Here is a 144,179-nt window from a genome sequence, read left to right as displayed (position 1 = left end):
CACTAAACTCAAGGTTGTTATGATCTTTTCCTATGTTTTGTTCTGGAAGTTGTGCAGTTTTAGCTCTTATAATTAATCTTTGATGCATTTTAAGTTAATTTTTATAAGTAATGTGATGCAAGAGTCAAGATTATTTTTTTTAATTCCACCACTTTTTAAAAGATTTTTTTCTTACTTTTATTGAAACTAAATTGGACACATATGTATCTCTAAAAATCTCTCTAAATCTTATTCTGTTCCTTGATTTTTCTTTACAATACTACACTATCTTAATTACTGTAGCATTTTAAGTTTTGAAATAAAGTAGTATTATACAAATCTTCCAAATGTATATTCTTTCTAAAGTTGTCTTGGATATTTGAGGTATTTTGATTCTCCATGTTAAATATAAGAGTAAACTTGTCAATTTCTATAGAAAAGGCTGCTTGGATTTTGATTGGAATTGCACTGAGGTTACAAATCAATTCGATGGAATTGACATCATACAAAATTGAGTCTTCCAATCCATAGATATATTTTTCTATTTAAGTGTTACTTTCTTTCAGTAATTTATTATAATTTTCAATGTATGTCTTACATGTCTATTTTCATATTTGTCTTTACATATGTCATATTTTGATGGTGTTATAATACATATCTTAATATTGGTTATGATCACTTGTTATTTAGAAACACAATTATTGTATTTTGGAGGGTTTCTTTTCTATATAAATGATTATAATTTTTTATGAATAAAGTTTTACTCTTTCCTCTTAAACTGTATAACAATTTTGTTTCTTTTTCTTGTCTTATTGCATTGACTGGACCTTACCTACAATATGCTAAGTAGAAGTATTGAGAGCAAATGTCCTTTCTGTGTTATCTACCTTAAGGGAGAAACATTCAATATCATATTAGCTGTAGGGTTTTTGAAAATATTCCTTAGTAGCTTGAGGTATTATCCATTTCTGTTATTTCCTAGAGGTTGTTTTTTTAAATCAGGACATGGGTTAGACTTCATGAAAACATTATTTTGTATATATGAAGATGGCCATATGGTTTTTTCTTTTTAGTCTATTAGTGTGGTGAAATACATTGACTGGCTTTTGACTTTTAAATCAACTTTGCATTCCTGATATTAAAACCTACTTTACTCATAATGTGTTATTCTTTTTACAAATCCTTGGAATTAATTGGAAAGCAATTTTAAAGAATTCTTACATTTATGTCCGTAAAGAATATTGGTTTGTAGTTTCCTTTTCTCTATTATCTTTATCTAATTATGATGTCCAGTTAGGGATGAGCTCATAGACTGAACTAGTTGTCTTCCTTCTCCATTAGCTTCTCCATCAGCTTTCTGGAAGAGTTTATGTAGGATTAGAGTCCCCCCCTACCTTAATTATTTGGAGAATTTACCAGTGAGTCCATTTGGGCCAGGAGTTTTCATGGAAGGAATGTTGGTAACTATAAATTTAATAGATGCTCAGGTCATCTATTACTGCTTCAAAGAGCTTTGAGAGTTTGTCTTTCAAGGAATTTGTCTGTAAATTTTCACCTTAAAATGGCAAAATATTGCTTAAAATATTCTCTTATATAATTTAAATATCTTTGGCTTTTGTAGTTACATCACTCCTCTTGTTCCTGATATTAACACTTTGTGTCTTCTCTCGTTTATTTCATAATCAGTATTTCCAGTGGTTGATCAGCTTTTTTAACCTTCTCAGAGCCCACTTTGTATTTGCTTGCTTTTTTCTTTTGTGCTTCTGTTGTCTGTTTTTTTTATTTCTACTCCAGTGCATCCTATTTGCTTTTTCATATTTACTTCGATATTACGTTAATATTTACTTTTTAATATTTTCTTCCTCTCTATGGTTTCTTAGATTAGAAACTGAGTTTATTTTCTGGAGACCCTTATTCTCCTTAAACATGAGCACACAGTGTTATAAACCTCCCTCTGTTGGGCCTCACTGGGACCCCCCACACCTTTTGATCTGTTGTGCTCCCATTTAAATTCAGTTCAAAAATGGTTACCACTTTGAAAAGAACTTTCTGTGAGGAACCAGGCTCCTGCCTTCCACTCAGTCACAGGAAGGCATCTGTTTACCTACAGTGGAGGCTTAATTTTTGAATGGAAACCATCTATCGTGTGAGAGGATTGAGGGACACAAGGGGTGGGTTACATCAGACTCCTCATGTGACAACCCAGATCTTTCTGGCTTCTCTGTTTCTTGAGTCATTGGACACTTGAAATACTGGAAATACTGATTATGAAATGAATGAGAGAAGACACAAAGTATTAATATCTTTAAAAGAGCTATTGTAGCCACTGATTTCACAAGGGAAAAGTACGACTGTGCTTTGTATTATCTGTGCTATGTACCTTTCATCTCTTACCCTGTGCCATTTGTTGTTGGGTGTGACATTGTAGGATCCCCCTGGTCCCAGGCATGTGCAACCTAGGGATCCAAGGGGATCAATAATGGGGGGAAATCTTTGCTCAGTGAACATGTAAGCCAGGGAACCATTTTTTCCCTCCCTTTCTCCTCTTGGATGGATTATTCTGAGATAGCAGTACATCCAACCTCTAGGAAGATGGTTATAAAGACGGAACAACCCAAGAGACTATAAGCTCCTTGTATTTGCTCTCCATCCTTCTATAATAAAGCACAAAGCTTTTGCCTTAGATTCTGCTTCCTGGGAAACTCAGACTAAGGCAGGAAAAGCAATCAATAAATGATAAATCAGAGATGATTGTTTTCAATTTATTCTATTTAAAAATATTTTATATCAATCAAGTTCTTCCATGATTAAGAAAATTAAAATAAGGATATACAAAGTTATGACTAAGTTTAGTGTAAAAGCTATCATTCTTTTAAAAATAAATTATTATAAATTTATTTTTTCTCATCTCAGTTTTGGTCCGGTTGTTTTTCTCTGGTAGCTGTGTTCCTTCTTTAGTAATATCATGTGTACATTACACTTTGAATTTGAGAGTCTAGTGGGATGCAGGTGCTCAGGCTTTCAAACCTTGGTAGAGTTTCAAAACTTGGTAGAGCCCCCGATTTTCCTCATGAATTGCACTGTCTGACCGAATCCTCACTGGGCTGCATCTATGGTCACCTCTGTTTTTAGGAAAGCTTTTATCTTTAAGCCCTTCCACACCAGCTCTCTTCTCTTCTCTTTGCCCTCAATAGCTTATATTAATAATAGGAAAAGGTAAGAGAGAATCTGTGTGTCATGAGAAACCTCTGTGAAAAGCATATATTATCGCCTGGAAACTATGCTTGACCTGGTTTCTTTTGTGGTTGCTAAAATTCTTGATGGGTTTAGTTATTTGCTTCTCTTTGCTCACTGATGAATATTGGTGTAAATGTCTGCCTGCTGACAAACCCTTCTGGAGCTGAGAATTCACAAGGTGCAACTATTGCTGCTCTGGTATTGGAGAAGAATAAGGCCCTGGAAAATGCTCTGAGTATGCTTTTATGACCTCTTCATTACACAACGAATCAAGGCACAATTGCACAAGGAACAGACCTGTAAACAGACTTACTGACAAACATACAAATATATAACCCTGTACAGCCTGAAGGCAAACCAAAACTAAAGTAACTGCCTGAAAAAATGTGTTAAATGTTGGTTCTTAAGCACACTTGGATGCATAAGCTGATTTTAAGCCTGCTATTCTTGATTTACTGTGGTTTAGTTCCTTCAAAGGTAATGCTCGACTTTCTGCTAGTCTGCAGACTTTTCCTAAATTACATGTTATAGCATGAATATAAGCAATAACAATACTCCTCTCTCTCTCTCTCTCTCTCTCTCTCTCTCTCTCTCTCTCTCTCTCTCTTTCCTTACTGGAGATTGAACCCAGGGATGCTTTACCACTGAGCCACACCCCCAGCCCTTTTTTATTTTGAGATAGGGTCTCATTAAATTGTTCAAGGTCTTGCTAAATTGCTGAGGCTGGCCTTGGTCTTGAGATCCTCCTGCCTCAGCCTCCCGATTGCTGGGATTACAGGCATGTGCCTGTAATGACTACTTGTGCCTGTAATTACTTGCCTGCCTTAATTAGTACTTCTCATTAATTGAGAGGTTCTAAATCTTTAGAGATCACATGGTTCCTCCGGGCACGTAGAATCACACTTTCCACTGGGAGTCTAATACACCAACCTTGCATCTTTGTCAGAACTTTGTAGCTAACATGACTATGAGAGGGAAACATGCTTGAGGGGAGTAGTATTAGTTTAGTGTTCACTAAATGTTTCTTTGCCTATTTTACAGTTGATTAGAAAACATATAAAGATATAATGTTTCATTAAATTTTAAAGGTTGAGATAATGGTAAATACACATGGAATTATGGAAACACGACACCAACGTCTCTTTACCTATTATACTTCACCTGGTTTCTCCCTGGAATAGCTTAGATGTAGACTCTTCCCCCAGAGGCCCGGGTGTGAAGGGCCTGGTCTACACCTTGGCTTTATTAGGAAGCGGCAGAACCTTGAAGTGGCGGGGCCTAGTAGGGAATCTTTAGGTCACTGAGGGTGTGCCCTTGAAGGGGCTTGGGGTTCCACTTACCCCGCTTCTCACTTTCTCACTTCTTGGCCATGAGGTGAGAGCAATTTTGCCCTGACATCTTCTTCTGCTATAAGGTAGGGACTCACCACAGGCCTCAAAGCATCAGGGTCCACAGATCACGACCTGGAATCCCTGGAACTGAGATCCACCACCAGCCTTTCTTCTTTAGAGTGTCTCAGCTCTTTGCTGTGGTGATGGGAACCTGGCTCGCATCCCCATAGTAATCCATAGAGCATCACAAATGGGGTTAGACACACTGATACGGACGTGAATAAAATGTAATTTTATTCAGACGCCCTCAGGTACTCGTGTATGTGTGTGTGAGTGTGTGTGTGTGTGTGAGTGTGTTTTGATCCATGCCATTTTAACACGGGTAGGTTTGTATATTCACTGCTTCCACCACAAGAATCAAGATGCAGAAAAATTAGACCCACTCTGAGGCTCCTTCCCACTGAATTCACCTCCCTGTCTCCCCACTTCCATCCCTGACTCCTCGTAACCATTAATCTTTTCTTTATTTCGAAGAATTTGATATTTCAAGAATATTATATGGATGCAATCATCGAGCAAACTTTGGGGATGGGTTGGTTTTATTTTTGATTTAGCATTCCCTTGAGATTTATGCAAGGTATCAGGTGGAGCCTAATTTCCTGCCAGTTGAGTTCAAGCTGTATGTAGTGACAGAATATCACAACAATGATAGTATGTAACAAAAGAGACCAGGTTGTGAAGGCCACCCCCCACCATCTCAAAATGCTCCCTCTGGTGGAATTTGGCTGCTCACAAAGTGGAAAGGGCTACATGGTAAGGAACCAGGGTTTTCTGTAAACAGCCATGTGGGTGAACCATCTGGGAAGTGGATCCTGTGGCCTCAAACTTTTGATTCAGCTTTTTTGTTTTATTATTGTTTTGATTTGGGTCTTGCTATGTTTCTCAGGCTATCTTGAACTCCTGGACTCTAGTGATCCCCCTCCCCAACCTACCAAGTAGCAGAGAATGTGAGCGTGCACTACCAGGACTAGTCCTTTGATCCAGCTTTAACTGTCATCTTAACCGTATCCTGAGAAAACCTGAGCCACAGATACCCAGGGAAGCTACTCCTCAATCCCTGACCCCAGAAACCATATCAGTAATAAATGTTGCCTTAAGTCATTAAATTTTGCAGTGATGTGTTGTGCAGCACTACATAATTAATTCCAATGTCAACTGTATTAAAGCATATTAAATGCACCAGAAAACCTGGAGAATATTTTTAACCTCATTGAAAAAAACTGTACAGATTACCTTTGCTTTTATTATTACAACAGAGGTCTGAACATGAAACAATCAAGATGAGGTCAAGGAAGAGATCACTGAATTGCCTAAACTGTGACAGATGTTTGTTCTTGTATTTTGTAATTGGAATAAAGCAGAATCTAGGGCCTGGGACAATCCTCTGCCTCACCACCCACGTTTCCCGGAGGCTGCTGGCTGCATACTACCTTCTGTGATGATTGTTTCCAATAACTGACCTTTATCACACATGAAAGCATCCCCAAAACTATGTGCCATGACAAGCTGCAAAATAATTAGCCAATGGTCAGCATCTGTAATGAGTTATTGTTAAAATATGAAGCCATCTGGCGTGTATTTTGAATATATTATTTGCTTGGTGTTCCCATTCAGTTCACAAAGGAAACAGCAAAGAGGTTCTGAATTATAAAAGATAGAACAAAAGCAAACAATCATTTTTTGTCAACTATACTATTTGGTTTTCAGAGTAATATGCTCAGCTCTCTCTTAGTTTGCATCTATCTTTAACAATACTTTTTCTGAGTGTGTGAGCCAGCTTTCTGTTACTGTGGCAAAATACCTGAGAAAATAACTTAATAAAGAAAAAGGTTTATTTTGTTTCACAGTTTTAGGAGTTCCAGTCCGACTCTCACTTGACCCTGTTGCTTTATACCTGTTGTGGCACCGTATGACATGGTGGAAAGCATGTGACAGAGGAGGCCTGTTCACCTCATGGCAGCCAGGAAATGAAAGAGAGGAAGAGGCCAGTGTTCCAATATCCACTTCAAGAACACACCCCCAATGACCTAACTTCCTTGTACAAGGCTCCACCTTCTGTCAGTTTCACCATCTGCCAATAGCACCACAGGTTGTTGATGTCAGCTTTTGACATGTAGATCCTCTTAGAGTAACAACCAGTGAATTCATGAGAAGACAGACAGGAGGCTCCCAAGTGTTTTGAAGAAGAGTATTACACTTTGCTTACCAGAAGTAAAGATTTAACAGTAAATACAAAGTACATGAGAACCATAGCAAAAAGTAACCTAGATATTAGCTGAGCTCTCTGGCCCCCATATGATTGATAGAAACTTTCTTTTGCATGAGCTGTGCCAGCCCAATTCCATCTCTAAGGTAACCATTAATACCAGTGAGGGGGGGAGTGAAGTGCGGGTAAAGTGCATCAGCTCCTCAATAGGGATGCAGGACAGTGGTCAAACATAATTTTAGTCACCCAAGTTAGTGGATCATCAGTGTGATGAACCTACACTTAGACTTTTGCCCCTTATCATTTTGCTTGAAGTATGAGTAATCTTTTACCCAATTAGAGGGAACACAGATCTTCATGAAATTGAGAGCAATGATTCTCAAACTGGGGGCTCCTGATCATCAACACGGACGTGAGAACTTGTTAGAAATACTTGTTATTTGTCCTACTCTAGATCTACTGGATCAAAATTCAGGGTCAGACCTGGACTCGTGTTCCAACAAATAATCTAGATGATGCTGATGCAAGCAAATATTTTATATGTATATGAATCACTCTGGGATTTTGTCAAAATGCATATTTTTTATTAAATAAACCTCAGATTCTGCATTTCTAACAAAACCCCAGGTGTTTGTATTAATGCTGGTGCAGCAGAAAACTTTTGAGTACAAACCTCTAGAAATATTAAAGGACAGAACTTACATCAGTGCTTCAAATTGCTGCAAAGCTATAGACAAAGTACAATGAGAACCAGGAGACCCTGTACCAATGAATTATGATTATGGCGGTTGGAAGATATGTTTCCACTCATCTTCAGGAGGTTGTGTATTTGTGGAGGAGGGGGACTCTTACCTTCAACTGGCATGTCTGATCACAGGATTGATTATAAAGTTCCATAGCATCACCTTAAAGTAGAGCTTCTGGGGGCCCCATGGTGTCTAAATCTCAACATGTAAGAACAGAAACAAGAGTGAACTCTATCTCTAACCATCGTTTGTCTTGTTCATGACTGAAATAGTATGCTCCCTATCATTTGAAATTGTAACTCATACCCTGATGCTAACAAAGTTGCTAAGCTATGACCTAAAAGAGGGTAGAGCCTGGCCAGATGGCTCAAAATATTGATTATAGCTTGCTGAGTCTTTGTTTCTTGGCCCATATTGGTCATATCTTTTAAATCTCTATATTTTTGGTGAATTCTAATGAAATCTTTTGAGAATCTGGTTCAATTTCTGTCAGATGCCTATCAGTGACACTTGAATCTATTGTTATTTGGTTGACAATGACTTAATAGGAGTGGGAAGAACCTGATGACTAGGGTTTATGAACTTCCTGGATAGCGTTTTTCTTAGGCTATGTTTACCAATATTTTCATGTCTGTGTATTGCTTTCATTATCAAATGAGTGTGTTTCTTTAAATATTTACTCTCACAGATTTTGATTTGAAAGATTTTGTTGTCATTTCAACCTGTTGAATTAAAAAACATTTAAGAGGACCTTCCCACATCAAAATCTCCCAAGAGGTCTGCATAAATGGATATGAAAAAACTCTCATTACAACTAAAATTAAAAGAAAAACTAAGAGTTATCTTGAGGGCGATCTCTATTGTATTCTTTGAAGAGGGCTAAGCATGAGAATAAAAATAAGCCTGGAAACATAATTTACTTAACCTTTTAAAAATATTCATAAGCTTCAGTAAGAAGAAAAACCAAATCATTGGTACTAAAGTGGTCCCGACTTCCCAGAGAGTCCTTGTTTGCTGTCAAAAAATAAGAGCAGAGATAGACAGGCATTTTTTTTTTCTGATGAAAAATATTGAGAGTATAAAACCTAAGAAATTATTTCTGACACATGTCTGGCCTTGACATTTTTATGAATGATAAAATTGTCTCATATACACTTAATATATAGTAAAGTTAATGGTGAATAGGATAATAACAAAGGGAAGAGAATGACTGTTTCAAATGTGAACTTAAAGTATATTTGCAGTGGGTTAAGTCCTGAATGTTGGTGTCCTATTTCTCAATTTGCAGGTATGGAAATCGGTTACCTTTTCTTTGAGAGACTTTCCTGTCTTAGAACAGACTGATTAAAGGTAAGAGAGACTGTTTCTTTGAAACTTTTAATTGAGGTGTATTTGACACTTAAAGATAATATATATTTAAGGCATACAATTGAATGATTATGTATAATTGCCACAAGCTAATTAACATATCCATCACTTTGGATAGCTATCACTTTAAAAATTGTGTGTGTGTGTGTGTGTGTGTGTGTGTGTGTGTGTATTGAGAACACTTAGGATCTCTCCTCTTAGTAAATCTCAAGTTCATAATAAAATATGGTTGATTATATTCACACTGCTGCACATTAGGTCTCCACAACATAAGCATCTTACATATCTGAACTTTGTCCCCTGACCAGAATCTCTAGATTTCTCCCTTCCTTCAGTCCCTGGTAACTACTAGTTTATATTTTAGATTCTGTGTGTCTAAAGTCATGCAGTATTTGTCTTTCTACAGCTGACTTACTTTACTTAACATAATGCCCTCCAGATTCTATCACAAATGATAGGATTTCTTTTCTCTCTTTTTTTTAGAAATAATAATGAATAATAGTCCAGTGTGTGTGTGTGTGTGTGTGTGTGTGTGTGTGTGTGTGTGTGAAAATAACACACATTTTTTAAAAATCCATTCATCCACCCATGGACATTTAGGTTATTTCCATGTTTGAGCTATTAAGAATAGTGCTGAAATGAATATGGAAGTGCAGATATCTCCTTGAAATCCTGATTTTTATTTGCTTTGGATATGTGCCCAGAAGTGGGATTGCTGGATCATATAGTAGTTTTCTTTTATTTTTTGTGGAACCTCCATTCTGTTTTCCATAATGGTTGTATTGATTTATATTCACTTCAAAAGTGTGCAAAGGGTCCCCATTTCTCCACATTCTCACCAACACTTATTATCTTTTGTCTTTCTAATAATGGCCGTTCTAGCAGATATGAGGCGATTGCTCATTGTGGTTTTTATTTGCATTTCTCTGATTATTAGTATGTTGAGCACATTTTTGTATATCTGTTGCTGTATATTTTCATTTAAGATATATCTATTCAGGTTTTTGTCCATTTTCAAAATGGTTATTTATTGATTTTTGTTATTTAGTAGTGTGAGATCCTTATGTATTATGGATATCAACCTCTTGTAAGGTGTATGGTTTGCTAATATATTCTCCCATTCCATAGTTTACCTTTCCATTCTGCTGATTGTTTCCTTTGTTGTGCATGAACTTTTCAGCATAATATGATCTCATTTCTCTCTACTTCCCTGTGTTTTCTTCTAGTGGTTTTACAGTTTCAGGTGTTACATTTAAATCTTTAATCTGGGGCTGAGATTGTGGCTCAGTGGTGGAGTGCTTGCCTGGCATGTGTGAGGCACTGGGTTCAATTTCAGCACCACATAAAAAATAAATAAATAAATGAATAAAGGTATTGTGTTCATCTACTACTAAAAATATTTTAAAAAATATTTTTTAATCCATTTTAAGTTGTATGTAGTGTGAAATGATGGTCCAACTTTAGTCTTCTACATATGGATATCCAGTTTTCCAAGCACCATTTATTGAAGACACTATCCTTTCTCCATTTTGTATTGAAAGCACTTTGTTGAAGATCAGTTGGCTCTAGGTATATGGATTTACCTCTGGTTTCTCACACTGTTCCACTGATCAATATGTCTGTTTGTATGCCAGAACTATATTGTGTCTTTGTTATGTAATTTTAAATCAGGAAATGTGATCCCTCTGATTTGGTTCTTACTCAAGATCATTTTGGCTATTTGGGTTCTTTGGGGGGCGTCCAACTGAATTTTAGTTTTTTTTTTTTTATTTCTAAAAAGCGTCATTGGTATATGGCTAGGGATTGCACTGGATCTATAGACAACTTTGGATAGTACAGACATTTAAATGATATTAATTATTCCAATCTATGAACTTAGGATGCTTACTCATTTAACTGTTTCCTTCACAAATATTAATTTCCTTCATTAATGCTTTATATGTTTTAAGTATATAAGTCATTCAGCTCTTTGGTTAAATTTATTCTTAATTATTTTTTCTTCTTGGCTACCATTGTGGCAAGAAGATGGGATATTTTTTTAATTTCTTTTTCCAATAGTTCATTATTTCTGAGTAGAAATACAATTAATGTTTTATGTTAAGTTTGAATCCTGTAACTTTACTAAATTTGTTCAATAGTTCTAATAGTTTTTTCTTTTCTTTTTTTTTTTTAAATTGTGTTTTCCTCCAGTTAACTCTTTAAGGTTTTCTAATTCTCTGATCATGTTGTATATAAAAAGGGTCAATTTTACTTCTTTTCCAATTTGGATGTCTTTTCTTTCTTTTTCTTGCCTCATTGCTCTAGCTAGGACTTCTAATATTATGCACTAAGAAAGTGATAACAGTAAACATTCTTCTCTTATACTAGATCTTAGAGGGTAAGTTCTCTGTTTTCCCTATAGATTATAGGATTTAGCGACTGGCTTTCCATATATGGCCTTTATTTTCTTGAGATGAGATCCTTCTATGGCGGTTTTTGGTTTTGTTGCAGGGTCTTGCTGTGTTGCTCAGGCTGCTTTCTAACTCATGGACGCAACGTGATCCTCCTGCCTCAACTCAACTCCCGGAGTAGCTGGGACTACAGGCACGCAACACCACAGTTGGTGCTTCAGTAGCTATTTGGTTGAGAGTTTTAATCATGAATGAATATTGAACTTTATCAGGTATTTTCTAGGTTTTGTTTTGTTTTGTTTGCATCTAATGAGGTGGGTTTTTTTTTAAATTTTCACTTTGTCAATATGTTGTATTCTTTCTTTTGATTTCTGTATGTGGAGCCATTGTTGTAGCTCTGTGATAAATCTCATTTGTTATGGTGTATGGTCCTTTTAATGTGTTATTGAATTTTGTTTGTTAGTATCTTATTGGGGATTTTTCCATCAAAGCTGATCAGGGAAATTGGCTTGTAATTTTCCTCTCTTGTAGTGTCTTTGCCTGGTTTGGGTATTGGAGTAATGTTGAGCTTATAAAATAAATTTGGAAGTGTTCCCTTTTCCTCTAATTTAGGAAGAGTTTGAGAAGAATTGGCATTAAGTCTTCTGTGAATGTTTCTGTGAATGCTTGATAGAATTAAGCTGTGAAACCATCAGGCCTTGGACTTTTCTTTATTAGATGTTTGATTTATTCATTCAATCTCCCTCTTTATTTCTAATTAAGTTTTTGTAGTGTGTATGTTTCTAGGAATTTATCCACTCTTCCAGGTTATTCAACCACTTGGCATGGAATTGTTCATAATGCCTCTTTATTATCCTCTTTAATTCTGAGACATCCATTGTAATGTTTTCTCTCTCATTTCTGTTTATTTAAGCTTTTGTTCTCCTTTTCTTAGTTATTCTGGCTAAGGACTTGTGTGATTTTATTTATATTTTTTAAAAACTTGCAGTTTTGTTGATTATTTTTGTTCTTTATTTGATTTATTTCTTCTTTAAACTTTATTATTTCTTCCCTTCTAACAACCTTGAGTTTGACTCTTCTTCTTTTTCTAGTTCCTTGATACACAAAATTGGATCATTTATTTGGTGTCTTCTTTTTTAATGTAGGCATCTTACCCTGTGAACTTCTCTCTTGTTACTGGTTTTGCCGCATTGCATAGGTTTTGGTATGTTATACTTTTATATGTTTTCTTTCTTTCTTTCTTTTTGTCTTAAGGTACCTTTTAAATTCCTTTTTTGTTTCCTTTTTGTCACAGTTGTTATTTACGAATATGTTTAGTTCCTACGTGTCTGGATTTTGTCACTTTTTTTACTATTATTAATTTGTATTTTTATTCCATTGTGGTTGGAAAAGATACCTGGAAGAACTTGGATTTTCATAAAATTATAATGACTTGCTTTGTCACTTAACATGTAATCTATGCTAGAAAATGTTGTGCATTTAAGAATATATATTCTTCAGCTCTTGGGTTGAAAAATCTCTACCTGTGAGACAGGCTCATTTGGTTTATAGTATTCAAATTAGCCTATTTATATTTTGATCTTCTCTCTATATGTTCTATACATTATTATAATTTGGATATTGAAATCTCATAAGAATATCAAATTGCTGTCAGTTTCTGCCTTTGGATCTGTCAATATGTGTGTAATGTTGGATGTGTATATATTTATAATTTTTGTAGCTTTCTGTTAGATTTTGTCATTATATAATCACTTTCTTTGTCTCCAGAGACAGCTTTAGAGCTATATCAATTTTTCCTTGTATAAGTATAGCCACCTTTGCTTTCTATTTATTACCATTCATATAAAGTATTTGTTTTTTCATCCTTTTCCTTTAACATACATGTGTCTAAAATGAGTGTCTTGTAGGTAGTATATTTATGCCTTTTTTTCTTTAATCCAGTAAGGCCTTTTATGACTCATCTTTTCTGATATTAATCATTTATATTTGAAGAAATTACTGAAAACTGAGGTGTTACTCCTGCCATTTTGTTGTTTCCTGTTGTCTTGCAGTTATTTGATCCTTCTTTTCCCACTTTTCTTATCTTCTTTTGTTACTCGATGATTTTTTTGTTTTTTACAGTGAATTGATTTTGTAAGTCTCTTTATATTTTGGGTTTCTTTTATAAGTGTTTTATTTGTAGTTAGCTCCAGTGTAAAATATCTTGTAAGTTGGTAACAACTTCAATTGCATATCTAAACTACACCTTTAATATTCCTTCTTCACATTTCGTGTTCTTTTAGTCAGAGTTTGTTTCTTTTTATATTGTGTGCCCATGAGGGAAACTTTATTCATTAACTTTATACCCAGGTTAAAAGCAATTTAAGTACCACCTTTACAGTGTGACATTAATCTGCGTGTGTCGGTATATTTATTTATGCTTTCATATTTCTGATTAGCACGTTTTCACTCAATTTGAAGAACTAACTCCCTTAAACATTTCTTGTCTTGTGTTGACACACTCCTTTATTTATTTATTAAGGAAAGTTGTGTCTCCATAATGTTATAGCTCCATAATGCTTATGGGATAATTATGAAAAATATAATATTCTTAGTTGGCAGTTTTTTTCCCCTTTCAATACTTTGGATATATTATCTCACTCGGTCCTGGCTTGTCTTTGTTTTTGACGTTTGACACTTTTATTGTAATATATCTTGGTCCAGACCTCTTTGGGTGAACATCTTTGAGGATCTTTTGAGTTTTATAAATCTGGATTTGTATTGATCTCATAAGATTTGAGAGAATTTTAGTCATTATTTCTTTAAATAAAAATTTTGACCTTATGTCCCACTGTTTCTTTCTTGCAATCCTGAATGTATGCATTGGTTTTTTTTTTTTTGATAGTGTTTCATAAATCCTATAGCTTTTCTTGCCCTTTCATTTTTTTCCCTCTATGAGTGGATAATTTCAAATGTCTTTGAATACTCAAATTCTTTCTCTTGCCAGTTTGAATCTGTCATTAAAGCTCTCTATTGAATGTTTCATTCCATTCATTCTATTCTTCACTCTTCTTTTTTTATGATTTCAATACCTTTGTTGAACTTCTTCTGTTCACATATTGCTCTTTTTTTCTGGATTTTATGTGTGGCGTACCCGTGTTTTCTGTTGATTTGCTAAATTTCCTTACATTTATTTTAAATTCTTTGTCAGGTCATTCATAGATCTTTAATTTGTTGGAATCAGTTACTGAAAAATTATTGCATTCTTTTGATTGCATCATGTTTTCTTGTTTCTTGTACCCCTGCAGTGACATATATGCATTTGAGGGAGTAGTTACCTCTTCCAGATTTACAATATCTCCTTCAAGGGCACATCCCCAATAATATAACTACCTTCAACTAGGTCTCACTTCCAAAAGTTCCACTACCTTTGGGGACCCTTGAAATCCAAACTTTAATGTGAACAAAGTATACATTTATTCTACATTATAGCATGTAATAATAATATAATTATATCTACTCATATGTAATACTACATATAAATTTACCTTTACCATTGCTATTTCTTTCTTCCTGTAGATTTAAACTACTCTCTGTTGGTCTTCATTTTAGCTGAGTGATTTCCCTTTAGTGTTACTCTTAGAACAGGTAGTTAGTGACTAATTGTCTTAGCTTTTACCTGATAATATATTAGTTTCTACTTTGATTTGGAAGGATAGTTTTAGTGGGTATAGAATTCATGTTTGGTACTTTCAGCACTTTTAATATGTTACACTGATGTTTCTAATATCCATGGTTTCTGATGTGAAACTGACTGTGAATCTCATTGAAGATCACTTGTAACTGATGAATCACTTCACTCTTGATATTTTCAAGATTAGTTCTTTGTCTTTGAACAGTAATATTATGCTATGTCTTTGTGTGGGTCTCAAAGTTTATCCTGCTTATATACCATTGAGTTTCTTGGATGTGTAGATTAATTTCTTTCATCAAATTTCAGATTTTTTTTTTGGCTACTAAGTAATCTTTTTGTCGTTTTCTCTTTCTCCTCATCTTTTTGGAGGATGTTGGTATATGAGTATATGATAAAAACAGAAATGCCCTTCTCAGTCATTGTTTAAGCCTATCCTTAGCATGTTCCTGGACTGGAACCAATGCACACCCTATGCACTGTGTGGTCACCTAGATGCCCAGAAATACATTGGAGCTTTCAGTTACCCTGAGATATCTAATTCTCCAGTCTTCCCTTCTGCTCAGTTTCTAAATGCTATTGTGTGCCCCAATCATTATTGATGCCTCACACAACTATGAAGTTCACTTGCCTGTAATTGTTTTTGACAGATAATTCTGAAATAAGTGAAAAACAGGCGGTCTTGAAAGTGGAGTCTTTTAGGCATCGTGTGGCAATCTAAACAGTGGCAATGCCTGGTGAGTCTTTGAAGGACTTCCAACACCATTCTTCCCCTTCCAGTCGCTGGCAGGTTGTTGGTTTTCCAGGCTACTTCTGAGGGGAGAATAAGAATAGGACAAGTTAAAATGCCAGAAATCTTGATTTTTCTTATCATGATTTAGCCTTCTTCTTAAATAATTACTAACTGAATTGTCACGAACTCTTGGTTAATTTACACAATCCTGAACGTTTGCACTGACAAGTTTTGCCAGTTTTTTCATTGCTTTTATGGAGGAGAATACTGTGATGTCTTACCTCTGCTATTTTTATTGACATAACCTCTCTAAAGATTTTATGTCAAAAACATGCTCCAGTAGGTACTCATTGAGCATGTACTACTATGTTTCAGTCCCCAAGGTTAGATTCGCCCGCGACCCCCCTCCACACTTCTTAAAGATAAAAACTCAGTTCTTGGGTAGTGGGTGCTACATCCATAATGACCCATAAGATGGAGAAGACTGCTAAAAACAAACTGCACATTTGTACATGATTTTCAAAAATAAAGTGAACCAACATTTATATTACTTCATACCATTCTGCCTCTATATGTTAAGACACCATAATAGCCATAGAGAATGTGCATACACTTCTAAGTGGAGGTTTTTAGTTTTAAGAGACGAGGCTCCAGAAAATAAACTTAATCTGTCATTAATGAACTTATGAAAGTTATTTTCTCCGAGGGCAAATAGAAGATAAAAACATGAATAGATGTATAAAATTATAATATTAAAATTGAATGTCTTTTTGCTCTCCTTCTTTAAAAAAAACTGAGCAGTAAAACGGAATTAAAATTTAGAAGGTACTTCTTACTGAATGTAAAATAAGGCGAATTTTAGGTTGAGCAGGAGTCAACTCAGTTAAAATTCTTGTTTCTAATGTTGTAACAGATTTAGAGATTATACTTCAGTATATTATTTCATTCACCGACGAATTATGATATGAGTAAGAGTATGACCAAATATCTGTCTTAAAACTTCCTTTTCCATTAGTGGGCTAGGATTTTATGGTCTATAAGTGGAATAAAAATCTAGGAAGTTCTTTCTTGCTAATTGAAAAGATATATCAAGTTCTAGGCCCAATACTTCAGCAGCGATCCTAAGGCCACCGACAATATTTGGCTTCCCCCAGGAGTCATGGGGAAAAATGATGCCCCCAACCTACTTCTAAAAGATCCAAGTTGGATTTAGCACTTGGGAATGAATTTTGTTCTTTTTATTTAATCAGCTAGTTGACCTCAGGTCTTTTCCTACTATGGTATGTGTTTAAAAAAAAATTTAATCCAAACATGAGAACTTTCAATTTAGAGTTCCAAAAGAAATTTGATGTCAGTATAAAGGTGAAATGTAGTGGGACACCTGCACTTAGCTAAATTGTACTGTGTTCAGAATGTAAGTGGTTGAAAATATTTATTAAAAAGTCAAGCATAAAACAGACTACACCGTGCTTGGGGGGCCCACACAAACATGCAGTTGCCTATTTGGAGGGATCGGGCCCTTTCCCAGTGGGATACACTGGGAGCCTGGATGAGGCAGGAGGCAGTGAGGACAATGTGAATTAAAGATATGAAAGAAGTTCAAGATGGTGCAGAAGCAACCTGTGAACTCCCCACTTGATCTAATCCACTTCACGCAGACTGTAAAATGCTGAACTTTCTTCCAGTCGGTCTTCCTCAGGAGAGATGCTGTGCTCTTCTTCTATATATTTGAAAAATACTTTTAAAATGTCTCAGGGAAAAAAAAAGTCAACATGGAGACTTTCTGGCAAAAACCAACACAAAATCAGTTTCAGTTGGTTTAAATTGCACTAGTGTACAACCTTTAGATGTAGAAAATTTTTTCCATATGAAAATACAGATTTTAAAGCTTTCTTTGAAAACGTGGGTGACCTGGCCACCTGGGCTCTCTTGTCATGAAGCAACCAGTGGGGGCTAAATAGCTGCTCAGAAACCATGTGCTCTGCAGATTCCAATAGTCCCCACTCATTTACCGGACCTTCCTGCTTCCCCAGAGGTATTTAAGTTTGCAACTTTTGCCCAGAGTTCTTTTTTTTTTTTTTAATTCCCTTTTTAAGTTATAGGTGGTTTTGAGCATACTTCTTTCCAGGTTAGGTCATGAGTGATCAAAAAGAACTTCATGTCTCTGATGTTTGTTCTATGAAGATGGGAAGCTATAAAATATTAACTTGACATCTCTGGGCCACTTGAAGATGGGAAGCCCAGGAATGCGACTTGGGAGAAAGAGAGGCAGAGGGAAGATGGAAGAGAAATGGTCATCAAAGAATATACACATGCACGGGGAGGCACAGGAGATTCAGAACCAGCCTGAGCAGCTGCACAGAGCAACTTTAAAAAACATCTTTACAAGTTAGAGATTAGAAGAGGAGGACATTTGGCAGAATGTTGTTGATGAGTAGTTTTTGGGTCCACAAAAAAGAGACACTACTAGAAATTTCTGAGGGTTGCTGGTTAGGGGTTTTTATAACTAGGGAAAAGGCAATTCTGCCTTTCTCTATGTTCACATAGACTTGGTGTTGCAGAAGGGAACAAAAAGGCACTAGGAGAGAAATAATGTTTTTTTCTGATAAAGAAAAACTTCCCTCTCCCTTTTATTTCCCTTCCCTTCCTTTTCTTTTCTCTCTTTATTCCTCCCGCCTTGCGACTCTGTCTCTTTCAAACAATTAATGAAGCAAACCTGTCCTAATGGTGTATTTGCACATAACAGAGAAGCCCCAAGAATATCGAGTGCTATGACAGGAGTTGAAAGGACACTAGCAGTGGGCCTGGGCTCCACTGGGAGAAGTGGAGTGATGTAAATAAATAAGGGGCTTTGAAGTCAGACAATCTCTGGGTCCAATTAGATTCTGCAACTTCCTAGCTCTATTGCTTTGAACAAGCTATCTCTAAATCTTACTTTCCTTATCTGTTGAGTTGGAGCCTCAGTATTTATGGAGTACTGGCTACAAGTACATCACATACATTATTTTAGTGGATTCCCTCAAGAGCTAGGAAATACTATTATTCTCTTTGTATTGATGAAGAAATGGAGGTGGGAGTTCTTCCACTTCTTCTTGGCCACACAGCTGTGTTTACATTGATGATGATGATGATTATTATTATTTAGGTATGGCAGGCCCAAGAGTGACAGTCGACTGACACTGAACAGACAGTTTGTTATACTCACAGATCTCTAGAGGAGGCCATGGGGTGGGGGATCATTTGGGAAGCACAAGGATCAGTCAGGAGGGAGGGGAGAGGGGAAGAAGTGGGCAGAAGCCGTTGTTGTGGTTTCTGCAGGAAGAATTGGGTGAGGTGGGGTTAACAGGCTTGGGATTGGCAAGTGGGAATAATATCAGTCCCTCTGGGGCACAGTGACTATCTCTAGTTGTCTGGTGGGGTGATTATCAGTGGCCAGGAGTGTGAGAACTCAACAGAAGAGGTAGCTGGAAGTATAGGCTCTGGATGGATTGGTTGGTATTTGAAAAGCACCCTCAAGCTTCTACAGGGTCTGTGAAAGGCTAACCCTGGGGTGGGGGGGAGCAGTCACTTCAAGGTCAACAAGGCCCCAGATTTCAAAGCATTAAAATACAGCAAATAAAAGACATGTTTAATGCAACAGCTTTTAATTTAAGTAAGTGACGAAGCTGGGATTGGATATGGGTTTCTTGACTCAGGCCCAAATTCTTAACATCCTGTGAAGGACAAATGCAGGGGCCTAGGCAAAAAGGGATCTGGGACCTGCAATCGGTGGCCAGTTTGTCTATTAGGGCTTAGTTGAGCTGGTTTACTGAGTGACAACAATACCCTGGTGTCCTTAGTTCTCCTGACAAACTGACAAGACACACGAAGTGTCATAGTAAGACCAGCAGAGAAGAGAACAGAAAATCACTAGAGATAGATGGCCACAGCTATTTCGTCCTGGCTTTGTGGAAACCATTTTTGTCTTAGAAGAAATGTCCAGAATCACCAGCTCTGTCAAGGCTCAGCACTTAAGGGTTGCTTTAGGCCTTTTTATCAAAGATCCTTGAAATGAAGCAAAGATTCTCCCCCTAATTGTTTCTCCTTGGCGACCTCAGGCCTGGAGTGAGTCGATGCAGTTTGGAAGGGGAAAAGGAACAAGGGAGGAAGAACAGTGGCTTCGTTTAGACAGCGTTCTGCCACAGCACCGATATTCACCAAGTCTCCTTCAACTGCACGCCCTTTCTTTGGTCACAGAAGCTGTGCAGTCAGTTCATTGCCAGAGTACCTACTCCTTGGCCAGATGTGGAAAGGGATGCAGGAGCCAGGGGTTAGGGAGCGGGACCCCGCTCAGAACTGCCCACTGCTAGTACATTCCTTAGTTGGGGAAAGATCAATCCTGAGTTATTTTGTAGAGAAGAATAATTGTAGGAGAACCTGTTTTCCATTTAGTGAACATAGTAATTGCCTCTTTACACATGTAACTCTGGATTGTTTACCAATGTATGACATTCCTGGAATTTCACGAGCTCTCTTTAAATAGCATCCTTTATTTTCAGGCAGAGTTGAAGAAGTCAGTTAAAATTGACTTTGTTTGGCAGAACAGATTCCATTTTATTTATTTGCGGCAGCTCAATGACTTGCTCTACATATGAATTTAAAGAGGACTTTATTGATGAAATGAACCTGATTTCTTGGAATAGTAAATGTAGAGCATTTTTATGAGTATAAAAACTAGTGTTGGTCACTTTTTAAAATTAAAAAAATGTGTATTTTGTTTTCTTAAAGAAATTTTTCACTAGAAAGTTTGGAATCCTTAGAATGCAGGCTGCAGGAATATGAGTGTCTTTCACCTTACTATAGGAAAAGATTGCTTTGATAACAAAGGTATTAGGGTCCTTCTAAATGGATCCTGCTCAAAAGATGTAGAAAATTTACAAATGACAGTGATTAAGTACAAATATTGGAGTCAGTATAATATACAGTTAAAATGGAATGAAGCTCTCAGGGTAGGAGAAAACATTGAATGGATCCATGGAGTGATACCCATTGCGGTGTGTTATTGTTTATTTGGTATAGAGCTAGAGTTGCTATTGTTTGAAATAGACTCCATTTTGCTACCATCACTTCCTTACCATTTGTTATTGTTTAGATATGAGGTGTCCCTCCCATCCCCCCAAACTCTGTGTTAACACAAAAATGTTCAGGTGTGGAATGATTTGACTATGAGAGCTACAACCCAGTCAGAGGATTAATCCATTTGGTGAATGAGTAGTTTAAAAGGACTACTGGTGATTAGGCAGGTGGGGCATGACTGGAGAAAGTAGGACACAGAGTGTGTGCTCCTGGGATTATGTCTTGTACCCCAGCTCCTCCCTACCCTCACCCCCATTTCTCTCTCCAAACAGCTTTACTTTGCCATGCCCTTCCACCACCCGCCATGATATTCTGCCTTAGCTAAGGTCCACAGCAATGGAGTCAGCTGACCACGACAGAGATCTTTGAGACCATGAATCCCAAATAAACTTTGTTTCTTCCAAGTTGTTCTGGTCAGGTATTTTGGTCACAGTGAGGAGAACCTAACTATCCTTTAATCAAAGAAGGATTGAGAGGAAACTTGCTTTTGTGAAATATTCTGATACAGTGGTAACTTTCAAAGTGACTCAAAGAGCATCTTGTCTCTAAGGACAGCTCATTCTGTGGATGGATTGCATTTGTAACAATAAAATACATCCTGGCTGGCCTAAGACAAAAAGTTACTCTTCTCTATAAGATGCATTTAAATGATTGTCTTCTATAAAACATAGATGGGGTGTAGCTGATCTTTTTGCTGGGAAACCTGTGTTAGAAAAATATCCCTCTGTGGAAAGACTGCAATTAAGAACTAATCTTCCATCCGCATACTGCTTCACTTGTTTACTTAATTGTAAGCTCAGTTTGAGTCTCTTGAAATATTTAGATTTAGGGATTGGATTCCTCACACATATGATTTTTTCTTGTGGTTTTGTGTCTACAGAACATGGATGGTTTTCCATCTGGAAAGAAAATATTAACCTTGAGTTATAAGATGAGGAAGACTGAAAGAGGGAGGAAAAAAAAGAGATTCAGACAGACAGACGCTGGTGGAATGGGGTTCTTGCGTCTCTTTACTCATCCCCCGAGTCCCAGGATTCGGCTATTCTATTGTTTTCTGACTTAGACTGCAATTAATAAATTATAACTTTAATACATATGTAGTCATTCTTTGTAGAAATGTCCAATTAAAAGGTCTTAACCAACCCCCAGAAGTTCTAGAAAAGTTTTTATGTAGCTTTAATAATACGTCAGTCAATAAACAGCATATCTTCTTTTGAAACATTTTTATTGACGGGCAAGGGCCCCCAAAACCAATCCAAATGTCTTGTTAACATTTGAATGCCTTCAATTCAGCAAGGACAATGCATATCTTTGCTCTGGAGAATAAAACCCCGTCCACAAATCCCCTCAAAGGTGTCACGAGAGCTTGGGGAGCTGAGGCTCCAAACCTAGGTTCTTGTGTTTCTGACGAAGGAAAATTTAAAGCCAGACACCAAAAGCCACTTAAAGAACTTTATTATAAGTGAAGATAAATTAAGACTCAAGCAAATGGTACTCTTAGGAGGCAGGCTCCAAGCAGAGAACAACAAAGGGAACAGTGCTGTCCCCAAAGTTATTGCCATTTAATGTTTGTCTTGAGAACTGGGATCCACGTGCTGCAGGCTTTTCCCATCAGACGTTCAACTGCTCCTTCATATGGGGCAGTGGAGTTTTTTTGAGGCCCTCGACCACTGAGCCACATCCCCAGGCCTATTTTGTATTCTATTTAGAGACAGGGTCTCACTGAGTTGCTTAGTGCCCCACTTTCACTGAGGCTGGCTTTGAACTCGTGATTCTCCTGCCTCAGCCTCCTGAGCTGCTGGGATTACAGGCACACACCAATGAGCCAGGTGATGGTGGAGTTTTTGACGTTAGTTGTTCCTCTCTGGAACTGTCATAGTGGCCATCCTATTCAGAGGGTCTTCATCCAATGCGAATGTGAGTACTGGGCTTAGTGACTGACTGGCCAAGTGTCAAGAGACGCTTGAGGCCTTAACTCCAGTTTTATCTTGATCTTTATAGGTACTGTCACGAGTTGGTCCCATAAATCCTTCTTTCTGGATGGTTCCCCCTCCCCCCGCCCCACCATTATCCCCTTTAACTTGTTTGTTTGTTCATCCTTCAGGCTTGTGCACTGATAGTTTCCCATGGGCTGTCTGTTACCGGATCACTTACTCATCTGCCTGGGCAGTAACTTAAAGACAACCTTAAGAGGAACTTACAGTAAACCCGTGACCTTGCCAGGCATTGCACTGCTCCTTCCTAACCACTACCTAACAAAAGGCATTTGGCCTTCAGAGGTTCTGAAGAGTCCTGTTTAGGGTAGTTACAAATCTGTGATCTTTAGCTTTATGACTTAGGGGATAGCTCAGATGTCAGTCACCTAGGGGCAGCACAGACCCCTCAGATTGTGGGAGAGATAATGTCAACACTGAGGAGAATGAGTATGTGGTAACTCTCCCCGGTTACCACAGCTCAACTCCACCCTGACACCTCTGCAACAGGCACCAGAACAAGAACAGAACTTGGGGGATATTTCACATCAGGAAACTCACCAATGGAGAGCTCAGCTCTGCTTCCTGACTGGGCAAAGTTGGGAAGTGGCATTGATATGACCTTGACTATCTGCCCCTCCTTTCTCCTTTGTTATTCTCTCCAAGTTTCTTCTCCTATGAAATAAAATCCTTGCCATCTGGGCACCCACTAATTCTTTGATCCTTTTTGACACTCAGAAGTCTTGCTCCAAGGGACCTTAGTGTCTGCTATCACCCTGACTGGTGAGCCCGTCTTCAGCCTTTGACATCTTACCTTCTCTAGGTTGGTTGATACATTCTGTGTATGTGATGCAATAAGGACAAAATTTGTTAATGCCTCTGCCTTCTTAGATCTCTCAAGACATTCAGAAAAGGGCAAATAATAGGGTTATAAAACTCAGAAGCCACTGATGCAAAAAAATCCAAAGTGTATGCATATCCTGTGCTTTCTTCGGTTAAAAATAATATGGATGTGTGTGGCCAGTGATGTTTTTCTGCCTGATACGGTGCAGTCATTTGAGGTGAATATTGTTCTCACTATAAATATATTCACTCCCTTTGAGTGGATGAGAAGACATAAATAATTTCTAGACAGATAGGATGCTATTTCAGCTTTTATTACATCTTTTCCCATAGCTAACCTATTATTTTAAAACAAAGAGAAGATTAGCAGGATTATTTTTAAAGACATGCTCACAAACATTGCTCTTGGGAGTGTAAATTTATGGGGTGCAATTCAGAATATATTTTAAAGGACTTAAAAAGCCTCCAACTCTTTCAGCACCATAACTTTAGGGATTTGAATTTATTCTAAAGAATAAAAAAATCACAAATATGAAGAAAATTTATATTCCAGGGTATTTTTTTATTGCAAAGTTAATAGTGAAAAAAGGAGAGCGCCTTCTGTGTCTAACAATTGAGAAGGATTAAATTATGATAAAACACATATATGCCTTTAAATTTTGATGTGTAAAAAGCCAAAAGGAATAACTGACTATTAGCAATAGTTGTTTCTTGGAAGTATGTGGAAATATTTATTTCTTCCATTATATTTTTCTTTGTTTTACAACTTTTTCTGCTTTGAATATCTGTTGACTTTTAAATAAGAAACTGTGAAGATTAAAATAAGAAGTATTTGCTTTGATCATTCTTAAGGAGAATGATCAATTATATTATTTCAATTATATTATTCACTTGAATTTTTGGGGAAATTGTTCTTGTTGATTATCTAAGAATTTTCTTTTTTTCTACCCTGAAGCCCAGCTTCTATTGATTTTACTAGAATAAATAGAAGAGAAAGTAGACTCAGATCCATAGGACCTTCTTATAGGCTGGATTTTCACATCACTTTTATTAATAAGAGGTGAGGGCAGGGCAGGGTGGTGCTCGCCTGTAATCCCAGTGGCTCAGGAGGCTGAGGCAGGAGGATCTTGTCAAGTTCAAAGCCAGCCTCAGCAAAAGCGAGGCGCTAAGCAACTCAGTGAGACCCTGTCTCTAAATAATATACAAAATAGAGCTGGGGATGTGATCCCTGTATCCTGACCCCCCCCCCCCAGCAAAAAGTGGTAAGGACTGTGTTTTTTATTTAATAGAAAAAAAATTTTAAATATTTTTTTAGTTGTAGATTGACACTATATCTTTATTTTTATTTATTTATTTTTTAGTGGTGCTGAGGAACAAATCCAGGGCCTTACACATGTGCATATACTCCACTGCTGAGCTATAACCCCAGCCCAGAAAAAAATATTTTTTTAAATAATCTGTTTTCATAGAGTTTGCTGAAGTTCTGAGATGACATAAGAATGAACCTTAAATCTTTAGTTCATTAGTTCATTATTATAACTTCTGATTCTGTTTCCTGTAGGAGAGCATTCAGGAGCAAATTCTGTATGAACAGAAAATCAGCATGGCTTCCTTGGGTAGGTGTGGCCTTCGGAGAGCTTCTTCCCCAGCAGAACCCTGGGGAGAAGTTGTTGTTTGATACAGAAGGACTCAAGATCCACCCACTTCCTTTTCCTCTATCTTAATCTCTTCTAAAAGTTTCTCAATCATATACTTGATAAGCTTGAATGCTTAACACATTTCTACAAAGTACTGAGCAAGAAATGATGATGATTTCGGTGGTGATGAGGTGTTAGAAAATTAAATCCATGTATTTAGTGAAAAGAATCGTGCTCCTTATACATGGACATTCTACTTGGCAGGTACTTAGACATTTCTGTTTTTATCACATTAACATAATAGCACGGGCCTTGTAAGTGTTTTGGTTTTGGCTCAGAACAATATGAAATGTGATATGAGGGATAACACAAGGGCACATCCATCGAAATCTTGGTTTAATATTTTTGTATGATGGTGAAATTTTTTTTTGTTTCCTTTTAAAGGGCTTTGTGATGGCTGAAATGAGTTGATACATGACTACTTGGTTAGCTTGGAAGAGGTCATTCTCATTTACTGCAGTACTCGATGCCCAGTATTACTTGGTGAGTTTGAAACTAAAGTCTTGCAACTGCTACCTCCTTGTTTGCAATCTGTCCAGCCGTGACTGCATCTGTTCTGTGCTGAATAGATCAACTTCTTGGCCCTTTATAGGGAAATGAAATGACTGCAGGAAAGGTATTCTGGTCCATCCAGATCCATTCAGGCACAGTGTCTCAAAATTTCATGTGCCAATCACCAGATGCACAGTGAGACAGCTTCCTACTATTAGAAGCATTGCTGTGACTCCTATTAGAAGCATTCAGATTACTTAATATTCAGTAGTCCATGTTGAGATGATTTACAAGAGACTTAGGGAATGTAGATACTTTCTTTTATATCCACTGAGGAACTTCAATGTTTTATTCTCTTTTTTATTATAAAAATAAATGATTCTCAATATGGAAAATTTGAAAAATCCATACACATTAAAAACAAAAAGAACATTAAAATTACCTGCAATTCCCACACTTAGAGGGATATTATTAAAATTCTGTTATTTTTTTTCCTCTGTATATTTACATTTTTAACTTAGTTAAGGTCCTTAAATGTGGTATTTTAATTTTTTTCCCCACAAATATTTTACAATGATTATTTCCTTTATCAATAAAAAAATTCCTCTGAAACATATTTTGGAATTGACAATAGTTAATCAAGGAATTTTAAGAATCTCCCTTGTTTGGACATCCGGGTTATTTGATGTTGTTAATTATTATAAATAATGATACATTGAACATCTTGTGCATACATTTTTTTTTTTTTACGTGTATGCCACTAACTTTTTAGGATAGATTTTTAGAAGCACAATTTCTGGGTGAAATGATCAGTTTAAAAGGTTTTAAGTTCACATTGCCTCAGGTCTTTTAAAAATCAAATTTATAGAAAATGGGATTTATTTTCTAGGAAACAATGTGCTGAAAGTGGCAAGATTGTAGAGCCATATCACACAAGAATTGAACCTCTGATTTGATTTCCTGATTAGCCAGAGTGGTTCAGACTCCGAGTGGCAGCCCCTTCCATTCCCTCGTTGTGTGGAATAAATAACACCACTCCCTTTCTCGTGGCCTTTTAAGGAAAATTTGAAGTAGGCTGATTGACAAGAGTTTTCAAAGTCCTTTGGAAATGAATCTGAAAAAGTGCCGTGGAAGAGAAAGCCATGCCAATCCGGTTGTTTACTTTGTGTTACTGAACCCAAATCAGATGTTGGGACCGCCAGTGGTTGGAGGTTTGGCTGGGACAGCAGGAGACAATGAGACGGGCCAAAGCAGCATTTACGGTTCAGTATCATTTCAAAGGTATGCTAAGAGAAAGGGAGCTCAGCCAGGAATTTATGAGTCGGTCCGAGGCAAGGTTGAGAGCTATCACCTGCTTCAAGGGGGACGGCTTGGGATGAGTTCATATGTATGCACGGCACGCTGCTGCAGTCTAACTTTATGAGTTTTAATGACTCCGACCACCTAATCACTTGTGAAAGGATGTGCTGGAGTTTGCCTTCACTCAGCTTGACAAGGTGATGGGAGGCATATATCTTCCTTACATGAAAACACTTGTCAGTTGCATCATATTTGGTAAGACAAGCACCAATGTCACCTTGGGGGGAAAGAAAAGTAACTCAGCTGACATCCAATGCATATGAGTCTCCAATATGCTGCAACATAGCCTAATTTCAAGTGAAATATGCAAATACACCCTATTTTGTCTGTAGTTTTTATTTTCCTGATGCTTTCTCTAAGTGCCACATCTTCTGCTGATGGAAACATTGTGTAACTTCTTCTGAGCTGATGCATATTTAAATACTCAAGGCGAAGAATTCTCAGCCTTTGAGTAGAAGCAAGATGGCAAGCCAAATGCAAATCTCTCAGCCACCTGTCCTTGTTTTGTTTGTTTTTATTTTATTTTTGGACTTGGGCTGCATTTATATAACTGGTTCACTTTAGTTCATACTGCTGATTTTAAGACTTTTTACGGATAGTAGGTCAGTGGAGTGAAGTCAGGGCTTATTAGGGTTTAGGACTAAACTACGGGGCAGCAGAGACATGACTGAGTGCTCTGTGATAATGAGGTACCAGTAAAGGGGTTTGATCACAGCTTCATGGAAAATATCTTATTCCTTTGTCCTTTGTCAAAGTTGGTTAAAGTTGTGTTCCAGGGATCAGCAAATTATAAACTCTTCAGGACAATGTTCAAGCAATTATGTTTTGTAATTTGATGTTGGGTTGGTATATTTATTTGGTTTTGATTTCTGAACGACTGCATTTGTACCCAAGAGATAAATATTGTGGTTCAGATGAATGTCCTAAATCAGGACAGTTGGGGTGGATGATTTTCAGAGCGGAGGACTTCTGTTTCTTAGGGCAAGGAGAAGGTAAGTTGGGAATGGGGCTGCCCTTTAAAAAGCCCTGGTGCGAGACTCTTGCAACAAAAGAAAGCCACCAAGGTGTTTTGGCATGACTGTAGTGCCCTTCCATGGAAAACAAAAGAATGTTTTGCTCAGACTTCACTTAATAGGAGATGCTTGTTATGTAAGGAGATGAGTATTCTCTCTGTATACCATGGAAGACCGTATCTGCAGCAGAGTTTAATTTGAGTTTTCTTAAGTTATTATGAGCACCTTAAACCCTACTCCCTCTACTGGGCTTTTATTGTTTCTTTGTTTTGGCTCTATTTATCTATTGCAGCAGATAATTCTCTTGCCACAAGTCAGTTAGCTGTTGCAAATAGGAGTGGCCAGAGTTTGCATTTTATTTCATACATCTATTTCTTTTCATTGCGGCTAGTGACAAATACATGGTCACTTCTAGGTGACTAGCGACACTCCTTTCCCCAATTGAAGTGTGTAGTAGACTTCTGCCTATCTTGAAGAAAAAATTGTTGAAGGATCTGCTCATTTCTGTAGAGCAAACCAAGGTTTTGTTTCCAATTTGATATCGCTTTATCTTAATTTCAATTGTTTCATCTCATGAAGAAATGAGTCCAGCTGATGCCCTGGGCCTCCTTGGTTCCCTGCTCAGGCAACAATCTAGTTCTATGGCCACAATCAGATTATTCATCTGTTAAGTCCGTTCAATGCTAATGAAAACAGAACCGAAAGGAGAAAACAAACATCTAGAATTGGAAAATGCAATATAAAAACACTATCCCAGAAAATAATAGGCAAAGTTACATTTTTTTAAAAAAATTCATTACAATTCAGTGAGTCAGAAAGTGACATCATGTTTATGATTGTGGTCATTCACAGAAGTATTTTTTTTTAAAGCCACTAATTAGAACATATGTGGTAAAGCCATGGAGTTTACCATGTTAATGAAAATATTGCTTTTGGGGGTTGGTAGGCCATGATAAACATTATCAATTTTAACTTTCAAGCCTTTGTTTTTTTTCCCCGAACTCAACATTCACAATTATATAATGTTATTATAATTATTTTACTATTTCTTTCTCCAATGTTGATTAAAGTTGTATTCCAATGATCAGTCAATTATAAACTTAATTTTTTTTAAATTAGAAATTATTTGAGAATAAATTAAATCTCACTATTAATAAAAAATGAAATACATGCTAGGAGACAAACTTTCATTCATCATGAAATTGTCTCTTACAAGATAGGTAGGAAAAAATGGTCTACTATAGAGTTTATTATTGTGTGGCTTCTTCCACGTTTGGAACATGGGTTCCATGTTTCCAGCACTTGCTATTATTCAGTGATGGAGGAAGCAAACAAAGAAACTGCAGTGGATTGTCACATGACTGTTTGGGATAGTCATGAGTAACATTTTCTTCTTGTATATAACAATAACATTTAAATTTTGTGTTATGTATCATGAGAGTCTGACAGCAGAACCATTGTGATTGGCAGGCAGTAGATTAAATTTATGGGTTTTAGGCTTTTTTTTTTTTTCTTAATAAGGATACCTTGAGAAAGTCCAAGGGAAATGAAAGTCAGTTTTGTCATCTCGCAAAGATTTCAAAGGCAGGGGGCTACACCAGGGCTTGAAAGGTCTATATTACACCGCTGCTGTCTAGCCATACTTGACAATGAGACATACTGTATTTGCTCACGGTGCTGGAGTTTATCATGCAAGAAGAGTAATTATATTTGAATTGTGTCAGCCAGGCACCCTAAAATGAAGGAACGTCAACGAATGTTGCTCCAAGGAGAAGGAGATGATTAGTTATAATTATACTCAGTGTCCAAGAAAAATGCTTCATTCCCTCATTCTGTTGCAAAAGGAAGAGGAAAAAAAAACCCAACAAAAATTTTCAATATTTCTCAGTATTTTTTGAAACTTTTAAGGTGGCCATTTGTTGTAGAAATTTCAGATAAGCTCTCTGGTGTGACCATTTAACTATCTGGGGATATGGTTGGTCTGTATGTAATTTTTATAGTCTTATAAAATAGGTAACATGTAATATATCTTTAGATTTTTCTTCCTTGCCATTTGTAGACAATGTCCTAACAGGGAATGTATGTTAGACAATAGGAAAAAAATTTCTTAATTCACCTAACTGGTTTCATCTGCAGAAGGGCAAAGCTATAAAATATGGCTTTAGAGCCACTCATGAATATGATAATTTGATTTATAATTCTAGCCTAACAAAATGTTTGAGATAAGATGAACTACTTGGACTGTTGCTATTTTTGTGTCTGTATGTGTGCAGGGTCAATCAATGGGCACTGAAATTTTGCTTTCATTTCCTAAAAGTATACATTTTGCAGTTTATGTCTCTTGGAGAATTTTTAGTCAGGGTGTTTTGTTCTATAATGTTTCTTAGCCTCCATCACTAGCTTAAAGTGAGGGTTTGGGGGATTGATTTGTTGGTTAATTCTATTTCATAGTGGTTGATTTCTACAACTTCTTATTATAGATTTGGGATATAATTCTCAGTTCAGTCATTTTTTAATGATGTTGTGGTGACCACATGGTTGATGGACTTGAATTATCTCTCAAATAAGTTGTTGTTTATGTTATGAAAATTAGCTTTATTTATAATTATTGAAGTTTGCACGGTTTTGATAAATATCCAACATGATCTCATGAAGTCAGTGTTATAGAAAATGGTAAGATGAGAAGAAATAATGAATTTAAAAGGGGACAATGCTAATATATTTGCTGAAAAAATAAATTAGTACTTTCTATACTATTTATTATTTAATTCAACTTCATTAGCAATGAATATTCAAGTTAATTCCTTTAAAAAATTGCTTCTGTAATCTACATAGTGTAGTGTATGAGTTCTATAACTATAATAATACAATCAATGCACACCTATTTTCATCGAAGTTGCAAATTAAAGAAAAGTATATTCAAAGGTACTATAATGAAAAAAGTCAATAGAAATTCTCTTGTTTACATTTTATCATTTGATTGGGTAACTATATTTAGTATGGCTTTGATTCTTTGTCTTTAACAAAATAGTTCACCATTTGCAGGATTTGAAAACTATTATAATGTGTAATTCAGCTATGGTCCATAGAAAATGAATTTTGGGGATATGACATGGTCTTCATTCAGATCATACCCTGTTAATTTTCATCTGAAATACCTAAGTCTTTGAGATAGAATTTATTCAAAGGAAACAAGAAGAAAGAATGTGTGTGTCTCTGTGTGTGTGTGTGTGTGTGTGTGTGTGTGTGTTTCAGCTGCTCAGTCCTTATACACAGGGAGCAAACTGAGAAAACAGTTGCCTGATGTAATTTCCTTTTATCCCCTGATGCAACTCTCTGTCCCAGGTGGCACAGGCTATCTTGGTGGCAATCTTGGTTGTGTGATAATATGCCATGCGAGCACTGTTTCTGTAATGAACTATTCAGATGGCTTTTCCTCATTGTGACTTACTTTTCCCCCCTGTGTTTAAATGTCATGAGACCCATATATAAATTTTTGAAATGCAAAATCTATAAATTTTCTATATAAAAATTTTAAGATTCTTAAATTTCACTAAGTGAACTAAATATTACAGTTCAAGGACACCACCAATCTATGATTTCTTGCTATGTCTTTTTAATATAATTTTCTTCCCATGAATCTTATCTTTAGATATGGCTGGAAATGTCCCTTAACATTTTCTCAAACATTAATAACTATGGCTTCAAAGTCCTTATTCCTTCTTTTTTTGGTCAAACACATAGAATTGAGTCAATCATGTCCCTAGTTCATAGCCTACCATGTCATAGATTGGCTCTTGCAAACTTCTCTTTATTTTATCTTATTTCCCCACTTGATTACTAAGCTACACTCTCATTCTCTTGCCCTTAGACATCTGTTCTACTTTTTTGATGCTGAGGATGGAATTCAGGGCCTCGCACATGCTCTACCATTGAGCTACAGCCCTCAGCCCTGCTCTAAACTCTTGTGATCGATTTATAAAATCACGTGTACATGTAATATGCATATAGACTTAAATTTATAATAAATTTACTAAAGTTAAGTACTTTCTGTATGGACTAATAGTCTTGAAAAATATGTAGTATTATTTGACTTTCAAATAAATGTTAATGGTGATAAGTACATGAAAGCTTGTTAATGCATTTTTTTCTTTTCTGTTTAAATTTTCTGTGGGAGGGAAACACTTATAAAACAAATTGTCTCCTACTGACCCTAGTCTCTAAAAATATAAATAAAATTTAAAATTTACATAAATGATATTGTGAGATATATGTATATGTATATATATATATATATATATATATCCATATATATGTGTACACACACACACACACACACACACATATCGCTTCAATTCTTACTTTTAAAAAGTGAAGCAGCAGGGTTGGGAGCTTTCTTGGTTGCTCAGTGTAAATCTGACTGGAGCTCTGGGCTGACTTTGTACTTTATTGTGTGCACATATGATTTTTCACCACTTCCTAGGGATGGAAACTGGTTTTCCTCTTCTACTTGGGGCCACAGGCAATATTTCATGAACATCCCTGTACATATTCCTTTATGGATCTATGAGGATGCATATTCAGAAGGATTGCTGAGTTGGTGTGTGTGTGCACATTTCATCTGAATAAAGCCTGTAAAGCTATTTCCCTCAAAATTGTGACTAATGAATGAATGCATGCTGCTTTAGATTTCAGGATTACCTAGAATCCCCCTCCCAACTTGGGGGTCAAAATAATAAACAGATATCGTAGAAAGGCAATGAGCCCCTATTTTCTCCTTTTACATAATTTAATTAAATTAAATTAATCATAGATTAGTATTAATAGACTTCAATACATTTTACTTTCTTATACCTTAGAAATAGGTATTGGGGGTATAGCTCAGTGGTACAGCACTTGCTTAGCATGCATGAGGCCCCTGGTTTGATCTCCCACACTGCCAAAGCAAAAACTTAGGAGTAAAATTGAGAAGGCTAATATTAAATTGTGTAAAATATTTATCCCAGTATTATAAAGCAGTGTTTATTTTGATAAGCAGAATGTTTAATTTTTTGTTTCTATATTTCTTAGATGATTAATACAATCATTTCGAAGATATGATTGACAACTTGAATATATTTCTTACTATTTTGCCCACTGATGTGGTAAATAAGTAAAAGAATGTCCAGAATGAAGTGTTATGCTTTTTGTGTGTGTATGAGTACTGCCTGAGCTCTTTGTTTTCGGCTTAGCTTATTCTTATCAGAACTGCTTTACACATACTTTCTGTCTTCCAAATCCAAGCATTCAAGATAGCAGTTTCAGAAAACAAGTTAAAATGATGTTTGATGAATAATATCACTTGCTGAATACTGTTGTCAAGGCCCATGGCCTGAAGAGCCTTCCTTTCCGTGAGTCCCAGCCTGTGTGGCATGGTATCTTTTGTTTACTGGAAATAGGGACCTTGTACATTCAGGTAGGGGATCTGTCAAGGCAGGATAAGTGGCCACTACACAGCTAAACTGAGAATCTCTGATCAGTCTCTGATGGGTAATCATATTCATTTATAAAATTATTCTAAATGCTTTTGCACTTATTCTCCTGTCTTTCTCAGTAATCAACAGTTTGAATATCTAGAAGAACTGCAGTTAAGAATTATTATAAAAGAAAATAATTTTATTTAGCTTGATCATAAGGAAGCTGTAATATGGATATTTAGATAAAAGCTAAAGGACCACTTCTTGATTTAGGAGATTTTGATTATGACCTCAAACAATATCATTTATTAAATCTATGTAACAGAAAAAAAAATGAACTCTCAGGAATTCACTGTACCATAGCTACATTGATAGCCTTCTGCCCTAAATTTTTTGGATAGAAATAGTGGTTTCTTTTTTTATTACCAGTGTAACTTTATTAATATATTTTTAAAATTAACTGACATTAACATTGATTTATGTAAAATTATTAAATCATCCTTAAAAATTAAATATGTTTACAGACTTCATAGGAACAACAATAATAAAACCCTATTCTTTAACTTTGTACACCTTATTAACAATTTCTAACACTCTATTGGGAATTGAAAGGTCTTTCTGGCTTGTGTTGGGCTGGGCACGGTTTTTAATTCATTAGGGAAGGGTGGATCCATTCTTAGGCTCTTCTGACTTTCTTTGGTCCTGGGAGCCATGGAGAGAGAGGAGGAGGGGTGGGTGGGGGGAGACAGTGAAGCGAAGAAGGAGACAGGGAGACAAAGCCTGAGAGGGAGACGATGACATTAGAGGTGACACATAGCTATCAGGAGCTTCCTCAGACTGAGGGGAAGAATAATGAAGGGTTTTCCCTGCCTTCTACAGCCCGAGGACAACCCTATGGCCACAGCACCTTTTCTAATCCCATTTTCTGTGTGCTGCATGTCATAATCTGTAAGGCACCGGATCCAAGTGGAAACACTGAATCCAAACAGTGACTAGGTCTTGTATTTATTTGCACTTTAAAACTACATTGTGTAGGAAAACTTACTCTTAAAAAAAATAAGAGACAGAGGGACAGCAGCAAAACAGTGCCATGAGTATGTTGACGCCGAAGAGGAGTCCTTGGGACCCAGTGAGCCTCAAATTTTTAGTTCTCTGATTTAGAGTGGCATTTTGCCAAGGAGGAAAAAGTGTATGTTCTCTTTAAAAACTTTTATTGAAAATCTCCTCCCCTTTGAATATGTGTATTTCATGCTGTGTAGTCTAAGAACTAGTCCCAGAGTCTAGCTGACCCTAAATCCCCCAAGATCTTCAGGGACTCATGAACTATAGCAAAATCCTGCAGAGCAGAATGAGCCAGATAATTTTCCTAGAAGCAAGGACCTAGAGGCAGCATGCAAAAAGCAGTTAGATAATGTATTACTGCATGTAGTTTTGTACATGAAGATAAAAGATAAAAACCAGTGAGAAACTACATGGACTACTGTGAAAGAGCCACTTACCAACTTTCCCCCACCCGCTGATGAGTGGAGCAGTCACTGGATAAAATGATTTCATCATTCTGTAAAGAGACATTTAATGGTTTAAGTATATGCAGAGTCTCTGTATTTTGAAGGTATGAGTAGTATTTGTAAACTTCCTGGGAGTTGGCAAAGAAGGCCAGATAAGAACTAGGGCAACAAGATGATTCATTATCATGACAGAAAGAAGGGAGGAGGCTGAGCAGGGACCAAGAACCGGCAGATTTCTGGGAATAGTGTTGGTGTCTGTCTGTCTATTAAGGAGGGTACTTGCCAGAATTTAAGAAAGAGAAACTATTGGAAGGAGCTTAATGTGTCCCACTTATAACTGATTAACCATTATCAGCTACAAATGAATAAATAGCTCACTGATAGAAAAAAAAACTGATGTGACTGTTTTTTATTATATTTCTTTCAGCAATATGTTCAATATTTTACTCCTTCTTCAAAGACTGGCCACTAGAAATGTGTTAAGAATTTATTATAACATTTCATAATGAAACTGTTTTCACTTTTTGCAAATACAAAACAAAAAGACTAGCTTGTTTAGATCTAAGTAGAAATACATTGTAACAAAGTATTAATAATATTAACTAATTTGGATACATAGTTGAAAATAATATTTAAAACAAAAACATTGCTGAGAGAGATGCTTTTAAATTAATATTCAATTTGGTTTTTAAATTCTGCTTATTTCATTGACCTCTCATCTTCTTGTGTCCAAGTTGGGTATAACCAATTTCTTTCTTGGTTCACTTTCTAGGGCTACAAGTTTACTTTATGTAATTATGCAACAATTCCAAAGGAAAATATTTGATTCTCTTTTGGTTTAGCTGGATTTTTTTTGGCTGAAGATTAGAGAGTTTGTTTAAAACTCCACAAATGCACAGTAAACATTTTATAGTAATTATGCCTATTGAAGCAGTAAAAGGAATCCTCTACTTTTATAAAAAGTTGAAATAAGCATAGGGATAAAAAAATTAATCTGCTGATCTATCCAGTGTGCAAGACTAATAACTTGGACAGAAAGGCTGTTTGAATGTTAGAATTGTCCAAGCTCTTGGTCTTGAGCTGTTGTTACATCTAGCTTATCAGCTCAGAGGGAGAACCATGAGCCATCCTTATTTTAATGAAAAACATCTTCTCAGCATTATTTTACTCAGATTATGGTTTGGTCTTTATATTTAATATAATTTACTAGTTTCCATTAAGATCTAATGATTTTTACTCTTCCTATCTGATAGTTATTTATAAAGAAAAGCATTACAAAGAGATCATTTTAGGTGATTTATCATTTCATTTTGCCTATTTAAAGAAATTTTGGCTTATCCTTATTTCAGAAGAATTAATGGACACCTCAGTGGATAAATAAGCAGAGTCACTCATGTGTATTACAAAGCTAATTGCCTAGTTTTAAAATGATAATGTGGTACTTAATAAAATCTTGAGTAACTTCGTCTTGGAATCACATGAATAACGTAATAGGCAAAACTTTATAATTTCTGGTAAATTTTGGATGCAGACTTTGGTTTCATTTGAATGTTGTCAATACCTAACTATATGGATTCTGGACCATTCACTTACTATGGTCAGATAACTTCAGATTTCTTATTTCCAAAATGAGGGTAGAAGAAAAGACACTCCATGGTCCTTTTTTAATTCTAAAATTTCATGATATGGAAAGAATTTGCATGTATTTAACTAAATTTTTATGTATAACACCAGAGTTACTTTGATAGTATAATTGAACATTGATTTTTCTCTTAGTCTTTGAGTATTGTTGAAAAGAAAACTGAGATATCCTCAGTGATTCCAAACCTTCATTTGGTCTTGCTTCATTATCTGGTAGTTGCCTAAAAGTAAAAAGTAACTTTCATGAACTTAGAAAATAACGTCACAGTTTTAGCAGTTAGGACTCTAATGATAGCAAGTGCCCCAAATTGAGCTTAAATTACCTTCAGTAAAATATGGAGAAGTTTCTGACTATGCAGTTATCCATCCAGGAATGGAGCTACTTTCAGGTAGAGGTACATTCTGATTTTCAAAGGATGGTCCCAGGGCTTTGTTTTTCTCTCCATCACCCCATGTTTCTCTTGGTTTAATTTTCAGGCAGGCAGCTTCTCAATATGGTAGGAGAGGAAGCCCCAAAAGTACAGACTTTAGAATTTGGATCAAAACGGAGAATAGACTTTCTTGTACAGCAAATGTAATTGAAATCTGATCAAATCCTTTGGCTTTTTGGAAGAAATTTATTCATTCAACCATTGTTGTTGATAGCATGTGAAAGGTCCTGGCTTCTATCCTCAACACTACAAAAAAAAAAAAAAATCATTGTTGTTAAGATAGGGATAAAATATTCTGATTGGCTACAAAACAAGTCATGTGAACACCATGGGCCACAGGCAGGTTCACCCCACTCACTCCCAAGGAACCAGCTCTCCAGAGGAGAGAATTCTTTTGATAGAAGGTATCTCAAGATATGTGTATCAGGGTGGTGTCACCACTTGAAGTTGAAAAGATTTCACTTTTTAAAAAAATCATTCAATCAAATGTCAAGATCTTTCCTGAACTAATTCAAAATTGATCCACACAAGGGTTTCGAAACTGCTTTATTCATGCATTTTTTTTCATTCTTTTAATAATTTACAGTAATAAAGCCCCAGAATTCTTAAGATGGGCACCTTGCTTTTTCCTGGTTTGCTAACACATGTCTCTAACTTTTCTGCTCCATTGTAGAGGTTGATGTGAAGGATTTCATTTAAACATATACTCGTCAGTGACATCTGCCTACTTTCCCTTAAAAAATGTAGTCAAATGAAACTGTTTTATTGTTTAATTTTTGTAAACAATAATTAATTATTTACACATTAACGTTCTAACATAGCTTGAAGGAATAGAAAAGAATCCAATAAATGCTGCTAGTCTTAAAAAATGTGATTTACGAAGCCTTGCTTTCTTTTAATTCTCTTTTCTGTATGACCCTTGGAAAACCCATGAGAAATGAGAGAACTGAATGAATACATGCAGTTGGAGTTGGCAGTGGAAATAATCTTTATACAGTGAGTGTTCTAACAGAATCATTTCTGGTGCATAGCAAATATCAAGAGTTTCATCCAGTCCATGCTAGTTTTGAGTTTTAAAAAATCATCTTTGTTGATATTTTTAAAATCATCATTAAAGAAGGTAACGCTTTGGTTCTGAACTTTTTTATTTAATCTTGAAAAAATGAAAACAATAGGAATTTTTTTCCCTGAAAGACATTTCAAACAATGGAATATCAAATGATGTTACTATTGTTTTTTAGATTATAAAAGTTTACAGGATCTTAATCAATTATTCAGAACAAAGAAAATTCAAAGGAGTTGTCTCTGTGGAACCCTAGGCATGACATCAGAAGTTTGGTCTCCATGGAGTCTTTTGAAACCCAGCAATTACAAACTGTGGGCAGTGGGGAGGGACTGTACCTTGGGGTTTTAATTGCCATTTTGCTCTTGCTATTTCAATTAAATCTCTGACGTAAAGGATCCCTTGTCCTTGCATTTGATCACCCAGTGGAAAGAAGCCAGTGTTCCTCAGGGAAATAACTCTGGCAGTATGAATCAATCTCTCTCCTTTTCTCTCACTCTCATTGTTTCTTATTCTCTTTCAATCTCTTTTCTATAAAATCTAATTTTTTAGTGTAAATATACCAAATCAGATGTCAAAAAGAAACAGAATTGGGGTTCATTTGTCTGCTCCTTATTATTGCTTTCAGTGCAAAGTTTTTAACCTGCAAGAAAAAAAAAGTTAATTAAATCATAACAGTTTTAAGTACATAGGGAGGAAAAGGCCAAGTGAAAGTGGAAGTCTAAAGAGTATGATGAAATATTGTGTAAAATCTATGATTTTTGAAAAAATTTTGGGTTTTCCAGTTGGTAGTTGACATTATTGTAACCATATTATTTGAATTATGTAGACTCCCAGTGAGTATAGCTATGAGCCCCAAGACAAGTGCAGTCTGGCACAGGAGGAGAGATGAGCATGTTAACTGTAACATTAGGAAAAACTCGATAAATCATTATAAAAAGTGTTATGTTGGCATACTTTGTGAATTCAGAGACAGGAGAGATTATTTCTGTTGGAATGTGGAACACCAAAGACTTAGAAATGCAAAAACAAAGACTTTCAAAAACTAATGACCTTTGAACAAAACTTGCAGGTTAACAAGGATTTAGTGAATATGGTAAAATTTCAAAAACAGTGTAATATTTCAGAGATATTAGGATACCAGTGTAATTTAACTATTATTATGAATATAATTAAAATGATTTCAAAACATTTTCATGGAGGCTATATATGTTTTTTGTTGAGTAAAGCTAAATCTTTCTATGTTGTATTTGTGTGGGTGGAGCTAGGTTTTAGAAGTTCTGATTGTCAGCAAGAATCTATTTCAGTTTCTATCTTCATGAGAAAATTTAAGCTTTACCGGTTCCAACCCTTTGCTATTTAAAACTACAACCACTATAGTCTCCTATTCTTCCAAGTGAAGCAGGCCAGTGGTAGAAAATGAGGTGTGCCTAGGAGATCTACACGTGGAGATATTCTTTCCACATGGCAAATGAGCAACTGATTGATTAAAGCTGATATCAAGTAAAATGTGATTTTCTAAAGGATTTGAGATTCTGTATCATAAAGTCTTTAAATAGCATACAGTTTTCTCTTCATTTTGGACCCCAGGAAGTTACATTTTTCCCGAATAAAATTTTGTGAGCCCTACAGAGTCTGAAATTTGGTTTAAAACTTGCATGTCATGGGTTTTACAAAAATGCCTAATGAACTAAACACATGGATTAATCATTTCTTAATTGGGGCAATAAATAAAGGAATACATCATAGTCTTGGAGGAGTGTCAAAAGTAACTAATTTGCTGGCTGCTTTTGAAAGAAGTAAGCAACATTAAAATTTGTAGTTTGTGGAAAAAATCGTGTAGTTAAGTTTAATTAACTAGAGTTTAACTCATTATTTAGGCCACTGGAATTTCATCTGAACAATGTGAGGATGAGCAGGTGGTGGCAACTCTGAAGGGGAGTGATGAGTGAGGAATGGATTCATTTATAGCTCTAGAGCTCTGAGTTACTTGGCATAGATGGCTTTCAGGTAGCTAAGTTCAGAAAGGTTGGAGTCATGCCAACTGTTCCCACTGAGGCTACAGATACGGACAGGTTATGCTTTTGGATTCTCCATCTCCTTCCATGTTCAATGAAGAGAATAATACCTATTGTTTGGGGTTGTTTAAGGATAAATGAAATAATGCATATGAAACGCCAGGCCTATAATTGACATTCTGTGATGTATGGGTTTTATTATTGCTGCTGTGTATTATTTTCAAAAGGAATTTTGAGGGCATCTTGCATCCTTAGAATATTTGCTGGTGCTAAACTAAAATGAAGAAAAATTTAGTAAAGTCACTGATACCAAGAATCTGGTGAAACAAAATCTTAACTCATTTCTGGTAGCTGTGCAAACCAGTAGATCTCTTTTAGAGAATTATATAGCAATTTGCTATCTATTGCATGTTACTGTGGTGTAAGAATGCACAATTTACAAAGTGTGGGTTGGGAGAACTGGGTGGACAGAAAAGACTTCTGACAATTCAGTGGGAACCCAAAGGAATGAAGAAATATCTTTCTGGTAAATACTGGGGGAAAAAAAAAGCTAGAGAAAAGAGGGGGAAGAATTCCAACTTCCATTGATTTGAAACATTTCCTTCCAGTCTTGGCCTGTGTTGACAGCATGACTTAACTGTTTGCAGAAGGGAGTGATCATGGCAGATGGTGGTTTAGGCAGGTGGAAACTGAGAGAGACTTAATTCTGTGGTGAAGGCAGTTCTGGGATTCACTCCGCCAAAAGAAGGAGTGAAAACACACCCTGATGGAAACCAGCCTAGAGTCAGCACATTCAAGGATTTTCACTCTGAGGCCAGGACCAGCGAACAGCTGCCACCTCAAGGAGTCACATGAGGGCGTGTGACGGGGTCTTCCTGGCTGTGCCATACACAATCTTTTATGGGATGTGCACCATTTAGCTTTTTCTGTTACTTACACTTCTTCTTTTAGTTGTCAATGGACCTTTATTTTATTTATTCCTATGCGGTGCTGAGGACTGAACCCAGTGCCTCAAACATGCTAGGCAAGTGTTCTACCACTGAGCTACAACCCCAGCCCCTGTTACTTAATCTTCTTATGTCAGTGTATTTTGGTAATCATTCCCAGAATATTGAAAGAAGCTAGAGCAAGGTATATACCTCTTACCAATCATCCATGAAATGAATTATCTAGAGAACACAGAAAAGCACTGTAGTTTGAGGCACTAGAGTGATATATCCAGAAGATGTTGACATCTTTTTTGCTGCAATCTTCCTTGCTAGATCTGGAAAGTGTCCAGAAAATGCACAAAGTGAAAAAAAAAAATTAAACATTTTATGGTAACATACATGTACAAAATGAAAAAATGCTTATATTAATTAGTAAAATATTATTCTTCTAATAAAAATTATAAATATAATAAGTAGCAATAACCTATAATCTCCTATGAGAAGAAGAGGGTACAATAGTTTATGCACTTTATTACAGTAAGAGAAAACGAATTTATAAAAAGAAGAAATATACAATGATAATAACTACATTAGATGGTATGCTTATAGGACATTATTTTTAAAAATAAAACTATAATTTATGGATTTTTTAAAAGAGGAAACTTCTTAGAGATTATAACAATACATTTCAAAAAGAAAAAAGGATTTTGAAAGTTGTCATCATAAACAAGTGGTATTTAGAGGACATAGATATGTTTAGCCTGATTTAAACATTAGACAACATATATGTAAATCAAAATATCATATATTGCTCCATTAATATGTACAATTTTATGTTTTCATGAATTAGTTAAAAATGTAATTTAAATTAGAAAAGAAAAACTGTTTAATATGCTCGCATCTTTTCAGTGTTGAAGAGAGGAAAAGAAAAATTCAATATTTTACTGTGATAAAACTCATTAGTTCAAGTTTCTAAGGATGGCATTTACTTGAAAGTGAATCATAATTAAATAAGAAACTAGATATATTCTCATGACTTTAAGATTGAGAGGAGAGGGCTGAGGGTGTGGTTCAATGGTAGAGCATTTGCCTAGCATGCATGAGGCACTAGGTTCAATCCTCAGCACTACACTAAAATAGATAAATAAAATAAAGATTTTGTGACCATCTACAATTATTTATATTTTAAAGAAAAAAATTAAGAGGAGGAAAAAAAAACAATAGACTTCAAGATATGTGGAAGTTACTGATCTCACTGGCCAGATGTATTTGTGCATTTCACAGTATAAGCAAGAATCAGAGACACTGGAAGTGCACATTAAGCCTAGTCTAATGCTTCCCTGGGATTTGTTCATCTTTGCCTTCTTCTGTACTCCCAAGAATATAAACTCTACTTTGGTGTTGTTTTTCACTGTATTGGTCTTTGCCTCTCATTCATTAAAACAGAAAATGGCAGAAAAAAAGTCAAGAGATCATGTTTCTTAAGGAATAGTCACCCGTTCTTAGGAAACCATATATATATATATATATTTTTTTTTCAGTTAAAAGGTCACAGATAATGCAAGAGAGAGAACATCTGGGAGCTGAGAGCTCTTGTCTCCAAGCCATCATCAAGGTCGTGGAAGGGAGCAGGTAATCATTCAGATTTGTCGTCCTCACTTTTCATTTAGAATACACAGTCATGAAAAGTCTCCCTTCTCTGTTTGCTCCCTCTCTGATGTCTTTCCAATCAGGTAACTTTTAACAAAGAGAAGCTCAGGGAGTTTTCTCTCTCATCTACACAAGAAGGCACAAGAAGCCTAAATAATTAGGTACCAAACTAAGAATTTGCTCACATTAAGGCTTCCCTTTCTTTGTAGATCCACTTCTTTCTGTATATTGGCCTATTTCCTAACAGGCTGTGACATTTGGTATGATTCATAAGGTTATTAATGTTGAGTGTTTCTTTTAATTGTAAATGATGACCTGAACCAAAAGACCCTTGATGTGCAATCAAGAATTAGGGTATGGAGTTCATTCCTCCTTTTTTTTTCATTTGACATTTGAAACCATTCACTGGATCTAGAATGTTTCTTACAGCTTTTCATTCCTGACTTTCTCCTGACTTAATGGTGAAGTACACTCATAAATATTTAGACAGATGCACTACATTCACACAAACTTTTAAAATGTTAACTTATAAATAAATGTATGCAAACTTATAAAAACATGCATACTTCATGCAAGACTATGTTAAGACCATTTTCAATAATTCAACTTCTTCAAGGCAGTCATCTAACAAAACTCAGGTTGAAATTTTTTTTTTATTTTAAAATGGCGCATATGTTGGTGTATTCCAGAGCTGGCTTCAACCTCGAAATTAAGCACTATCCAAAACCAAATTGTATAATCTTATGAAAAAATTAAATACATCCTTTTCCACATTTGAGTATCAATGTTTATTTTCTTTTTTGGAGTCTGTGTTTCAGCAGTGTTAGTTTGGATTATCTTTAATGCTAGCTAACACTTGCAATTTCTATGTATAAGCCTCTATATGGAGAAGTGGTGGGAGTGCTAGTGTGGGCTGAGTTAGTATTAGTGGATAGAGCAATTAGTTTAATTAAATTTATTCCTATCTAATAATTTTTGAAAACTATTTACAAATAGTTTTTGTTAATTTTTTTGTTAAGATTAGTATGAAGGAATGGATATATTTTATATCAGTGGAAACAAACTACTGTATTATACCTATCATTGGTCTATTCCTTGGACTGTCTTCAAAGCATGTAAAATTTGGCTGAAAGAAGGAAAAAAATTACTTGACTATGAACTGAAACCTAAGTAAGGTAGAGGAGAGAGTGGCTGCAATTAAGAGCACATTTTCCGTGGACTGACTGCCACCCTAAATACAGACCATATAGTCATAAATTTGGGGATACCTATTCCATTAGATGAAAGAGATCAGAGTGCTCTTTCCAAACTCCTTTGCATTTAAAACTTTCTTTGGGGTTAACCCCATTTCAGGGATGTCTTCAGCTTATTTTTGAGTTTTAGAGGAGAACCCAATAATTGAAAATAGTTGATCATATTTTATAGTCTAAAACTTTATTTGAGCCCAAGCAGTTCAATTCTCTAAGGTGTCTGGCTTAAAGTAAACTCTTCATACAGGATATACTTTTCCTTTAGTTGAGCACAAATTTATGAATTTAATAAATTCATAAAAATATGAACCTGAATTGTCTATACTTATTTTCCCAGAATCTGAGAAGAATTAGAAGTTTTTGTTTGTCTTTTCATTCTGTCGCTCTTTCTGGACTTTTCCAAATCACAGTGTTAATCTTAATTGGAAGGTTCAGATCAGTTCAACGAATTTATCAAGATTTCCTTTGCTGTGTGTGCCAGGTTCTCTGCCAAGAACTCCGAGGTAGTTCACAAAGCCATAGGCAGGAACGCTTGGCAAAGACTCAAGGGCCCATAGCAGCCTTCTGAATTGAATTGACATTATTCTTTGTTGAATTTTGGAAGACATGAACAATTCATTCAGGAGGTTACCCTTGTAACTGTGAGGTTGCTATGAGGTAATATGAGGTTACCTTGGTATTTATCATATCATATGATCTTGTTATTGCAGAACCACCTGCCTTCTGCCATGCACACACCATGTTCTTCTCCCTCAGTGAGACAAGATGTTTCCAATGTCCTAAGAATATCTTGATTTGCATTTCTAGTTGCCATATATGGTTGTTTTTCATCCTTACAATGGAATCAGAGGGAAATCCACACACTTGCAAGCCAAAGGAAAACTGGGGTATTCTATTTTTAAAAGCTGAAGATTCTCTCTTCCTAGTTCTTTGTCACTTGTTTGCTGACTTCAGTAACTGACTTTATGTCCAACCTGACGTTGCTATAAGGCTGTTTGTGTTTAAACTTCTACAGTATGTATCAGGGATAGTAATTGAAATTACCTTATTCTGATACCTACAGGGCTCTAAGAGGAAGAACAGAGAGCACATAATAACCATCTGATACATATTACTTATTGTCACTTCGGAACCCTTTTTCACTTAGTGTTTGAAGCATATGGGCACAATTCTTATGATAGAATGCAGGCATAATCAAAACTAGGCATCTTGGTTTTGTTCAATGATATGTTACAAACACCTAGAAGAGTGCCTGGTGGAAGTGTTCAGTGAGTGTGCAAGCGAATGAGTATGACATTGCTCTCAGCCAGACTGTCAGCCTGCCATCCCAGCCTTTCAATTCAACTTGACTCCACTAGCTTTGTAGATGGGACCGTATGATCAAATGCACTCCTGGCAGATGCTGCTGATTCTGTCTTCTACGTCCTTAAGATCCATGATGATGGAAAGCACTTTGTCTGAAAGTCACGGTCAGGAGGATGCCCAGACTCATATTTTTGTGCAGAAAGAATTTAAAACCTCAAAATCCTGATAGGAAATTCAGTGTAGACATCTATTTGGCTTCTATTGGCTACATTTTATGGAAGTCTTTTGCTTCTGGAAACTCTACATTACAGATATTGTCTTGGAGGGGAAATTACAAACAAAAAGGTACATATATTTAAGTTCATTTTTAAAAATGTATCATTTTAATGCCAGATGTTTCTAACTTAGAGATAATGACTAAATGCCATAGGATGTCATATGTCTGGAATCTATGCCAAGGCAGAGCTGGAAGTTTTTATTGCTCTAATTAGGGCAAACAAAGAGAAATTAAAAGTCATTTCAGGACAGTTTTATTTTGCAATTTTATATTTTATGTTTGCTGGTTCCTATAGCCCATGCTTTCTTGTAGTCCCTCAGGAACTGACTTGGTGAATATTGGAAGGCTGGCAGAGCTAATTTGGCTTGTCTCATACAAATACAAATCTTCTATTTTCTTTGTGGTGCTTCTCAGCAGAATACGCTTCAGTTAGATGATTTTTTAATTCTAGTTTTCTTAAGGGTTTTGAAATTCTAGTCACTCTTGAGATTTATGCTGCCTTTCAAATCAAAGAACTTTGGGATTTATTTATTTAGTGTCCTAAATAAATCTTGAACCTATTTCATGACATCTTATAATCCCTGATGATTATTTCTGCTGTTGCATATTTGCCAATTACTGTCCCTGGATGTAAGTGACATTTGCAGTTGTGACTCAATGGAGTAACATTTTTAGTTTGATACATTTATATTGTGTTTTTCACTGTGACTTCTGTTCCTTGCTCCTTAACTATTATTTATTTATTTATGATAATCCCTAAATTTAATGTTCTTTGACTATAGTCATTTGGATTGCTACATTTGCCATTTTAATCCTTATTCTTAGCATTTAAATCTTTATGTGCTTCTATAATAATGAGGTGAAACTTGTCTCATCTCCTGAATTACAACAGAAAGTACACTATAAAATGTACATTGCAAAACATGATGTGCTTGCCTTGCTAAGTGTTATGGTTTAGATCTGAGGGATCCCCTCAAAGCTCATGTGTGTGGTAATGCAAGAATTTCCAGAGGTGAAACGATTGGGTTATGAGAGCCTAAACCTAATCAGTGCACATAGAGATTTACTGGGTGGTAAGCAGGTAGGGTGTGGCTGTAGGAAGTAGGTCACTGGGGCATGCCTTTGGGTTTAATATTTTTTTCTTAGTGAGGAGAGTTCTCTCTCTACTTCCTGACTGCCATGTCCTGAGCTAATTTTCTTCTTCCATGATACTCTGCCTCACCTGGACCCTGAACAATGGAGTTGGCCATCTATGGACTGAACCCCTGAAACCATGAGCCAAAATAAAGTTTTCCACCTCTATATTATTCTTGTCAGGTTTTTTAGTCACAGTGATGAAAGAGCTGACCAAAGCATTAAGGTTTCCTGGAGTTAAATATTCTTTTATGTATTTGTCATTCCAAATTTCCTCTCTCATATTGATCCATTTTTCTATTGTTCCATTGTTACTACTGAGTATTAGAAATGATCATGTTTACTACCTTGATCTATGTCTCACTGAGATTGCCAATTCCTTGGAGATAGGGACTATCTTCTCAACTTTATATTTTTATAATATGGCTTGGAGTAGGTACTTGGTTTTATTTTTAAATAAATAAATAAAACTACTACAAAATACTACTATATTTTGAATAAATAAATAAAACTACAATGTGACCAGGTAATATTTGTCACTTAAGTATTTGTAGAATCCTATAGAAAGGTAAGGCAAAGTATTCCATTTTTAAATGTAAAAAGTATAAAACTCACAGCTCCGAGTAAAAAAAGCTAGTCTTGTTCCGCTTTCAAGGAGGACTAACAACAAATCTAATTTGAAGTCATGCTACTGTGAACCCTTAGGTCCCATATTACGAGACTATTTTATTAATGAGACTAACTTAAATGGGAATTCTTACAGAAATATATTAAGGACCTGATTTCTGTTTAGGTTGTAGGCTAAATTCATATTTTACTGAACATTGTGTTGTATCTCTTGAATATTAGTGAGCATTCAAGATCCTTGTAGAGTTGTAAGATTACTTTCATTTATTTTCATAATTTTATATTATCATTATACATAATGTTGGGATTTGTTGTTGAATATTTGTACATGAATGCAAGGTAACAACATAATTTGGCTGATATGAAGATTAGTTTTAAAGACCTTAGTGGAAATATATGGACGGTCTTGAACTGTTGATCTTTTTGACTCTATGATTGTGTAACAGTGATATGCATTCAATAGAAATAGAACAATTTTGACTTTTCATCTCTCCTAAGGCTAGATCCATGACATGACCCTCTCCCACGGTGCTGTCAGCTGCAGCTCCCAGTCAGCCATGTGAACTGCATGTAAATGACCAACACTCTACAGTGAACTGGGCCACCAGCACTTTTTAAATATAGGTGTGGAATACATTACATGAGAATGTAAGGTTGAATAACACTTTATTATGAAATAGGCCTTGTGTTAGATGGTTTTGCCCACCTATTGACTACAGTAAGTGTTCTGAGCCTGAGTAAAGGTAGACTAGGCTAAGCTGGGATGTTTGATAGGTGCACTAATGCATTTCCCTCTTAAGGTATTTTCAACTTATTGTGGATTTATCAGGACATAACCCCATTGAAACTGAGAAACATTTATAATTTTTATTCTTCCTTGATAACTGTTTTGATGGTTAAGAAATCTATCTTTTTAAAATAATTCTCACTAGGAAAGTGAGGTCCTGGATTAAGAGGACCTGTATTGAACACTGTGACATTAGCTTTCCTGAGTCATGATTCAGGACATGTGAATGACTTCTTAAATGCATTATAAAGTCACCTCTGGGTCTTTGGAGCCAAAGAAACCAAACAAGTGCCATGTGTTCATTCAAAATAAAAGAAAGTTTGCAGCATTCACTTACACCCAGGTTGTAGAAAGCTGGAAAGTGTGATACTCCCAGTCACCCTAACAGGAAAAAAAGTCAGATAAGCTCCAAAATCTTAACTCTTTTGAGATCATTAGATAATTGAAGTCACAAGGAAAGATAAATTTGTAAGTGACAAGTCCTTTGAACACGAACTGTCTCAATTAGAGGGGAAGTGGCAAGTGCCCTACACACATGTAAGATGAAGTCTACAAAAATTTTAACCAATTGTCCAAGGCCAAGGTGAGCCAGCACGTTGGTCTGAAATAAATAAGTTCTCACTCTGTCTTAGTCCATTTATGCTGCTACAACCAGGTACCATAAACTAGATGGCTTATGAACGACAGAAATTTGTTGCTCGCAGCTCTGGAATCCAGAATCCAAGGTCAAGGCACCAGCACATTCGATGTCTGGTGAGGTCTCTGTTCCTCATCAGGGTACCTTCCTGCTGCATCCTTACCTGGTGGAGGGGAGAATGAGCTTTCTCAGGCCTCTTTTTTAACTTGGTCCCCTATGTTATACATGACAATGGAATTCATTTTGACATAATTATAAAAGCCTGGAATATAATTTGTTCTAATTCAGTCCCCAGTACATCTCCTTCCCCTCTCCTGCTTCCTCCTCTGTTCCTTTCCCCCTACTCTACTTACTGATCTTTCTGCTTGTTACTTATAGTTGTTATTTTTTTAATTAGTGTCTTGGGAAACACATGATGTTGGCTTTGGGGGACTGGCTTGTATCAATTAGCATGATAGTCTCCAGTCCTGTCTATTTACCAGCAAATGTCATAAAGTCATTCTTCTTTAAGGCTGAGTAATACTCCATTATGTATATACACCACATTTTCTTCATCCGTTTATCAATTGAAGGGCTCCTAGGTTGGCACAATAACTTGATAATTGTGAATTGTGCTGCTATAAACATTGATGTGGCTGTGTCACTATAGTATGCTACTTTTAAATCCTTTGGATATATATATACTAAGGAGTGGGATAACTGGGTTCAATGGTGGTTCCAGTAGTTTTCTGAGGAATCTCCATACTGCTTTCCAGAGTGGTTATACCAATTTGCAGTCTCACCAACAATGTATGAGTGTACCCTTTCCCCACATTCTCATCGACATTGTTACTTCTATTCTTGATAATTGCCATCCTGAATGGAGTGAGATAAAATCTCAGGGTAGTTTTATTTTTCATTTCTCTTGTTGCTAGAACTGTTGAGCAGTTTTTCATATATTGGTAGACCATTCATATTTCTTCTTTAATAAGTGTCTGTTTAGTTCCTTTGCCCACTTATTGACTGGGTTTTTTTTTCTTTTTCGGTGTTAAGTTTTTTGCATATTCTGGGTATTGATGCCTTATCTGAAGAGCAGGCGGCAAAGATTTTTCTCCCATTCTTTAGGCTCTCTCTTCATGCTCTTAATTATTTCCTTTGTTGTGAAGAAGCTTTTTAATTTGACGTTGGGCCTCTTTTATAAGGGACCTAGTCCTATTATTTAGCTTTGTCCCCATGTCCCTATCTTCTGAAGGGTCCCACCTCCCAAAACCATCACCTTAGTTTTGGGATTTCAACATATGAATTTGGGAGGAGGACACAAGCATTCAGGCTACAATAAACTCACTAGCAGGAGGTTTTCTATTAATCTTCACTGGGTGCTTGTGAACACAGGGTGGGAGACCTCAGAGACCACCTTTCCTTGTGGCACCAGCATGTAAGAGGTAATCTGAGGCCATTAAGGAAAATCTCAAAGCCACTTCCATTTCTTTCCTGGTCTCCTCTGTCCTGCAAATAAAAATCTTTAAGCCTTTAAGAAGGGAGGCAAACCCTGACACTCATAGGGCACAAAGAACCACTGTGGCTATAAAAAGAGTAGAAGACCAAAACTTCTATCTCTGTGGGAGAACAGCAAAGCAGCCTGAGCTCTTAGGTCTCATAACGATACCCAGCACTGGTCACAAAGTGATATCACAAAGTGCTAACACCCGCGCAAATGAATGCATTTATCATACATTTGGCTAGTCACAAGGAGGAGGGTAGAAATGCTGAAAAATCCCACCTTGAGTTTTAGGAGCTCAGGACAGGCCTGAGACTGAAGCTGAGTCAGGAGAAGGAGGGGCCCATCCTCACCAAGTCTATCATTGAGGGTTAAGCAACGGCAATCTCAGCTGTGGGTGCCGGCAAGAGCATGGAGGGAGACCACCTCTGTGGTCTAGGCATATAGCAATGACAGAAAGCTGGGGGTGAAGCATGAACACAGAAAGATCACCTGGCACCCCAACTCCGAGCCTAAGCATAAGGCAATGGCAGCCCATCCCTCGAGGAATCTGAAGCCTTTGGTACGTTGAAGTTAATCAAGACATAGCTTATTTTTTGTCTAAGTGAACTCAATCTCTCACTCAAATAGCTTAACAGAAGAGGGGCATAAATACTGATTACCTCCGTCTCTTCTATCTTACATGTAATGATTGAGGTTCTTTAAAAATCATTTAAAAATTAAAAAAAAAAACAAGAAATAAGACCCATTTTTTTGATTCCCAAGAGACAAGGGGATCAAGACATCTGGATGCAAAGATGACCAAGGTGGTAGAATAATAAGATGAGAACTTTAAATAATTATGAAAATTTGGTTAAAATGATCTACTGGAAGAGGTGGACAATCATGCATATAGAACTGAAAACCTCAAGAGTAAAAAAAGCGTCCAATATGAATAGAAATGATAAAAAATGAACATTAGAGATGAATAATTCTGTTGAGAGATTCATCAATTGACTTGATTCCATTAATGAAAGAGTGAGCGAACTTGAAGAAAAGTTAAGAAAAATGATTCAAACTTAAATCCAAAGGGAAAAAAAGAATGTTATTAACAACAACAAGAACAAAAAAATGGCATCTAAAAGTTGCTAGGCAATAGCAAATGATCATATATATATATATATATATATATATATATATATATATATATATATATATAAATAAAATCAGGGTTTCAGAAAAGAAGAATGAAGCAAAAGAAATATTTGAAGAGATATATATACACTGAGAATGCTACAAAAATAATGAAAGGCATCAAGCCATAAATGCAAGAAAATCGCAAACAGAAAATTGCAACCAAGATAAATACTCCAATCAAACAGAAACAGGAGTTTTGAAACAATGTATAATCAAAGATAAAGAAATTATCATGAATGTAGCCAGAGTAAGACAAGACAGTTTATGACTTCAGACAAGAGAACACTATAGAAAGAATTTTATGCCCAATAAAAATATGCAGGTTAGATAAAGACTTTTCATACAAAAGTCTCACAAAATTTCAAACAAAAAGTGAAAGAATTCATTGCCATTGAGCTGACTTACAAGAAATATTAAAGAAAGGCTCTCCATGCAGGAGTATGATGATACCAGGTATACATTTAGATTTTTTAAAAACTTTATTATATCTATGTTTTGAATATCTTTATTTTTATTTATTTGTATGTGGTACTGAGGATCGAACCCAGTGCCTCACATGTGCCAGGCAAGTACTCTACCACTGAGCCACACCTCCAGCTCTAGACATTAAGATTAAAAAAAATAGTGTCAATAATGTTAAAATGAAGGTAAATATAGAATTATATTTACTTATTTTAATCACTCTAAAAGATAATTGACAGTTGTAAAGTGAAAATAGTAAATGTGTACTGTAGAGTTGACAATATATGTAAAACTAAAATGTAAGACAATAAAATATAAGTTATAGAAGAGAGGAATTAGAAATACACTATTAGATACTTTTGCATGGGAAGTAAAAAATATTCATTCAGAACAGAATATACTAAGTTAAAAGTGTGTACTGTGAGCTTTAGGGAAACCCCTAAAATTTTTAAGAAGAAGGTATAATTAATAAGCTGTTAATTTAAAAATACATAATTAACCCATATGATTATAGAAAAGGGAATAAAAAAACAACTGGAAATGGAAAAGAACTAGAAAAGTAGTAGACTAAACTCCTACTACATCAATAATTACCCTAAAACTTCAAAACATAATAATTGAAAAGCAGATTGTAAAATTAGATGATAATGTAAGACCCAGTTACATGCTGTCTATAAGAAACTAATATAAAGACATAGATCTGCTAAAAGTAAAGGATGGAAAAATACCATATCATTATAAATTGAAAGAAAGCGAGCACATTCATGTCAGACCGAATAGTCTTTACCTGAGAAATATGACCAAGGATCAAAAGGGACATTACATATTATAAAAGTGACATTTCACAAAGCTATTTTAAATGTGTGTTTGGGTGACATTAAGACATCAAAAACTGATGTAAGTAGAAAAAAATCATCTGTTACATTTACAAATGTCAATATTCTTTTCTTTATAATGAATACAACAACTAGAAAGAAAGCAACCTCAAAGTATAAGTGCACCAACAGTTTTCAAGCAATTTGATCTAATTGACATTACATATTCCTCAAAGTAGGCTATACTCCATAAAACTGATCTCAAGAGGTTTTAAAGTATCGAAATTTTACGAATTATGTTCTTTTTGAGATTTTACAAAGCATTAAAATTTTACGAAGTATGTTTTCAAATTTACTTCTCAGGACTTAAACTAGAAATCAATACAGAAAACTATTTGAGAAATTGCATAGTATATGATTAAATACCATACTTCTAAATAACTCAAAAGTCAAAGCAGAATTCAAAAGGGAAATTAGAAAATATTTAGAATGAGTTAGAAGACATGCTAAGAGTGTACCTAAGTGGTGAATAAAAGGAAATTTATAGCCATTGAATTCTGATGTAAAAATGAATTTTTACATCAATATTGGTAAGAATGCCATATTCAAAACTTGAAAGAAAGCAATTTAAGTTCGAAGTATATAGTATGAAGCGTAGTCAGACCAAAGAGAGATAAAGAAAGAAGAAAATGAAAACCACAGAAAAGAGAGAAATTAATCTACAATTCAAAGATACACTATCTACAATTCAAAGATTTACTATCAATCAAATTCCCAGTTGAATTTTTGTGGGGATGATGGATACTTGACAAATTCACATTGAAATTTAAATAGAATGTAATGGTCTTAGAATAGGCAAGATACTCTTACACTAAAAACACACAAGAAGACAATCTCTATTGGATACGAAGATTTATTATGAAAACTATATTAACTGAACCAGTATGGAATTTGTGCAAGAATTGTCAAATAGACTAATGAAACAGATTTGAGGTCGTAAAATCCACCTCTTACATAATGAATCCTTGATCTACAGAAAAAACAGCACTGTATAAGAATGGGAAAGGGACAGATATTAAAAACTGCAGGAGATTAAACTGGTGCCCTATTTCATACCATGTACAGTACGAATTTTAGTCCTACATGTTAAAGGCAAAACAATAATGCTTTAAGAAGCTAACATCTGAAATTCCTTTATAACCTCTAGGTAAGGAAGCAATAATGAAAATATTTTCTTGAGCTCTGATAAGGAAGAGATCATCTGGACTTTGAATAATGGGTAGGATTAAAAAGGGAGAAATTATAGGGAAGAATATTATTGAGTACAAATATAGACTTTTGGAAACAATAATTAAATTAGTTTGGTGTGGGCAGAATATTTCATTATTGAGAGAGGGAGGGTGGGGACCAGGACCTAGTGAGCTTTGAAAACCTGATGAAGGCCATTGATATTTATCCCATGGACCAATGACCATGAGGCTATTCCAGGAGAGCATGGTGGATATTCCAATAGCATGGTGGCAGTGATGCCATGGATTGGAGCCAGGATGCATCCAATAGGCATATCCAATCCTGAAGTGCTAAGTGCAAGAGCCTTCTTTAGAAAACAAGAGATGAATGTTCCCAACATTATGAATAGGAGGTGAGTGGGGTTAAATGCAAGAATGGTGGGAGATCTCTAAGAGAAGGAGACACATCAGAGACAAGTCTGGGGGAAAATAATAGGCAAATTTGGACCATATCAAATTTATGGAAAGAGTAAGATAGTTTAAGTAGTAATGCTCAAATGGCCCTTGGAAATGCAGAGTCGGGGCACAGGAGATGTTTATTTGTGTATAGAAATGAATCTAATGATGTTTGAAGCTGATGTTATAGACAAGATCTGAGGATAAGAACTTAAAGAGAATAATAGGGACTGGGAACGGAGCCTTGGGGAACACCCACATTTAGGACGTGGAAGGAAAAATAGAGGCAGCAAAAGAATCTGTGGCAAGGGGATTAGAAACATGTGAAAAGCCAGAAGACAACGGCTTGTGTGGTGCTGTTAACAGTTTGGGATGCTACAAATCGGTAAAGAATGAAGGCGAGGCGGTTGCCTTGAGTTTGTGGTCTGGAGACAGGATCACATCAGGAACATCAGTTTGAGCAGAGTGCAGGAAGAAACCAAGTCTTCAGGGTGAAAGGAGAGTGTACGGGAGTTCATCCCCAAACACTTCAAACATGAGAAAAAAGAAAGAAATGAATCATGAATAGAGGAAAAATAAAATATCATTTATCAAGCAATTGATTTAAATTTACCTTCAAAGGTGGAAGGAGCCTTAGAAATGATTTAGTTTTGAGATAGTTATCTGACTGACTGGGGAACAAGTGTGATTCCTTAGGTCATGTTACATCAACAGATATTTTCTTGTTTGGTCAATAGATGGCTTAGAAAATTAAATTAGATGTGAACATTTAGAAATGGGAAGATTTTATGTAAAAAGTGTCTTATTTTTAGCTTTTTCTTTAAAAAAAATTGGAAATTTGGCAACTCTTAGCATGTATTCCTATAGACCATTAATTATCTGCAGTTACGGAAGGGCATGGATTTTTCACTTAGCCATGGTCCCCATTCTTCCTGGGTCTCTCCACTAAACTACTTACAGGATTCCTATATGCATTTGAATTATCATTCCATAATTAAGCCCAACTCCCTCTTTTAATAGAAGAATGATGTCCAAATGAAAGAAGGACTTAAGTGACCCATAAGTCATATACCTGGTCTATGGAAGAATCCATTTCAGAATGCCTATCTTCTGACTGTCATTTCCAGAGGCCTCCTCTGCTATTAACTCATGTGGTTTTATTGTTTATTTGTTTTTTTCTGGTATGGTGGTCTCTTAAGGACTGACCCATGGCAACTGCCACCTCTTCCTAGATTCTAGTATTATAGCCAGATGGCACCTGCATGATGTGTTTGTCTTTGTCTCTAACCAGGTTCTCATGTTTTTCATGTGGTCCAGATGGTGACCAAAACTATGCCTAGGATAAGAAGGAAACCCACTGCTCATCAATCCAAGCTCAGATTTTTTTTTTTTTAACTTTGGCATAATGTGAGGCACATAAATTTCCCATAAGGTTTCTTTTATGGAAATTTTTTGAGGCCTAAGTGGAATGATGTTAAACAATGACTATCCTACGTTGCCTCCCAGAGTAGAAAATTAAGTTCAGCTCACTGAACTTAATACCAGATCACACTCTCCAAGTTCCTCCATCCAAGATCCATAGTTGGTGTATCAAGGGAATTTGAATTTGTTGTGTTTGGATTTACATATTGTTAAGAAGAAAGTTGTAAGATAATGGTCTTTCTTACTTTTCTTTTGATAAAAATATGTACTAACCTTTCAAAAATATTCCTTTAGTAATATTTAGGAGATGTCATAATGTTACACACACACACACACACACACACACACACACACACACTCATCATACCCTGTTATTAACTGGAGAGTGAATAGTCTATAACCGACTCACTTGGAAAAGATTTTCTGAAAGCCTGGGGTAATGACTGTGTTTATTCCTTTCTATCAACCCAGCCCCAGCCTTTGCCCAACCACCATTCAATAAGAACCGTCTTGGTTTAAAAATAGAGGAACTGATGGTGTTTAACTCCAGGATTTTAAGTAGACTATATTATTCATCTTAATGGTAAAAATATAATGGCTCTGTGGACATTTGAAAATACTGCTATTTCAATAAAACCCAACTCCTGAGGTAGATTTTATTTTAAGTGTTCCAAACCAGCCAAATCCTTCCTGAGCTATCTCCTTCCTATGCTTGGCCAAGTGCAGCCATGTTAGCCGGTGTACGCTAATGGCATAATTTCCCACCAGCTTCTTCCTCTAGGGGTTCTGACTTAATAGTCAGTGGTCAACCTATCAAACCATAATTGATAATATTTTTATGACCTCTTTTGTCACTGCACAGTTTGTGCCATCATAATTCTAGCCCGTGATATCAGCTTCTCCTCTGTGGCACCCTGCAGTGTCCTCAAGAGTTTTACGATGGTAGTCTCTGCTGCCAGGAACACTTCCTCTATGAAGCTGGGCTAAGTTTTGCTGGAGAAGCCAAGCAGCTGAGTAAAGGAAAGCTTCCTTCTTCAACCCCTGTACCATGTGGTGGAAGTCACCGTCCTTCTTCTTGTGATGTTACCTACCATCTTTGTCACACTGTTTGCATAGTTATCCATGTGGATGAATGTAGATTTTATCAAATAGACATAAAAGGGTCCTTCTATGTACCATTGACTCAAACCCAGTCACTTGAACTTGACACAGTGGTAGGGAAAACTCATTGTTTTATTCTTTCTTTTTATGAGACAAAGAAAATGGAATTGATAAATGTCTTCCTGTATTGCCATAATTTGAATCTGAATCATCACTTTAAATTATGAATGTCTCTTTTGTTTTTCTAAAGAACCTACTGACCGATAGAGGAGGGTGCAGGCTTTAGAGCTCTTTAATTCAACTCTATGATTAGACCAAGCACAGGAGGAGATCATTGACGGAAAAACTTGTATTCCAGGAGATCAGAATCTCAAATATTATCTCTTTTTGGTAGGCACCTTATAAACAGGACAATGAAAATATTTAAATGTGTGTGTGTGTTCATGTGTGTGTGTGTGTGTGTGTGTGTGTGTGACTTTGTTAGAAAATCAACTTGTGTGAATGTGTCTGAATGTGACAGTGTGATTACTAACAACTGATAAACTTTATCTCACTTCTGAGTCCAACCAGTAAGTTAAACTTCAAAACAAGTTTATTTTTTGAATTATTGAAATTTTACATTACAAAATAATTCTAGCCTCTTCATTAGGAAGTAAGTAAGATGCTTAATTGTTCCATTGTTAAAATAGCAATTAGAAAAAAAGTCACTTTTGATGGTCTGGGGTCTGAGTTTCTGAGCAAAGAAGAAAAGACTTTTTTTTTTCATAATGGGATCATAATCTCAAATTTTGGTACATATATTAAGTAATTTAGTTGAAAATTAAAATTTTAAAATGTATTTTATAGACATGGTATGTCCAGAAATTTTATTTTGAAGATTTCCTTACCAGATACAATGAGGAAAATATCTATTGATAAGTCACTATATATGTGTGCATGTGCATAGTAAATTTTAAAAAATAACGTGTTTGCCAAACTATGATGAAATATTTTCTATAATTTTACAATTAAGATCAAGAATATAATATTTTAATCCAAGAAGAGATTCTGAATTTTCCACTAGAGTAAGAAAAGCTAAAATTTTCCATGGTTGTAAAGTTTTGGATTTTTCTATTCTTGTTTTTATTTTAAAAATTCCTTTTGCACTATTATCTGAACAGAAAATGGAGAGTTTGCACTTAGAATCTGTGTTTTTAATTATACTCGAAGGATTCTCATTTAATACAAATGTGTTATTACTTTTCTGGATTAGCTGTTTTGGAATCCTAATGAAATAAATCTATAAAAATATTACTTGAGTTTTTTGAGTAAAGTCTTAAAATTACTATAGTGGATCATTTCTCTAAAATTTATAATTTTAGTTTTACATAGTATATTTAAATTAATATTAATTAGGTCGCATTATTTTACACTTTTACTTTGATGGAAGTGATGATTATATTTATCTAGAGACCTTTAAAAGTTGAGCTTTAACACTTAAATTTTCTGAATTAAAAAATAATTATTCTAGTAAAAATTCCCAATAGGTATTATTTTATGATATGCTTGAATAAAATTTAAAATTGTTTTAAAATTTTAAAGTGAATAATTTGTTATGACAATGTGTAGAATAATATAAAGGTTAATAAGAAAATATACCCAACAGAGGAGAGAAACGTAATTCAGGAGAAAAGAAAAATTAAGCTGAAAAAATTTTATATTAGGACAAAGTAAGATAAAAAGAAGTTAAATTTGAATTGTATACACCCAGAACTCTATGTTCTAAGAACTCATGTGCATAATTTGGTCCACAATTTGAACTCACATATAGTTAAATATGAATTTAACACAGGGAAAGAGGTTGAAGTATTATAATCCCATTACTATAAAAGTAAGCTTAGCTCAAGTAACTGTAACCTCAGAAGAATCATTCTTAGAAAAAGAGTGAATTTTTAGCTTTGGTGGCTGGTACTGTTGTGGTCACTATATATTTGTTTAGGTGACTAGTAAGTAACCTTGAGATGAAGAAGTGGGTATATTACCTTGGAAAGTAGGAGAAATGATGGCTAATCTTATGGGTTAGTTGAAAATTAATCAAAGGACCACTGAAGTCCTGTATAAGAGCTACATGGACTGTCTTGCCCACTGGCAATGATGTCATATGCTTTTTTGCAACCATGATTCATTCAATGTTCCCAAATAACCTCATTTATAAATTAAATTCACTAACCAGTTCCAAAAAGTATTTAAAATTTCAATGTATCTGATTTCTCGGACACTGTGAATTCTTGACAAATCTGGCAAGATCAACTTTGTAAGAACTTAGTCTAGTCTTAAAATTCTAACAAGTCACATTCATAGCCTTTTTGGTTATTAGGCAGAATATTGTGTGTAAGCATTGACTTGTATATGCCTTCACTGTAATATGGTTGGAGAATCTCATTTCTTACTGTCCAGTAGTTGAATGATGCCACCAAATATGAGTTATAATTCACATGATCAATCCCTAGATTGCAAATGTTCGATAGAAAATTAGGGATTTCTTCAAGTGACTCAAGAGCAAACAATTTGACAACATTATAAGATATGTATCTTCACATGATGATCTACTAAAATCAAAGGTACTATTGTCCGATTATTATCTTACAATTTTATTGTCATTGAGAATACTAGTGAAGCTTTATTAAAAATAAAAATTGATGATTGGTACTGCAATTATCTGGATCATTGATGTGGGGAAGGGCGACAATACAATAGTTATAGAGTGAGGTCAATGGAACAGGTAAGAAAGGCTTGTAAAAGCATGTATGCTACTATCACTATACAGGTAGAAGAGTTCAGAATTCCATCAACATGAATGGGATTTAATTTTAATCCAAAAAGTCAGAATGTGTAGGTGCAGAATATTGCCAACTCCAAATGACAACAAAAAAAACTATAAATGTGATTCCAATTTCTGAGACATGGTTTCTGTGTCTGTAAAAATAGGGACAACAGTAGGATGTTCTTCATAAGGTGCCTGAAGGACAAAGTAGAATCATTTATAGGCAGTGTTCAGTACAGTGCAGTAACACACAGTAGGTATCACATGCTGCTGATGGTGATGGCGCTGTTGATGGTAGCACTGTTGTTGCGTAGCAAGTTGGCAGGACAAGATGTGTCATGTATAGGGTGGACGACCCCAGCTTCCCTCAGAGAACTTGTCCATTTTTGTCTTTGCATGTCATTCTTCCAAATCTCTTACTGTTTCTACTTTTTAGCACATAACACTAGTCAACATGTTTTGTTCAGATCCCTTTGTTATGGTTTGGCTGTGTGGTGTCCCCAGAGCTCATGTGTGAAACAACGTAAGAATACTCAGCTGCAAAATGATTAGATTATGAAAGGTGGAACCTAATCAGTGGTTAATCCTATGATGTGGATTAACTGGGTGGTAACTGTAGGCAGGTAGGATGTGCAGGAGAAGATAGGTCACTGGGGGCAAAACTTTGGGGTTTATATTTTGTCCTGGTGAGCCGAGCTCTCTCTTGCTCCTTGTTGCCATGTCTTGAGCTGCTTTCCTCTGCCATGCTCTTCCGCCATGATGTTCTGCCTCACTTCCAGCCCAGAGCTATGGAGTCTGCTGACCATAGACTGAACCACAAAAACCATGAGCCAAAAATGTTTTCTTCTTCTACTTGTTCTTGTTATGTCTTTTGGTCTCAGGGATGCAAAAGCTGACTCAAACACCCTGTTCCTCCCTCTAATTGACACTTCTCTCCTGTTTTTTTCTCCCTGAGTTGCTTATTTTGATGATAATTCTGTATCCTTTTTCTCTCGTCTCTGATAGAAAGCTTTGGGGGTGAGAGGAGCTTTGTGATTCTGACAAAGGAACAAGATGACGCCTAGGTGGCTCTAATGTTTGTTCTACATCTCCAACTTCCTATTTTCTTCCTCTGTCTCTGAACTTTAGCTTTTCAGGTTGATAGGACCACCATTTCCATTTTAAACATATCTAAAAAAAGAACATATTTTCTTTGTTTTCTAACACCACCCCATAATCAAACATTTTAAAAATAAAATTTTTCTTAGGTTATTTCTTTAATAATTTCTATTGTACTTTTTCTCTCTTCTCCATCTTTTCTTTTCACCCAGGGCCACCTTGCTGCTCAACTGTAGAGTGTCAAAATTCACGTTGAATTCTATGTGAATATGCCCCCTATAGTTACGAAATTAAGTCATTCTGCTCACATCCCAACATTTCTATGTTCTGCAGAATTATATGAAATCTTGTTACTATGAGAGAATGTTAATGAATTAGAAAATTCTAGTATGGAGATATTGAAGAGATTAACAATAAGATATTAGCATAGAGATATGAAAGTAATTTTGTGAAGTGCATACATATGGTTGCTTTTGCTTGTAAAATTCACTGGATCACATTTTTTCTCATCAAAGAAATAAAAGTGGAGTCTATGATAGTGTTACTTTTCATGACTTGGTTTTGTTCACCAGTATGTGCTTATAGAGCATCTTCCAAATTATAGGCAAATTGATTGAAAGTTCATCGATATGATTGGGGACATCACTCAAAAACTCTTTCCCCTTAGGGATCATCATATCTACAGTCCTGTGGGTGATTGCATTACAGAGAATAACAGTAATTATTAGTTATTTTTGGAGCTACAAGTTGTGCCTTTGGACAAAGCCATCATTGAGAAATGATGTGAATATCTTATGTCATTGTCACCTTCTACACTTGCTTCATATCAGTGACAGTTTTAGATGGTTAGTGTTATTTCCCTTCCAAACCATTTAGATATTTTTGTTTACAACCTTTGCTCAGATGGTATGTGGCCTGCTCTTTCTAACTGAGGTCAGAGTATCTGAACTACTAGAGAAAGCATTTCAGAATGTGATTATAGACATATCTCAGCCTGCTAGTTCTCTGTAGAAACCCAGTCTTGAGCTAATTCTTGCTGGCTGCACCACACTGTCAGCAGTGAAACTTCTTGTCACTTTTTTTTTTTTTAAAGAAGACAATTAGGCTAATAAAACTCACAGAACATTTGCCCACTTTAATATATATTTTGTATTTTCCCTGTATCACAGAGGACAATGAATCAGAACATTAATAATGATAATAAAATAAAAAAGAGTTGTAAAAATCTAGTAAGTTTATTTTAAGTTGTGGGTTCACTTCAATTTCATTTGGGCCTGGGGAAAATGAGTTTGTAACTAATTTGTGAATCTATAACATGGCTCAGTTTTGCTTTCTTAGGTTCTTATATTGGTTGGTATTTAAAGCATTAATGCTATAGCAAATCTTACCAAAGCACCTACCAGTGGGCTCTTTCTCTTCAGAAAATTAAATATTGACTCATAGTCCCTGATTTCATCACATAAAGACTAATGATACCACAAGGACCTTAGAATCTGACTTATATTCCCAAGAAAATGCTTGAAACACCCACATTCTTTAAGGGAGTATTTCCTTGGCAGTGGTGATGCTGGGTTCTTGGTGTGTGTAGATACTGATGCACAAAGTCAGCCTGACATGCTGTGACCTAGGGTGCCTGGATTTCTGGCCCCTCGCTTCCCTCTTCTGCCCCAGTTTAGTCTGTTTACCATGTGTACAAATACAACCGGTTTCTATAAGCATCATGCAGGGGGCAACACTGTTATAAGTATTAATACCATCAGACCTGATTTCCTCCAAGAAGATAAGTGTGAAATTCCATGGACTGCATCCCAAATTAGACAGAGACACCAGCACCAGCTAAGAGAATGAGGGCAGTGGCAGGTGCCCTAGCTCTCTGCAAATTAATGCAGATATTATACTTCATTCAAGCATGACTGGTGAAAGATAGTCCTGAGCAAGGGGACTATGGACACAATAGAAACCATTCAGAGCTCCTTCAATAAATCATTTTGGGGGGGGACTTCTTTGTTATCCTTGAGAAGAAGAGGGAACATAAGGATAACAGTACATGGCCAGATAAAGGCTATTATACACTACATTTTCTCCGAGTCTCTTCTAAAAGGCAATACTCTTAGATGCTACCTTAAATAAAGGTTTTATCCAATGCCAACATACAATGGCCCTCTGATGGACCACAAAAGTGACCACTTATGTGGAATTTTACCTAAATATGACCTGAGATCACTTGCTCACATGTGACCAGGTTCCATTGTTCATTTTGGCAAGAAGAAGATGTTAAGTCTATCAGAGCTTGTTGTTTTCATAAGTTGTAACTAAATATTTAAATACAGCCCCAAACTTCTCATTACTTTACCCTGGCATCTCCTGCCTATTGGTTTTTGTTATAGTGTTATATATTGAGGTCTGTATTGGTGCCTCCCTCTAGTTGAATAGTTCAACCCTTGTTTTATGTAAATCCTTCTTCAAGCAGTGATTTATCCCTTCTCCTTTTATGGCTCATTGTTTGTCTTATAAGAAATTATTGGTCAGGGTTGTTATGACCTTTTGATATCCATCAGTGAGTTCAGAGGTATCCCATATTTATACATTCTCAATGATGATGGCTAGCACTGAGTCAAGTCTGATCTGCAACACTTTTGGTAGCATAATATCTTTTTTTTTGTTCTCAGAAGAAATTGTCACATGACAAAGAAATTATATGAATTAACTATGGTAGTGTTCTAATGCAGACAAAACAAAACAGTGTTTGCAGGCTGTTGCTATTGTAACTACTTGTGTTAGGGGGATCAACTTGCAAATATTAACTGTATCACATCCCTAGTCACTTACTGTGAAAAGATGCGTGGATCATCTCTGCCTGTTCCCAGTGTCTTGAGGACTGAATATCTACCTATTAATTCTATAGTAACAGGTTTAATGGACTACTGGGCTAAAATATAACACAATTCACCAATTATTTCTAATTAAATCGAGGAGGTTGATGTTCCTTCTGAGGAATGCACATCCACTAAAAGAGAAGTCTATGCGGCTGGAAGGACCAAGCCTGTGTTTCAGGTACAGCTGTATAAGACAGGGCTCTCTCTAAGAAGTGTGAGTCAACCCAGCTGGACACACTCCTCCCCAGCCTGAGCGTGATCAGATTTGGGCTTCTGAGGAATATATTTGGAGCTATGTCTTCTATCATACAGGATTAAGTGTTTATTAAGAGGGTAATTTTTCACTGGGAATTGGATTTTGGCCTTTGTCTCCTGTGTATACATTTCTGATATGGAGCATTTGAGCAATTTGTTTAAATGAGCCTGAGTTTAAAGGAATGTGATAGAGAATGTGAGAGCATTTCTGGAATTCTTTGCAATGCTTTGGCTGTTTGCAAGAAGGTTCCAACTTCTGACTTATTTTTGACTTAATAGGTGTTCACTTGCCCTGAGTCAATTATCAGTGTAATGGAAGTGCGAAATTCACACCCATCATTAATGCTAGAACAACCTGGATCTGTCAGCCTTACTGAAGGGTAGCATTCCATGTGTTCAGCATTATTTCCTATATTACATAATTGATCTAATAATGACCATTTTTTCATTTAAATACAAATATAATTATGTAACAGATGAGGAAACTGAGACTTTGAGGAATTATCCAACTATCTCAAGTGATAGCTAAAAAGTGTTGGTAGTTTCAGTGTCTAGGCTTCCTTAATGCCAAAGAATGAGCTTGCAATGTTCAAGGTGAAATGTTTGCTGTATTAGAGGGTACGGCATATAAGCTCATCAGTCACTGATTCTTCTGGGGAAGTAGCGATGCTTTTGGCTAGTGACTTGTTTGTTCTTTGCCAACACCACATATCTGTTCTTTAGAACGACTCTGGTCCTCTGCTCACATGAATTAACCTGCAATGTTTTCCATGGAGATGCCGTCTCTCTCCCTGCCAGGAATACTCTCATTCTCTCATGCCCAGTTCAGCTTTGACCTTCATGGTGACACTTTTCTTGAATTCCCAAGGTAGAATCAGCCCCACCCCATCTTGTGCTCTGATCCTTTGCTCTTATCTCCTTTAAAGAAGTTATCAAGTTATTGCATAATTACTAGCTTAAATGTCTTCTTCCTCTCTTGGACTTCTCTACGTGAGTATTAATTATGTATCTTTGCATGTCATATACTGCATGTCACACACTTGTGAGTGTACTTACTGATAAAGAAATGGTAGGGATCCAGGAAGAGGGGAGAATGAGAGCAGGATCCTATCATTTCACACACTATTAATAATGATACTTTATTTCTATTATCCAGAAAGGCCCTTGATTTAATTGTCTCCATTTCCATGATAAAGAGACTAATGTATAATTAATAGGATGCAGGTTTGGGAGGACCTAAAGCATACACAATTTTAGGGTATCCTCCTTAAAAATAATACAAAATTTAAAATATATGAAGTTATATAAAAGCTAAGTATTTATTACAAACAAGAAATCATCAGAAGCCACAAGTTAATAAAATCTAAGAAATCTTTAAATTCATAAAAATAACATAATTTCTCTACTAGCCTCACTCAGTTGTGTATTATCTTTTATTCCACTTTTGGGGGGCACATTCTTCTTTATCACTTCCACATACGATGATCATTTTGTAATATTTTCCATAGAGACAATGCACAGACAATTCAATCTTTTCTCTAACATGGTTGATTAAAATCTGCTTGTTATTAATAACATAGAAAATATGTTTCAGCTTTATAACCTATTGCTATTTCTACCATGTAAATTTTTAAGGTTGCTCTCAAATTTGAATAACTTCTATCAAGTTTCTTTTATGAGTTTCAGGGTTTAGAAAAATTTTCCACAGACCAACTTCACCTTCTTGTCATAATTCTGCATAGGTTGGAAAGAAAGAGGTTTTAAAAATATTTCTTTTATAACTATTTTGTTATTGTTTTTTTGAAGGCCTGGGGATGAATCCAGGGTTGCAGGCATATTAGGCATGTGATTAGCACTGAACTACGCTCCTAGCCCCATAACTTAAAAAAGAAAAAAAGCATTTATTTGGGGGTTCAAGGTTTCAGATATCTCAGTCTATAGATAGCTGGGTCCATTCCTTGGAGCTCAAGGTGGGGCAGAACATCCTAGCAGAACAGTGTGGCAGAGGGAAGCAACTCACATGATGATCTGGAAGCAGAGAGAGAGAGAGAGAGAAAGAGCAAGTGAAAGAGAGAGACTCCACTTTCCAAATATATCCAAACAATAACACTAGGTAAGACTTCTCCTACTTGAAACTCTTCTGTGGGTTTCCTTGAAATGCCTCATGCAATCAGTAGGACCACAGAGTGAGAAAGGTGATAACCTTTGAATTTCACAACACAGCATACCTCTTTGTGGATTTATAAGGCACTATTCTTCACAACATAATATTGTAGCACAGAGAGTCCAAATCTCTAGCTGAGGAGAACCAGGTGTTGAGAAAAAAAATATGGAGGCAGTGGGTATGAAGTGCACATTTGAAACTTTTGTAAAGTAAGACAGTAAGAAAAAGACCAATATGATTGAATAAAATGTCATAAGAGATGCTGCCTATATATCTAGGAGAGAGGAACTAGAAAGCATATCTAGAACTTGGCCTAGCCAACACTGTATGGTCTCTAATACAATTTCCCAGAAAGACATGATTCTGGGGCATGTTAACCTGGCATCAATCACAAGTGCACAGAAATACCCACTTCAGGAACTCATCAGGCATCTGTCAAATATGTTAAGTCAATGTTTTAAGTTTTTTGGCTTGTACCATCTTTCAGGGGAATATTGATGATAACTTCTGTTAATGAGGTACTTTCACATTCATCATGACTTACCACTTACAAGAAAAAGGTGAGACTTTTAGATGCTCAGAGGAATATATGAAAAAGGAGACAGTTACCAATTTGCTAACCAACATTGAATGGAAGGAAATGACATTGAAAGCACCTCCTCTTCCCTTAGCTCCCCCGTTGAGCTAAGGACCAATGGGGACGCTTATGGGGAATTTTGAAGTGGTTTTCTCTGCATTGTGTGATGTGTTTCTCTTCCCACCTCTGTCACCTACACAAATGTTTAGGAAAGCAAGATTCTTTGATTCAGGGTTTTTATATCCAAGGATTCTCTAGGGGATATGATTTTAGGGTAAAGTGGGTAAAAGTGCAGATTGTGCTGAGTTCTGCATCCCAGTGGGTTGGGACACAGGTTGGAGGGGCAGTGAAAGGACAGAGCTGATATCAGGTGCTGTAGTTCGTTTCTGTTATTATAACCAAATAAAAAATAGAGGTTCATTTAAGTCTTGCATTTGGAGGTAGGGAAGTGCAGGAGTGTGGTAGTGGCTTCTGGTTGCATCATAGTGAGGCAGAGCAAACCTGCTGGAAAGAATTTGCTTCTGTAACCACAATTGCTCTAACCCATGAATCCAAATACTGGATTAATCCATTTCTGAGGGCACAGCCCTTTATGAACCAATTACTTCCCCAAGGTCCTACCTCCTGATACCATTAACATGATTTAAGGATTAAGTTTGCACCACAGGAAATTTGGGGCACACATTAAATAATAGTCCCTGGATTTTACTTATTTGACCAAGGAGGAATCTGAGAGAAATTGACAACTTGCCTGGGCCACACAGAACTGCTATTAGGAGCTAGCTCCAGCCTGTAACCTCCAAACCTTCCGTCCCACACTGTCTTGGTGGCAATGCTCCAAAAGACAGCAGACTGGAGGAGCTGAGAGTGTGGATCTTTAGAGCCCGGTTCCTTTGGTTTAAATCTCAGCTGTCCACTTTTTAGCTGTATTATCTTGGACAAAACATTTAATCTTGACATGCTTCTGAGTTCTATCAGAAAACAGGATAATTTGTCTTGGGATTGAGTGATTTACTACTGGGAAAGTCTCTAGTAGGTAACAGGCAACGATTTGTAAAATAAGATATTTTTCTTCCATGACCCACAACGTAGAGGACAGTGCTTTATTTCCTTATGAGCTTTCCCTAAGTGTGTTTTGCACTTCATGGCTCCCCCCCATCTGTATCCTTACCCATGGCAATCACTTATCTGCTGTCTCCTCATGCTGTCTTCTCCTGCCTGTGGGCTCCAGGAGAGGGGAAGTGGTCCAATTAGTTGCAGACGATAGCTGCTTCCAGTGCCGCCGGCACTACTGAGGACAGGGTTCTGGTTCATTCTGCTGCTTTGCATCCACTGAGTCATTTAGGTTTTAATCTTCTGATAGAAAATGATCTAAAGTACGACCCAGGTGCAGGGGAAAGTGACTTTTCTGTTTTATTTTGTTTTGACTTTGGGGCAGCTTAATGTCCTACTGTAATTTGGAAATTGGCAGCAGCTTTGTTGCAAATCTGCAATGGTTCCCTTTCTTCTGAGAGAGAGAGAGAGAGAGAGAGAGAGAGAGAGAGAGAGAGGTGTCCTTTTGTTCTGTCCCACTTTCTAAGGCAAAACAGACATGATTTAAAAATCAGAAGTTTTCTCTTTGATACTTCTGGAAATTCCCAGTTGCTTTGTTAGTTTAGGGTGATGTTTTCCTTTGCTGGGCTGTGACATCACAGTACACACGAGCATTGTCAGCAACCGTTAGCTAACTCATGGGACATCTGGGCGTTGTCTCTTGTTCTTCCCCTTGTGTGACAAAGAGGCATTGGTGAAGGAGTTCCCTTTCTTCTTTTGCTGGTGGAAGCCGTGTCTACCCAGCCAGCCATGGCTCACTGAACTGCACAGACAGCAGGGTGGGATGATTTATACCCTCTGCAGGGAATTCAAGAGGTATGCTAATTTTACAGATGAATATGACCAACAATATGTATGTATACATATTACAAACACATACATGTTACTTACTGCAAAGTATTATTAAATCTTAAAAACATGCCACCTCTAATTCCATTTCTAGGAATCCTTTGTGTCTAAGGAAATATTTAAACAAGTGTATCAAGGTGTATAAACAAGGATGTTTATAAAACTGAGTTGTTTGTAACAGGAAGAAAATTGGAAGCAAGCCCATAAATAGAAGATTGACTAGAAAGATTTTATGGCATTGAATTTGCTTCTTTTTGGTCTTTTGGGTGTACTTGCATAACGGAACATCAGGCTACTACAGATGCTCTCCATCTTGTAATAGGTTCCTGTCTCTTTGAACCCAGGGTAATATGAATAAGTAAAAAATAAGTAAGTAAAAAATGCACTTAGTGCACCTAGCATGCTGGACATGTAGTTCAGCAACTCAGTGAACTGCAGAGTATCAGTTGTTCCTCTCACTATCACATAGCTGACTAGGGGCAGCGGCTCAGTGTCAATGACCAGCATGTTAGAGAACATCAGACTACATATTACACGTCTGGGAAAGGATAAGGATCAAAATCAAAATTCAAAGCATGATTTCTACTAAATGATTGTTGCTTTTGCATCATTGTTAAGTTGGACCCTGTAAGTCTGGGACCATCTGTATTTAAAACCATGATATAGAATATAATTGCTATATATAAAATTATGCAAATATGTATTATATTTTGCTGTGGAAAAAAGGATTATAGTATAAAACACTCAAAATGGTGCATATTTACCTATGTATAAGTTTTTATATGCTTAGAAAAAGTCAGAAAATATAAACAACAAAATATGAATAGTATTGCATATTGTGGGATTATGGATGGTTTTAATATTCTCATTTCAGCTTATTTATTTTTCTAGTTTTTCTCACTAGTAGCATATGTTACTAATGTAATAAAAATGACAATTTGGAGTGGTTTTTGTATGACAAGTAGTGTGTTGCAAAAACTTCCATATTAGGAAAGTTTTTACTCATGAGCATGTTAATAATATGTTATTACGACAATGAGGGAGAAAAGAGAGATGAGAAGGCTTCTAGCAATACTCCATCAGTCCTCAGGAGCTAAAATTGCTCTGTTGTTTTATGACTTTCAGAAACATAGCTCCATAAAGTTCCACTTAGTTTGGATTAGCTTGTGGACCCTCTGTTCTTGTATTCGTGAATCCATGCTACAAAATGGCAGTATGATTGTAATTGTAATTGTAATGTAGTTGTAATCTTCCTTGTGTTTGAGGTGCATATAGAAGCCAAGGGAAATAAAGAATTAAGCCAAAAACCAATATATGTACTTGTTCTATATTTTGCTTGGAAAACATTCTAAAGAAACATCACTATTGCCCAAGATTTTGTGGCATTAAATTTGCTTCTTTGTGGTCTATGCCATTTAAATTTTTGTCCGCTGTTATCAGCAATTTGGTGGCCACGTTACAGACAACCTTCTGGATGTCAAGAGTCTTTGTTAAACACTTTCTCAGGTTGAAGTTTTAATGTTGTTTCTATGTAAGGGAAGAAAAGGTGCATTTAAGATAGTTGATCACACCTTAAGACTGCTTCCGCAAATGACTGTTAAATAATGTTGATGATGGTGATGATGATACTAATGATGATGATGTAGTAAGAGCAGTATAATCAATACTAGGTAGTTGTAAGCAATATTATTAATTATTAACATGTAATAATAACAAATCTCAAAGTAATTTCATCTGTTGACCTCTTACTGTTTGCAAGGAGCTCTGCTGCATTGCCTTGTTTTATTTAATTCTAAAATTTTCCTTATAGTAGAAATTGCTACCTTCATTTTACAGATGGGAGAATTGAGCTTTAGAAGAATTAAATGCTCTGCACAAATGAGGATTACCTACACATGAGCTCCTTGAATATGTCAGATGGTTTCTTCACTTAAAATGCTGAAAATATTCCAGTGACCAAGAATTTTTAGTTGGAGGAAAATAAACAATTCTTATACCTCAATCTTTTCAGTAAGAATTTTTTTCTGCAGAGGCCTTGATGACTTTGAACCCATATTTTGTCCAAATCTGCACACCCAGAGATGTAATTATGCACATTCTCCAGTGTGACCACATGATCAGGCAACCCCCTATATCCTGAGTAGTTCTACATTGTGGGAATAGAGTTGAGGATCCTTTAATCTTGTATCACTTATCAAGACAGCAAAGGGATTTCTTTTAGGACACATTGCCTAGAACTCTTGGCTTTGATTTTTTTATCTGAGGGTAACTGGGATCATCAGTGTTGAGCTCATGGCTGACATCTTAAGGCTTCAGTGTTTGACAATATTAAGGGTAGTAAGAAACTGTTTTCTTTCTCTAATAAATATGTTACTTGTACAAAAGCTGTGAACCAGTCTCTGAACAAAGTTACATTCAAGGAACTACAGTGCAACAGTCAAGAATAAATTAAAAGGAATTCCACTCTTTACATATTTTCACAAAATAAGTTAAAGAAAATCCGATTTCCCTTCCTATTCTGTACCACTTTTTTTTTTAAAAAAAAAAAAAACATCCTGAATCTTTGGTCAAATAAAAGTCTAAACAGTTTCAAATTCCTGGATTACCAACCCATGCATATTAGCCAGAGACTTTTCCAGTTTGAGTACAGAAAGTCTCACATCCCAAGAGCCCTCTCAGTCTGGACAAAGTGAGACAGTTGGTCAGCACATTTTTAACTCTCTGCCCTTACTCCCCGAGGCCCTAGTTTGTGTGGCTTGTCTGTCTCTTTGTTGTCTTTACATTTTTGGTGGCTTTTCTCTCTTCCTGAAAGAACGTGGGAAAACTTAGAAATCTCCCTCATTCATACATTTCTTTGCTGACACACTCTGTTATGGTTTGGATGTGATGTGTCCCCCAAAAGCTCATGTGTGAAGCAGTGCAAGATTTTGAGGTGAGATTATTGGGTTATGAGAGCCTTAACCCAATCAATGAATTAATCCCCTAATGGGGATGGACTGAGTGGTAACGGAAGGCAGATAGCGTGTGGCTGGAGGAGGTGGGTCATTGGGGGTGTGCCTTTGGGGTTTATGTTTTGTGGTGAGTGGAGTTTCTCTGTTTCCTGATATGATGCTTTGAGCTTCTTCCCTCGGCCACACTCTGATGTTCTACCTCACCTTGAGCCCTGAGGAATGGAGCCAGCTGTCTATGGACTGAGACCTCTGAAACCCTAAGCTCCCACATAAACTTTTCCTCCTCTGAAATTCTTCTTTTCAGGTCTTTTGGTCACAGCAGCAAAAAGCTGACTTAAACACCCAGCCTTGTGTATGTTTGATGACCTGAGGTCAGAGTATTATACAACAGATAACTTGTAGCTGCAAGCTACTTAGACGGAATCCTATCCTATTTTGAGACATGGTTAGAAGTGGCCCAGATTCTGAATCAGGGTGAGAAGGCAGATCATAACTAACTCAGCTTTCACTGTTATGGAGGTTGCAGGGGCAGGGAGCCCGATTAAAATAAAGTTCTTCCTGCTGAGGCCCCGGGGTGGGGGTGGGGGGCAGGCAACTGGCAGTGGGCTCTATTTTTGGAGAAAGAAAAAAACACAAATCACAGATGAGTCCCCTGGGTAAAAGGAAACCAAGTAAAGGAAACCAAGAGGCAGATTCTCAGTATCAGGCAGGGTAGGTGGGCAAGAAGCATCAGGGATCCCAGATATTAGATGGCCAGACCCCAGCTATAGAATGGTGCATGCACAGACTCCCAGGTAGCTGGGTGGAGAACTGACCTTTTAAAGAGGACCAGAATTTTAGGCAGGCTGCAGGCAAGGGAGTCCTGGAGAGACAAAATGAAACTCCAATCATCTGAACTAAGACACAGGACGGAAACCATATCTAATGAAAAGGCAGAAACACAATTTCCAATGTAGGCCCTTAAGTCAGGATTAGAATATCAAGAAGAGTGACTTACTGCTCAGTCCAAGAGTCTAGGGCTCTGTCTCTGAAATCTGAATTCCTGGCTTACATCACTTTTGGCACCAGCATAGTGGCTTTCAGTCTTTACTCTGAATAGGGATTACCTGGAGTATTTATAAAAATGGAGATTCTGAGGCTTTATTCTTAAACATTCTGATTCAGTAGATTTTTGGTTAGTTCCAGGAATAGAAATTAATGTGCCCCTGCCCCCACCAAACATTTGGCGAGGGATGGCCCATTTACAACATTCTGAGAGCCAATGTACTAAGGGATCTTGGGGGTGCCAACAGAAGAGGACTAAATCAGGGCCTGGCGGTTCCTCACATTCCCATTTGCCAACAGATCTAAGGCCCAGAATCAGGGCCAGATTTCACAGCACTGGTTTTGATCCAGCTGCCCCTTTGATGGATTGTGCAAGGGTTCCATGCTGCATTAGTTAGCTTTTTGTTACTACAACAAAATAACTGAAGCAGTGTACTTTATAAAACGAAGAGGTTTATTTTATTTTATGTTCTGAGGTTCAATGTCCAAACAGCATGGTGTAGGCTCCAGTGACCACCTTTCCTCTGTGCCTCACTCTATCACATCCTGGTGGGAGACTATGTGTCTCTGTCTATGTGGTTTCTCTCCTTCTCCTTATGAAACCCAATAGGATTCAATCATAGGAATTCCACCCTAATGAACTAATCTAATTTAATCATTTTCCAAACGTCCCACCTCTAGACAGCATAGTAGGATTAAAAGTGATCACTTCTTAATACCATTAAGAGAAGACTTTGGGGATTAAATGTCTGCATGAGTTTAGGGGAAAAACTACATTCAAAACATAGCACACACCACATTTCTCAACATCTTTTTATTATGTGTTGTCTTAAATATTTGCTGAAGCAATATGTGTCTTTGGAGGGTGCTCTCTCCATCTCTGTGAATCTGAGGATTTTGTTTTTGTCCTAATAAGGAAGTTTTCTTGTAACTCTGATTTGGAGCACCATGAATAATATGACCACTATCTTTCAATAAATTGTTCTTTACAACCAACTGGAAATTTCCCCATCTGTCTGACAGCTTAAACTCAAGCCAGATCCTGCCCCCCTCTTCACAAGCGTGGTTTGTTGATGTAGGGTTACAGTCCAGCTGAACCAAAGTCAGGACAGCCTGCCAAATGCATAGAGTACTCATATTTTCCTTGCATAATCCTAAGTATGGCTCTGAGTTTACAAGTCGTCTGTTTGAAACTGGAGATTAAGGAATAAAGAGGCCAAATGTAGTTTTAATGAACGACATTAAGAAAATCAGGGTGTTGTCAAGATTTAAGTTAGAAGCAAGTCCAGTTTCTGATAGGTACATCAGACATGTGTGTTCTTAACATGATTATAGAAATCAGTGATAACGATGAGGTTTGGAAGGCATGCAGGTCTACAGCAATGTAGATGAAGATGTTGGATTCCCATCCTTCATAATTTAATCTTTAATAATGAAAAGGCAACATGATTAAATTGGGCAAATAGCATGTACCTTGTGATAGAAACAGAAGAAAATGTAGTTCCTGAGACCTCCCAGCCTTTCTAGAATGCAAGGAATTTTGGAGCAATACAGTGCAGATTCCTAAGCCAAGTATTTCCAGTAAGAATAAATATCATTCAAAGTATGTGGCTTTGGAAGTGATCTGCAGATTCTAGAATTGTTATATGGCTTCTGCATAGGTGAATGATACCTAATTCTATTAAAATACTCTCTTATTAATACTATCTACAAATCCGCAGATTTGCCAAGCATGTAATAAAAATAAAGTATTTTGATCCTTGAATCTACTAAGGACATCTCCTCCATTCTCCTGTTATTCTCTCTTTCTCATTCACTGGGCAATTTTCAGAGAAGTTGAGCATTGATTTTGGAGTAGGCTACTAAGTTCATGGAGTCTGAGGCTTTTGGAAAAGCAGCTTCCATAAATGATAAAGCAAGCTGCAAACAGAATCTTCCCTGAGATATACAGATACAACATGTGCACACACATACCACGTAGGTAGCCTAGGAAATCCAAGGCCTCTTGAAGTTCAAAACCGATCCTTAGTAATTTTCTGGAAGAATACAATTGTACATGTAAGTAAATAAGCAATTGTGCTTTCAATAACATTCAAACTGATTAGAAGGAGGACGTAACTATTTCTTATAGTTCCACTTCTTCATCAGAGAATGGTAGCAAAATCTTGTATTTAAATTCTACTCTGCAACTTTTTCTGTGCTGTTCAACTAAAAAATACATTTATTAAACTTTTCCTGGGCAAAGTATGATCTGGTGCTAAACATTCCAAGATATACGAGGGACTTGCCCTTAATAGATACATAATCTAGCAGGGAAAATGGACACATATAAGCTAAAAATAAGTTCTCCACTGGAAATATTTATAAGATGCTGTGGAGGTTCAGAGGTACTATGTACTTCCATTGCTAAGATTTCACTTAAGGATGAGTCAAATTTCACTTGTTGGATTTATCCATTCAGGAGTTAAAGAGCACGGTGTCCAGGCACATTTAGGAATTGACAGGTGTGCCCCAGAGGGTAAGGTGGGAAAACATCAACTTGGTCCTTTGGTAGGGGAGGATTTGGAGATGAGGCTGTCCTGAACATGGAGTAAGGGCTTAGAATCAACTACAGCAAGCTCCTGGGCACCATACTTGGCGAGGTGGCCCATGAAGCCTCATGGGATTGAACTGCAGCTCAGGATCTACCAGCAGCTTTCTCTGAGTTGAAGGCAAGAGGAACAAAAAGGAAACTCCCTGGCCGGAAGCTGCTTAGTTGAGTCCAGTTACCAGCCTGGCCCTAAGGATGGCCTGTGAAGGTTTCATTGGCTGGAAATCTAAAGGCCTTGATCCACTTCCATTTATAGTTTTCTCTGTGTGTGTGTGTGTGTGTGTGTGTGTGTGTATGTGTGTGTGTGTGTGCATCCTGCTTACACAAAATATCTTTTCTTCATTTTGATTAATAAATTTAACTATGTAGACACCAAGGGCTTTCTGGTTATCCAAAAATAGTCTTTATCAAGAATACGGTCTATGATTTAGCTTCCCTTGCTGAGCAGGACTCTGCCTGTCTGGGCCTGAGAGAGCACAGCAGCCCTCTACAGCTTGGCAGCAAGAGTCTTCCTTCACCCAACAACTTGCCGTTGGATCTGCCTCTGGATCCACAGCCACTGGGGAGCAAAACATGGCAATTATTTAAGCAGAACTGGTGTAAAAGCTATCCTCATACACAGAAAGGAGAATTTAAGTTAAGACAAGAAGAAAAACAAGTCTCCTATATAATCAAGAGGAAAATAAAAATGCCAGACTCCATAATGACCAACTTACAACTTGATGAAAAGAGGTGTCCATGTGTATATGTGTGTATGTATGCCCATATGTGTGTGAATGCATATGTGTATCTGTTATCTGTGTGCAAGTATGAGGTACAGAGGTGATGTTGGGAAGATGAGGCTGATTATGTCAATTGGCTATTATCTAATTAGTAGATAAAATAAGTTGTTAATAAATATTTCAAACCTGATGGATTATCTACTTGATCACAGATTAAGAATTATTAGGACATTAAAACAATGCTTTACCACTGGCAAAGGACACATATCTGTGAGTGAATAAGGTTTATATTTGTAGTTTAGTGTTCTTTCTTGAGCTTGAATTATATGCCTCCTATGTGTTGGGCTCTGGAACCAGGATACACAAATAAGCTAGGGAAGCAAACATGTAAATAAGTAAATATCATTTTGGGAACAGAAAGTGGAGCAGCAATCTCTGGTGGCCTCTAGCAGTCTCTGCCACAGAACTTGAGGGGCCAAAAGGGACAAGACATTGCAGGAACAGTGATGTGTGTGATGAGTCTTCCTGGAGGAAGGGCGCAGCTGTCAGATCAGGCTGTAAAGAGAGGGAAGAATTCAAAGCCTGCAGTGCCTACAGGGATGGAACCATAAACCTCTGGGCCAAGGAAGCACTGGACTTGGTTCTGATTGGGAAGAAGGAGTGAGGATAGGAGCGATGGGAGATGAATGGAGTTCTGTGGTCACCGCCTCATGAGGAGAACTTGCAATCTGAGTGGAGTTTTGGAGGCTATGTAGACATAACTAGACTGATGGTTTCAAACTCTGGCTTCAGGTTAGACTAATAAGGGAAACCTTTTCTTAATGCCCATTCTCAGGCTTCTTAAATCACTTAAATAAAAATCTGCAGAAGTTGTTCAGATTTTTATAATTCCTGAAAGCTCTATAGATGAACAGAATGCACAGCCTATGTCAAGAATAACTGAACTAGTTATTGCTAAAATGCAAATATTGAATAAACTGTATTCCAGTGGCTATTGAGAGAAGAAACATAACTATTTAAAATAAGTTTTTAAAAAATCCCATTCTTGCATAGGCAGCAAGATCAATGGTTAACATCATCTGGAAATATAATTTTAATCATCATCAAGAACATTTATAAGATGATTATCTGGGGTCTGTTGATTTGACAGAACAAGTTCTCTGCTCAAAATCAGTCAAAGCTGGTAACTTTCTATGAAACAATAGTGCAACAGAAAACTGAGGGGAGGTGGAGTTAGATGGATCTGAGTTTGGATTCCAGTTCACTGTTTTCTAAGTAACTTTCCGGGAAAGCTGCAGAACTAAGTCTTTGGTGCCCCTTTGCAAAAGAAGATAATTGTGAGTGTGTGATGCTGCTATTTGTCTCTCAAGGTTTCATTCATCTCCTTCTCCCTATTTTGTTGGGGTGGCAATTGGCCCCCTTGAGAGCAGAACACAGAAAGTTGAGAGCAGAAAATGGGAGATGCGGGAGGGATTGTGCAGCGATCTCAGTGAAAGACAATGGTGGCTTGCACCAGAATGGTCATCTATGGAGATGACAGACGTTGTCCGTTTTTGGATCTATTCTGAAAGGAAAGTCAACAGGATTTGAAGATGGAAGAGATGTGGGGTGGATGATTAGATAATTAAGAAAAAATTCCATGTATCTCCCTCCCCAAGTAGCTGTAAAGATGAGATTGCCCTCAACCAACTTCAGATAAGGTGTGCTTGAGGAAGAAAGGTCAGGAGTTCAGTTCTGTGCCTGTCAAATTTGATGCCTATTAGAAATCCAAGGGGAAATATGAAGTAGGCAATGTTGCATAGGAATCTTGAGTTGAAGAGAGAAATCTGGGGTGAAATACAAATCTGGAGGCTCAAAAGTCTCACTGGACAAGATCCCCAGAGTAAAGTGTAATAAAGAAGAGATGTCTGTACCTTGGATCAATCCACTATTATGAAAGCGAGGAGGAGGGATGGAATCTGGAAGGAGACTGAGAAAGGAGATCCAGTAAGGCAGGAGGAAAAGCAAGAGTCTGTTGTTCTGGAAGCCAAGAGGAAGGAAGGATCTACTGTTCAAAATCTGCTCATCAACCACTCAGTCAAATGAGGCCATCATGGAAGTCTCGGGTACCCTCTCAGAACTTGTTGGTGGAGAAGATGGTGCCTGTTGCATATATGCCTTGGGGGGAATGGGAGGGGAGAAATTGGAAATAGGAGGTAGATATGACTCACAGTTTGAAAGAAGACTTAAGATAGTAGTTCATGGGAGCAAGAGAAAGTTGCCTGTGAGGGTTTGAAGAGTGGACAAATACTATGAGAGTATGTGGATGGGAATAAACCAAAGGGCATGCAAAAATTTCATGATGATGGAGAGCAGAGCAATTGCAAGAGGAGCCACTTTAATTAGGATAGAGGGATAAAATCTAAAACACCTTTAGAGGAGCACAGAATTCTTTGCACACACTATTCACTGTTAAGGCATCTGAAAGATATGGAAGAAACAAAATGCAAAGTCTATAATACATACAGTTGAGTTAGGGAAATAAGGACTTTTTGTCCTCTGATGATCTGTTAGAGCATGGCCCACTCCATGCTTCTTGTTTCATGCGTTGTAAAGATTCTTCCCAGGGGAGAATTGGAAACTGGAGGTAGACATGACTCACAGAGCTGTATAGCAAAAACTGAAGAATTCTTCGACCCCCAGTGAGATGGACACATGATTGATTTTCTTCATCATCTCTACTAGGCAGAGAAGTCCACGAACTCTAAGCATTTGTAAATTAAACTCACCAAGAGGGCTCCCATGGTTAAAGTGTATTTCATGGTTGACCCGTGATAGCTTCATCATGTTCTTCCAGTCTTTCCACAAGCATTTTCCAACTCCCTCTGTAATTCCAGGCCTTTTGGTGGTGCTGGGTTTGAAGAAATGGGAACTGAACTCCCTGAGCTGAAGCATGAAATGGGAGCATGAACTGGAGCCATGGTGTTGACAGCAGGGTGGAGGGCAGTGGCTGAGACAGGGATTTAGAAAGGAGAACAAGCACAAGTTGATGATTGGCTGGAATTGGAAAAGTGGCAAGAAAGATGCACTCTGAAAATGTTCTAAATGCTAACCTCAATTTCTATAAATATTATATTATTACAGTCATATATTACCATTAAGTTTTTTTTGGCTCCTTCTCAATGCAATTTTATTTATGCTTTCCCAGAAATTAATCAATTCAATATAAATTTATTACCTTTGACCATAAAATTGTATACAATATTCTGTTTACAAATATTGTGTAAATCTATGTATTTGCATTTTTATGATTTTATACTGATGTTTTCACTTAGCTTTTCCAAAACTTTAGACATACTTGAAATTGACTTACTTTGCGTTATTTACCGATTATGCTGTTTTCAGTTTTTTCCTCATTAACCTCAGCCCTCACCTTTTTTCCTCTTTTACGTAACATTTTTATTGCTCACATTCCCCTAGTTTCTATAATTATTTATTTCCATTGTTTCCACTTTTTCTTACTTAGTAATAAATGTTTTTTTTCCTCTGAATGCATCTGTGACCAGTCCTAAGTACATGCTCATCTGGTGTCAATCCATTACCCAAGTAGTAGTAACTAGAGTTTTGATTTCCTTCCTTCCTGACCCAGGTATTATTCAGAAGACTTGAGTTTAATTGTCAATACTGTAATTTTTTCACTTCCGTGAATAGTTTAGAATTTCGTGGTATTCAGAGAATATATTGAATTTTCATGGAGTACAGTAGTAGACTCTATATAAATCTATATTAGTCTAATCTATGTAAAGATTTAAGTGACAGAGGAATAGTTTTCTGTTTGGCATGGACTTTGGTTGCTGAAACAGGAGGTAGACAGAGTGGGGAGATAGGGAGAGAGAGAGGTTATTCTTTTTGACTTTTAGATGAACAAGGCATGAGGGGGTTGTTGATTATATTTTTCATATAGTTTTATTTTCTTTCTAGTTACTAGAAAACCATCTGATTTATTTTTGTTTCTGATTTTTCCTTAATTTTCTATATACTTTATTTCTGACACATAGGTTTCAATGTTACTGCAAATTTTCCTTTTTCTTTCCTCAGAATGATATTTAGAAGGCCTGCCTTATAGTCTTCCATGTAGCTAGATGCCTTAAAGAAATCATCATGAAATTAATGTGATTAATTTATAAAAATTTTAAAATCCAAAATGTAAATTCAAATTTATTACTTTATCACCCAAATATAATTATTAGCATTTTATGTATCATAAATATGCTTGCTTATGTTGAGTAATATGATGATACTTTTTAAAAATTGTAATCATTCAGTAAATATTATATTTAACTTGAATAGCCACTCAAAAATATATGTGTCTTCCTGTATTACTATTCTTGGGTTACATTCTTTTAAAAGGCTGTCATTCAATAGTGCCATTATTTATATATACTCATTTTATGAACCTGTGTATATATTCCCATACCTCTATGTCAATAATTTATATTTACATATAGATACATGAACACACAGACACACATATAGTCTTTTGCTACTATGAACTTCCTTATTCATGTATTCATATATTTTCTATATATATCCCTATGAGTTCCTAAATTTCCTCAGTAGAATTTCTGTGGAAAGGACATTAGCACTAGGAAGCTTTTGTTTTGCTTTGCTTTGATTAGTGTTATCTATTTGTGCTCTGATTAGCAGTGCTTAAGACATTACCATACTCTCCCAGGGCTTCCCTAATGAAATATTATAGACTGGGTGGTTCAAACAGCTGAAATGTATCTTCTCACAGTTCTGGAGACTAGAAGTTTGAGATCACACTGTTGCCAGGTTTGATTTCTGAAGTCTCTTTCCTTGGCTGACAGATGATTGTCTTCTAGTGGTGTCTTCACATGGTAGTCCTAAGTACACGCCCATCTGGCGTCTTTCCATGACCAACTTTCTTCTTCTTCAAGATTGGATTAGGGCCCCACACTCATGGACCCATCTTAATGTAATGGTCTCTTCAAAGGCTCTGTCTTCAAAACAGTCCCATTCTGATGTCTTGGGAGTTAATGCTCTCTTGTTGTTTTCTAAATTTGTATTTCTCTTATTAGTGAGGTTGAACATGTTCATATATTTTCTGACCAGTTATATTTCTTTTATTTGTTCATATTCATTATCTAATTTTGTATATTCCTACTTATATTATTATTCTCTTTATCTTCTTATAAAAGATATATACATATGTATTTATTCAATATTATATATATATATAAACACACACACACATACACACACACACACACACACACACACACACACATTAGCCAGGCATAATGGCACATGCCTGTAATCTCAGTGGCTCAGGAGACTGAAACAGGAGGATTGTGAGTTCAAAGCCAGCCTCAGCAAAAGCAAGGCACTGAGCAACTAACTCAGTGAGACCCTGTCTGTAAATAAAATACAAAATAGGACTAGGGATGTGGCTCAGTGGCCTAGTGCTCCTGAGTTCAATCTCTGGTACCCACCCCCCAAAAAGATACATACACACATTCATATATACATATTATTGAGTTAATAACTTTTTAATGTATTATAAATATGGATGACTTGTCAAAATATTAAAAATATTTTTCTTTTGTGCCCATTGACTTTTAATAATGTTCATATCAACTTGATACATAAATGTTTAAAAATTTTAAGTAATTAAAAATCTGCCAATATGTCCAGTCTTCTTAATTGACTCTTAAAAAAAATACACCATGTTGGTTTTAAGGGCTACCTTTGGTATATTAAATGATTGTATATATGTGAATAGATGGATTTATTTTTATATTTTGGGATCTTGATATCATTTACTAACATAATTTTGCAATATATTTTAGGACAATTACAGGACAAACCTTGTATCTTTTTTTGGAAAAGCTTTCCGCTTCTGTTTCTTCTTGCTATCTTGCTGTCAAGTGCATTTTATACTCATTCAAAAAATGTCTTTGCATTTTCCAGTGCTCCCTATCCCAATCCTAATGGGACTTGTGCTTGTAATTGCATTAAATAATTGGGTGGCACCAAAGTTTCACCTCCTACTATGTGGCAGAGACATCCCACAGCAGCACCAGGTGCCATGCATTAAGCCAGGCTTCATACCTGCCCTCCTGCCAATCACTTTGAGTTAGTGGTAGTGACCCAGTGGGAGTGCATTCCCAGCATCCTCTGCCTCCTCATCAGGAACCCAAGAGAATCACAGCTTGGACTCCACTTGCTTTTTGCACACTTCCTTTGTGTTTGAGATTCACAGAGATATTTACCTTTTTCTGAAAATGACTCAATTGCATTATCCTTTGATAATTTGCTATCGCTGTTTAGAACTGAGAAGCTTCCTAAGCACCAATTTATAAAGCCTTTAGAACAGAAGAAAGGCAATTGATCCCGAGTTTCTCCTCTGTAATTGGCTGCTTTATTGAACTCTTGTTAGTTTTCACATTTCATCGATTGCCTTAGGTTTTCACAGAAATAACTAACCTGAAAATCCCACCAATTTGGTTTCCTCCTTCTAGTGTTTATATTGCTTATTAGTATTACTGTTTGTTCCTTGTACCAGCTAAAACTTTATCTGCTAGATAAGAGAAGGGGGAGTGAGCTTGCTTTTATGAAGAACCCTAAGGAAACATGCTGCCTGGAACGGGCTCAAGGAGCTACATGTGGTCCCAACACCTCTATGTGGGAGACGAACCCAGTTCTATGTGTTTTCCAATGGCTTCCTATATGAGTAACTGATCTCACAAACTAACTGATTAGAAAATCAGGAGACCCAAATTTTTCCCTAAAACTCTGTAGAGTATACATTGGCCCCATGTCATTTGGTTCTTAAGATTTAGGGAAAAGAACCGGAGATTATGTTTTTCTTTTCCACCTGGATTTTGTGTTCATTCTTTATTTTTGGACTTTTGGAGTATTTCTCTGGATTCTATCTACAGGCTGTTCTTTCTCCAAGAACATCACCTCATCTATGGTTTACCATTTGTTCTGCATATTCGTAGCTTTTTCAGTTCAGGAATATATCTGATGATTCCATCTTTATTATCCTTTTCTTCTTCTTGCTCTAGACTCTTCTTTAAAACTGAATTATTATGGAATTGGGCATGGTGGTGCCTGCCTGTAATCCCAATTACTCAGGAGGCTAAGACAGGAGGATTGGAAGTTTGAGAACGGCCTGGACAACTTTGTGAGACCCTGTCTCAAAATTTTAAATCATCATCATCATAATAAAGGGCTCAGGGATGTGGCTCAGTGGCAGAGCACTTTCCTAGTATGCATGAGGCCTTGGGTTCATTCCCCAGTTCAGTCCATGGACAGTTCAAGGTGGGGAACTTTGTCTTTCTGGCTTTGGAGGAGCAGCTTCCTGTATCCATCTTTTCTGTTGGATTATTGCATATCATTATCCCTGGTCTCTTTATGAATAATGTCTCCACCATTAGAAATGAATGTCTCTTCTCAAATCTTGGCAGATTCTCTCAGCCCTGGCACTCTGAGGTACTCTTTTACAATCCATTGGATCATTCAGCACAACCCTTTTGAATGGAACTGATGTCAGGGACAAAGGTGGCTTGCTTTCTTTCTTTACTTTTTCTTTTTTTTGTACCGAGGATGGAATCCAGAGGCATTTAACCACTGAGCCATACCCCCAGCCCTTCTTACTTTTTATTTTGAGATAGGGTCTTGCTAAGTTGCTTAGGGCCTTGCTAAGTTCCTGAGGCTGTCCTTGAATGTGAGATCCTCCTGCCTCAGCCTCCCAAACCACTGTGATTACAGGCAGAAAGGGGGCTTTCTGAGAAGTGTGATCCTTTTGGCTTCAGACCCTTATCTGTTGCCCTACCTTGACCCTCTAAATCAGACGTTTCTGAAAGAATCTCTTCTGTTGTTCCAGGATTTGCTAAGATCAAGGTCTTGGCAGGGCTGTGTTCCTTTTTGTGGGCTCTGGGTAGAGTGGGTGTCTTTTCAAACTTCTGCCAACCTGAATTCATTGGCTTGTAATTCTTTCTACCTTTTCCGAAACCAGCAAAAGGTGAGTGTAGTGCTTCTTTTGTCACATCTCTGACTTCTCCCCTCTTCCCTCCCACTTCTAGGAGCTTTATGACTATACTGGATCCACCTGGGTAATCTAGGATAACGTCCCTATTTTAACATAAAATGATTGACAACTTTAATTCTGTCTGCAAACCTAACTCCCTTTGCTAGCTAATGTAACCTAGTCACAGGTTCTAAGGCTTAGGACATGCACATATCAGAGAGACCATTATTCTGTTTCCCAAAGTATCTTCTTCAGCTGGGTTCTAACTACAGGCTATCTAGCGCCACTTCTTTTGTGTCTATTTCTGGCACGGTCTTGATACTCTTCCCTCCAATCTGTCACTGATACCACTTTTTCTCTATTTTATGTTCAGTGGGAGCTAAATGGGTATTTTCAGGTCACCAGTTTTTCGGGAAGTAAGGATAGAATTTATTATTGAAAGACTCACATAATTATGTTAGGAAGATTGTCTCAGGAGTCTGTTTCCATATTGATTACTAAAACTGTAGTTATTCACATTCTGCCACCTCTATTTCCCTTGCTTTCGGGCTTTTTCTTGCTCTTTCAGGAATTCCTCCTGGAGTTTCATCATCTGGGAACTCCTGTTCTCATTGCTCATTCCAGCACAAGATGGATAAGAGTCAGTATAAAAACGCCATTGTCAGCTTTGATTTTCATATAAAGAAATAGACTGGAGAAGAAGTCAAAGACATCTCTTTTCATAATCAAGGGTACTCAAGGCAGTGCTGTTATAGTTCTCCTTTATCAAGTATTAAAATCTTATTTATCAAAAACTTTTCACTTATGTTTTTCATTAGCATTGAACTACAGTGACTATTTGGAAGATATCATGGTTTTTGATCACCCCTAAAGGAAACTACTGAATTTTTTTCCAGTCCATTTTGCATCCATTTTTATGATGTGAAAACTATGTTTTATTCTACTTTACATCGTACTTTCAAAATGTCAAGGGTTTCGATTTCCATGAAAAACTTTTTTTGGATTTTGTCTCATGCATTAAGGATTCCCGAGGGCATATTATTTCCTTCACATTTTTACATTTTCAAGATTATATGGCATTGTAAGATTTACAAATTTTTCAGGGGTGACCTTTCCTAAGAAATTGGAGAGTTTCTGTTTGTTTTGTTTTTATATTTAAAAAAAATCCCTTATTGGCTTATGGCAATATCCCAGACTCCTGTATCAGCTAACATCCCAAAGAATAAACTGTCCCAAATGGAACCACAATTTTAAAATGCAAAATGTTTCCTTATTACCAATAGACTGCAAGGTTCATTTCGTTGTTCCCCTCAAAGTAGCATTTTATTTGGAGTGGAGTCATTTTGACTTTTTCCTTTAGGCACATAATGGCTCTGTGACCTAAACACTATTCAGATCCATTGGTGGTGTCAGCTTTCTGTGCTGACAGAACACCCCATGTGCTAACTCTCAGCTTGGGTCCCCTGATATAAAGTTTGCTGGGAGGAGTTGCTGAGCACTGTCTGTCTTATCTACAGACTTGAGTGAGGAGTGTGGCATTTCAGTGACACCAAGCCAGGGACCAAACTGTTCAGACATACCATTCAACGCCTCCCTCTCAGGGACCCGCCAGGCATTCCTGCTTCTAATCGGTACATTTATGGTCTTGGGAACAACAATCACAACCAGAAATCGCCTGTCACATGGAAATATGGCACTTATCTTATGCAGGGGCTGTTGGATGGATTGTGTACTAATTGCTTTCACTGAAATGCATTGCTCAAGAAAAATTAGGGACAAATAGCAGCCAGGAAAGGAATGTACCCACTGTTGGAATAGCAGCCCCGCAGTCAAGAATTTGAAAATAGGCTTCATAAGTATATAGATATATTTAATATTCCAAATAAAACAAGTAAACTTTGGCATTCAGACCTCTGAATTGGGGGGACTACCTCCATCAGAATCTGACTCGCTGTGATTCAACCTTGTTGAATTCTTAAACCTATGGGGCAGGGGGTGGGGGGTGCTTCTGTCTTTGGCTGCCACAGGATGAGTTGGTGCTATCACACATGGCAATAACCTAATTCCTCCCAGTGGTTGCTATAGTTCTCATGGGAGACAGAGTCGCCTAAATATCCAACATCGGTGACTGATTAAATAAAACATGGTTCATAATCAGGTTGTGAGGCAATCATTAAAAATCACATTATTTAAGAATATTGAACAAGAAGGTAAAATATTCATTATTACCAAAGGGCAAGAGGTGACAGGATGCAGAAAGTACCCTGGGAACCAGGATATCCTGAGGTTATATGAGAAATCAACTAAAATTATTAAAATGTATCGAGATGTTTTCAGTATTTATCCCTGAATGTTAACACTAGAGTAAAGTTTAAATTTTATTTTTTAAATGCTATTGTCCTATTTCTGAATATTCTGCAAAAATCATATATTCTTTTTTTGGAGGGGATGAGGTACCAGGATTCAACTCAGGGGCACTCGACCACTGAGTCACAACCCAGTCCTAATTTTTTGTATTTTATTTAGAGATAGGGTCTCACTGAATTGTTTAACACTTTGCTTTTTGCTGAGGCTGGCTTTGAACCTTCGATCCTCCTGTCTCAGCCTCCTGAGCCTCTGGTATTACAGGTGTGCATCACTGAGCCCAGCTTTATAATCTTATTATAACGGGGAAAAGTTACTTCTAACAGAGAAATAAAAGAAATACTTAGAGAAAATATTCCAAGTCTGGATTATCCAGTTGTAAACCCTACTGAATAAAGTTTAGAGATTTATAGGGAATATTTAATCCAGAGATTTGGACTATATCGAACAAGTACGAGGTTGGTTGAATATGATTGTTAAGTTGATTGTTAAATAGAAATCAGTTTTCATTTTATCATTTCAAATAGCCATCTTAAACATGAATGCAAGAATAAATGTACTCATTTCCAACATGTGAAATTATAAAAAAGCTTTAAATTGTATATTTTTAAATAGCATAGGTACCCCATAAATCCATATAATTTTTATGTTTTATGTATCAGTTAAAAATAAATTAGTTTTTAAATTTTTGTATTTTCTCAGTGGGAAAATGAAAAATAAAGCTAGTGCCGTAGTACAGAGTAATCACTTTTTATTTGTGAAGAGAGCCAAATTTAAGCTGTGTGTGTTCACCCAGGTAATTCTTTTCTAGATGTTATTTGAATCACAGTTAAATATTATTTAGAATAAGTGATTATGGAAATTTGGTTATATTATATAAAGATCTTCTACTAAGTATTCAATAGGTATTTTTTTTCTTGATGAATGAATGAAGGTCTGTTCTCAGTCAACTTACTGCAGAAGTAATACTGCCAGTAACTAGTGTCACTGTTTGCCCTTTGACTAAAATTAACAGTTGCACAGAGAGCTAAACCTCCATGTGCACTTTGAGCTTGGGAGCATGTTCTGTTCAGACGCTCTGTGCTCTGCCATAGCCATGAAAATATCTTTTAGTACTTTTTTCCAGAACACACCATAATTCAAGAGGTAAGCCTTTTGAAATTAAGCTCTTATTTTCTTCTTGGCACTGGGAAAGGGGAAGGGGAAATTGGAGGAGATATATCATAGTCATATATCAATAATTTCTTAACCCAGTGAAGGTAAGATGGGAATACAGAAAGAAACAATGGATTAGGAATGAAATTTTTGGGGCATCTCTCTGCTTTGTGATTCATTTGTGTCTGCCAGTCACTCTGTGGACCTCAGCTTTTTCCTGTACAAACCCAAAGTCCTGATCCAAAATTAGTTGTCAAATTGCCGAGGTCCAGTAGAGCTACAGAATCTGGCAATGGCAATGGGAGTGAAGAGAGAGAAGAAGTAGGGGACCAGTCTCCACTTTCCTGATCAGATTAGCATCTTGTTTGTTATTTGATTAGTTTTTCTTTCTTTTTTTTTTTTTTTTAACTTCCAAAGCAAAATGAACAACATTTTTACAACCATCCAGAATCGTTGAGATGGGAAGGGCATGGAACCACTTGTTCAGGCAGGTGGGTCTCATCCAAACTTGATTTTAATATACATATTAAAGATGGTGGAATGAGATGGACATCATTACCCTAAGTACACGTATGAAGACAGGAATGGTGTGACTCTACTTTGTGAACAACCAGAGACATGAAAAATTGTGTTCTATCTGTGTACTACGAATTGAAATGCATTCTGCTGTCATGTATAACAAATTAGAGTAAATAAGATAATTTAATAAAAATATTAAATTTTATGTTTAATACATATTAAATATATTATTTGATATATAAATATATTATCAAATAACCATATTACTAATATATTATATTTATTAATATTTATGGATTATATTTATTAAATTTATAATTTATACTAATTTATATAAATAAATATAAAATTAAAATATGGATTATATTTATTAAATTCATAATTTATGCTAATTTATACAAATAAATATAAAATAAAATATATTTTATATAAATATGAATATGATTTATTTATAATATCTATTAATATTTATTTATTATTTAATATACATATGGGTGTTTGAGAATGATAGTTCAAGTCTTGCTCACTCTGTAGGACTGTAGTTCACCTTTTCAAGATGCTTTCTTCCAGAGGTATGGCGGACAGTAGCATGTCATTATGCTCTGTGGTTACTTCAGTGACAAGTCACAAGCCACAAGCTCAGAGTGGGAGAGTCACTGCAAAAGAACCAGATCTGATGGCTGAAAAGGAGTGCCTCTAGGAAACCAGAAAAACGTGCATTCTGTTGAATCCCCCACTAGCTAGGGGCAGGAGAAGTTTTGCTTTCCCTGTCAGCAAAAGGAAGCTAACCCATGTCGATTCCCAGAGTCCACCGGGATTCCTGTGGGAGTCAATGTCTCTCTGAAGGTCTCTGCACGGACACAGTACTTAAAGGACTGTGAAGGCCATGGTGGGAACAACCTCACTTGGTGTTCTAGTCTGTGAACCCAGATAACTTTAGGATTTCTTTTCCCTACTCATAACCGAACACTATTAGCCATTAATATTCCCCAAAGGATTATTTCCTTTGAGAGCTTGAGTGAGGGAGAAAGTAAATAAGGAGAGGAACTTTTACATGAAAGGCTCTGAGTGTTTTAGATAAAATAAAGCATGATGTTTTGTTTTAGCCTGGGGTACTGGTGGTCCTGTGATCGGAAAGGCCTGAGGGACCTACATCCACCACTGTGTACGGACTTTGTACCCAGGTGTCCTCAGTCTCATGGGTCACCTGACGCTTCCTGTGACCACAGGAAAATAATTAGCACCTTTTTCCTGCTGCAATCTCTGTTCTCTTTGATTTCAGGGGATTCTAACTCTTATAAAACAGAAGGTCAATATTTTACAAAAGCTCAACAGCTTTTTAATGAAGCACTAAATTTATAGTGCATAAGGATGTAGCTGCTTTCATCAAAGAATCAAGGTTTTGTAAGTATGATATAAAGTATAAACAAATTACATTTAAAAATTTTTGTATTTGTTTTAAGTAGTTCTACATGACAGTAGAAAACATTTATGCACTTTGATATATTTTATATAGATGGGATATGATTTCTCATTTTTCTGATGGTACATGTTGAAGACTCACATTAGTCGTGCAGTCATATATATACATAAAGTAATAATGTCTGTTTCATTCTACTATCTTTCCTATCCCCACATTCTCTCCTCTCCCCTCCCTTCACTCCCCTCTCTCTAATCTAAAGTACCTCTATTCTTCCCTAGTACCCCGCTGCCTGATTGTGAATTAGCATCCATACATTAGAGAAAACACACAGCCTTTGGTTTTTTGGAATTGACTTATTTCACTTAGCATGATATTCTCCAACTCTATCCATTTACTGGCAAATGCCATAATTTCATTCTTCTTTAAAGCTGAGTAATATTTTATTGAATATATATATTACATTTTCTTTATCCATTCATCTATTAAAGGAAGCCTAGATTGGTTTCATACAGAAGCCAACTAGATCTAGAATTGCTGTCACAGATTCTCAAATAAATGTGAAAACAAATGCCACACAAGTGTGCCTCTGTGATGTCATCCAATGATATCAACTCATTGGTGAAGTGTGCCGAATGCTGTTCAGTATTTAGGAGTATTAATTCCACTTCATTAATTGGAAGTTAATAAGCTATATTTTTCTTAAGTAACATATTAGCTCAGAAATAAAATGTCAGTATGTTGGCATAATATACATGAAGGACCACATACAGACAAAACCTTATTTGGTTAGATCTTAGATTGGTTAAGTCTTTTACTGTGAGAGTAGAATTTTCCATCTCCAAATGGGATCAGATCATTTCTTCCCTGTGTTTGGCTAGATTATTTTGGGTGTGTTCATTTTCTTATACAGAGATTGTCATGTGCTGCTTTTTTCTCTTTCGAAACTCTATGCATCATTTCAGGTCTGCTCAGATCCTTCCCCTTACAGGAAAACTTTGCAGCTATGAACGGCTCACAGTGTTCTCTCCCTTCTATGAACACTGTTGGTATATGTTAAGAATTTCCTTTATCTTTATTTTTGGGTAGTCATTTTATCTTCTGTTTCTTTGGTAACTCCCACAACAATGTATCCAACACTGGTACCAAGTAGCAAGTGAGCTTAATATTTTAAGCTCATCAAATACATGTTGATAAGTATTTCTGGAATGAATGAATGAATGAATGAATAGGCCCTCAACTAGTACAATATTATTTTTATTGGTTTTAGCAATAGTTTCTGAAATCTAACTCAGTGTTCTGGAAGTAATCGTGTTGGTTTTAATAAGAACAGAAGTAGAAATTTGTAAGAAGAAATCTCATATTTTGTGTTCTTTAGAGATAGAATGGATTAATAGAAGGGAGACATCAGCTTAGAACATATTAGCTTAGCTATTGGGTTAATCTAGGATCAGAGTTGGGCTGCTAATACGCAGTGGTCCAGGGAAGCTTTCCAAACTTTGGGACATGGGTGCTTGGGCCTCTGTGTTTGCTGTGCACCTATTGCTGACTCACCTCTAGTTCAGTCCATTAGGTTTATCACCCACGGAACAACTTCCTGGTTGTAAGCAGATATCTCAGCTGTCATCACTAAAGAGAAAAAGTACTAATTGGCAACTCAAACATTTCTATTGGAACAATAATGGCTTCCTTATAAGACTTTATGCACTTAGCTGAGGCAAGTCTACACCCAGGAAGATCATCATTCTCTGGTCCCTAAGCCTGCAAAACTGGGCCCTAGACTCTTGGCTTTAGGAGGCCTTTCTCTTGGAAACTTCTGTATTTCTTGTGTAACATATCTTTTCATTTAAAGCACCAAAAAGGGCTAAAGAGAGATAACATATTTTTTCTCAAAAATTTTTAAATATATTAAGCACAAATAACATAGCAGCTTACCAATGAATACAGAAAACACATCCTCTCAATCTTTCTGAATGTTTTCCACCGGGAATGTGGTTGACTTTCTGAGCACAGTTCTGAGGATTGGCATTTATTTTCTTGTTTTAAGTATTATAAGAAACATATTATGAGGGAAAATAATAAGGAACATTCATAAAAAGTGAAAAAGGAATAAAACATTCCATTTTTTTTCAAATAAAGTCTCTTAAACACTGACCAGAAATTTAATTTTTAAAAAAATTATTTTTTTTGTTTCACTGGCTCATGTGATGTGTATAGAAGAGACACTATATATTTATAGAAAGCAAGAGTCCGAGATGGCAGAAGGAGGTCATTCTGGAGGCCCAAGATAGCCAAGACTGAAGATTTTTCACTTTTAGGTACCTGTGCAGCAGAAGGCTTCCAACAAACTGTCTACTGAAGTCCTAATTTATCAAGTTTTCACACTAGGCTGGAAGAGGTTTAGGAGGCCATTGGCTATCCATGGCAACTGGAAATATGTGGGAAGAAACACAGATAAGGGGATCTAAACCATGGGAGGGGGAAGCCGAGCTGTAAGGGATTATTATTATTTTTTCTCTATAATATAGTCATAATCATGCTTTTAACTCAAGGTTTACATTTATCTAGAAGCAAAAGGGTCTGTTTTTTTTTTTTTTAATAGGGAAAAGACAGCTGCCATCTTTAATTTGAAGGATTTCAGAAGGGTTGAAATGGAAATCATTTTGAAATTGTCCTTACGATGTTGAGAAGTGATAACATTGGTGGAAGACTCCTACTAGCATCTCACACTTGTCTATTTTCTTATAAAAATTGTGTGTGGAACTAAGACTTTAAGGTTCATTCTCACTCTAGAGATATGTATTCTCTCAAAATTTTCATGGACGTTTTCTTCATGTTTTGGAGAAAAATTTAAATTTAAAAATACTTCACCTGTATTTTTAACACAATGCCAAGAGCTGATATTTTCTAGTACTTTTTGAGTATCCCATCTGGTCTTCTCACCAAGTCTGTAAGAAGTGCAGTATATTTATTGCCAGTATTTAATTTAAGTAAGGTAGCGTAAAGTGGGTTGAGTGGTTGTTCAAGGGTACACATGCATGATGGACCCAAGAGCTTGAATCCAACAAAGCTCAATTTCTTAGCCACTACTCTCTGTTGCTTCTTGGTAAAAGCATTAGGACCTAAACTTAACAATTACCCAGAGATGGTTCTGGGTAGACAATTAGAAACTTTCCCCACTTCTTTAGGGACAAACATCCAAATTTTGGGGTGTAAGTAGCAGGCAGGATGATGGTCCTGGAAGGCAGAGTGTGCTTTGGAGTTAGATTTGGGTTAATTGTGTTGTTTTCCTTTACATTTAACATCAAGGACAGTGGGCCATATCTCCAACAAGTGCTAATTTGACTCCTTTGTTCCCATATCATATGAATATCTCATTGCACAAACCACCTAATGGTATGCTCAATATTAAGTGTTCACAGAACCCTTCCTTTGGAAACATGAAGAAATATCTGCACCCCAAAGTACAGTCAGCCCTCATCATCCACTACTTCCGTATTTAAGAATCAGCCTATTCAATAAGATTCACTTATCAACCCTAAGTCAATACTCCGTGGTACTTTTATAGCAATTTATGTGTGTGTTATGGCAAGAATTCTGTCACCAGATTCATGCTCTCCCAGTTGAGATCAAACAAGAGGACACCTTGTCTTCCTGCTTTAGCTCTTGTATGGTAAACAAGTATCCTTAACCCACCTATTTAGTGTCACTTTTTTTTTTTTGCATTCTTGCTCTTTTTCTTGGTGATCTTGCTGTTTACAACAGTCCCAAGCGTAGTGCAGGAGAGCCGTCTGGTGGTCCTAAGCTCAAGAAAACTGCCATGTCTTACAGAGAAAATACATTTGCCAGGTAAGTTTCATTGAGGCCTGAGTTCTAGGGCTGTGACTGTGATATTAATGAAGCAACAGTACTGAACATCTCAAAAAAGGAAGAGGAAATTCACTGATAGGTACTTGAGGCCCCACCAGAAAATGATAAGGTAACAGCCATAGTGTGAGATGAAGCTATGGAGAAGAAGGAAAGGCGGCTAAATTTATGGATTCTTGAAATGACAACTGACTTTTTTCACATAGTGAACCGCATTGCTAGGAGGCTGAAAGCCAAAGAAATTTACAGTCATGTCACCCAGAGTAAGGGAAATGTTAAAGCCTTCTTCTCTTCCAGGGCTGGCTTGCAGAGTTCTGAAGGGGATACAGCATGAAAACTGTTAGACTTGCCAACAAGGCAGGTTCTGCCAATCTGGAGGCTGCTGAGGAATTTTTAAAACACCTGCTAAATGTTATCCAGGAACAATGTTATAACGGAAGAGCTGGTTTTCACTATGATGCCACTGGCTGGATTCATAAGCTCATGTACTGCAAGTGGGGTTTGGGTGAGGGCAGTGCTGTGTGATCAGCGGGTCACAGGAACCTGGCCTCTTAGCCCCCCTAGGAGCCATGGTGTAGCATGTACGATTCAGTGATTCTGGTGACTTTATAGAAATAATTATCACAAAGAAGCAGAACCATCTACTGTATGGTCAGTAGAAATAACAGGGAGGACACTCAATATTATTCGACTTCTCTGGAAATAAGCACTTTTTTCAACATTTCTTCTTTCTCTGTATGATGCAGCTATCATTTTCACAATGTTCTCAAATAAATTCCACATGAAGAAAGCTTTTTCCTGTTAGTGCTGATAATCTGGGAATCCAAGAACCTTGACCCCATGTGCCAATATCTGTCCCGGTAATTTGGAATGAAATGGTCATCTTCTGGGTTTGATGAATTTGCAAGCTGGAGTGCAGAGTTTGACAGATGAGGGGACTTGAAGTGGCAGTGGCACACTTAGTTTGGATGAGTCCTTTCACCTGGAAATGAGGGAGCATCATCTCCTTATTCAGGAAAGGTGCCTTATGCCATCCTCTGATAAAGAAAGGAATGTCATTTAAAAATAGGAAATTTGATTAAATAAGAAAGAGAGACTTGCACAAAGAAATGTTATTTAGGAGCCTCCTTTCCAAGTTTGTTCTTTCTGAGGACCAGAATCTTGACTTAAATAGTCGGAGGTTTCTACCTTGAAGAATCTATATGTTGCAATTCTTAAAAGAGAGCTTTGAACACTTTATAAAGCTTACAAAGGCCAGAGTTAAGAGTAAGCACTTCATACCTACTTTTTTTTAGAAAAAAAAAATATTTAGTTGTCAATGGACCTTATTTTATTTATTTATATGCAGTGCTGAGAATCAAACCCAGGGCCTCACACATGCTAGGCAAGCACTCTACACCGAACCACAACCCCAGCCCTCATACCTACTTTTGAAATAGAAAAGTAAATGAATTATTGATAATTAGCCAACACTGTGCAGTAGGGATTACATATAAGTGTACACACAGACATTCACACACACGCATAGATACAACAGGTGACAAAGAATGTGCACATGTGCTGTGAACTCTTACTGTGATTTCCAATTACTTTTCCTTTATGGATTTGGCATGGAGTGTGACGAGGAGAATATATTCTTTTCTAATCTGATTTGAATTCTTCTTGCATTGTCCAAGTTCTTGCTTGAAGCTAAGCTTCAAAAGGACAGGCACCATGTCTGTTTTACTCACTGATGTCTCCCGCCTGTCTAGAAAGGCACTCCGCACACAGTGGATGGTCAATGAATATTCGTTGAGTAAAGGGATGCTTATCCTCCTCTCTGCGTCAGGCTGGGGGTGCCCTGTGCTGTCTGCACTGGAGGGTGGGAGTGCTGGAGCCTTTTCAGGTAGGAAGGTAACATGACATCTTTCTAAGTGCAGGGTCTTTATGGCTGTTTTGCTAGGATTGCCTGGTCCCTCGACTCTGCTCTGAACAAAACCATCTGCCTGCTTTACATTTACTGATGTTGCATGTTTGGGCTTCTCTCTGATTATAGTGCTGGAACTATATTTCTGTTGTTTATTCTCTGCTATATTGTGGTAAAGAAAGAGACACTTAGAACTCTCTTTTAATGTGCATGTTTTCAAAGTGGACATCGTGTGGGGAGGTATGAAGAAGAGCAGCTGTGGGTTTTCATCAACAGCTGGAAGTCGTGAGGATTAAACAGGCTTCTTATTTCCTAGTGGCAGGTGCTTCCTTAAAAGGAACACTCATGGCTAGGAAAGAACCCATCCGGAGGTACTCTCTAAAAAAAAAAGAAAAAAAAAAAAAGATATTGCTTTGACTTAAAAGCCAGGAATATTTTTTTTTTTAAATACAGTTTTTCAGGCTCTGTACCTGTTCATTTGTTCTGAGGCATAGTACAAAAATCGGGATATTTATCCCCAAGTGATCATCAATGACAAGGTTAGAACAGTTGCTATGGACAGCAAGTTGGGTACAGAAAAGAATCAGAGAGGAAGAAGATACCTACTGCCTACTAGAGTTTATGGAAACCTGAAGTCTTTTGTAAGATTGCTTCTATGAGATGCTTCCCATTTCCTAAGTGCCATGTTCCTGTGCTTAGGGGTACAGTTGAGAGTTTGTCCCAAGGCCTGGTGAGGCTAGGACCTGCTGATGACATAGGCTAGCTTCTCTGTTCTCCAAAGTCCAGCTTCATCTGAATGATTCATTCTGCTCTCTTCTGTTATATCACTCTATTGGCAGCACCGTGAGATTCTAACTGGCAATGTCTATCCATAGGAATTAGACTTGACATAAGCTAAACAGTAACACTTTTTTTAACTGTAAAGCCCTTTATACATTGGGGTGTTGTAATTATTACTAAGAAAAAATGGTAACTATTATCACTTGCATCGTATGGGTGCTTTGAGGAATTGATCTGGCCAACACAGACATGGTCAGTAGGAAAAGACAGAAGTGCCTGGTGGACTAACCTGGAGCCAGTACTATGTGAAATAGATTGAGTTGGCTTATGCTCTAAAACCCCAAGAGGACACATTTTTCACATTGTATCCTTTGGCAATGTTTTAAAAATATCTTCCAAGATTATTACTTTTAAATTTTTCTACATAATCTTTATGGTTGTACACCCTGATAAATACATTGTTTCTCCAGTGGATTTCTTTCTTTATCCTTATCCATATAGGCTCATATTTTTATTTATGCTACTGATGAAATTTTCTCAGTTGCTTTTTTCTTTTCATTGAACATTTTTTTTCTCATTGCTCCTGGTCCTCATAATTCCAATGGCAATGTCTACATATTATGTACTATTTTGTTCAGTAATTCCATTAATAGACAGGTTGTTTCCAAATTCTGAAGTTATGAATAACCCTGAGATTAATATAATATCCTCATGTCAACAACTCTCCCTCCCCTGTCCCCAACTTGAATTCTTTTTTTGGCCAAACATTCAAATTTGAGATTATAGTTGCAAAAGATGGGAACGTTTTCCAGGCTCCTGATAGCTATTAGGAAATCCTCTGTGCTTGGTTTCTTCGTCCATAAAATGAGATTAGAATAGTTTGGAAAGCACATTTAATACACATTGGCTCTCATTACTATTGCCACCACGATTAATACTACTGTTATGATGTGTCATTTTGATAAAATCAGCTTTATTTTTTTGAATGAAAATGTTAATATAATATTGACCATCAGAATGCTTATATATATATAAGCATTATATATATATATATATATATAAGTATATATATAATTATTATATATATAATTTTTGAAAAATTTCTCCTTGTCTTTTCAAATGGTTCATAGCCTGTTTGATTTTTTACTTTTTTCTGTAGTACAGCAGCTCTACTGCAAAAATGATCTTCTTAATTTTCTCTTTTTCCTTCTCTTTTTTCTGAGGAAGCCCCTTCAATATGGGGAAGTGTTTCTTATATTAATGTTCCACTTGATGGTGATAAAGCTAAACAGAAGAAGCAAAAGAAGTGCTGTGGAAAGAAACACCATTGTCTCCAGACTCAAATTTAGCAACTCATTCAGGATGATGTAAAAATCTGACCTCTGGTGGTTGTAAGCTGTAACTGCAGGTCAGATGCTCAAGCCAAACTGGGAGCTCAGGAAAACACACCCTGCGGTAGCTGAACCAGTGTAGGGCTCATGGATTTGTAAAGCTCTTTCAAATTTGTTGTGGTGATTGTTCTTTAAGTCAATTGAGATGCCATTGCTTTCTTCCTTCCAAAGGAAGGAATTATTTCATAACTCAGTTTCTCAGAATAAAGGGTTTTAAGTTAGTGTTCCAAAAAAGGTAATGTCCAAAAAATAATTTTCCTAAAAAATCAGCTGCTACCACCATCCACTGTCACCACCACTTGACAATGTATGTATCTAGAAATGTCAGAGGGGAAAAAATGTATTGCTACGTCTTAGCAAAAGGGAACGTCAGAAAGATTAAAATTAATTTTTTTTTTTTTTGTTCTTCACAACATCTTTAAGTGGAGAGCTACCTTATCTCCTAATCAAATATTTTCAAAAATTTTGCCTCCAAGATTTAAGGATTTTTTTAAGATAATTAAAAATCTTAAAAATCATGTTTATATATCATTATTTATCATAACTAAAGGAGGAGAGTATAAGTTAAGGAAATAAAATTAGAGCTAAGAGGTCATGAGGAATTCATGAAAATATACATGAAATATTTTGTTTTAATGGTTGTTTAAAATGGTATGAAATTGATGCTCCTTTCCTTGTGCTTGACAGCAAAAGTTCATAATAAATTTTAATCATCTTCCTTCTATAAAAATATGTTTTCAAGGCAACTAAATGAATTGACAGGGCATAACTGAAAACTAGTAATTTGGTAGTGTGTTTACATGTATTTGTGCACAAAAGCTATTGGAAAAGTGGAAGGATTTAGTGTATGCTAGTTATGTGTCGGGTTCACACAAATTATAGAATCTGATGTAGTTGGTATTGAAAATGAGAGCTTCTCCTAATGTTTCCAGGTGGATGACACAATCCCCTTTGGTCCCACCCAGTGTCTGTGTTCTTGTCTCCAGTCAGAAAGGAAACTGTTGGTGAAACATCTTTTTCAAATTGGTTCATCAGTTGTCTCCAATATTAGTACTACTGACCTTGATTTCAAAGAATCAGGATTAATGCTTTTTTGGTCAAATTAGCTCTGGATTGTTGTATGCCTCTCAATCTTTCCAAAATCAAATTTTTAAAGCCTGATTAATTTTTAAAAGCTTACTAATGAACTCTGCTATTTGAGGGTGTTAGTTCTAGTGACATGCTGCAGTTATAAATCGTTTTGGAATTTGTATCTTTGTTGCAAAAAAAAAGTTCAGAAATACCATGATATATTAAGGACAACAACATTCCATTTTAAAAATATCTTGACATTATAGTTAATTACAAATGACCGTAGCTTTAACATTTGAGCAAAATTAATTAGTAAAAATAAATAGCTAATATCTACTTTGTGGTAACTCTGTGCTAGGCACAGTTTAAGTTCTTATATGTATTTCTTAGTGCAGTGCTCAGAATGATCCCCTGAAGTAGCATTATTATTATCCCCAATTTTACATTTAAAAAAATCCACAAGAAGGTTGGTCAATGTGACATAGTAAGTCATGAGACCTCAAAGTCAGGTCACCTGACTACAAATTCTATCTGTTTTGCATAATTCAAATTTTAAGATAAAAGACCTGCATATGGATTGATAATTTGTCCATGAGCCACACCTTAAAACAACCCAGAGATATATAGAACAGCTTCATGAAAATCACTTGAGATTCTGGAAGACATTCTAAACCATTAATGAATTTTTCCAGTATGAAATTTATTTAAAACAAATCAGAAAGACATGTATATTTTGGCAACATGTTAACACCATTGTTTTATTCATACTGTAATTTTCCCTGGGAATTTTGAGCAATCAGGGAACTTGATTTAAGGAAGATTTTTTTTTTCTTTATTTAAACCTTATCCTGGTTATTGCTATCAGTAATTGCACTTCTAGAAATGGATTTTATTTTCATTTTCTTCTACTCCTGCCTGCTGTTCCTTGCCCCAGTTGAATCCACAACCAAACTCCTACCCCCATCCTACAACAAAAAGTGAACTTTAAAAAAAAATGCAGTGCGTGTTTATCAAAAAGAATCCTGTGTGAATAAGCAGGGGAAACAATAGCATCCAGGAACATTCATTCCTGGGAAGAGGAGGAATTAGGGACTGGAGGAGAAGGCAGGGGGGAGAGGCTGTTCCTCTGATGTGCTACCAGCAGCCTCGGGACACGTTTATCCCATAGGGTCAGGAGAGTTGACAGGGAGCCCCTGATCAGTCTTTCTGAGTGACAGGTCCAGGGAGCCCCGTCTCCTGGCCGACCCGGCTCAGCGCCAGCCTCAGGACCAGCCTGGAGCTGCTGGGAGGCAGCTGAGGTGCCTCCTGCCAGCCAGCCGCCTGCACACAGCCCTGGGCAGAGTAGTGCACTCAAGGGGCCCCTCAGAGGAAGGGAGGGAGGGGATGCTGTTCATGGGGCTCAGAGAGTGCGGTTTCAGGGTGGTGGAGAAGGCAAAGATGATGCTAGGAATGCAAGTACTCCCCTCTGCGGGACACAGACCTCTCCCCTGATGGGCAATATGGCTATGGGAGGGAGAGTTCTGTTTCTCCTTGCTAACTAAACTCTGCCCAGCCTGGTCTCAAGATGACATAAAGTCACTCCACCACGGGCAGCTGTTAGATGACACTAAGGATTATTCAATTGATGCAGCAAATATTTATTTGATGTGTAAGGTGTGCCATATACGGTTCTAGATACCACGCTATGAAGATCTCTCAGAACTGACGGATTTTAGGACTAGAACTTTTATATCAGCTCCCCCACCAAATTAGCATGGGAGCTGATACATGTATTAGGCTCTTGGTCATGCTCACAGAATAAATGAAAGCGGTGGAAAATCCAGGGCAGACAGCAGTCACAAAGGGCCAAGGGGTAGTGGCCAGCAGTCAGGGGATGTACCTGGTGCATGAGGTGATTTGCCAGTTGTGCAGAAACGAGTTTTCTTTTCACCTAGCTGCTCCTACAACCTTCCAGGATTTCTTCTCCTGTAAGGGTATTGGGTAAGCAACTCCCTTCAGAGCTCCTCAGAACTTGATGGGAGCTCCAACAGCTGGTAGCCTGCCCTGAAAAGCCAGAGAGAGCTCAGAGTAAAGTGGAGAAGGCATCCATCGAATGACCAGAAAGCAGAGAGTGGAGCAGATAGACCTGAGGGCAGGATTGTGGGAAGGGGCAGGAGACACAAATTACTGGGGAAAATGCTGCCCCAAAGTCATGTGGCTGCACTATCTTCTGCTCCAAGGGATGGGGTCGGCAACAGAATTCCTGGGTCTATCTGTGAAGGTCTGATTTGGGCTGGGTAGGGCCAATTTCCACACTCACTGCGCCGCCATTTTGTTCTTTGCTTATTGAGATGTAAACTGCTCTTTCTGTAAAGATATATCACACATCTTATTGCAGAGCCCGTTTCAAAGATGATCAGTTGTACCCCAGTAGTTCAGGGGGCCCCTGGCTGCAACTTTCTGGACCCTTTATCCAATATGATGGTTTGGAAACTGCTTCCCACACATCTTGCTCTTGCAAACCATTTGGGCTGGTTGCAAGTGGCACTCCTGCCAGAATACTACTACAAGTTAGGATGACTTAGATAATCCATCATGGATATCTTGATAGGAAGAGATCATAGGAAATTGCCTTGGCAGAAACCGTGAAAATAAGAGAATCATGATTGGCTTCTTTGTTGGTATTTTTGTTTTTTGTTAAGGGGAATCCAAAGACTGGATTCTTCTGCTGTTCCCAGAAATTGTACCACTGGGGTCAGTGATAATGAATGTTGTGTGTGCAACCTGTAGGGGCCTTTCCTCTCCCAGAATATGATGTGCTGCTATGGGCTCTGTTTTTCCTGCCTGAATGGTGATTCCTAGGTTGGCTGTAGAAATGAAATATAAGAACACAAAAATCACATGCAAGACCTGTGCCTGTGGCATGAGAGATCTTTCATCAGATGCCAAAAGTAGTCCCTGCTTTGCATAAATGAATCATGATAACCGCTCCGGCTCCTGAGTTAACTTGCATGATTTTGTCTAAATGCTTTAATCTATATACTGTTATTTCAGAAATGTTGGCTGGCTTAGCACACTAAGAATGATACAAAAGTTTGAGCCCTTTTTCCTTGGCAAGTAACAGAACAGAGTGAGAATATTTAAAATTTAAATTAAATTTATTTTTGACTGATATATAAAAAATATAGAAATCGTACATACTCATGAAGTATCAGTGTGATGTTTCCATTATGTGAAGTTATTTAAATTTGGGTTGTTATTCTTCCTGTGTATAGTGGAAGGATCCTCATTCTGCATGGCTCCGATAACTAGGTCTAATGAGATCTAAAAAGCCATTCAAACATATTGAGCAAATGACCTTTCCTAGCTGGTAATATGGTCTGTGAACAAGATTGAATTAGCAGAATTCCACAGTTCTGTGCTAAGATGGGTTACGGAACTGCAGGGACAGAGGAATGTGATCAACAAGAAAAAAAGTTGTATTTTTGTAGCATGAATCTGGGAAAAAATAGAAGTAAAGCTTGCCTTTATCTTTGCCTTTTTTGTGTGTGTCTTTTTCTTGCTTTGTCTAAGTGAAGTTTAGGGGTATGCATATATCTATGAATATCTATGTGAGCCTGTGTGTGTGTCTGTCACAAAGACGCAGTCTCCAAAAATGATACAATTTAGCCTCCATCTTGAGTGCATTATTGGTTAAGCCAACATGGTCTGCAGTGCCCTGGGCAGGGTACCTTTAAGAAATATGCCTATGTTTTCCTCACTCAGGTCACACAGGAAAAATCTTCAACAGTGTTATGGCTTATTTTCATCTTCATTCAGAATTTCTTTCCCAAATGGCAGTCAACAACATCTCTCTGTCTTTCTGAGAAGAAGGTATTCAAGTAATGCCTAAGAAGAAATATTGACTAGGTCAAAAGGTCAAGGGGAAATAACTCTGCTTTTGTTGAACTCTCAAGATCTGTTGATAACCCTAGAGAACAAGAAAATTCAGTCAAGAAAGCACTTATTGAAGCAACGTTTAAATCTGCCCAATTGTGATTAATTTGAAATTATGGATAAAACCCATAAACAAATTGCAATATTTCAAAATAGTGTTTCCCTAATTGCCTCTATGTCTGCTTCTATCTACCTATTTGTTTCTCTGTGATAGGTATGATATAAATTGGCATTCCTCAGAGTATATTCAATCTATAAGATGCTCAGGGATAAATAGTGCCATAATACAGTTTAGGAATCATGACTGCTGTGTATGTCTATCTATCTCTGAAAGTTTTGAAGGACTCTCTGCTCTAGAGTCCAGAGCAGAATACAGTCTCAACTGTATTCAGGCCAGTGTTAGCCAAATTCCCTTGACTCTTTCTTTTACAGTAATACCTGTTTTGCGCTTTCTTCACAAATGTGAGATAATAGATAAATCTCTTTTAATGAGGACTTAAATTTTCCCAAAATTGACACACAAAAATAAATTGTGACAATAGTCAAAAGAAACCTTACCAGATTATTATCCATGTAATAAAAATTTTAACTTTCAGTTCTTTAAGTTTTAACTTTTAAGTTTCTAGATTTCATATCTTTGTGGTTAATTTGTAGGTATCTTTAAGGAGCTCATATTTCCACATTATACATGAAAAATGATAAATCATTTTAGAATGCATAAAATTATGGGCAATATCTCTGTCCCCTACCCTCTCCAGCCTAAGTAAGCCTGAGTGCAATCATTAGGAATGTATGAAAACAAATTCTTAAATCCAACAATGGTAAACCTTATTTTTTGGTATATTTAATAGCAATCCAAAGTAACTAATTAGCCAACAAAGTAAGGATGATTTATTTATTAGGATATTGGTTAAAATAATTATTTCAGAAGGTTAATATTGATAAACTATAAGATCACCGAGAAAGATTTTGAATGTTTATGATAAAATCAAACCTTTGTTTATGTATAATACCATCTGTGATCTAGGACTAAAAGAATAATTTTTTAACAAAATAATCAGTGCCCACCTCAAATCAATTACCAGCATCATATTCAATGGTGAAAAACTCACTCCCTTTAACATAAAAAAATAGGATAAGGATTTTTGTTATTACTGCTGATATTTACATTTCAAAGCAATACAGTAAAGTGCAAAGCACAGAGACCTGCCTATAGTAAAATACAATAAGATACACAGAAGTAACATTATTTTCTGAGAAGTAAACTAATCTAGTTTTAAAACCAAAGGAAAACACCCATCCCATTTTTGTAATAGTTCAGGTAATTGACTGGTATTGAATAAATGTGAACTAATGGATAGATTTTTTTTCTTTAAATACCTAAATACTTCATTAGCTGAGGCTAAAGATCTCACTAACATTACCAACAACAACAACAAAATAAGACACCTAGGTGAAGAAAACTTTAAGCATTTACTGAATGATTTCCCCACCTATAAATGATAACTAGAACAAAAGATGTGCTCTGTGGTTAAAATAAGTAGATTTATTCAAATAAATATGTCTGTTCTTTCCTGTTTATTAGTGAATTCTTATTTAAATCTAAACATTTGTTATAATTTGGAAAAAAATAACATTAATTTAGCAAAATGAATATGTGAGAAAGCACTAAAAGATTTTGAGAAAGAGAAATAATGGCCAAAATGACTTTACTTAATATTGAAAGTCAACTTGAATCCTTATGTATAAAATGATATGGTCTAAGAAAATAGTGGATAAGCAGATTAATAGAAAAGCACATCTGTTTTTTAAATTGTGTATTGCAAACAGTAATGTCACAGGAAATTACTAAGGTTAAATACAGGAAGTCTTCAAGGTCAAATAAATGAAACTATTCCAAGTAGGTTTTGAAAAACTGTATAAACATTACATAAAAGAATCTTTTTTTCCGTTACATATCTTAGGACTCTCCAAGAGGAGGATTTGATTTGATATGCTCTGTTCTCACAATCATTTAAATATGAAATTATTATTATTATTTTTAAACAGAGCACTGTTGGAACCATTTGTTTCTGGAAACACCCATGTCAAACAGCTGGCAAAAATCAACTTAGAACCAGAAAAATGTCTGTTAAATAAGAAAATCTTTGACCTTGTGGCATAATCTAAAACTGAGCACTTCACTGAGTACTCTTCACTGAGTACTACTCTTTGCTAACTTCTAAATGTTTCTCTTAGTCTAAAATAACTTCTTTAGTCTTCGCTAAATCTCACAGTTCCACCAATATCAGAAGGTCCACCTTTCTCTTTGGATACTGTCTGGTCACACGGGGAGACCCTGTACAACATTTACAATTTAGATTCAAAGAACTTTTTTGCTTTCTAGCACCGTGCATATGAAATATGAAAAAGACACTGGAACATAACAGCATAAAAGATATTCTTAACTTACACATATATGTTGGTGGAGTGCAAAAGCAAGGCCTTAGGAGAAGATTAATTCATCCTGGTTTAGTAGGAGGATCCCAAGAAAAGACCCGAAGGTTTTGAGTTTGGGGATCCCCTGGCTAGGGGTCCATGCCTATAGGACTTCAGAAGATTATAAAATTAATATGAGGGCTTGGCCAGAATTTAATTTCCCTATTTGCTATTGTTTTTCAAATTCAGTTTTAGATTGTAAAATAATATAAAAGACCAGTAGAGTCCGTTTTTTAATTCGGTTCTTCCTTGATCTCACCCTTGGTCCTCGTTGGTTCCATCTCTCCTACCCTTTATTTCCATATATGTAGCTTTTTGACAACTTATAAATAACTTTTTATCCTCTCTTACATCATCTGTGTTCACTGTTGAAATTGTGTGCCTTTGGTTCTTTTTCAAATACTTTCCTCCCCTTTTCCTCCTTTCCTTTCATCTCAACCCTATGTCAAAATCTTCACAGGTTGGCTACTTCCTTACAGGGACTGTTTCTTTGTCCCAGCTCCTAATTCATAAGCAGGGTCACTGCTGAGCAGCACAAACCATCCCTTTCCCTGTGCTTCGGGCTACGGCAGAGTTACACATCTTTGGTTTAACATTATCTCTGAGTTGAATGCAGCCCAGAGGTACAGTGGTTTGGGAAAATTTCTTGCATACCTTATGGATTTAAAAGCCATTCCATGCATAGGAGTTTACTGTCTATCCTGCAATTTGATTATCATGTCCAATAAGTGTCAAGCAGCTGACTAAATGGTTCTCATTAGCATAACTCGACCTTTCTGCATTTGTGCAGAGCCTCACTCTATCTTTAAAAGATGGATTTAAGTCAGCAGTTCAACCAACCGGACACGTGCATTATGCAAATTTTAAAAATCACTTCCATCTCCTAGAATGCACACTTCCTCTGAAAACCTTCAGCAACTTATAGTAACACTGAGGGAAAAATGTCTAATCCATCACACCAAACTGCAAGTGCAGATCTAATCAAGAATTTAGTTGTAGATAAGAGACATTTTCCCCCTCTGGGAAATTTATTCATTTGAGTTTTAAGAATAAAGTTTCAGCAGAAGCAGGAGAATATATAATAGATATGATTTTGGGTAACAATACTGTATTTCCTCTGCTTCATACCAAATATTGTGAAACATTTACCAGATTTAAAAATAGGATAATTTTTGTTTAAATTATTTATTTTCATAGACTATCAGAAGCTACATAGTCTTTTATCACAAAATCTGTACACATAATTGAATTGTATTCTATTTTAGGTGTAAGATGTTTATAAATTTTGCATTGTAAATGAAAGGCAGAATTTCTGGGCAATTCATTAAAAATATATATATTTTCAGTGATTGGTTTGGTAATGGTGTCAAAGTATGAAAATATCATTTTTTTTTCCTGAGTTAGCTTCATGGAATAAAAAAAAATGGGAAAAGGGTGTATTTAGCATAACTCCTTCTGCCTGCTGGAGTTCTTAGAGACACACTGCTTAGGAGATTTACCATGTATTCCTGAAACTCACAATATGAGGTGTGCATGAGACGGGGTGACCGCAAAATATGCTTGCAGAGGTAAGAATACTGACAAGACCAGGGACTGTGGCATTATTAAATCATAAAGCACACTCAGGGAGGAGTGCACATTCCTCTTCATTTTGTAATGCAAGCAGAAACAGATAATATTAATCCTGTATCCACATATCAATTAATAGGGGGGGAAAGTGGGTTGTTTCAAAATAAGAAAGGAAAAAAAAAGTAGCATGGGAATCAAGATCAAAAGGATTTTTGAGATTGAAAACCGATGGATGCATGTAGTGTCATCTTTCACAGAATCAATGAGATTGGTAGAAAGTGAACTCAGTAGCAAAACTAGTAAATTATAAAACATCTAAGGTGTTGTAGTCTTTATTAAAATCTGTATGGTACATCATATTGAAAAATCTTTGTGTTTGGTGTATCCTCATATATTTTTTAAAATAGCAAACTTCTGAAAAATAAACTCAAGGAAAATATGATCCTAAAATCACTGCAGTTTCAACATTTTTGGAAAAAAGAAAATCCTATTACATGTACATAAGTAAATATCTGTGAAAAATAATGAATTTCTTTCCATTCATATTTGGGAACAGGAACTACCTGGTTTCTACTGCAGAATAAAAATGACATTCCAGGTTGGCCAGCTTGTTGAATTTTAAAATAGCTTATTTTAAATGGCATTTCATGTAGAACTAGAAGTAGAGATATGCTAATTTTAGGAAATGATTAAAGACTTTACAAAAAAATCTTCAATGGAAAAAATTAAACTCAGTAATGCCCAATCTCTTTTGTGATCTACATGAAGTAAACAAGCAAATCAGTTCTGCTTTTCAATACTGTTTAAACACATTCATGATACCATAAAAAAAGAAAAAGAAATTCCTAGTGCATCTATTTAAGTATATTAAATTGAATATTTAAATATTCAATAAAATAAAAATTTGAAATATTTTTAGATGATGAAAATAAATGAATTCCCACATAGTGGAAACATTAATAAAATGTTTAACATGACACATATTAACATAAAACTATATGGAGAAAATTTTCAGGTAAAAACAATCATAGACAGGTGAATGTACACATTGCATTTCTAAATAAACCTCTTAGTGAACAGAATAAAAAGAATAAATTCTTTGAAATTAACATTTTATAAATCAATTTTTAATCTTATTAAATCTGATAAAATGTCAACTACATCTTAGCCTACCACCAATACCCAATAATATGCATTAAAAAATGAAAAGAAATGAAAAAAAGGCATTTTCTAGGTATTATCTATAGTCCAAATACTTAATTCTATCATGATTGAGGCCAGATTTTTCTTGAACCCATGGTAATTATCAAAGGAGAATCTGTATTTTTCACGGGTTGCTATTAATTATAAACTGATTTCTATAGATTTGCAATTTCCAACATTTTTTTCAGACCATAGTCTTCTTCAAAATGGCAGAGGACACTGTGGTTGGCTAACTCCATCTATTCAAGGGAGATAGTATTAGGTGAAAGAAAATCTTTCCCCAGAATACTGGTAAGACTGGGTTTAAAAAATATATATATATATATATATACCTTATAAGATAACCATGAACTCATTGAATTATATTTGATTCAGATAAGTTAATAATTCATAACAAAATTATATCCTAAATTAGATACCCAAATCACAACTCTGTAGAAACCCTTCATTGTCTATGCTGAAAGTATTCCAGAGCCCTTCCCTCCCTTCCTGAAAAATTCAGCTCTAAACCCATTAGTTTGGACAGAGCAAGGCAGATATCCCAGGTACGTATGTTGGGAAAGGTCTGCAGGGACCCAGAGCCTAGCTGGGTGAAGAGGGTCCATATCAGGTGAGAAAGGTGTCCTAGCAATGGGAAAAGGTGGCATAGGTGAGGAAGCAGAGTTTCATCAAAGAAGATGTCCATGCAGAGAGGTGGGGAGTGGGTGTAGAGTCAGAGCAGAGAGGGTGAGGAGTGCGTCCACATGGAGGACTGGCCTGGTATGCAGAGGTGGGGCCCAAACAAGATAAGAGGACCATCCCCAAGGAGGGTGGCCCAGAGTGATGTGTCAGAGCTCCAGCAGGGAGAGGGGGTGTCCCTGTCAGTGTGGCCTGGTGTGGAGTATTAGAGTGTGGAGAAGAGGGACAAAGTAAGGGGTGACAGAGCCCAAGCAAGATGAGGTGGGCAGCCTCCCAGGGGGATGATGTAAGGTGTTAGAGCCTGAGTGAGGGGCGGAGCCAGTTGGAGCTGATTGGTTTCCTGGCATTTTCCCTGCTGTTGTCTGCAATCCCTCAGTACTGGTCTTGCATGATCTTCCCCTTTACTCTGATCATACATAACAAATTTTGATCTGTTTGCTCTCAGGTTCCTTTTCCAGTTTTCTTCCCATCCCCTTGAGTGGTCCTGAGAGCAAAATTGCATAAGATAAAAACAAGCCCAGCTCCCAGGGCTGCTGACCAAAGGCAGTTCACAGCCCTGGGGACATCTTCTCCCCAGTGGTCCAACCTCACATTCCATTCTGGTCATGCTTTCCCTTGTTCATCCTGGCTCCAGATGAAATCCAACTGAAAAGCCAAGGATTGGTTAAACACTTTGCCAGTGACCTACTTTGGCTCTGATCGTTAATCGTGGATATAGTTTTCAATCTATGTATATGAGTCATCTAAGTTGTGGACTGTTTGCTAGATGTGAGGGCACTAGGGGTGACTTAACCGTATTTGTAAACTCCGTACAAACTTGTGATGATCTAATAGAATTCTCCCAGTGATTGACCTTAATATATTAAGCAAAACATGGATTTTCTGCATAGGGAAACTTCTCAAGAAGTGTCTTGAAAAAAAGTGTACCCAACAACAGCCTGAGGGAATTCATTTCCTCACACACACATAAAAAAAGTCAAACTGACCTCTGGGTAAGCAACTGTGTTTTCTCTGCTTCCGTTTATGAAGAGTTATAGAGCACCCCAAGAAGTCTGACCCCTGCTAGATCTTTTCCTGAAGCATCTTATAACTCTTCTTGTGACCTCTTCCAATGGCTGGGTCACGGGTTCTGAAGTAGGCACCCAGTTTTCAGTTCTTGTCTTTCTCATATTCCTTCAGGATGCATTGATTTTGTTCTTCCTGGGTGCTATTATAGGAGCTGGAGCTACACTAGAGAGATAGATCTGATTCTGGCTCAGAAGATAGGTGATCAGTAGAGAAATATCAGATGGGGAAAGCATTTCAAAAGAGTATTTCAAAGGGAGATTTGGTAGAGAAGAGGTGAGGGAGAAGAGAGGAGGAGGTTTTAGGTCTTGTGCTGGGGGAAGCCTGTCCTCTGGAGATAACACTTCACCTAAGAAAAAGGAGGAGCCAGCTACACAAAGATGGCAGAAAGGGGTGCTTCACATGGCCCTGGGGCGGATGTACACTGGATGTGTTTGTGGGAAAGAAAGAAGGCCCCAGGTGGTAGGAAGCTGGCATGATGAAGGGCATGAGGACTTATAAGCAGTGGGAGAAGCTTGCGTTTTCATTCTAAGGCAACGGCAATCCAGAACCAGGATGGCTGCAAGAGGGATGGAGAGAAGGAGGCTAACGTGGGAAGCACTTCAGCAGAGACGTCAATAGCAGTTACTCTCCGATGGGGTGTGGGACTCAGGGAGCTGGGCAAATCAAGGAGGATGTCTTGATGTTTCTTAACTTCCTTTCCCATTAGTATGTGTTTACTGTGGGATTGAAAACCTTGGAAGAATCCTGCCCAAGAATAAACAGGCATCCAGTGTAGCAGGAAATAAGCAAGGGGAAGCTTTCAAAACCAGAGGTCGTAGGAGTCGGAATTTTATATCTCCCTCCAGACTAGAGAAATTATGACTTATTTTATTTACTGGCCTTCATTTTTAGGAAAGTGGGCTTTTTGGCTATTGTTAAGATAGAAATGATGACAAGGAATTAATAAGAGACTCATTTTTAAAGTTGCATTTTATAGAAAGCAGTCTAGCATTTCATCTTAACACAGACTAAATTGAGTCTATGTCTTCACCTCTTTTTGATTAAGGAGGGAAATGGGATTAACATTTGTTTGGGGTTTTGAGCACTACTATGGTTACGGGGTGATGGTTGAAAATGTCCTCTCCAGCACATTATTAGTTATTCCACTTCTTGATAAAAAAGACATTTGAGATCAAGGCAGAGGCTGGGAGTGCAGTAGGGGTGGGGAAACCTAAACTGTGTGAAATGCTTAACCTTTTAACATAGTTCAACAAAGTTTAGATTTCTGGCAAAACGCCTAGACTTTGCAAGGCTGTTCATGGTTACAAAAAACCCGACGAGACCCTGGTGCTTAAATTATTTTGGCTTGTAAGTGGAGACAGTGTGGAGAGAGCAAAGGGAGAAGAGAAAAACAACCACACCCTGATAGCTAGAGTCGGGCTCATGGCACAGAGCAAGTAATTTGGAGAAGGATGCTAAGGGTGGTCATTGTAACCTCTGGCTCTTCAAAAGTGTCTCAGCTATCTCTGACAAGAGAACAGACTATGCCTAAAGGGAAACAGGAGCATGTGAAAGGTGAAAAAACATCTAAGAATGCATGAAAAACCTAATCTGTTATGATTAGAAAGAATCACTTGTTTTGCAGTATTTCAGCAATAGTCATCAATGAGACAAGCAGAAAAGACTAAACAAGGCATATGTGTCTCAGGCATTTATTCCAGGAAGAGTTGTCAAATGCACATGCAGGCTACAATTGCCAACACAGCATCTTCCAGTCAGAGAAAATGGGAAATTTGTACCAAGCTGAAAGTAATCCCATATTTCATGACCACCCGCCATTGTATGGTGAATGTAAATGTATCCGTTAGCTTGAGTTCCTAGGAGTTTCTAAAAATTTGTCAAGGTATGTGGGTCATTTTTAAATGAAAATAAAACATAAGATGATAATTATGGAAATAATTATGGATAAATGGAGTATGGTGCTTCCCATATATGGTCCTCAGAATCCTAATTCTGAGATACTGTCCAATAGGTGAAAGATTGATTGCTTCAAACATCAGTTCAGCGGTCTGTTAAGATTGGGGAGCCTCTAAATGCCCCTTGTATTTTTCTATCATACCACCCTGCAAAGCCTTTAATATTTTATGTGTAGTATGAATCTCTAGGAAGGGTATCTGATATTTTCCAAGTATATTTGACCACAAAACTCTCTACTCTGTTGTTATTTCCTTATTTTGGTAGAGCATCTCACATTCTGAGGGCACATACACTGGTAAATACTGGTGTAAGGCAATATATGTCATAGGTGTGTCTACATGGTATGTGCATTTCCACACCTGAGCTTCAGAACAATGAAGAAGGAATAAGATGAACCAAAAAATGGAGCAACTGGCATTAGCAATACATGGGTTATAAGAATCAAGAATGCTTCCGGAGGCTTGAGAGGCTGAGGCAGGAGGATAGCAAGTTCAAAGCCAGCCTGAACCACTTAGAAGGTCCTAAGCCACTTAGTGAGACCCTGTCTCAAAATTAAAACCAAAAAAAAAAAAAAAAAGTAAAAGAAAGAAGAATGCTTTTACCTACAGAAAAATCTAAACACATTGACTTTAAACCAAGAAGGCTGAAGATGGATTGTTTCTGGTTTTATTTTAGCAACTTAACAATGATAGATACAGAAGTCTGACTCTTCTTGCCTATTCCTTCATAATTACAATATGTCTGCTACAACTCTGACCCTCACATCTGCATCTGAGGCAGAAAAACAATAGGAGAAAGGGAAAGAGTTTTGGGGTTGGGAGGTACCAGGAATTAATTTCAGGGTCACTTGACCACTGAGCCACACCCCCATCCCTTTATTGTATTTTATTTAGAGACAGGGTCTCACTGAGTTGCTTAGTGCCTTGCTGTTGCTGAGGCTGACGCTGAACTCATGATCTGCTGTGTTTACCGTCACTGAGATTACAGGCATGTGCCATCACACCCGCCAAGCTATTCTTTTGATCAGGAAAATAAAAATTTCCAACACCATCACAGTAAACTTCAGAGTACAACTAATTGTGTGGGACTTTGTCATAGCAAAGTGCTGTGGAAGAGATTAAATGGGAATTTTTATCTTGATCAGTTGGACACTTTCTTAGTGATAGTATTGGGCACTTTCTTAGTAATAGTATTATGTAAGAAAAGGAGTTGGGGATGATTTGTGTGTATTTTGAGCTGTAGAAACAGAAGAGGAGTGTGTTATTTTAGATACATTTCTTTGGGCAAGAATTTGAAGTAACCAGTTCCTTCTGAAAAAAGTGATAAAAACACCCTATTTTTTTTCTGTCCTGAATAAAGTATACAATCTTAAAATAAGAAAAAAAAAAAAGGCGTGTGTGTGTGTGTGTGTGTACATACCTTGAAAGCTGGGCTGGGAGCAGATTTGCCCCAATCCCTGGAAACATTGCTAGTGGCTTGTCATCCAGATCTAGGTCAGTCCTTGCCAGAGGACAAAATGTTCTGAGACTTTTCCTTCGTTACCAGTAGACTGTTTCTTTTACTAGATTGGATCTTTCAGACCAAATCCAGCCTCTGGCTTATAGCATGAAAGCATGTTAGAGACCTCTAATGTAATTGCATGTTTTTTCATGTTTCTTCCCTGGGTTCCTAATGGGGATATGCATATGCTAGGGAACAAATTGGTTGAGTTTGCTTATGAAATTTTCTTTGGTAGCAGGACACAGGCATGTTGCTACAACACTGTTCTCTGTGGAATGGAATTTATTAACAGCAAGGCCCATGATAAAACCCACACAGGGGGCTTTCAACTGCTAGTCTACAGACTGCCAAGAAAGTACATTTGCTAGACAGCGATTTCTTCAAAAAAAATGACAGTCATGTGGACCTCTATTTCACGTTACCACAGAGTTCCCACTGATATTATACCATCTTGCAAAGTAACTCAAAACATGTCTCTTTAAAAAAATACTTTTCCATTATGAAAACTAATATGAGCCTCATTATCAACTTAAAAGAAAAATAGAGCCACTACTCTGAATCCAATAATCCTAATGGTTATTTTGAAATGTCTTCAAGGTTTTTAAATGTGAATTTTCTTTAAATATATGAGCAAACTTGTAGCATTATACAACATTACTTTCTTCATTCTCTTTTTCGTATAAGCATTGTTTTGTGATGTGACCTACTGTACTACTACATGAACAACCAATGGTTTCCATTTTTTTCTCAAAGTACCATATTATTTAAGCCCTATTATCATTCCTTGTATAGTCATAGCACTTTCGTGCTTGGATAAAAAACATGATTCAGTTAATTTCAGCTTTTTTATTGCCTGCTTATGTATGTGCAAGAAGCCCTGATGGATACGCAACTAGCACTAGCGGGCCCTATTTCAGGAGGATGTGCGTAAAATGCATATGGGTGTCCATATGGAGTTGACGAAGCTAACTATTTGTAAAGGACAAGCATAAGAGATAATAGGACACACAGAGAGGCTAGGTCTCTTAGGGACACAGTGAAAAGGCAGCCATTTGCAAGCCAAGGGGCCTCAGGAGAAACCACACCCATTGATTCCTCCATCTTGGATTTCTAGCTTCCAGAACAGGAGAAGATAATTTCTATTGCTTAAGCCAAGAAAGAAGAGGTAATAGGTGGTAGAGAAAGATGAGAAGAGAGGAGCTGAGGAAGGAACAGATTGGAAATGGAACTGCCATTTCCTTCCGTCTGTGTGATGTGGGTGGAGAGGGGATTGTCAGTGGGCTGGAAGGTATTCCCGGCTCAGACAGAAAGGGTGTGACATCATTGGACATGTTCAGGCAGTACCTAAATTTATGCCTTGTTTGCATAATGGGATTTATTTTAACCTCAATTTCCTGCATTTCTGGGGAAAAAAATGCAGGAAAAAGAGTTTGGAGCCCTTATATGCTGAGCATTTATTTCCCAGATTTACAGACTCAATCAGGGAGTATGTGTTTGGCAAGGAATAGACAACAGGTCTCCTTTTTCCTAACGTGAACTCCGGTCATCTCTTGACAAACCCCCCCAAAACGAAAAGTTCATTTGGAAGAGAAAAATCAAAGTCATTTGCATCGTTACATACTCAGCCTGACCAGAATTCTCACTTTGACTTTCATTTGGGGTAGAGCCTGGAGTTGTAATTTAATGTAGAAATATCTCTGCATTTCCTTTGAGAGATTAGTATTGAAATGTGCACAGAAGCTGAAGAAATTTCATAATCACAGAATGTCAGAGCTGAAGCAGATAGTCATAGACGTTCATGTTTCAGATGAGAAAAACTGAGTTCCAGAAATTTGAGTACTCTCCTGTCTCTGATTCCATTGTGAGGTCCTGTGTTCCCAGGGTACCGTGTGTTGACTGACTCCAAGACTTTAAATCTAAGAGGAGGGCACTGGGATGAGCCTTTATTTCATCCTGCCATTTCCCTTCCAGAAAAACAACAGCAAAAATCTGTCTGTTTCCAGGCCTGAGAAGCAGAGGAGAAGGCAAAGGGCAATCCTGAGTCGTCAGCCACATCCTCTACTTGCAGGTTCTCCAGGCCTTGGCCTGGGATTTCCCCTCACTCAGCCCCCAGAGAGCTGGGAGGCTCACGAAGGCACGTCTGTCCATTCACTGGGCCAGCAGGACGTGCCTTTCTGAGACCACCAAGCAACACCAGAACCCAGGGCAGAGGACCTCTTCCTCAAAGAAACACTCTGTGCTCAAAACATCATCAGTTTTTATGTTTCCAAAGAACGGCTTGCTCCCAGTTCCAAACCTTGAAATCCTTCTAGGGAATTTGTTTTATTTAAAAAAAAAAAAAAATGTCCAAAATGATCTGGAAAAGCCTTTCCTAGTTGACTATGTCTAGGGGTACCAAATGGGTCCTTTTGCTTTCTGGACATATATGTTACCATGAGATGACCACCTTTATAGTCACACTGATGGTTTTGGATTAAAGGACCCACAGGACAAATGATGGTGCTTATAATATGAGAGTATAGCCTACACCTAGTTTAGTTGTATCGTGAATAGACCTGACATCGGTGAGGTAGGAACCAAATATGATTCGTAGAATGAGTTTGTGTGGTATGCATGATGTTTTGAAAAATTTTAATACATTTTTCAAGGGATTCACATGAATGTTTAGATTTCCAATTTCTCTGAAAAAAAAATCCAAAGACTGGGTAGTACTTTTTCCCAAGTCTAAAGGATTGTGAACAAGGAAACAGTGGGTCTGAGCAGTGTGGTGTCTGCCTCCTTCAGAAGGGGGTACATCCTGAGCTTGCTACTGCTCCCTGTTGTGAAGCCAGCACAGGGGCGTGTGCTTTTCTTATGGTGTTCAACATTCCTTTGTCTTCACACTTCCATTGGAAGTGAGATGAGACCTGTTTGACATGGAGAGCGCATGTGTCTTAGATTGAGCTGGATCAACCTACATGATTTAATTGATCCTGTGGGCATTTGGGTTTGCCCTGTGCATTGTGTGAGCAGATAACACTGTGTTCCCTTGCTTCTATAATATACATTTTCCCCTGTTATTATGGCATCTCTGAAATGGGCAGACATCTTAGAAGTGTCACCACACAGCAGGCATGAAGTGGTCAACGACTGTGAACTTGGTCCTAACTGTGCATGTTATTATGCTCCGTCCTGGAAAGGTGCACATGGAGTTTAATTGCTATTTAAAGTGTCATCAGTGAGATTTCACCATTACTCAGCATTGAAGGAAAAAAAAAAAGCAACGGTGATACACAGGAGGACAAGGACACAAAGCAACTGGTTGTGAATTTGATGTTAGTGAAACAAACATTTCTTGTTGGGTAAATCACTTCCATTCTTTCTTTTTTTGGAAAGAGCAACCAAGTGTTTTAGGGAAGCTCTTACAAATCTGCAAGGCTTTGTTACACTTTGTAACTGAGATAAGGGCAAAGGAATTCTTTTTATAGGCCAAGTAGCTCAACCGAAGGCAAGAGAAAATGCCAAATAATCTGGAATAGATAAAGAGAAAATTTTTGGCCAATGAAGGCTATATTGCCCACCCAAGCTTCAAGCAAGACTCTCATTAAGCTGTTCTATCTTAGCTTGAACACAGAAGTGTATACCTTTTTGTGCTGGTACTGTTGAAGAGAACCACAAGTGGTCAGTAGTCAAAGCATCAGAAACATATTTTATTCAGGAACTATTGCAATGGGGAAAAGAGACATTACAGAAGTGGGCTCAGTTCCAAACACAGCAAAGAGAAGAAGGAATTCACAGCCGAAGAACAGGTTGCAGTGGCAGTGGGTGTCAGTGGTAGAAAATTGCCAAGAGGAGACATCAAGGGTAAGGGATTTTTTAATTTAATTTTATTTTTTGGTGTTGTGGATTAAATCCAAGATGCATGCTTAGCTTATGCTTTATAGTGGAACTACATCCCCAGCCTTGAGAAGAATTCTTTCTACCTGAACTTAACAGGATTCTTACTGAAGTTAGGTCAGGGTTACTCAGATATGCTCATGGGGGCTTCTTGCTAAATTGATGTAATAGGATTCTTGTTACTATGGGGCTTTGTAGGCTGGGCAAGGATAGGGATAAGGTTGAGGCCTAGTCGCGAAGAGGGCTCAAAGGATCCTGATGAAAGTTTGGTCAAAGAGAGTCTGTCCATGCATAAAATAATGGTTCATCACCATGAATAATGTCGTAGGTTCAACAGAATATGATAAAGCAAAGACACAAAAAGTGGCACCGTGGGTCTCTTCTGCTATCATCTGTCTGCCTCTTCAAAATCACTTCCTATCTCTTCTAACTACTGACTGAAAGAAATGGAGGTGGGGACATGCACAAATGATATAATTCTTAGGAAATAGCACACTTAACCCAAGTAGAAACAGAACCCCAACACTGTGTTCAGTCTTATTAAACAACACAACAGCTTATTCTGCCTTTAAAATTCTATAGGTAAGACCAGCGGAAACCAGAACATCAGAGGATTGTGTCCCCAAATGTCTGCTACTTTTAAAAAGGGCATTCATGGAGAATCCCAACAGTTTCAAAGGTTTTTGCAACTGTAGGGTAGGTGAATTGGCCTACCACTTCCTAGGTGCCAAAACCTGCTGTTCAGGACAGTGACATATCTGTCCCCTGCCATGTGTTGTTATTTATAGAACATGTCATGGGACAGATGTTTGTTATTAGCAGAAGTTTCATGGACGAGTTTTATCATTCATTTTCTGGTCCACTCCAATGTAACAACAATTTTATATTTTGCCCGCAGGCTAGAAAGCTAAGTTTATGCCAAAGACATTTCTATTTTAGCTGTCAGGACCCAAAATGAACATTTTGTTTTAAAAGGGAACTGGAAAAATGCATGCAAGTAGGAAAATATAATTTCTTTTTTTGACGTTTTGAAAATAACTTAAAGTCATTCCAACCAACAAACAGCTGTTTGATTCAGTTGTCTTTCCAGAAAGTGAGATACTGGCTTTGGTGTGACCAGACGCTAATCTTCTTTACTTAGCTAAGGGCCCTGGTCTTAATGCATATATTTGAGAGGTGGCTTAATGTGAGCTCTGTGCTCAAAGACACTATGACATGACCTTAGAAGGTTTGCATTTGTTTGGTTATTTTCTGTTTCTCACATTGAAAAATTGTGATATCACCAAATAATTTGTTAGTATGGGTACAATCTCATCATGTTCCTTTTTGTAAAGATCTTTGAATTCCAGGTTTAATTACCACATTTTTTATTGTTAAAAGAAAATGGAAATGGCCTTTCGTAAAACCATACATACGGCTTTCATCAAAAGGAAAACAAGAGCCTTAAAGGTGAAAGATTACTTCGCCTAACAAATTTCTGCATTCACTTTTAAATTGCTAAATTATTTTGCCTTTGGCTTGATGTTATTCATACTTCTCTCAATTTTCTGCCAGTGAGATTTTCGTGATTGAGTTTTGTGTGTTGCTGTAACATATTTGAAAGCCACATTAAAATAATCACTGTGGATTGCTAGAAAAAAGCCCTCAAGTAAACCCAGAGCTGGAAGGTATCAGAAGCTTATTTGGTTGGAGTCTATCAACAGAGTTTTCATGTTTTAAATTCAGGGTGCCTCCAAGTATAATAAGGCAAACTTGAAGGGTGCATAATAGTTTAAATTTTGTCTGATACAGCGTAGGCAACTGAATAAATACTTATGAGTAAACTCTACAGCATTTACATGCACACATGCCTATATGCATTATACACACCCTCTCTCTCTAAAATTCAATATTAGTATATGTCCTACAAATAACATATTTAAGCAGATGAACTCAATAATGATAATTTTAATCAACTTGTAAATAAATACTTTTATTATTATTATCTTCATCATTATTTTGGTCACCTCTCAAGAGCACTCACCTTTCCAGTTCTTGGTTACTGTCAACTCAAATAAGGCCTCCAAGACCTCGGTAAGCTATAGATGGGAAGGTGACAGGTCATCTAGGACAATCCTCAGGTGCAAACTAAGTCAGCTTACGAGAGCTGCACCTTCATCCTCTAAGGGAATGAGGACCAAGGGAAATCTCTACACCGGTTACATGTGGACAAGAGCAAAGTAACAAGAAGACAGAACATTCCTGTATTCATTGATGTATTCCAGATATTTATGCAGAAGGGAGAAATTATTTTAAATATCAGGTGATGGAAGAAATCTTTTTTTTTTTCTGGTGCTGGGGATTGAACCTAGGGTCTTGTGCATGTGAGCTAGCACGCTACCAACTGAGCTATATCCCCGGTCTCAGAAGAAATCCTTTTATACAAGAACAAGAATGCCCCTTTGCAGCTATACTCATAATTCTTTTTTTTTCTTTTCTTTTTGAGTCTTCAATTTATATTTTGAATAACTGTTAGAATAGAGGAAGTGAGGACTAGGATTCAAACTGAGAAGAAAGTCCCATTTTGGACACATTATTATTTTTTAAAATTTTGATTACAAAGTATCTCAGATCTATCAGAAACATTACACAAAAATATAGTTAAAGCAAAAATAAAGTTGTTAAATTTTTAAAACCATGAGAGGCTTTCGATATGTAAACTTGGAACAGGGTAAGCTTTCTTAAGTATGGTACAACCAAGAAGAATAAAAAACAGTAAATTCAGCAACCTTAAAAAATATATAGGGCAAAGATTATCATAAACAAAGTTAAAAGAAAACTGGGAAAGAAATCTGAAACTCAGTCCCAAAGACCAATTACCATAAAATATAAAAAGCTTTTAGGAATAAAATGTGGCCAGTAGAAAACCAGGGAAAGATATAAAGATTATTTAGAATTACTTTTGCATTATAATTACAAATTGTATGTGTTTCTTTTGGCAAAATTATAAATACAAGGAATTTGATTTCAATTCCCATTTCCCCACCCTCTCTCTTCCCCATCTCTCTCCTCCTTTTCTCCCTCCTCTACTTTAGTGATCTTCCTTTTATTTATTTTTATTGGTACTTTTTACATAAGAAGCGTCATTTATATATGTATGTAATATGATTCTGTTAAATTCATTCCATATTTCTTTCTCTTTCTTTTCCTCTCTCCCTTCCTCCCTCCCTCTTATTCTCCTACTTACTTCTGCTCCACGGATCTTCTGATCCCCTCCCTTACCACCTTCATTCCCATATTTTGCTCTAGCTTCCATATATGAGAGAACATTCTACCCCCTGAGTTTGGCATATTTCACTTAGCATGCTGGTCTCCACTGCCATCCATTTCCTGGAGTAAAACTCCATTGCGTGTATGTGTGTGTGTGTGTGTGTATGTGTGTATATGTATATTTTCTTGTGTGTATATGTATATCACATTTTCTTGATCCATTCATCTATTGATTTCACAATTGGTTATTGTAAATTGTGTTGCTATAAACGTCATAGTGGTTGTATCATTATAGTATGCAGATTTTAGCTCTTTTGGATAAATACCATGGAGTGGGATAACTGGGTCATATGGTAGTTCCATTCCGTGTTTTTTTTTTTTTTTAAGGAATCTCCACATGGTTTTCCAAAGTGGTTGTACTAATTTTCAGTCCTACTAATGATCACAACCTATAATTTTTAAGACCCTCTCAGTGAATTAAAAATTCCTCAGGAGGAATAATATGGGAAAGTTTGAGTCTTAATCCTGTGGACAGTAGAGACTCCCTATGTAGCAAACCAGCTGCAGTGCAAGTCTGGTGAGCCAGCACAGGCTAACACCATGATTGCTGAGTTTATTCATTTAGACAGATGAAGACTCTTCTCGACCAACGTGAGTCAGACTCCTTTGAATCCTCCTTCCATCTTGGTTTCACTCTTGAACTCTATCATTGGCCATCTTAGTCCAGTTTGAGCAAGAGTGCTGCTAGGTTGGTTTATGAATGTCCCCCACCTTGGTATCTGAGCTCCTTCACCCTCAATATCTTATTACCCTGGCCTGCCTTCAGCAAGAATCCTGTAGAGGTTAGCCTGCAAGAATTCCCCAGCCTTGATGCTTCCTCTTAGCACTTTGCCATCCACTAAACTCCAGCCTGGTCCTTGGGCATAAATCCTTAGTTTGTTTGTTTGTTTGTTTGTTTTTCTCCCCTTACAAAACCTCTATTACAACAGCCCCTTTTAAATAAAGTCTTCTTTACGTTTTTTAACAAACAAGGGTCATGAATAACTTTTTATTTAATAAAATGTAAATATTACCATAGCCAGTTATGAGGTACTTTAGATTGCTAAATTATCAATTATGTAGTAAATTCTAAGCCAATGTAGGTATATGAGATGGTGCTTTATAACAGTTTATAATATGAATAGTTAAGACTTCTATTTGCAGATTCAAATTTCAGGGAACATAAAACTCTGTCTTGGTCCATATCAAAATTAATACTATTTTATTGCTTTTGTAATTCTATATATATGAAATTCATTGATACATTGGTTTCACCTAATAGTCAAAGCACAAAGATAACTTTAAAAGTGAAAACTTTGGATTCCTTCTACCTGAAAAATGTATCAACTTGCAACAATGTATCTCCCTATACATTAACACAATATATCAAAAACATTGCTATTTCACCATGTAATCAATATAAAAATTATTGAGGTCTTCAGTTTTATACTGACAGTACCTCTTAATTCAGACTTGCTCTATTACTGAAGTAATATTTAAACATAAACTAAACCAGGAAGCCTGGCAGGGCATGATGGCATATGCCTATAATCCCAGCAGCTCAGGAGGCTGAGGCAGGAGGCTCTCGAGTTCAAAGCCAGCCTCAGCAACTTAGCAAGGCCCTAAGCAATCTGGAGAAATCCTGTCTCAAAATAAAAAATAAAGGGCTGGGGCTCAGGGCTTAAACACTTCTCAATTCAACCCCTGGTACCGAAGAAGAAGAAGAAGAAGAAGAAGGAGGAGGAGGAGGAGGAGGAGGAGGAGGAGGAGGGAGAGAGGAAGGAGGCCTATATTCTGCATGCCCTGACTTGTTAAAACTTGGAACTTACATCATAACAGGGACTCTTCCTTTCAAGAGGGCTGGAAGAGATAAGCCAAAGACCTGAGCAAAGCATGGGACAACTTACATGGTTTCAATCTGGTTGGAGATTTATAGGTTTGTGGTCCAGGATTATTAACTCAAATTTAGAAATTAAAGGGAAATGGCCAACATTATTAAATTTGGCTCCTAGAGAAGAGATGTCTCAATCATGCCTGTAATGCATGCCAAGGACCCTGTTAGTTAAAAGGGGGTTGTTTGTCATTTGCTTTGCTCTTTATGGGACTAAAGGTCAAACTGTGTGATATACCTACAGTTAAGTGTATGAAGAGGGAAAGCAGACAATATGAGCTCTATATTCTGAATTTGTTGACTCCCTGGATATTGGGTGGACGTTAAATTCACATTAATTATACATCTATTTGGCCAGATACTAGTAAAGGTCCTGGGGAGGCTATAATGATAAATGGCACCATTTCTTTTGATGACCACAGTATTTGGGGATGGAGGAAAATCTTCTTTTGAATGTGCATATTTTTAAAATGGCACTATTATGACTTTAAGTAATTAGTTCTTCTACCAAAATTCCTTATCATTAAGAAACATATGGATTATCTAGTTTCTTTTTTTCTAGAATCTCCCAGACTGTTAATATTCCCTAAGTAATAAATATGAAGAAAGTGCACCTAGACCAGATGATATGTGGCCATATCGGTAAATCCTAGGGGTCTATGAGGCATGGCTTTCAGGATGAGGGAGACCCTGCTGACCCAATGGTTTCTTCCAGATTGCCTGTGGTGGTTCACCTCACTGAGTGTTCTGCATCAGAGATCATTGTATTGGTGAGAATTGATTACCTATCCTAATAACTCACCGAGCCTACCTCTCTGAGAAAGATGACTCCTGGAAGAACTGTCTCCTCATTGGACTTCACCCAAAATGAAGATACCTAACTTTTTAAAAACTTGTTCTAAATAGTTATACATTGACAGTAAAATGCATTTTGATACATCGTACATAAATGGTATATAACTTCTCATTCTTCTGATTGTACATGATGTAGTATTACACCAGTTGTGTAATCATATATGCACATAGGGTCATAATGTCTGATTCATCCTACTATCATTCCTGCCCCGACCCCTACCCCTCCCTACACTACACTCTGTCTAATCCAAAGTATCTCTATTCTTCCCTAGCACCCCCACCTCTTATTGTGAATTAGTATCCATATATCAGAGAAAACATTCAGCCTTTGGTTCTTTGGGATTGGCTTATTTTGCTTAGCATGATATTCTCCAGATCCATTAATTTACCTGCAAAAGCCACAATTCCATTCTTTTTTAAGGCTGAGTAATGTCTCTCATTGTGTATATATAGCACATTTTCTTTATCCATTCATCCACTGAAGGGCACCTAGGTTGGTTTTACGTTTAGCTATTGTGAATTGAGCTGCTATAAACATTGATTTGGCTGCATCACAGTAATATGCTAATTTTAAATCATTTTGGTATAAACCTTACTTCTAACAAAACTTCAGCACATAGTATACAAGCAGGAACATTTGAATTAGAATATTAACAAGTTACAAATATCCGAAGGAAAATAGAAATGCGAACATACAATTTGTGTTTTAGAGAATACCTCCTTTCTCTTGGAATTGTGGTCCATCATTAGTCCCAGGCTAGCTTTATGACAGGGGCCATTCTTCCACTCCCACAGGGGGCACCCTCCAGCACCTTCTTGCCCTTCTATGATAACAGAGGTTCCAGCCTCAAAGCTTTGGTTGTAACCATGGACGGGTAACTTTCTTAAAGGCAAAGAATCACATCTGTTTTGCTCACATTCCTTCACTAAACAATTCTACACTAAGCAGTGAATTCACTATGCCAGATGTTTGGGATACATCAGGAAACCAAAGAGACAAAACCAAAACAGAACACTTTCATTGAGTAAAACCAGACAATAGCAAAACATATAAACTTGGGTTGGATAGAAATAAGTGCCATGGGGAAACAAGGAGAACAGGATAAAGGGGATTGGGAGTGCCAGTGGGGAATTTGGAGAGGTAGGGTAGGATATTTTTGCAATGCAAAATAGGGTGGTAAGGGTATGTTATGGTTTAAATATTAAGTGTTCCCTGAAAAGCTCATATGTGAGACAATGCAAGAAGGTTCAGAGGAGAAATGATTAGGTTATGTGAGCCTTAACCCAACCAGTGGATTAATCTCTTGAAAGGATTAACTAAGTGGATACTGAAGGCAGGTAGGGTGTGGCTGGAGGGGGTGGGCTTTGGGGGTATGTCTTTGGGGTATATATTTTGTACATGGCAAGTGGAGTCTCTGTCTCTGCTTTCTGATCATCTGATCCACTTCCCTCCACCACACCCTTCCACCGTGATGTGCTGCCTCAGCTTGAGTCCCAAGGAACGGAGCTGATTGTTTATGGACTGAGACCTCTGAAACTCTGGACCCCAAATAAATGTTTTCTCCTCTAAAATTGTTCTTGTCAGGTCTTTTATTCACAGCAGTGAAAAGTCTGACTAAAACAGGGGAATAGAGAAAACAAAATCTAAGATTTGAAAGAGGTATAAGAATTAACCATGTGAATGGGTGCAAAAAGTTTTTCAGGTAGAGGGAAAAACTAACAACGTGACCTTAACTTGGTAGCATGCCCCGTTAATTAGGGGAAGGGTGAAGAGCCCAGGGTGGCTGGAGTCAGCTAGGAGATGTTGTTCAGAGAGGACATTGTCAGAGAGGAGCCTAGGAGGCCATGGTAAGCATTTTGGCTTTCCTTGAGAGAACTACAGAGCCACTGGAGGGTTTTGAGTAGAACAGGGGCATGATTTGAACTTAAAGTGTTTATCAGAACCATTCGTGCTCTTGTGCTGATATAGACCATAGGGAGAAAGCTTTCCTTTCTCATGATGTAGAGGTGTGAAGGGTATTGGTATGGAGGGTGCTAGAATAATCCAGTCAAGAGATGATGGGGGGATGGGAGCAGTGTGCTACCTGTGGGCGTGGTAGAAAGAGGTGGAACTCTATTATATTTTGAAGGTACAGCCCACAAGACTTCCTGATAGACTGGATGTGGAGTGTGAAAAAGAGAGGCATCAGGACTTTCTACTGGAACAACTGGAAACAGCTGCTATCAGATGACTTGGGGGGGAGGATTCAGTGGGTGGCCCAGAATGGGGAGCTGGAAGGTGAGTCCAGCTGTGGGTGCATTGAATTAAAGGTGCCTATCCTATGTCCATGTGGAGGTCCCACTGGGAAATTGGGTACATGGTTTCTAGTCTGGGCAATGATTGCGAGTGGAGAACACTCCAGATATGTAGAAAGTGCTCAATAAATAGTCAATAAGTGGTGAATGAATTGCAGGTCTGTCTTCCAAGGTCAGGTTTTCTGTTGGAGAGATTTCCTCTCCCCCCAATCATTGTCACAGAAATATTTACTCTGTTCAGTCAATCTGTTGTGATACTCACAAATAACATTGTCAAAATATAGCAGAGTAGGTCTATCAGGCAGATAGACCTACAAAGGTGCAAATAAATTGGTTAGGTGTGAATATGCATGCTAATTGGAGGGGTAACTCTTATAAATTTTAAAAGGTCATTGAACAAATGGAGATTATGGTGGAGCCTGTGAGATTTACATGGGGTCTCAAACACTCTAAATTTTTCTTAGGATTACCTTGAATTGTATTGAAAGAACTACACATCAGTATCATGAAATCAAAGACCTCTAAAATAGCCCATGAGTCAATATTGGTCCTAAATATGTTCCCAGTAATTTAGAGAGGGCAAAGATGACCACCTAGGTTTCAGATTCTAACATCTAAACTTTCTTATTTCCCTATTCGCTCTATGTGTTTTTTTTAGAAAAATTGTCCCTGTGGGAGGTAGCTTAGCTTTTGGAAAAATTGGTCTCAATAAATTGTAGTAACACTGTGAAACATCTTGCTCTTTTAGAAACGAAGCCCTAGCCAGCCAAGAGTCATGTAGGTCTTTGTACACACTATGCATTTCTACAAAAGTAATTAAAACAACATGAAGGAGCCACCAATTTGGTGGTGCCTTTTGAAGCAGTCAGAGTAGTTTGTTTATAAATGTGGTTTTCTAGAGAAATGCTTAGAATTCTTTGCAAATAAATATTTGCATGGTATTTCTGTGCAAAATTAATTCCTCCTAAGATAAAATGGGATTTTAGAAGTAGTCTTGTGCTAAGCTTCATATGACCTGTCAGTGATGTTATGGGCTCATAGAGATATTTTTATTAAATGGAAATTGATACCCTAAGCACATCATTTTGGTGAATTTGATTTAAAATGTGGGCTGTATTCAAACTGTGGAATATGCTGTTTTAAATAATTCACAATAGACCTAGAAGAAGACAAAAATACCTGAAGTTTCGCTGGCCATTTTAAGAATCAATCTCACTAGTGGCTAAGTCATTTTCTTTATGATATAGGAATTTCTAAAGCAAAGTCAAATATGGGGTTTTGTCACATTCTTCTGCGTTGACTTGTGATCTGTGGAAGATTTTCTAAATGAGAATTCATCTTTTTCTAATGAGAAACATAAAATTAGTTGTTGAAGGAGGCTATGTGTACATAAAATATCATCATTTTTTCACTTAGCCAGGAAAGGGGATTATAAAAGTTTGCATCCAGACCTTGTATTCTTCTGCTCTGATCCAGTCTTTGGTTTTCATCATAATTATCATCGTTAGTCTGTTCCTTGTTCTGATGCTCTTATATTATTCTCACTCACGGGCATTTCATTTACAAATTACGTGTCCTTTTCCCCATGAAAGGACTAGAATACATTGCTTGAACTTGGCAATAAGAATTCCTTCAGGTTTACTACATTCTGACTTGAATGTTACCGTGATTGCAATGGATAAGACTAGGCTACTGAGTAGACATCATGACGATATTGATCCAAGTTCAGCAATTAGACCAATCAGGCAGATAACTAAATTTGAACTTTAACATCATTCCGAGTGGTTATGGTGTGGATTCAACTGACAAAGATTTTAATTCCTAAAACATATAAGTCTCTAAATAAGCTCTGATTTCCTAAATAGGAAAACAGTCTTACTGTCCACATACACAGATAGATCCTAGGTAGGGGACACTTCAGCAGAATTTAGTTGAACCCAAATAATATTATGCAGTTCTTGCCTTGCAACTGAGCTCAAGAGAGTGTGGATTTAAAAGAAAACCAGATCTAAAGAATGCTTGCTCTCTGCTTTTTTTTTAACAGGGTAATTAAGCTTGGCTTTATTCCTAGCATTTAATGACAGTGTTCCTTAAAAACTTATCTGAGATTTTTTTGGGGGTGGTCAGACTTCCTCAGGCTTATTCCTTTCCTTTCATCAGGCCCATCTGGCTTCAGGAGCCTTTGGTGTGTGTGTGTGTGCACCAGATCAGGAGTTTTCTGGTAACTTGAATTGCTCACTAATGATTTCTACCATAATGCATCCTTCCCAGCTGTTCTGTAAACTAGAATAAAGAACACAGTCTCCGAGGAAAAGAAATGTTATCCCTCCCTGTCCATCTTCTCTTCTCTTTGCCTTCATCACTCTGCTTCAGGTGAAGTTAAAAAGGTACCTACATTAGGGTACTGGAGCGGGGGAGAATAAAAGCCCAAACAAATGAGGAAACACAATTCTTGTCTCCAATGTGTATCATTTATTCTTGCTCTCTAAATGGAAACATTGTGCCCTTAAACCAACATCTCCCCATCCTCCAATCTGTTAACCACCATTCTGTTCTCTGCTTCTATGAGTCCCATTGTTTTGGATTCCACATTTAATATGAGAACATATTAATATTAATATGTGGTAATTGTCTTTCTGTACCTGACTTATTTCACTTAAAAACAGTCTTCAAGTTTCATCTACATTGTTGCAAATAACTGGATCTCCTTAATTTTTTAAGGCTGACCAATATTTCATTATAGGTAAGATACCCATTTTCTTTGTCCACACCTCCGTTTCTGGACACTTAGATTGTTTCTGTGTCTTTGCTATTGTGAATAGTGCTGTAATAACCACCTGAGTGCAGAGGTCTCCTCAACATACTGACTTCATTTCCTTTAGATATGGACTTAGCGGTGGGATTGCTGGATCAAATGATAGTTCTATTTTTAGTGTTTTGAAGAACCTCCATATTGTTTTCCATACTGGTTATACAAATTGATATTCCCACCAACAGTGTGCAAGGGTTTCCTTTTCTTCACATCCTTGTCAGCCCTTATTATCTTAGTCTTTTTGGTAATAACCATCCTGAAACTTCTCATATCTTTTTAAGAACATGGAACCTGCAAGCTTCATATTCTCAGGTTATTCCAGAGACTGGGTCTCTGTTCTCTACCTTATATCACAGCATACAATGTTTGGAATAGGTGGCTTAAGCAGAAATTTTAATGTTTTAAGACACTTATCAAAAGGCAATATTGTTTGTTTGAGGGTGGTTTAAAAGAAATCAATTCTATGCATTTCTCAGTTATTCTAGGGATAGTTAGCCAAATGCATTTTGTCAGCCAGTTGAACTGACAGCATGGAGTTAGGATTATAGTTGTGTTAGGGCTTCTGAGATTCCCTAATATACAAGGCCTCTGCATTCTTCTTTAGTTTAATCAATTCCTTCAAGTTCCCGCTTTATGTAGGCGATTGCTCTGATCTTAGGGATGGGAGAAAAGGAAAAAAGGCCTTGTTCAATCAGCAGCGACCAAGGGCTTTCTGGCTGGGGGGTTCAGAGAGAATGGAGACCACCCAGGTAGGAGGTGCCGTGCATGATTCTGTACTTACAAATCTATGGTATTTGAAGGACCAATGGTCCATGTGGTCACAACTAATAGCCTTCAGCAAAAACCAACAACCTCTGCAGGTTCTCTGCTCCCTGGGTGGTGGCATTCCCATGGTGATGGATCTTTACCAGCCATGCTTGCGCCAGACCATGACTAACATCCGGAGGAGAGAGAGGTGGATCTGTGCTGGAGAAACTGTCAATGATATTCTGTGATATGAATGAATGTCCCCTGGACTCAGTGTCTTGATTTTGCGGTTGCATTTACAGCCTCATTAGGACGCCAGTTGCTCTCTGAGAGCAGAGTGTACTTGTTAGAGTGAACTGTTTATCAGAAAGTGAAAGGATGAAGATAAAATTGTAGGAAGAGGATGGAGCATGCCTGGCATCTCTGCCAAGTTTTCCTAATAAGTCCTTTAGGAGGACCTATTTTGATGCTCATTAATTCTCTTGATGTAGGCAGAGTTTTGAATTAGTCCTCTGCGTACATTGTCTTATTGCTTTTGCAGTTTTGGGAAAAAAAAATTCACCTTTTAAATTGTTAATGTGGATTGTGAAAGTAAAAAAGAATGTTGATGGTAACCTTTGGCCAGAGGAGAATTCAGTTCTTTCTCCTATTATCCTAATCCTGGATGAAGCATGCTATTTACTCTTAGGAAATGTACCCACCCAATGAACCTAAAATGGCGCTCCTGGGCAGGACAACTCTGGTCTTTGAAATGACCAGTAGCTAAAGCTGATTTGCAAAGGAAGGAAAAATAATTTAGACATAAACACAGAGTTAACTATGTGTCAAATTTTATGTAGTGTTTATTGTGTTTATTAGTTTTCTTCTTTTTTTTCCCTGATGCTGAGAATTGAATACCAGGGACTTGAGTGTGCTAGGTTTATTAATTTTAAGAGAGCAAAACACCCATTTCTTATCATTTAGATTAATTTCTTATCATTTAGAACATCCACTATTTTATTTTCTCTTTAACTTTTCTTGGAAAACTTCTCAGATGAAGAAGTAAAGAAATGGGAAAACCCTCTGCTGTGAACATGCTCCTCCAAAAGTGATCTGTTTGGCTAAGTGTTTCAGTTTTCCTTGGAATCCCTCCCCTGCCCATTCTTGGTTGTGGTCTTTGGACCAGTTCCTTAACTTGTTATGTTCTTAGCAGCAGTGCCCAAGGACAGTAGAGCATGACACAGAAATGACAGGAGCTCTGTGAAACCGGTGCCTGGTGAACAGGGGCTGCTTAATACGCATGTGCTGGATGAATAAAGTGACATTGTATGAAGCATCTATACCTGGGATAAACATGGTGCCCCTGCAAAGGTCAAGTGAGAAGACAAGGACTGGGAGATGGTGAGGTGAGCCAACAGGTGTTTGTGTAGGCCAGGGGACTTGAAACCAGGATAAGATATGAGACATTCCTATTAAAAATGGGTCAATCACAATAAAGGAAACAATCAAGAACTCGAAGAGAGAGCCTATAGAAGGGGAGAAAATCTTTGCTACCTGCACCTCAGATAGAACGTTAATCTCCAGGATATATAACGAACTCAAAAAACTTAATACCAAAAAAAAAAAAAAAAACCAAATAACCCAACCAGTATATAGGCAAAGGAACTGAACAGACATGTCACAGAAGAATATAATCCATCACAAATATATGAAAAACTATTCAAAGTCACTAGCAATTAGAGAAATGCAAATTAAAACTGCACTGAGATTTCGTTTCACTCCAGTCAGAAAGGAAATTATCAAGAATACAAGTAACAATAAATATTGGTGCGGCAGTCTGGCTGGGCACAAAATAATCAAGCCACCACAAAAGCCTTGTAGATTCAAACAGCAACTCTTTATTCCCGAACTCTCACCGGCACTCTACACGCACGTTCTGGGGAAAAATCCACACCTCCATTGGGCTCTGCATCCCAAATACTCTCTGAATCCCTCAAGAACTCAACAGGAACTCAAGGAGCAGGCGCCTGAGGCAGCAGGATACGCCCTATTCCCAGCAGGATCCACACCCTAAACCTGGAACTGCCCTAAACCCAATCCACCCTGATCCTTGAGCAGGGTCACCTGCAATGTCACTGCAAATGACCTGGGTCCAAGGCAAGCCCATTTCCACAATGGAGAGTCCTCCCTCTAAGCAACATGGGGTAGGCTGACAAGGAAATTGCCATGCATCATTCCTACTTGGCTATGGCTCTCAGCATATTGGCAAGGATGTGAGGAAAAAGGTGCACTTATACATTACATTTCTGGTGGGACTGCAAATTGCTGCAACCACTCTGCAAAGCAGTGTGGAAATTCCTTAAAAATATTTGGAATGGAACCACCATTTGACCTAGCTATCCCACTCCTTGGTCTATATCCAAAGGACTTAAAATCAGCATTCTATAGTGAGGCAGCCACATCAATGTTCATAGCAGATCAATTCACAATAGCTATTGAACCAACCTAGATGCCTTCAACTGATGAATGGTAAAGAAAATGTAGTACATATACACCATGGAACATTACTAAGCCATAAAAAAGAGTGAAATTATGGCATTTGCTAGTAAATGGGTGGAAATGGGACTATCATGCTAAGAGAAAAAACCCAATCCCCAAAAACCAAAGGCTGAATTTTTTTCTGATTGTGGATGCTGACTCACAATAGATGGGGGTAGGAGGGGGGTAGAGGTTCACCAGATTAGACAGGGGGTGATGTTGGGGAGGGATGCAGATGGGAATAGGAAGGACAGTAGAATTAATTGGACAAAACTTTCCTATGTTCATATATGAATACATGTCCATTGTAACTCCAAATCATGTACAACAACTCCATGTATGTATGGTATGTCACAATGTATTTTACTGTCATGTATAAAGTTTATTTGTTCTAAAAAGAACAAATAAAAAATTGGTCAAAGATAGACGAAATACTTTCTTTGCTTTTATACAGATGACCTAATATGTAATATATCACAAAATTTCACAAATCCATTCCATTGGCCTAAGCAAACATATTCATCCTTTAACCAACAACAGGTTCATATGAGCAGCAGAGAGACCCATAGTTTTTTTTTTTTAATATTACCTATGAGATTTTTAAAACCGTAATCTCTTTTAAGATAATGTGTGGAATATTATTTATAACAAAAAAGAATTTAATTGCATCACTTATACATTTGCTTCATCTGTTTGCAACAGTCTTTGAGAGGGGAGTTTGAGTTTTGGGTGAGTTTTCCAGGCATGTTTTGATGTTATTATCCAGAAAAATATGTTGAAAGTAGCCAAAGATTGATTTCTCACCCTTTCCGCTTCTCATATATCTGAGACTTGTTGAATGTGATAAGGAAAAAAATACATTTTTCTTGAAGAAAAGAAGGGGAAAAAATCATTAGAACTTGATTCCTTTTTACAATATGAAATGATGAGATCGTTCACCAGACGTTGCAAGGTAAGTGGAAAACTCAGCACCAAAACCACATCTGAAACAAAAAAAGAAAAACCCAAGTATCTGGCATGAGAAAGTGGAGAGCAAAGAAGTCAAGAGGTTTTTCACTTTGAGGCAAAGAAAGGAAAAATTCACAAATAGGTGTGGGTCCGGAAGACTAGGCGTCATAGGGCCACCAAGTCGAAAGCTGGTCTCTGCAGAGCAGGAACTTGGCAGGAGCTACCCATGGTGTCTGCACACTATCTTATCTCCCTGAGAAAAGCCTCTGGCTCTGAGCTTAATCCTCTTGGCAAGGAAAAATCAGGAGGCTTATGGGTTTACAGGCTTGCTGGGTGCTTTGCTGTACCTATTGGAAGATAAACACATCACTCCGAGGCATTTCTCCACACTACCTAAATAAGGATAACACTTCTCCAGATAGATGGTTATTTTCAAGCCAAAAAATAAGAGAGCAGGAACACATCCACTGTGGAAAGAGATAAGAGCCCTCCTGCTTAGACAGCAGAGGATCTGGAGACACCAGATCCCAGGCCAGAACGACACCTTGAGAAGTCCAGGGGAAAATTCCTGATCTCTGTGGGATGAGGAGACTGTAACTGATTCCTTCAGCAAATGGAATTATCTGGGGAATGATCTGAAATAACAAAAGACACAATTGTCTTACGTTTAATGTATTTTTCCAACTTTCTTGGGATATGACATTAAAATTGCATCTATATACTGTGTAAAATGTGATATTTTGATGTAGGTACATACTGTGAAATGAATATTGAATTTAATATTTTTAAAACTTACCATTTGGTTATGAAAGATTTGGCATAATGTTAAAAAAAGAGGTATTGAGAGAGAGAGAGGGAGGGAGGGAAAGAAGAGAGAGAGAGAGAGAGAGAGAGAGAACATTTCATGGAATTGCAGCCAGGTGGAGCAGGAGGCTGGCTCTGGGTACCCAAAAAAAGTGGAACTAAGTCTGAAATGTTCATCTTGCTTCCTTTGTGATCTTATGCAAGTTGCTTACCTTCTCTGATACACAGTTTTTTCATCTGGGGATAATGACAAGTTACTTATTATTTTATGGTAAGTATTAAATGTATTTTATGGTAAGGAATAAATGAGCTACTGCTATGAATGTGCTAAATATAGAAGAGACAAATGAAAAATGATACCTCCTAATGTCATGCTTTTAGGGGCTTGAAACATAATCTGAGTCTTAAATTCCCAGGAGATGTTCTGAAATGATTTGTTTATTCTTTTCTTAGACATAGGATCTTAGGGTGGAGACAAGGACAAACTAGTGGGTTTTGTGTTCCTGGCTTTAGAGAATCATCTTTAACTAAAAATGGGACCATTAAAGTTCCAATTTAAAATAATAGAGTTCAAGAGCATGTTCTCTGCCATCTTCAACCTTTTAGCTGGCTTGCTTTCTTCGATCCATCTCTTCAATGAAAATGGGATTACTGACTCTAAGGGATAATTCCTAAGAGGGCATAGAGGAATATTTATCACCAAGCTTCTCTGTGTCACACAACTCACATTTTAAACATTTTAAACTCCTCTGTGTTTCTCTGTAGCACTTGAGAACATAGGTGTTTCAAAACATTCCATTACAAAGGCCAGGTTTTCGACTGCTGTAGAAATGGGGACGAGCCATATTCCAGTGGTAAATCAGTGACACCCAGTGGCTGCTGCTTTTACATTTATCTTTAAAATTTTTTTTTTTAATTGAACTTTCTAAAATTCTGTCCCAGAACAAATTAAAGAAGGCGATGAGAACATGGAAGTCACAGTGGGCTTCGAAGAGTTTCTCGGCAGTAGCCTGACTTTCCTAGGACATGGGAACCCTCTCCCAGGAAGACTAAAAATGGAGACAGAGCAGGAAGGTGAAAGTGGAGAAAGCAGTTTCGGGAATTTCCAGCCCCATCATTTACATGTGACTCAAGAACGAGCTTTCCTGCCCCAGCTGGATTTCCCAAGAATTGTGCTCATCCGTGAAGCGACATGTCAACTGCCCAGACTCCAGCTCGACGCTAATGTGTGTGGTGAACCCCTGGGGACACTCCCTGGGCATCAGACTTCCTAGGTGTGAAAAAGTCTATCTGGAGGGTGGAAGTTCTGTGAGTTCTTGTGAGCACCCCATATCTCCACGTGTGACACTGAGGAGGGGCTTAGCATAATGGAACCTGCTAGGCTGAAATTCCAGATCATTCCCTGTGCTGTTGGAGCCACTTACACCCTCTGAAAGGCCTGTGTTTTATCGGTATGATGAGGATAGTAATACCTCCCTCATGGGCTAATGAAATGATAAACCAAAGTATCAAGCATAAAGTTATCTTTTTTATTTTTTATCAGCTTTGGTAATCTCCACTTGGGAGCATGTCAACTTCTGAGAAAGACCTTCCTCTGAAACAGGATGAGTCCCTTGCACTAGTTAGGTGCTCCATGATCTGACTCCACTCTCAGGTGACAGCTTGAATGAAATGTACTCAGTTTTAATAATTACAGGGTAGGATGACTTTCCGGATGGGACTCATGTTGCTAAAACTTCAGGTTTCTGGATGAAAGACTCTAGAGAAATATCACATTGCAAAATTGTTACCTGGTAACTCCCATTGTAAGGACTGGTCTTTTTCCCCCACACAAAACATTAAAGAAGTTATAGGAACAGAGAGGTGCTAAAGAAGGCAATTAGGTAACATAGTTTATAAGGGAGAGTACATTAAAACAAGACTCAAGGGCAGGATTGTTGTTTGCTTTAATAGCCAGCTAAATATTTTCAGCAAGTGAATTATTAAGCCATGTAACTAGAAATTTGGTAGTAAATCAAATTTATAAAAGATGACCTTTTTAGTATTTTTTTTTCACATTGGTTAAACACCTGGAATGGTTAACATGCTGAGTTTTGTGACTAGACAGACTTGGATTTGAAACCCAGCTTTTGCACTAACTTATTTACCTAGATTCACCTACAGAATGGTTGGTGTTTTAGTCAGTTAGTGTATTAGTCATGGCTCTCCCAAGAAACAGAACCAGTAGCATATATAACTACCAGAGAGAGAATTTATTAGACTGGCTCATACCACCACCTGGGTTGAAAAGTCCTACATGGGCGGTCCACAGGCTACAGAGCCAGAGAAACCAGTAGCTGCTCCAACCAAGAAGCCAGAAGCCTCAGAACAAGAGAGAGAAGCCAATGGTACAGCCCCAGTGTGAAGGCCCGAAAGGCCCCCTGGACAGCAGCTGTGCTAAGTCCACATTCAAGGGCTGAGAACCTGGAGTTTGCTGTCCACTGGCAATAGCAGCAGAAAAACACTCCTGCTTGGGAAGGGAGAGAGCTGCTCAAAGAGTGAGCTTCTCTCTCTGCTCTTTTGTTCATTCATGTCCCCAGCCTAATGACAATGCCCCCACATTCAAGATGGATCATCCCCATTCAGTGCACTGACTCTTATGCCAAACCTTCTCTGGAAACACCCTCACAAACACACCCAGAAGCATGCTTTGCCAACTCTGTAGGCATCCCTCCAACCTGTCAAGCTGACAACCAAGATTAGCCATTACAGTTGGGAAGAGTTAAAGCAGAGCAAGTCTGGGAGCACCTGGCCCCTGGCACACAGGAAGTGCTCATTATGGAAATGGGGGCTGCTCAGAACATATTAGTTTCTCGGATGCCAACCCTTGTTATGTAGCAAACAGGTTTTTTTGTTTTTTGTTTTGTTTTCATTTGTAAGTGTTATGGTTTGGATATAAAGTGTCTCCTAAAGACTCATGTGTTGAATGCTTGGTCCCCAGTGCTGCCATGTTCAGAGGTTGGATCATGATGGCTTTGACTTTATGAATCAATCCACTGATAGCTTAATGGGAGGCGGTGGAAATTGTAAGTAGCTGGGGCTGGGATGGAGTAAATAGGTCTCTGGGGATGGGTCGTTGGCCCTTGGAGACTATATCTTATCCCAGGACCTTTTATTTTATTTCTTTAAAAAATTTTTTAAATTTATTCTAATTAGTTATACATGACAGCAGAATGCATTTCAACTCATTGTACACAAATGGAGCACAACCTCTCAATTTCTCTGGCTGTATAGGATGTAGAGTCACACCGTTCGTGCAATCATACAAATACGCAGGGTAATAATGTCTGTCTCATTCCACCATCCTTCCCATCCCCCACCTTTACTCCCTTCTGCCCATTCCAAAGTTCCTCCATTCTTCCCTAGCCTTCCCTCCAATATGGATCAGCATCTGCATATCAGAGAAAACATTTGTTCCTGGCCCTTTTCACTGCCTGCCTGTCTCTCTGCATCCTGGCTGCCATGAGCTGAGCAGCTGTCTCTGCCATACCTTTCTACCATGATGACCTTATCTCAGGCCCAGAGCAAAGGAGTCAGGAGATCATGAACTGAAATCTCAAGAACCGTGAGCCAAAATAAATCTTTCCTCCTCTAAGCTGTTGTTCTCAAGCAACTTTCACGAGTAAAAACCAACCCAAGTAAAAATTGTATATATTTATTACACAACATGATATTTCAATATATGCAGATATTTTGAGACACCTAAATCAAACATTACTTTGTGCCAGAAACACTTAAAATCTGCTCTCAGCAATGACCGACCATGCAATATATTGTTACTATCGTTATCACAATGTACAACAGATCTTTTGATCTTATTCTTCCTGTGTAACTAAAATCTTATGTCCTTTGACCAACCTCTGTCATCCTTTTAACCACGAATAAATAATTTTATTCCCCCTTTACTAACTAAAAGTGAAATATTAAAGTGAACATCAGCTAATTTCAACATTATTTTAATGTTAGTGAAGTCCTACACTTGTAATAGAAGGGAGAGATAGAGGAAAATGACTTATGATGAAACAATATGCGTTTCATTATAATGCTTGGGTACAATATGCGTTTCATTATAATGCTTGGTATTATAATGCCCTGAAGGCACAATCCTTGTGCCTTGTCTTGTGCCTGTGCTGTTGGACACATATGCCCCCATCATTTCCTCGAGTGTGACAGTAGCCACCAAGGCTGATTCAACCATGTGACTCAGATGCAACAAATAGTAAATACTGCTCTTGGTGACCCTTTTGAAACACTGAAAAACTCTTGGCAAATTTTCAGGCAAGGCAAAGAGTGGTTGTCCCTTGTTATGTGGTAGCTAGCTTTATTACTGGGAATTTTGTATTGGTTTATATAAACCAAATACATGGTTTATTTTTAATCCATACAAAAATACTTTGTTAGTTTCTAAGTTCAGAGAATTCTAAACAGATTTTTCACCTACACAGTCCTTGGATAGAATGATATTTCGTTTTGGGATTGCCTCCTTCATTACTGCATGTTGATCATCTTTGATCTCCATTACTAAATGCCAGTAAACCGCCCCCCCATCTTTGTGCCAACCAAAAATAACCCCACAATTTTCCAGAATGCCTCCTAAGGGGTGGTGCTAGCCTGTTTAGGAACTGATGGCCCAAGGAGGCATTGGAACTCAAAGCTTATTTTCTGAATTTCTTCGGCAAGGTTTCAAAAGCGAGGGTGTGGGGAGCAAGTCCCAGGAACTTCTCATAAAGAGCTTCCTTCAAATTTCAAGAGAGAGAATTGCCAGGACGTAGAGTTCACCTAAGGGAATCCTGGCCACACAAGAAGAAGGGAATCCTTGTCCAACGCTTTCCCCACCAGGAGAATGTTAGAAGGGTGGAAAGATGAGAGAGGCTGGGTGAGACCCATGTGTCCTGGTTCATCTTCTTTCACATCCCATGCCAAGGGAAGATGGGCATTCAAGGACAACAGTTCAAGGTCAACAGCCATTTGCCCACTTGGCAACTCTGCGAGGACCTTGTCATATCCCAGTGTTTAAATTCAGCCTGGCTAGATTATTGACACCAAGGAGGACATGTCTTTTCTCCTCTGCCACCATATGATCACATAAGCCACACTCCTGCTAATAAAACCTGTGATGATCTAGGGTGACACTGAAGAGAAAAAACTTGACCTACACAGATAGAACATTTATAAAAAGGGGTATTTCTAATTGTTGTGCCAGATTAGTTTTTTTCTCTCATTGTCCAGCAGGTAGAGACTTATGAGAAAGACAGAGGAGATGGAAGCCTATATATCTATATCTATATCTATCTATCTATCTGTCTATCATCTATCTATCTATCCTTTACTTAAGATTTATAGATTGAATAAGTATGTATTTTTATCTATGCTATTAACCAGAAGTTCACGCCCTGGATTTGTTACATATAGTGGTACTATTTTGATAAGAGATGGCTTTGGCATAATGCATCACAAGAGGCTTGATATTGTAAATGTCACACATTTGGGTTCAGCATTTGCCTTATTAATAAACAAAAGAATCTCAGACATTTCCATTAGAAAATTAAAAGATCATGGGATTTGGTAGGAAAACATGATGCCAATTTTTCAATATAACTTTCAGGCAAGTTGACTCTTGTAAAATAATTTTTCCTCCTTTTGGTAAGACCAAGTGAATGTTTATTTGCTATTATTCATATGGAACAACTTTTAAAAAAGTCTTTCCTGAGCCAATTTCAAAACTTCAGCTCATTTAAAATGGCTTTCACAGAAAGTGTTTCTGTGATGTGTCCATCTCCAATGTTAATGGATTGGAGAGTGCTAAAAATCAAGGTAGGAAATTTACAGGTGAAAAGATAGTTATTGATTCACTGTATCTCCTCTCCCTGCAAGCACACGCCTGGGTTGCACATGGTTCTCATGCAAGTTCCACATTCCTGGTTGGGTCACAGCCCTGAGCAGTGAACTGTGAGCAAAGGTAATGCTCATTCTAAAGATGGCTGGGCCTGAAAGCTCGCTGCCCCACCCAGTCCCTCCTCAGCCTTTACACAGCATCAATCAGGCAGAACTTTCCCAGCAGAGGAGTCTGCGTGTCACAGTGGACCTGGCCCAACTCCCACAGCTATAAATAGATTCTCAGTGGGTCTCGGAAGGGTCTGGAGACACCAGAAATACAGCAGTTCTGGGTAGGGTGGAAGGCTGAGGCCAGAAAGTGGGAAAGGACTCGGAATCTAAGTTGAATTGAGGCCAGAACCTAGACTTTTGTTATTAATAGTGTTTCCTTTCTCAGAAGGACTGAGCTGGGCTGTTCTTTGACTCTGGCTGGTTTTATACCTCCCTTTGGCTAGATCATTTCATTTCTGCTTGCTCATGCCCTCTCCACCTCTTCCTAGCAAGCTCAGGGACTGACTTCCAATCGCTTTCCCTTATGGGTTCTTTTAGGTCATGGAGTTACTTTTTCTCTTGACAAGTTTTTAACTATGTTATTATACATGGCTCTTTAAAAAGCCACTAAAGTTTTAGATTTGATATATGAGTGTATCAGTATGGTAAAAATAATAAACTTGAAACAGGATAATGACCCGAAAAGTGCTCATTATAAAACAAAATTTCAAGAAGAATTCCCCCAAAACCTTATTAATCGACTACAAGGTCTGAATTATGTAACATTGTTTTATTCAGCTTTCCCACTACTCTGACCAAAAGACTTGACAAGAACGATATTTGTTTAGGAGTTCTTTTTTTTTGTTCTAATTAGTTATACATGACAGTAGGATGCATTTTGACACATCATACATAAATGGAGTATAACTTCTCATTCTTCTGATTGTACACGATGTAGGATTACACAGGTCATGTAGTCAGTCATGTATGCACATAGGGTCTTAACTGACAAGAACAATTGTAGAGGAGGAAAAGTTTAATTGAGGCTCATGATTTCAGGGGTCTCAATCTATAGATGGCTGGACTCCATTGTTCTAGGCCTGAGATGAGGCAGAACATCATGGCAGAAGGGTGTGGAGGAGGAAATCAGCTCAGAACATGACGAACTCAGAACAGGGACAAAATATGTACCACCAAGGCACACCCCCAGTGACCTACCTCCTCCAGCCACACCCTACTTTCCTACAGCTCTCATAAGCCAAACATCTCACCTCTAAACTTTCTTGCACTGTTTCACATCTAAGCTTTTGGGGGACATCTCATATCTAAACCATAAGAATTGTTATAGGTGTAGATTAATGTTTATATTACCACTAAAATGTGTAGATCAGACTACTATAACAAGATAAAACCTGGTAGGAAATATAACAAAATATTTATAGAAATTTTTGATGGGCTTTCATTATAATTTTATTTACTTTCAAATTTTTATATATTTGGTATATAAAGTTTCATAACAAGAAAAACAATTTTGAAGTCACCAACTATTTTTTTTGTTTCCTTTTTCACATCAGCCAGTATCTAAAGTTTTCTGAAATGACAATAGATGTGTGCTGATGGTGATGGGAGGATAATGGTGGAAAAGGGAAGAAGGAAAGAACGCTGTGTTCATAGGAATGAGTTTATGCTATTGCTTTAGACATAAAATGTTTTATGGGAATTGCCTAAGATTTTTCACTCACAAAGATTGGTGATAAGTTGTAACGAACTTTGGTGGAATTTTTGCAACCCAGAATGCATTTTTTTTTTGCCTTTCTAAGAACAGACAGTTTTCTTTCCAGAAATTACCTCTGGTGCAACTGTTACCAGAAGTCCTATCCTATACTTAGGCTGGGAACAATCACACAACTCATTTAACTATTGACATCATCACTTCCCCACGAACTTGAATTTTTTAATAGAGGGATATAGAAACTGAAATTTGCTTGGAACTCCATCAGATCCTAGCAGCACCTTGTCACACCCATCTCCTTGTTCTGCAAATGCCTTGTTGAAAGCCCTTTCTCAAGACCAAATCATTCCCCTTTGCTGAAGTTAATCAGTATTGTTTTCTTTTGCTACCAGTAAAAGGACTTGTGAGTTATTTTACAGCCGGACTGGGGCAGCTCTTGGCTTATCTCCTGGATGTTTTGCTTTGACTTTGGCCAATTCAAAATCAGTGGGCCCACTTACCAACTAACTCATGATTTATGATGTACTGTTTACAGCCTCAATTCCCCTGTTGAAACTCAGGGCCAAATTGTTTGTTGATAGCTTTCACCGGGCCACAACCAGTTAGCCTGGCTTGGTTAAGATGACCAGAGGGCAAAAAAGACCCCACAGGGAACCTCTACCTAGCGGTTTGGCAAGCTGAGGTTCATATAAACTATCTTGGTTATTTCATCTGGAGAGCAAGCACCTCCTTATGCAAAGAGTAAGAATGTCTCCCAGTTGCATCCAGAGGTCGCAGACTCTCTCGCGGCTCTGCCAGCCATTTCTCTCTGTGCACCAGAGCTTTGGCCTTTATTGGAACCTTAGGTGAACGAGCTCTGCAAAGTCTCCCAAGACCTAACCCAAATAATCCCTATGGGACCTTAACTAACAAGTTGGATTGACAGGAAAATTTCAACCACAGGGGAAACCTGGGACAGGAGGAGCGAAGGCCCCCCTTTAAGACAGGGAGAGGGGCTTGGGTGGCTAGGTGGTCTTTAACAACATCTCCAGAGAGGGAAACCATGCTAGAATTTTTTCACGAATGTGTGAAAACCTAAGGGGGCATTAGACAACTTTTATAAGACACCCTAGATCAGAATGAAATCAGGAGAAACTTTGACCACCTTCTCATGACATAAAGCCTCTGATACTGAATGTCGTCAGGCAGCTTCGTGGTATGGGCAGTGAGCCCTGAAGCTGGTCTTCTTGGGCACTTCTTCTTTCTCTCTCTTACCTCCTCCATGTGGTTCCCTTCTCTGGATTGCTTTGTCTCTTTTTTCCTCTGGTTGCTTGGTGAATTTTAAACTAAGATCCAGTGTGCTTTGAGGGAGTCCGTGGATTATATGTTCCAGAAATGCTGTTTCTCTCTTGCATGAGGCTGTGGACTAGTTCCAGGTCACAGAGAATCAGCATTCACAAACCCTGAGGCTTGTTGTTCTCTTTTGGGAGGAGTTACTGAGATCATTGTACTATCATAGCTATGTTTACATATTTTATTTTTTCTCCCCTGATGGCTATGAACATCTTGATTACAGTGGCTTATCATTTACCTTTCCATTCCCTAAGAACACCAAGCAAATAGGTCCTCCAAAAGCATTTCCAGAACAATGTGCCTATATGTATATATTTGAGGGCAAATTACCAAAAGCTCAAAGAAGCTTAGGCTTTTCTTCCTGCCTTGATGTCATAATTTTGAAAATTACATTTTAAAAAGCCCAGTGAGTTTATACAAGAAAAGAATTTCAACATGTAGCTTGTATCCTCATTTAGAAAATGGGGATATAAGACTACCCACTTCCCCGGGTTGTCTGAGGATTACATGACTCAATTTTTCTTTTTTTCTGGAGGGGAGTACTGAGGATTGAACTCAGGGACACTCGGCCACTGAGCTACATCCTCAGGCCTATTTTGCTTTTTATTTAGAGACAGAGTCTCACTGAGTTGCTCAGCACCTCACTGTTGCTGAGTCTGGCTTTGAACTCACAATCCTCCTGCCTCAGCCTCTGGAGCCACAGGGATTACAGGCATGCACTACCACACCCTGAGATGAGTCACTTTTTCTAGAGTATTTGGCATGTACTAAGATGGCTTTTACTCTTGGTCATATAATTGCTCAATAAACTCAATGTGTACAGTCTTACCAGCAATGAGTTTATAAAAATCCAGAAAATTCCCATAAGCCTTGTATTCTGTACTACTCTTTCTCTGGGTGATCCTTATGCATTCTGTTTCGATGTGGTCTTCCCATGTGTGTACACTGGAACAATCTACTACTATCCTTTCCCCTTAGCTTCTGGCTAAACCTAAATTCCTGGAGAGAGTTAGGAGAGGTTTTCCATCAGTCCATTCTCTCACACTGGCCATGCGTGTTGTCATTTTCAAGGTGTCAGATACCAAATACAGACTGCCTAAATCAACCAAGAAAATATTGCCTAAGAATCCTCCCATTCAGATAAAGACTGAAATAAACCCCCATGAGTGAAAAGAAAGAGGAACAGGTAACTATCAGTAGTGACTCAGATTGCCCTCTAGGAAGCTCCTTAGGGATCTCAACTACACTAGTCCCATCTACCTTTCCCTGGGGAACCCTATGTTCATGCAGAAGAGGCGATATTTTACTGCTCTATGAAAGGCAATGTCATGTACTTCACCCAGATGGCCAGTCTTGTAAATTAAAGATCAAAAAATAACATTAAATTTAAGAAATATCATGACTTATTGCAATCACTTACTCTAAACCAAATATTTAAAATCAAAATAACTAAAATTGCCTAATAATATGCCTTTGATTGATTCTTTTCCTTCCATTTTGATCATATGTGTGCTACCTTCTATGGACAAATGTATGTATATGTGCAGATATGAAAGTCTCCCTCATCCAAATGATTTGGGAGCCAACTCCTACACACAGATGAATGCTTCAAATATGGGAGGAAAAAAATCTAGAAAGCCTTCTAGAGGGAATACCTGGAGAAGCTGTGTGACCCCCCTGCAAGATATCAGAGATGAGGTGAGACCTCAAATCTTCCTTACAAAGGGCTCAGATTTCAGGTAGCCTGAGGGACAGGAGGAAACCAACAGGCTTCCCACAGATTTAAAGGATGGATGGTGTCACTGTGGGTCTGAGAGACTCCCAATACTAAAGTCACCTTTGAACCTACACAACACACAAACATGAGAATTTACAGTGTTACTTCTGAAGAGTCAAAGGAAACACTCTTGCTGTCCACTGACCACTACTTGTAACTTTAGGATTAGAAGCTGGCACTGAAGTTTCAGACTGTCTGGGAATAGTAACCATAGTCTGGAGAAATTCCTTCAATAATAGAAATCTTTACTGAAATTTGTTTATGTTCTTTCCTGAGGGTTCTTTTCCTGCACTTTGAAAGTTCACGCAACTTTCTGACTCATAAATGTTTCCAATCAACCACTAGATGGCAACATTGTCCTTTTATGTTAAAGCTTTGACTACACTAAGATGGATTTATTTTAAAAAGAAAGCAAAAGTTAGGCATTGAAATACATCAC

This window comes from Urocitellus parryii, chromosome 10 (genome assembly GCF_045843805.1).
Source record: "Urocitellus parryii isolate mUroPar1 chromosome 10, mUroPar1.hap1, whole genome shotgun sequence".
In the NCBI taxonomy this organism is placed as follows: Eukaryota; Metazoa; Chordata; class Mammalia; order Rodentia; family Sciuridae; genus Urocitellus; species Urocitellus parryii.
Note: the sequence above shows the minus strand (reverse complement) of the source record.